The 121,896-nt window shown below is 42.9% G+C and overlaps 5 protein-coding genes and 2 long non-coding RNA genes across 9 annotated transcripts; 2 read left to right on the forward strand and 5 right to left on the reverse strand.

Moving 5' to 3' along the window:
- Window positions 1–26,648: 26,648 nt before the first annotated feature.
- LOC148112197 (vomeronasal type-2 receptor 26-like) lies at window positions 26,649–42,554 on the reverse strand. The gene is made up of 2 exons (XM_087877592.1): window positions 42,419–42,554; window positions 26,649–27,581 (listed from the first exon to the last, which is right to left on the reverse strand). The coding sequence occupies exons 1-2, from the start codon at window positions 42,552–42,554 to the stop codon at window positions 26,674–26,676; spliced, it is 1,044 nt and encodes a 347-aa protein (XP_087733718.1). The 3' UTR covers window positions 26,649–26,673.
- A 2,007-nt stretch (window positions 42,555–44,561) lies between these two features.
- Window positions 44,562–49,069, forward strand: LOC148112198 (uncharacterized). The gene is made up of 4 exons (XR_015729680.1): window positions 44,562–45,907; window positions 46,210–46,326; window positions 47,110–47,167; window positions 47,886–49,069. It is a non-coding gene; the product is annotated as an uncharacterized LOC148112198 (long non-coding RNA).
- Window positions 49,070–61,634: 12,565 nt separating this feature from the next.
- On the reverse strand, window positions 61,635–70,181 carry LOC148112199 (vomeronasal type-2 receptor 26-like). The gene is made up of 2 exons (XM_087877593.1): window positions 70,115–70,181; window positions 61,635–62,790 (listed from the first exon to the last, which is right to left on the reverse strand). Exons 1-2 carry the CDS (start codon window positions 70,179–70,181, stop codon window positions 61,883–61,885), a joined length of 975 nt encoding a protein of 324 aa, XP_087733719.1. The 3' UTR covers window positions 61,635–61,882.
- A 1,015-nt stretch (window positions 70,182–71,196) lies between these two features.
- Window positions 71,197–77,045, reverse strand: LOC148112200 (G protein-coupled receptor family C group 6 member A-like). Its single transcript, XM_087877527.1, has 4 exons — window positions 76,910–77,045; window positions 73,635–73,947; window positions 73,011–73,302; window positions 71,197–72,334 (listed from the first exon to the last, which is right to left on the reverse strand). The coding sequence occupies exons 2-4, from the start codon at window positions 73,754–73,756 to the stop codon at window positions 71,462–71,464; spliced, it is 1,287 nt and encodes a 428-aa protein (XP_087733653.1). The 5' UTR covers window positions 73,757–73,947; window positions 76,910–77,045; the 3' UTR covers window positions 71,197–71,461.
- A 176-nt stretch (window positions 77,046–77,221) lies between these two features.
- On the forward strand, window positions 77,222–81,444 carry LOC117676019 (uncharacterized). The gene is made up of 4 exons (XR_015729679.1): window positions 77,222–77,416; window positions 77,719–77,835; window positions 78,760–78,817; window positions 79,488–81,444. It is a non-coding gene; the product is annotated as an uncharacterized LOC117676019 (long non-coding RNA).
- Window positions 81,108–99,102, reverse strand: LOC117659381 (ATP-dependent chromatin remodeler CHD2-like). 3 transcript variants are annotated; one of them, XM_087877528.1, is made up of 9 exons: window positions 97,933–99,102; window positions 97,774–97,833; window positions 96,817–96,926; window positions 95,866–95,997; window positions 95,495–95,628; window positions 87,242–87,370; window positions 86,750–86,925; window positions 82,884–84,362; window positions 81,108–82,078 (listed from the first exon to the last, which is right to left on the reverse strand). In XM_087877528.1, the coding sequence occupies exons 8-9, from the start codon at window positions 83,195–83,197 to the stop codon at window positions 81,766–81,768; spliced, it is 627 nt and encodes a 208-aa protein (XP_087733654.1). In that variant the 5' UTR covers window positions 83,198–84,362; window positions 86,750–86,925; window positions 87,242–87,370; window positions 95,495–95,628; window positions 95,866–95,997; window positions 96,817–96,926; window positions 97,774–97,833; window positions 97,933–99,102; the 3' UTR covers window positions 81,108–81,765. The 3 variants fall into 3 exon arrangements, with proteins under 3 accessions (XP_087733654.1, XP_087733655.1, XP_087733656.1); XM_087877529.1 differs by having other exon boundaries at window positions 95,866–95,986; window positions 97,933–98,133; XM_087877530.1 differs by lacking the exon at window positions 87,242–87,370 and having other exon boundaries at window positions 95,866–95,986; window positions 97,933–98,133.
- On the reverse strand, window positions 84,038–117,777 carry LOC148112201 (vomeronasal type-2 receptor 26-like). The gene is made up of 7 exons (XM_087877594.1): window positions 117,573–117,777; window positions 116,460–116,764; window positions 112,999–113,793; window positions 109,888–110,100; window positions 104,905–105,031; window positions 84,253–84,362; window positions 84,038–84,106 (listed from the first exon to the last, which is right to left on the reverse strand). Exons 1-7 carry the CDS (start codon window positions 117,775–117,777, stop codon window positions 84,038–84,040), a joined length of 1,824 nt encoding a protein of 607 aa, XP_087733720.1.
- Between the last annotated feature and the right edge of the window lie 4,119 nt (window positions 117,778–121,896).

Raw genomic sequence — 121,896 nt, forward strand, 5'->3', positions numbered from 1 at the left:
TACTGAACACTTGAAGAGTGTTGAGCTTTTATTTGCATTTTCAACCACAAGTTACTATTCTGATTAATATTATAATTTAACTTCTTCACTGGGCCAGCACAGCTTCCCTCTTCATTTTTGTTGTTTATCATCTTCCTGATGAAGATATTGAGAATTCCAGCCTATTTTAAGAGCTTGGTAATTTACTGAGAAAAGCACAAAATGTGCACTACACCGGACAGGTCAATGCACTAGAAGGATTTCTGAAAAAAGTCCCTGCATTTAAAGCAAAGATAATAATTATCTCCTGGTTTCCCATCCAGTTTAAATTTACGTATTCTGCAGAAGATGATTCAGTGCATTAAAGTCTGGAACAACAGTCTTTAAAATGGTTCCGAAGTGCAAATTCCCACCAATAATGAGATCACCAGGCCTGTAGTAGCTTTCCTCTAATGGGATATAATCTTTGAACACACATATGCTTTGCAGCCTCTTCACCGTAGTTGGAACCAGGAGCCAGAAGAGCATCAGTATCAGAAGCAGCATGACTCCTGCCTGGTCATTCTTATCACCTTCCCTCCTCGAACAGAAATCAAGGTTTATGCAGAAACTGATTTGAAGGTTGCTCCTGAAATCTCACTGGAACTTTAGCAGAGCAGACACCACCTGTGCCACCTGGATGGCACCAGGACAAATTTATATCAACAATGCTTCCTCTTACCTGTGTTTGGGCCATGACCATAGAGGAAACAAAGGCATGGGAGTCTCTTCAAACCCGGGAGCGAGTTCTTTGCAAGACCAGATAAAGTGACATTTCCTGCCCCCCATCAGAGATATTTTTTAAAATAGGTTTTATCTTGTAAGATCTTTGTGTCTAGAAATCCACAGGGGATACATGAAGAATGACTGTTCTTCTGATAATTGCAAGGAAAAGCCATTGTCCTATCCTCCTAGCAACAGCTTCTCTTCACGCAGCAGAATGGAAAACATGTTTGTGTCTCTTCTCGTAATTCACAGAGCAGATGGAGTCCTGGGGAAGCTGTCTAGTTGACCTACGTGAAAGTGGCCCCTGCACACAAGATGGATTTTGGCTTGTGCCCTGGTTTGGTCAGATAATAGGAGGGCTACTTGGGAATAGTGGCACAAGGCAGAAATGCCATTTGAGGAAGAATCTCAGGATATTAACTGCCATTTTTTGGCAAGACTTAATGTGGCTGAAGAAACAAATAAATCTGAGATTTGTTCGAATAATGACAAAACTCCGGGGGCCAGTTAATGCCAGAGTATGTCACAGATCTGAAATAGCTCCCTGCTGAGTTGGAACCAACATTTACTTTATTTTGAAACTAATTCTCGAGGGCGCCACACAAAAGGGCTGATGCAATAGTGAAGCCAGTCTGTTGAACAAAATCAATTTTAGTGAAAAACTAGTTACCAGAACTTTGCAGAGTTAAAAAAACCCACACAGACAGAAACACAGACAGAGAGGTTAGAAAAAAAACAAGTGAAAAGAGATGGAGAAATCAAGGCTGCCTCTCACCCCATGTGGGGAGGGGAGGAGGGAAGGAGGGAGGGAAGGGGAGCTCAGGACCCTCGTGTTGCAGATGGAAAGCTGATCTGCAGAATCCAATTTCCATCTTCAGAGACTTGGGAAGGCAAAAGCCCATATCCCATGTTCCCCTGCCACCCTTTCCCATGCAGAGGCCAGGCAAGGGGGCTCTTGCAGGAATGCCAGACAAGACTCTGCAAAGCTGAGTGGGGAGCTTCTCTTGGGTTTATGGGTCCAGGCAGGAGTGAAATGCTACCAGTTCAGCCCAGTTCGCCCGAACCGGTATTAACAAATACTTCCAGTTTGCAGACCCTGTGAGTTTCCTGCTTCCATTATGTGTGAAGTCCAGCTGCTTTTGCATTGTGTGTGAGCCAGTTGTGTAGCTTTTGTATTATTTTTGTGTAAAGTATGATAGTTGGTTTTCCCAGTCACATGATCACCAAGCCACACCGTCCTAGCCATGCCCGCACAACCGGTAGGGAAAATTTTTAGATTTCACCACTGGTCCCAGGGTTAATGTTGGGGGGACGCAGCCCTCAGGGTTTCTCCAGCTTCACTTGGACTTTGTGTCTTTCCAGGAGAAGCTCTTGTCGGGTGAAGCCATGCAGGGCTGGGTCTTCCAAGGGGAATCTGGGGTTGCCCAGGAGGAAAAGGCGGCTGGCCTCACCCTGGAGGGGACCCTCCATGACTCTGAGGAAGATGGGGGTCCCCCCTCGCCCCTCCAGACCCTCCAGAGCCCCCAGATGAGGAGATTCTCTTCATTGCAGCCTTTTCTGGGGAAGGGGCTTAAGCCCCCCCATCTCTGCAATTCTGAGAGCTTTTCCCTCTTTTTCATCCCCCCCACCAAAGCTTTGAATTTTGTTCTTTATTTGACGTCCTCCCCCCCCCCCCTTGGCTTGGCTTGGCTTCTTCAGTCTCTTCTCCATAAGGCTGAGGGCAGGGAAGCCCCCAGGCAACCATCTCTTCCCCCTCTTTGATTGGCTACAGGGTTGTCATGGCAAAGGGGGCAGGCCAGGAATAGAGGCAGCCACTAGAGAGAAAGAGAGGCGGAATTTTTGTCTTCCCTGAGAACTGGAGGATTTGAATGCAAAGTCTGCTTTCTTTTAGGAAACGCTTTATATTATTATGGAAAAGTAAAAAGTTGAGATTCGATTTTAATGCTTTCTTTTACTCCAACAGAGGAAGTCTGAAGTCAGCACTTTTTTTTCTTTTCTCCCTCCCCCATTTCTCCCTCTTCGTTTTTTTTTTATTTTTGTATTTTATTCTATAATCTAATAAAATGTTTTTTTTAAAAAAGAACAGGAGAATTTGAATGCGAAATCTGCTTTCTTCTTTTCAGATGCAGCCCAGAATCAGAAGGAGAGAAGGGTCAGAGAAAATGAAGGAATATTTAAAAATATATTTAAAAAAAGAAAAGAAAACTTGGACTTTGACAGAAGAAAAATAAAGAGTGAATATAGAAAAAAAGAGAAATCATCAAACTCTGTTGAAAAAGTTGTTTAGTTCTGTAGGGTGTGATCCACGAGATATATAGCAATTAAAACCAAAGAATGTTAAAAGTCAGCCTTAAGCAAATCTATTGGAGACGCAGAGCAGAAAGATCAGAAGATGAAGTGAAATAGGATGCTAAAGAAAATAGTGTTGTCAAACAGCTTATAGAAAATAGCTAAAATAGTTACAGTGTTAACATTACTTTCTGCACTGATTGAAAGGATTTAGAATTTAGAATGTCTGTTTATTTTAATTTTAAAAATGTGTAAGCTTTCCTATTTGTGAAATAAAAATCTCACCCCAGTGAGAAGGGAGAGAGAAAAAACCCGAAATCAAATTCAAGTTTCTAGTGCTTTGTGAATATATATATATATATATATATATATATATATATATATATATGTATATATTCTCTCTCTCTCTCTCTCTCTCTCTCTCTCTCTCTCTCTCTCTCTCTCTCTCTCTCTCTCTCACACACACACACACACACACACACACACACGCACACACACACACACAGAGGCAACAATTGGTGGCAGAGGTGGGATTGCTCCAGGAGATCTCTGAGTGCTCCCAATGCAAAGGAAAAGAGCCTCGGCTGTCGGAGGGAGAGAATTTGGTCCAGGGAGATCTCATCCCCTCCAGGCAACGGCCTCCCAAATACCCGGAGCTTCTCCTGGGCCATCTGAGACGGGAGAGGCTGAAGGGGAAGCTCTTCCAGGCCAGGAGACCATCTCATGGGGAGAATCCTCAGTTGAACAGGAAGATCGCATACAACAAGGACTTCCAACCAGGCTCCTCCTTGTCAGTTTCATTCCTGAGTCATTCCCTGTGCTGGAGTTTCCTTTCCTCTCTTTGCATTCCTCACACTTTCCTTCTTTTCTCTTTATTTCACTTACTCCTGTATTGACGGACCTGTCTAATTTCCTGAATGGTCTGGATTTCCAAAGCTTCTCTCTTTTCCTCTTATTTTGTGGAAGTCGCTGGAATCCAAAGATGGGACGGAATCAAAACTGTAACAACTCCAGATTATTTTCCTCTCTCCATCCAAACGAGTTCATCACTTGAATGCTGACTTTTGTTTAAAGGAGTGATTGAAATGGTTGTAGTGGGTGGGATCTTCTGAGAAGCAAAGTCAGTGGGGAAGCCAGGTTCACTTAACAACTCTGTCACTAACTTAACAACTGGAGTGATTCACTTAACAACTGTCTCACTTAGCAACAGAAATTTTGGACTCAATTGTGATCGTAATTCGAGAACTACCTGTCTTACAACATCCAGAAGAGGGGGCTTTATATATATATAAAATGAAAAAAGAAAACCAAAAAAGAAACAAACATCTCCACTTTCTTAACTTATCACAACATTCACGCAAAACTCACACAGACCAGAATAAATGGTGGATGTGAGCATGATCAGCATTCGCACTCAGCACCAAAAGAAATCCAGCTTTTTAAAGGGAGAAATGTACAGTTTCCACACTGTTCCTGTAAAGCTCAACAGATTTTCATCTGGAGAGTTTGTTTCGTGTACACACACTCACAATTTTATATAGACAAATAAATCCACCTCCCTGCTTGTGTTTGCAGGGATTCTATCACAAGTTCACAACCCCTGTAGAGACACTTCTTTACTTCTCAACTGGAAGAAAGAAACGGTTCGTGCGGAATCCAATTGATGGGAAGGCAGAGCAGTGAAAAATCATCTTCTATTTGTAATGCCATGATAGTATTTGTCCAGTTCTCATTAGCCTTGATGGCTTCAGATTACAGCCTTGAAACATAGAAAGCAAATTAATTCATAAAAAGAAAACTTTGCAAGCAGAAGCGAGGACATCAGATCCACTCCCAGCCCTGGGCCATAGCAGGTTTCTCTGTTTCTTTGGGAAAGTTTCTTTCTCCAATCAGAATCTGCCTAAGCCCCATCATCCACTTCCCTCCTTTCCTAGGATCAGCTGAATTCCTCCATTCAGACAATAGGAAAAAGGGAGTTTGCACAGAGCCTCCGGTCAGTCTCCATTTTTCCACACAGAAAGGTCATACTGACCCCTCTAAAGCCAAATCCCCCCCTGGCTTCTTGGACACCTCTGACCATCACTCAGCTGAGCTCACAGCCAGGCCTGGGTGGCTGAGAACTGGGATGGAAGGGATCACATACACACTACAAACTTTCCCAGCCACAATTAGACTCTTAGACACAGATTGTGGCCACCCACAAACTCCTAAACGGTGCCTTTATGTTGCATCAGGAAAGCACATGGGATCAGTCTCACAACACTCATCCTAAGGGGTTCCCCAGCTGTTGCCCCTGGTTGCTGATCAAAGTTTGGGAATCCCACTCCTGAAAGCAGGTTTTGTGGAATCAAATGCAGGAGCCAAAAAAGCAATAATCAAACTTCACTGCAGTTATTATTTATTCATTGTCCAGAGGAGGAATTTTCCTCCACAAAATAGTGGATGAAATTCCACAAATATAAGGATGGATGCCCTCATATTTATATATTTCATGAAAGAAGGAACAAAATGATAATCATACATATGCATATAGAATAGAATGGAATGGAATGGAATGGAATGGAATGGAATAGAATAGAATAGAATAGAATAGAATAGAATAGAATAGAATAGAATAGAATAGAATAGAATAGAATAGAATAGAATAGAATAGAATTAATTAATGGGGCCAAATTTATATATGTATATTTTAACTGTATTTTAATATTTGTACTTGATGTTTTTACTTGGCTGTTCACCGCCCTGAGTCCTCAGGGAGAAGGGCGGTATACAAATTCAAAATAAAATAAAATAAAATAATAAAATAGAATAGAATAGAATAGAATAGAATTCTTTATTGGCCAAGTGTGATTGGATGCACAAGGAATTTATCTTTGGTGCATATGCTCTCTGTGTACATAAAAAGACAAGATATGCTTGTTGAGAATCCCAAGGCACAACACCTAGTGACAGTCATATGGTACAATAAGCAATCAAATCATACTAGGAAATAATATCAATATAAATCGCAAGTATACAAGCAATAAAGTTACAGTCATGCAGTCACAAGTGGGAGGAGATGGGCAACAGGAAGACCAATGGCAATAGTAATGCAGCCTAATGTGAATAGTTTGACAGTGTTGAGGGAATTATTTGTTTAGCAGAGATATTAATAATATCTATTAAGTTGTTTAATATATAAGGTAAGCACAAATATTCATAATTAGCAAGCCTCAGTTCTTTCCAAGAATGTGTTATTGAATAAATAAAAAACCAGTTTCATTTCCATCACAGTTTTTATAAAATGTATTGAGAAATAAGGGTCTCAATGTTGCCCCATGCATTCCTTCTATATTTTTCTCTTGTTAACAGACATTCAAATTCCTCCAACAAATTGGTTTTCCTCACAATCTTCCAGCAGCTCTTTAATTATTTCAAGAAAAATCATTGGCCCACTCATGAATAGAGAACAGCTTGGATCATTTTCTATGTTTGGCCTCTTGGAACATGTTGAGACTTGATATTCCTCTGTCTCAAATCTCCACATTTCTTCTGGCTGTAAGCTGCTCCTTTGTGTTCAGCTCTGGCCTCAGAAGAATAATGTAGCACTTGGGGATGAAGATGCAGCCCAGCAGACCAGCACTGGAGGCCAGGATGGAGAAGACCTGCACAGCCACCATGTATTTCCCTTTGGTGCTCAGGTAGGTGGGCACAAAAGTCACCCAGACACTGCAGAAGACCAGTATGCTGAAGGTGATCAGCTTGGCTTCGTTGAAGGCCCCAGGCAGGTTCCTGGCCAGGAAAGCCACCGTGAAGCAGATGGCAGCCAAGAAGCCCATGTAGCTGAGGGTGATGTAGAACATGACAACGGCCCCTTCGTTGCACTGCAGGATGATCTCTCCAGGCTGGGAGTGGAGGTCAGAGTCAGGGAATGGGGGAGAAACTCCCAGCCAGATGGAGCAGATGATAATTTGGGCAGCAGAAGAAGAAAGGATGATGGAGTTGGCCAAGCTCTTCCCCAACCATCTCTTCACTCGGTTTCCTGGTTTTGTAGCCAGGAAGGCCAGCACCACCGTGATGGTTTTGGCCAAGAGAGAAGAAACTGCAACTGAGAAGATGATGCTGAAAGCTGTTTGTTGGAGAAGGCAGGTGGCTTTCCTTGGTTGACCAATGAAGAGAAGAGGAGACAAGAAGCAAAGCAGGAGGGAGACCAGGAGGATGTAGGAGAGGTCCCGGTTGTTGGCTTTGACAATGGGAGTTTCTCTGTATTTAATGAAGATGATTAAAACAAGGCCTGTGGTTAAGAAGAAGAATAGGGCAAAAGAGACCAGGACAATGCCTAGAAGTTCTTCATAAGACAGGAAGGTTATAACTTTGGGGATACATTGGACTCTGGACTCATTTGGGTATTTATCATCTGGACACTTGGTGCATTTTTCTGTATCTGAAAAATCCAAAAAGCAATAATAATATATAATATAATACTATAATATACAACGTTTTATGCATCATTTTTGGAGGATGACATAATGTAAGTCTGCTTCAGATAAGAAAAAGCAACAGACCTAAAACTATTCCTGAAGTTTTAAAGCACTGAGGTTTTCCTAGAAAAACAAATTACAAAGTGGAAGAATTATTGTCCCTGCCAATGGTAAAGCTTGCACAATCTGCCTTACCTTCCTATCTCTTCCTAACTGCTCCTTCAAGATGTTTTGATTAGTCTTCCCTTTAGATAATAAATTGTGCATTTTGAAAATAAACAGGAAAACAGTTAAGCTTCAAATGTGTCTTTCAACATGTACTTTCATCAAAATGCTCTGGATTGATTCATTTCCACCAGGCTTTCTTTTCCTCCAGTGTGACCCACCTTCCTGAGTGGAGAAGGTCCCCTCCAGACAAGGAACACAGTCATAGCAGCAAACTGGCTCTCCTTCTCGAGCCCTCTTGACAAATCCAGGATGACAACTTTCCACACATTTGGACTGAGGCAGGGACTAAGCAGAAAAACAAGGAATGCCAAAGAAAATGTGTTAGGACTCACCATCCATGGAAAATGGGGAGAGAAATGGGCATTAGTCAAGTAGCCTCTGGGCTTCACTTAGGTAAATATGAAACTTCTGACTAGTTCTAAATGACAACCATTTGATACCGCTCCATGGTTGTCCAAATGAAAACCATGGAGATACAGCTACTGTCAGATTCTTCATTTAGTTTCTGCCTTTTGCTTCTGGCATATCACGTTGCAAAAAAGGACTTTTCTACTTAATAAAATCTGGAGGGATGGAATTGAAAAATGATTTAATATTTAAGTGACAACCAGTTGGTTCCTCCTCATTGCCCTCCATTCTTGATTGTAAAGCATGATGATGTATCCCTATTAAATTTTCTCTTTGAAATTAGTACAAACAGTGACCCAGTTAATATAGGTAGGACAAATTCCTTTCAAGTTAGGGCTGTCAACTTGAAATCAGGTGTTCTTCATTGATTTGTATATTTATCTGTTCAATTCATAGGCTGGTGAATTAAGAATAAAATCAACTCTAGTTTTTAGAATTGTAGTGAGGTGAGATGGAGGTGAGATTGTGAGAATATGTCCTTCAAAAAGGGTAGATGTGGCATCTTTTGCTGCAGCACATGGGCCATGAAAGGGCCACCATCAGTGAGCTAAAGGGCCACCATCAGTGAGCTGTTGGACAGCATTACTTGGTCTGTTGTGTGGATGTTTGGGTGGTTTAGGGATGGGGAATTGTGGTGGGTGGGAGTGTGTTTGGGGATTGTTATGTGTGTTGGACCTGGTATTTGGGTGTTAAGTGAATTTCATTTTATGGGTATACTGTGTAGGCATGTACAATGACAATAAAGTTATTATTATTATGAATACAATCCCTGTGTCAGAAAGGGGTATTTCTAAAGCCCACCTAGTTATCCAAGACAAGGTCCTTTCTGTAGAAGAACTACAATTAGGTGACATCAAGTGGCATGGGGGGGGGAAACCAGATGTAATATTAGTTAAATTTGAAGAATCCTTTTTCCCCAGAGAGACTGAAAGTAGCTAACTTAAGATAAGCAATTGTATTCCAAGGGTTTTCAGATGAAGGCCAAATCTAAGTAGCGTTTCTTTCAAACTGTCCCTCATTACATTTGATATCAGGAAGGGCTTTTCTTTCAATCAAATAAATGTTGCAGTACTTCAATTTCTTGTGTCAGGACATTATACAATATACAAACAATACAATATTGTAAGCAGCCCAGAGTCACTCTGGACAGGAAGACAGACGGCATCTAAATTTGGAGGAGTTGAATTCTAATTCCAAAGCTTATTTCCCACTGGGATCCACAGGACCTCCGGTCAGTCTTGAATAAACTTCATTGGATTCAGTCCAAACTTGAGCTCAGGAACTGACCCACAGAATCGCCTTCTTCTTCCCTTCTATTTGAGGACAAGGGAGAAGCAAATCTGAGGCTTTCAGCACCACAGTCCCCAGCCCTTGATGGCTCCTCTCACCAGGTTTATGGAGATAATAAAATACAGGGAGGACCCAAAAGGATGATCATCTATGTCCTAAACAATTGTCACCCCAGATCTCATGTCCAACATGGCTGAGTCTGCTTAAAACATTGTTCTGTTGGAAGAAATGTCCATCTGGCTTCAGTTCCAAGTGGGGAAAGAAGCACTGGATTCATGGAAGTTGCTTGGAAAGAAGGTTTATTGGTTAACAGGACCACATGGTTTGAGGTCCTGGCCACAAAGAAAAGGGAATCACATGTCTTTGAGATCTTGAAGAAAAAAAGGGAGGAGTTGCTGAGAGTCCCTGGGTTCTATTCCGTCTCTGGGCTTTGAACTTCCTGTTCAAAGTTGCAAAGTCATGTCCGACCCACTGCAACCCCATGGACAGTGTTCCTCCAGGCCTTCCTGTCCTCTACCATCCTCTGGAGTTCATTTAAGCTCACGCCTGCTGCTTCAGTGACTCCATCCAGCCACCCCATTCTCTGTCGGGTGATATCTCTGCTTTTTAGTAAGCTGTCTAGATTTGCCATAGATTTCCTCCCCAAGAGCAAGCGTCTTTTAATTTCTTGGCTGCAGTCCCCATCTGCAGTGATCTTGGACCCCAGGAGAATAAAATCTGTCACTACCTCCATTTCTTCCCCATCTATTTGACAGGAATTGAGAGGGCCAGATGCCATGATCTTAATTTTCTTAATGTTGAGTTTCAAGCCAACTTTTACACTCTCCTTCTTCACCTTCATCAAGAGGCTCTTTAGTTCCTCTTCGCTTTCTGCCATTAGAGTGGTATCATCTGCATATCTGAGGTTGTTGATATTTCTCCCGGCAATCTTAATTCCAACTTTTGATTCATCTGGTCCTGCCTTTCTCATGATGTGCTCTGCATATAAGTTTAATAGGCAGGTGACAGTATACAGCCTTGCTGGACTCCTTTCCCAATTTTGAACCAATCAGTGGTTCCATGTCCAGTTCTCACTGTTGCTTCTTGACCCGCATATAGGTTTCTCAACAGACAAATAAGATGGTCTGGTACTCCCATCTTTTTGAGAATTTGCCACAATTTGTTGTGATCCACACAATCAAAGGCTTTAGCATAGTCAATGAAGCAGAAGTAGATAGTTTTCTGGAACTCCCTAGTTTTCTCCATGATCCAGCGTATGTTGGCAATTTGATCTCTACTTCCTCTGCCACTTCCAAATCCTGCCTGTACTTCTGGTAGTTCTTGATCCACGTACTGCTGGAGCCTAGCTTGTAGGATTTTAAGCATAACTTTACTAGCATGTGAAATGAGTGCAATGGTGCTGTAGTTTGAGCATTCTTTGGCATTGCCTTTTTTTGGAATTGGAATGTAAACTGACCTTTTCCAATCCCTGTGGCCACTGTTGAGTTTTCCAAATTTGCTGGCAAATTGAGTGTAGCACTTTTACTGCATCGTCTTTTAAGATTTTGAATAGCTCAGCTGTAACACTCTCACAGTGTATCCCAAAATATTTCACTTCTCTAGGAGAGGGTTGGGTTTTAACTTCCAACAGTTCCATACTATTGCAACTGAAGGATACGTCCTTCAATACTATTGAAGCCTCCCAAGCAGTCTTAAAAAAACTATCATTCCCTCACATGCCATTCTCAGTGAAGGTCATCCACTGCAGTGACGAGGTTTAGCCCGCTTGAATTGGTCCCTAAGGCTTTGGAAACAGAAAAAAGACACCAAGATTTCACCCACCTTGTTGAGCAACTTCAGCCGTAAAAGAGCATCTTGGTTGACAATAAGTTTTTGCCTTTTAAAACTCCCCAGTTGCTTTATGGTGACATCCATCTTGGGGAGAAACACCCAGCTGGTGACTCCCAGATCTGCTGCTACATCTCCATTTTGGTCCAAGTACAGTGTCTCCTGAGAAAAATTGCAAAACTCTTCTTTTGACAGAAAGGGATGAAACTAAAATGAAAAGATCCAGAATTTTTAAAAGCAGAAAATCTGGTTTCTTATCCCACATCGTCTTTTCACATTTGAATCTTTCTTCTGCAGTTGTCTAATTTGCAGCATTCTGAGCTGGGAGAACATGAGTTACCACTATCTTCAAAATTTAAAAACAAAGATTCAGGAAAAATTGTCAATCATATATTAATGAAAAATAATTGACAAAAATTGTCAATTATATAGAACTTCCTGTAGCAGTCAAAAAACATTCAAAAAAAACAAACCGATAGAGATTATTCATAAACTCCTTGAAATCAGTGACTACTAGTAAGCATGGATTTTCCCAGGTTACTGTTAGATAAACAGAAGAGCTAATTTTACTTTACTATAATGAATAATATAGAATACCATCAGTTTGAAAGTATAAATCCCCCATCAACTCTTCTGTTAGCCTGAAAAGTTAGTCAGGATTCTTTCTGAGTTACTTTCTCTGTCTGTCATGCATCTGAGGCCTCCTCTTCCTCTTATCTGGTCATTTCTAGTCAGTATCTCTTTCCCCATCCCCAAAATCATTCCCAGGTATCATTACACTTTGTTAATAGATTGTGGGAATGCTTGTGGTATATCTTGATTTCATCATTGAATTTCTTCATAAAGTCATCAGTAGAAACCTAGTTAAGTGAGGGTTGGATGATATGATAATTAAGTGGGGGGAAACTGCCTTAAAATTGAACTCAAATAATTTTTAATGTTCCTCATAGAACTGGGGAGATAAGAATTACTATTACTCCTTGATCATCTAGTCTTCAATATATCTATTAATAAAGGCAGATGGAATTGATCTATAATGATTTTTGTGATGCATAATTTATACCAACTCTTAGATAAGGCTATTTAGATCACTTTTAAAAGATTTCCAGCTTCCAGAAAAAATATTTACGATTTCTCAATAGAGGGACAAAATAAAATCCAGTAGAAAAATATCTGATGTTTATCAATTTGAATTTGACAAACAACGGTATCTCGTGTAAGAACAGACAGATGGGAACTACAATATAGATCTATGATTAAGGTTTCATTTTCGATATTATTACGTATGTATATTGGTCACTGATTATAATAAATTGATGGTGTCAACTGATTTATTAGATAAATAATCATATAATCATATAATTAACTTGATAATTTCATTAATCTGGAAGAAGGATGGTGTACAAAACTTGACAATAATATTTATAAAAATGATTTCTTGGACATTTACAGTGAATTGTAATGTAATAAGAAATTTATAGTGAAATTGTATAAAGTGATGTACTGTTGGTTTTTAAAATTTAATATTTAAAGATGTTTCAAATGTCTGTTGGAAAAGCAATTGTAAAGAAGGTCCTTTTTATGATACATGGCTGACTTGTGACAAGGCAAAGAAATATAGTGAAAATGTTATGCACTCAAAAATGGAAAGAGGCGTCAACTTCCACAATCGAAGAACGGATTGAGAATCTGACAGAATTGGTGGACGTGGCAAAGTTAACAACATTGATTAAGGAAAGGAATGTAAATAGCTTGAAAACCACTTCTGGACTTTCTGATCAAAAGAGATGAAAATTGTTACGTATTGAAATTAGTAACTAAACAAATTGTTGAAGTCTTCACTCAGGTCCGCTATTGAAGCGGGAAAACACTTTAAACTGATTGGTTGACCGACTGACAGCCTCCTATAAAAGGAGCGCTGCCAGCCAGGCTTTTTAGCTGTTGTTCCTATGAACCTAATAAAAAGAGCTTTGTTTAAGTCACTCTGGTCTCGCTTCCATTCTCGCCCAAGATCTAACAAAAATTATGTTCTGACTCTGAATTTTGTTGATTAAGTAGGTAGTTGTTATAGAAATGACTGTTACCTATTGTTTCTATGTACGATACCTGTCATGATGCCCATTTTTTGAAATGTTATCCCATGAGTGATTAAATTGGCCAAACCGCTTGCCCTTTTCCACCACAAAGAGGTTCAGATGGTTCCCCTCAACCTCCTTTGAATGCTTTTTAAAAACTAACCAAGTTTGATGGATCCTGGTTAGGACCCCATACCTGCCAGGGTTGCAGCCTTGGAGGCCCCAAACTCTCTTCGACCTCCTTGCTTCTCCTCTTTGCTCTGGAGGAATATGCAGCTTTCAAGGTGTGGGCCAGAGTCTTAATGAAACTGTAAAAATGTTCAGAGCTTGGGAACCAGTTCCTGTTCCGTTTCCTTTGGGTCTCCAGTGGGGCTTTCTGGGTACATCTTTTTCGGCCTTTGACAGAAAAGACGTCCTTTGATAGTGAACAGTGAAAATACTGACCTTGAAACCGGGGTTCCACAAAGAATTGGGGTTCAAAGACATCATCTTTTCGCCTTCCTTTTTTTTCCTGATAAGAAAATCTCCAAATACTATGGACATATTTGTAAAGTCTGTGATTTGCAATTGTCACATAACCCAAGGCTGACATGATGCACACTTTCCCCTCAATGGGTCCTGGCAAACGCATAAGTGTTAAATGGAAAGGAAGGATTCTGTCCAAAATGGAAACACGTCCTATGAAGTGAACAAAGACATTAACTTGTCTCCATTTAGAGAGGGCATCCCTGAGGGGTGTTGTATGACTTGTTGTTGAGAATAGTTGTGACATAACAACACAAATTCCATTCCTGACAAGCATAGGAGGGAAAATCCTCATGAAATTCTCTCCCTCCTCTATGTCTGAAGCAAAGAGGCCAATCAAGGTCCATCTGAAATGGAGCAGCAGTTGGACAATTGCTGGATACCGGACCCCTTGTTTGGGGAGCAAATGGTGGAAAAAGGGGAAATTCCTTTTATCACTCAGAGCCTCTGAAGCAGTTCCACAACTGATCTAGAAAAAGCAATGAAGAAAGATGTGTTATATTGGGGGTCAGATAAAGTCCATAATATCACCTTTTAATAAATCCAACTTGGTTCTCATGAATATCTTAGAATAATTTATTGTTAATTATTAGATTCCATAGCTTTCATTATACATTAATAAATACAGTGATTTTAGACATTGAAAAAAAAATCCCAACTCACTTCTGAGGGTAGCAGCTGAAATCCTTTTATCCCCACCCTCACCCATCCCAAAAAATACCCCTCACATTCTTTGATTAGGTTGGTTCTACTGGTGATATAATGCCCCAAACTTAATGCCTCAAACTTCAACACCATATAAGAGCTTGGGGGTAACTTTGGCATTATATACCAAAGTTATATAAATGGGGAGAAAGATGGATTGCTATGATTAGTTTTTTTTAGTGTTTAAGCACCAAATTCACTTGTGCCTTTTCTTTAAGTGAGTTCCTTTGATGATGTGGGAAACAATATCCAGTTTCTGAGAAAATTACCCCAGGAAAGGAAAGGTATTACTTGCTCTATTGGCTCATCATCAAATAGACATCTATGGCTATGATGTGATTTTCCAAAAAACCTATAACTTTTTACTTTGTTTTGTAAATAGTCTGAGAACTATAATGGCAATAGAATCGAAGTTTTCTCAACAGCCTACACAATCCATCTTATGACAATGATAGGAGTATCATTTTATCAGCGTAAATCAGTGTGTTCAAATAAATATGTGTACTTCAGGATCCTTCATTAATGCAGGCAAGACGTTAATCTCTAGAGGCATAGAATCAAAATCATGTGAAGTATTAGTACTGCTTTACAAATCCTTAGTAAGACCACACCTGGAATACTGCATCCAGTTTTGGTCACTACATTACAAAAAAGATGAGACTTTGGAAAAAATGCAAAGAAGAGCAACTAAGATGATTAAAGGCCTGGAGACTAAAGCATATGAACATATTACTTTCCAAAGCACCAGAGGGCAGGACAAGAAACAATAGGTGGAAACTACTCAAGGAGAGAAGCAACCTGGAAATAAGGAGAAACTTCCTAACAGTGAGAACAATTAATCAATGGAACACCTTGAAGTCAGAAGTTAAGTCATCACTGGAGGTTTTTAAGAAGATTTAAATGTCTCAAATTGTATAGGTTCTCCTGCTTGAGCAAGGAGTAGGATTAGAAGACCTCCAAGGTTCCTTCCATCTCTATTCTGATTTACACACAAACCTGTGGGACTTTGTAGGTGCCTAGTAATGGTGACGCCTGGATGGAGATTTTCCTTGTAGCTCCATCAAGAAGAGCCAGGAGGTTGTCCTTCCTCCCACAGCCGTAGTTGGGGACATTGGCTTCTCCAGTGGACAGCATGTCCAGCAAGGCATCTGAAGTGCGTAAAGTGCTCAAAGAGCTGTCATGGAGGTTGTAGCCAAGTGTGAGATTGTGGAAGAGATGGGAATTCTTGTTGACCAATTGAAAGGTGAAAATGAATTGTAAAATTGTTGAAAAACCAGCAGAAACTCTCCTGTAAAAAAAATGTTCATGTTATTATCATCATCATCAAGAGCAACAAGAAAATACTTTTTTAAAAAAAATCAGTCCTCTTTGTTTTAACAAGCCTACTAAGTCTTAGGAAGACTTAATAGGCTTGTAAGGGCCTGGTGGCTCAGAAGACTGATAGCATTGTGATTAACACCAGCTGTCTGCAATTACTGTAAGTTCGAATCTCACCAGGCTCAAGGTTGACTCAGCCTTCCATCCTTTCTAAGGTAGGTAAAAGGAGGACCCAGTTTGTGGGGGCAATAAGCTGACTTTGTATAAATATACAAAAGTATGAAGGCTATTGCTTAACGCATTATAAGCCGCCCTGAGTCTCCGGAGAAGGGCGGCATATAAATCAAATTAAAAAAAAAAGTCTATTAATCCAAAACCAACGGCCAGTTATACAAATATTAAAATGGACTAGGCTGAGGAAAAACAAGTATTTCAATCACTACTTTAAACAAAGTTCAATATTCAAGTAATGAACTCAGGATTGAACTGGGAGAGGAAAATAATCTGGACTTTCTTCAGTTTTTTTCAGCCCCATTTTTGGATTTAAGTCCTTCCCACTAAATGAGACAGAAGGGGCAAGCCTCGGAAATGAAAACCTTTCAAGAGATTAGACAGGTCCTGCAGTATAGAAGTAAGTGAAATAAGAAGAGAAGAAGGAGTGTTAGAACTGCAAATGGGAGGAAAGCAATTCCAAATGACTTACGAATGAGATTGACTAGGAGGAGCTGTGTTGAAAGGCAAAGAAATAGATGCTACTATTCTTTCAGTTGTGAATATATGAATGACATGGTCGCCTCGTCTGTAATAGCTCCATGGTTTTCCATCCTGGTTCTCCAAATTCAGCGGGCATTTCATTCTCAGCTTCCCAGAGACTGGATGGGATACCAGCAGCATCAGAAGCAGGAGCTCCATCATTCATGGGGTGAATCAATCAATCCCCTTCCCATTTCTAAAGAAGAATTAGAAGAATTCAAAGGACTCTCACGAGATGGAAATGCCAGTGGATTTCCTGATTCAGACAGAGACAAACTGAGCTTCAGCTGGAGAGAAAGATACATTCAAGAGCACAGCCTCTGCCTGTCCCAAAATGTCTTCCCACAGAACATGATCTGAGGCATTTATCCTGTTCGGATACAAGATCCCTTCTATGTTGCTACAGTCTGATGTTTACAAAGGACGTCACTGGAGAAGTAGCAGAAAAGATCTCAGATGCTGGTATTGTGATAACTGTAGTGAGAGGCATCCCAGGGCTCCATGTGAGGAGGGGTAGCTGGAGAAAATCACAGGAGTGAAAAACCAGAAATACACCTGTGGGGCTATTGTTCTGTAATGGCTGTGATCCTTCCTGTCAGGACATGTCCAGAAAATGATGCTGGAGGAAGATAGCTCAATAACAAGGGAATTAAATTATTCTGTCCTTCAACATGGTCTCTTCGCTCCAGAGACTGCTGAGAAAAGTCACCCAGAGTTATGGAGCTTGTCAGCACTCTAGGTTGATGTCACTTAATTCTAGTGCCACCTGTCTTCTAACACCCAGGAAGCAATCGGCACCCTTGAACCAGTGGTGAAATCCAAATTCTTTTACTACCGGTTCTGTGGGTGAGGCTTGGTGGATGTGGTGTGGCTTGGTGGGCATGACTTGGTGGGCATGGCAGGGGAAGGATACTGCAAAATCTCCATTCCCTCCCCACTCCTGGGGAAAGGAAATTGCAAAATTTCCATTCCCACCCCACTCCAAGGGAAGGATATTGCAAAATCTCCATTCCCACCCCACTCCAGGGGAAGGATACTGCAAAATCACCATTCCCTCCCCACTCCTGGGGGAAGGATATTGCAAAATCTCCATTCCCACCCCCACTTTGGAGCCAGCCAGAGGTGGCATTTGCCGGTTCTCTGAACTACTCAAAATTTCCACTACTGGTTCTCAGAACTGCTCAAAATTTCCGCTACTGGCTCTCCGGAACCTGTCAGAACCTGCTGGATTTCACCCCTAAGTGGGTTCCTGCACTGAGCAGGAGGGTTGGACTAGATTATCATGAAGGCCCCTTTCACAGCTAACATTCCACAATTCTCTGAATGTGTGCAAAACAGGTTGTCCTTGACTTTCATTTAGTAACCACCAGAGATGGTATTCAGCAGGTTCTGACCAATTCTGGGGAACCGGTAGCGGAAATTTTGAGTAGTTCGGAGAACCAGTAAATACCACCTCTGACTGGCCCCACCCCCATATTTTTTCTGCCTCCCGAGTCCCATCTGATAGGGAGGAAATGGGGATTTTGCAGTATCCTTCCCCTGTCACACCCACCAAGCCATGCCCACAGAACCGGTAGTAAAAAATTTTGAATCCCACCACTGGATTTGGCAGTGCGAGCAGTGTTCCTCCAGAAAAATAGAGAGAGAAAGTTACACCTGACGGAAATTAAATGAAACTGAAAGAGGCTGGGCAGTGGGGGTAGAGGAAGCATTTGCGGTAAAATGGGCATTGCTAACCTGCTAACCTTGCTAATCCTTACCAAAGTAACCAAGAGGAGATAGTCAATGCAATTATCCCCACAAAGCAGCAAGCAGCACAAGCAACCATGAGACAACAAATGAGAAAAAAGTCATCAGACTCCAGCAGTGATTTGATGCAGCAAATGAAAAGGGAATTAGAAACAGATGCTTGGTTTGGAGCCCATGGGGGGAAGTTAGCCTCAAGAGAAGGACTGGGGTGGAAGGGGGACAAGCTGTATGTCCCCAGCAGCCTACGAGACCAAGTCCTGCAGCAGAGCCATGACACTAAGCAAGCTGGCCATTTGGGTTCTTAAAGCACTTAGTTAAAAGACAGGGATGAAAAGGGAGATAGAGAGCTATGTGAAAAGTTGTGCAGTGTGTGCGGCAATGAAGAAGAGATGGGAGAAAAAGTCCCTGGCTGTTGCAGCAAGTGGCAGAGCCAACATGACCTTGGGAAGAGAAAGCAATGGACTTTATACTCAAACTCCCAGAAAGTGAGTGAAAGTGAAAGTGAGTGAAATACCATAGTTTGGACAGTACTAGATTTATTTCCCAAGCAAGCTCACTTCGTAGACTCTCAAGCCTCCCATCAGCCCAGAAACTGGCTAAGATGTTTCTGCAACACATTTATCGACTGCACAGGGTGCCAAAACAAATTATCTCGGACCGAGAGGTCCAGTTTACCATGAAGCTCTGGAGGGAATTCATAAAATTGATCATCCCAAGGGCTTAGCTCGGCTTTCCACCCAAGTACGAATGTTCGCAGAATGTGTGATAGAGCAATACCTACGGTGCTATGTCAACTATCAGCAGTCTACCTGGGCAGATCTTTTGCCATTTGCTGAAGTTGCCTACAATAATGCGGTGCCCAGTAGCATGGGTGGCAATGGGGGTGGAATTTTTACCCCTGCCAGAGTACCCTAGGGAGCCCCCTTCCTCTGTAAGCCTGACTGGATGGGGGGGGGTCCCCTCCAGAATGGCTGGGGAAATGTGAAAAAGGTACCAGCTAAAGCAACCGAGAGAAATTCAGCCAGACAAGAGACAGGCGTCCCAAGGTCTGTCCCACACAGGGGACAAAGTGTATTTGTCTACAGAATACCTAAAGCTAAGGTTACCTTGTAAAAAGCTGGGGCCAAAGTACCTAGGAACTTTTCCCATCCTAAAGGCCATAAACCTAGTCAGGGTGGAGCTGAGACTACCTCGCATATTGGGGAAAGAGCACCCAGAATTCCCCTGCAATCTGCTGAAGACAGTGGTGGGGTCTGAACTGAGACCAGTGTCTAAAGATGCTCCCGGTCTGATTATTGTGGGAGGAGGGGTGAGCAGCATTATGAGATCAAAAGGATTCTGGATTCTGGGCTCTATAAGGAAGAACTTCAACACCTAGTTCAGTGGGAGGGGTACCCAATTTCAGAGGCCCGATGGATAAAAGCACAGAATATGAAGGCAGATAAATTAGTAGGGAGATTCCATGAAAAATATCCCCAGAAACCAAGGGGCCCTTCCTAGAAGGATAAGGAACCCCTGAAATGACGAGTGTATGCTTTTTTTTATTATTATTTGATTTATATGCCGCCCTTCTCTGGAGACTCAGGGCGCTTACAGTGCATTAAGCAATAGCCTTCATACTTTTGTATATTTTATACAAAGTCAGCATATTGCCCCCACAAACTGGGTCCTCATTTTACCCACCTTAGAAAGGATGGAAGGCTGAGTCAACTTTGAGCCTGGCAAGATTCAAACTTACTTTAATTGCAGACAGCTGGTGTTAAATTACAGTGCCTTGTCTGCAGAGCTATCCAGGCTCCTCATTTTCCAGGTTCTAGGGGGCTCCGACTGTCAACTTTGAAATGTGCCTATGCTGCTGCAGCCATTTTTTTTTCGTTTCTCAGCTTACCGCAGAGTTGGGGGAAGGGAAAGGTTTGGAATGCTAGCCCCAGACAACAATACGAAACCATCCCATGGGAACCAAGGTTATCTCAACAGATGTTTGGCAAAGACTTGCCATATTGACACCAGAACACCTGATTGGACAATGTGACCTGTGCTAAAAGAATCTATTCTTTACCTATGCAAAAACTGCGGGAATTAGTTAGAGTTGGCTTTGCTTTCATATGTGCCGAAATGATGTCCTCAATAAAGTCTTGGTTAAAGAGAGCTGATTGTCTCGACACGGCTGGCTTGGTTGGGTTTGTCAGTCAGAATTTCCACACTTCTCTTAAGCAAGATTTATTGAGATGAAAGGGAAGAGAGTTACAAGAATTACAGATATTCAACCATTTTATTTATTTATTTATTTATTTATTGGTTCGATTTATATGCCGCCCTTTTCTGGAGACTCAGGGTGGCTTACAATGCGTTAAACAATAGCCTTTTTTTTTTTTTAAATAATCTTTATTTACATTTTCCATTAAAGACAAAAAGAGAATGACACATTATATAAATAACAAACAAAACATACAAAACAACACAACAAAAACCAACAAAACTAGCATACCTATAAGCAGTACCTTAATAACCTAGTACTCGGTACTGTATATCTATATTATAATCCGGAGAAGACAGAACATCTTGCATATCTTTATAAAACAATTAGGTCTATCCGACTTCACTTTACTTGTATAATATAAGTTTCTCGGTACATATAGTTCCTCTTCTAATTTGGGTTATATTTTCCTTTTCTCTAGCCACCTATAGAATTTTTCCCAAGATAAAACATATTTGTGTTTGATCTCTATCCTGTAATTTTTTGGTCAATTTATCTGCTTCCGCACAGTCTAAAATCTTTTTTATAATAGCTTCCTCTGATGGGATGCTTTGATTTTTCCAAAGTTGAGCATACACCAATCTCGCTGCTGTGATAATATGTAATGCAAGATACCATACATCTCTTTTAATACCTTCCGGTTTGGAGCCGAGCAGGCATGTCTCTGGTTGCCATTCAATCGTTTGATTTAGAATCCCATTCAGCCATTTTTTTATTTCCCCCCAGAATTCTACTGCTTTCGGGCACGTCCACCACTGATGATAATAAGTGCCATGCTCACACCCACATTTCCAGCATTCTGCTGATTGTCCAGTGAACATTTTAGCTAGTCTATCAGGGGGAAGATGCCATCTGTATATCATCTTGTAAATATTTTCTTTGTATGCCGTGGAAACTACTAATTTCATATTCTCCCACCAAATCTCTTGCCATTTCTCTAAATAGATTGAATAACCAAAGTTTTTTCCCCAGGCGATCATTGTATCCTTAATTATCTCATCACCTATCTCTATTCTCATCAACAACTGATAAGTTTTCTAAATCATGCCTTTTTCTTGGCCCATCAAAATTTTATCTAGTTCTTGTAACTCACCATTAATACCCTTCCTATCTCTGTCTTTTTTGTATTTAGATTTGTATTCCTTATCTGACAAAAGGAAAAAGCAATGTTTCTTTAACATTCTGTCCTTTAAATATATATAAATATATAGCTAAGTCTATGAAGTTAGAGGAAGTACTAGGGTGATAATTATTACCTGTCTAATGTGCAGAAAATTCATAGGAAACTCTATTATTAGAGGTAAATAATGAATCAGATCATCTTTCTAGGCAAACATCCTGCGTTCTGCCACAGGACATCTCTTCATATGCTGAATTTAGAGGATACTATATTTTGAAATCTAGTTGGCTGGCAGAAAAAGTTTGTCCTGCAAATAATCCGGAAAGGGTACTGAAAAGGAAAGGTAAGAGGGATGCAATGTGTTCCACCCATAACAATCCACACCGCCTCATTCTGAACCAGTAACAGCTTCTCAGAGATCCTCAAGAGAACCAAGTAGAACCCATTGCAAGAAGCCTTTCCGGTGGTGGACCTAAGACAATTCCTCAAAATTAAAAGAACTCAGACGTTCCTAGAAAGGTAATCTTTGGAGGACTCATATACTGTATATACAAAAGCAGAAGAAATATTTCCTCTGCTATTAGTAAATTGTCCAATCTGCCACACCCTCCTCCCATCTCGTCCCAGCCTCTCTTTTTGCTTTTCTTTCTTTTAGATAAGAAATTGTGCAGGTTAAAAATAGCTTAAATCTGTCCTTCAAGTTGCACTTTCATGGAAACGCTCTGGATGGATCAACTTCCACAAAGCCTTTCCTTCCTCTGTTGTCACCCACCTTCCTGAGTGAAGAAGGTCCCCTCTGGACAAGGAACGCAGCTTACACATGATAATGTGAAGATCACATGCAAGAATTTTCTTGCTTTCCAGCTTCAATAGGGTGTCTTGCATTATTGACATGAAGAAGTGCGTGAAATATAAATACAATTCTGAAATTGTTGGTTCATCGTCCTTTGCGAGTTCATTTTCCTGATCCGAAATAAGATTCCAGATAACTTTATGGCACTCATCAGATCCAAGAGAAATAAAATACGATTTTAGAGGTATCCAGTTTAAAAGAAGTCTTTCAACCACTTTAAACAAACTTAACTCAACGTGTTGGAACATGGCGCAAAATTTCATGGAATTCTGACTCGCAAAACTCAAAAAATGATTTCAACTCTTCTCGTTTCTTCGCAGAATTCAAAAATTCAGCAAAAACCTTCAGCACTACATTTTCGATATCAAAAGATAACTGCTTTAATGCATTTTTTGCACTGTTGTGTAAAATGTGATTATTGCAATGAGCAGCTACAATATTGTCATTTTCCAGCAATAATTTTTGGTAAACAGATTTGTTCACTCCATAATTGACCGATGCATTATCTGCTAAGTAAGCTGAAACATTATTTATTTCCAATTCGTTATCACTAAGAACTCGACGCAGCTGATTTTTTATTGATGTAGAATCTTCGAAAGAATCCTCATAAAAATCTAAAATTTTCACACACAGTCTTGAGCCAGGAAAGAAATATGGTGTTTGATCCCATGGTAAGTTTCAGCCATTTCAGCTACAGTCACTTTCTCACTGAAAGAGGAAGTCTTTAACAATGAAAAACGAATTGATTCGCTTGTTGCTGGAAGCTATTTTCTCCTTATCTAAATGTTTTTTTGTGCTTGCATTCTGTGTGACAGCTTTTATACCATTATATTCAATTGTGAACGATTTCTGACACAATTTACAGTAGGCCGTCGTATTTGTTCTGTCGGTTTCGTTGTTGGTAATCCATGCAAAAGTAGCTTCCCAGTCTTTGGTGTATTTGCACACTCCTCTCTTTCATTTTAAAGAATTTGAAATCTTGCTGCTGTCACTCTCATCACTCGACGCCATTTTAGGTCAGTCGACACAAGCTACAATACATTTTAAAATTTGAACTGTACATAATTTTATAATATATTTTTATTTCAATCTCATCATTAATTTTTTCGGAGAATCGAGTTCAATGGATATTCGATCTTTGTCTCATTCTAACATGAAAAAAAAGACAAAACGCGATTCTCCTATCCTTATTCTCTTAGACTGTACAGCTTTAGATTACGTACCATTTCATCATAAAGCTTTTGAATAAAAAAAATGTCCACTATTTTGTGAAAAAAAATAGTGAACATAATGTGAAAAAAGCGGACTGTCCGCTCAAATAGTGGACACCTGGCAAGGGTAAATCCAGCCCCACAGTCCCGGAAGGTTCTTCCTTCCTCTGCCCAACTTCTCAAAGCGGCTGGAACGCTTTCTCTGCAACTGGGGGTGGGCGGGGGTGGGGGGGGACTCCGTTCCCCTGGCTCTGATTGACAACTCTGGCCTCTTTTGTGTCAACTAGCGCTTGAGTTGGCTGGCTGTATTTTCCTCTACTGGGTAAGAGCTGCGTAAGGGAACATCACAAATACACTGCAGACACTTTGTGGCAGGTGGGGTGGAGGAAGGGAAAGAGAGGGAGGGAGGGAGAGATCAAGAAACACCTAGAAGCAAAGACAGCTGTAGGGATCCTTTCATGTACATCCGTATGTAACACCCCATTTCTATGGCTTTGCACTTTGGCCCTATGGCTGCCGCTGCTCCTTGGCTCTCCGAGCACCCGCCGCGCAACCTCGGCAAACGGAGCGTCGAAGCAAGAGCAACCCTCGAGCTTCCCGGAGGACGACGCTGGAGCCAATCCGCCCCTCCAGAGAGCAGCTTCCCTGCCAGCCTCTTCCTCCATGGTCCCACAGACTGGTCTCACCCATCAGCTGGGCACACTCCTGCAGAGAGGTGCCAAGGGAAGCTGTCCCCCCTTAGAAGCCCCACATTGGCTCAACCACCCCCCCAGGCATCCCGCTCACCTGGAGCGCTTCTCCCCCTCCCCCATCTGGGGTCCACCTCGCTTCGGCCCCACTGCCGCAGTTCCCAGGGAAGCTCTGCTCTCCGGAGGGGCGGATTGGCTATTGCTGGCCTCCAGCATCGCCCTCCGGGAAGCCCCCTCAAGGCCTGCAGCCAGGTTGGGAGGAAGCCCATCCAGGCGCTCCGGCTGTCCAACCCTCCCATCCGCGGTGCTCTGCCCAGCTTTCCTGGAGGGGCTCTGGGCAGCCCCAGTTGTGGGGGTTGGAAGGGCAAGGCGGGGTGTGTGTGGAGGTGGGGAGAGGACATCATCAAGGGGAAATGATTCCATAAAGTCAATACAAAGAAATAGGAAATAGAGAAAAATAGAAAAAAGGAAGAGGAGAGGAGAGGACCCCGATCTTCCCACCTTTATTAAGCAGCTTTCCAACACTGCGTCACCCTTCACACAGGGGGCGCTCTTCCACACCATTAGCTGAAGTTTTCAGCCCCACCAAGGCGCCCGCTGCCCCCACTCCCGCTGCCCCCACTCTCTCTGCCCCCGCCAAAGGACACCGCAGCCCCTGAGTCCCTCGCTTGAGATCCCCCCCTGTCCGAGCCCTTTGTGGACACAGCCAGGTGGAGCTGAAGGACCAGAAGGAACCGGAGAGCGTGCAGATGAGCCCTTCCTGATGACCATTCAAAGAGTCCCGGGAGGCTCTTCCTTCCTCCTGTCAAACCTCTCAAACAGGCCGTCCTGCTAGATCCCTTTCTCTGCAGTGGTGACAGGGACTCCATCTTGCCAGGGCTGATTGACAGCTCCTGGATATTTTGGGTTGGCTGTTGAGGGAGAGTGGCTCAACTACATCAGAGGTGTGTAAGGGAAAATCACAAACAAGCTCCAGATACTTTGCGGCTGTTGATCAGGGAGGAAAACTCCAATGAAGGGAAAAACTGGGGTGGGGGAGGGAGAGAGAGGGAGGGGGAGGGAGAGGGTAAGAGGGGGGTGTCAACAAATGCCCAGAACCACAGACCGCTGTGTGGGCTCCCTTGTGAAGAAGGCAGCGTTCTGGTGGGTTTGAGCTCTGAAGATTTGAGTATGCCAGGCTGATGTGTGTCCAGGTATTTGTAGCTACAGAACAATCCAGAGAGAAGGAAAAGTGAGGGGATCTTTTTCCCTCCCGTTCAAAGCAGGGGACGCAGACTCAATGCAAATTCCTCCCTCACTGGGGAGATCAACTGGATTTTGTCCTCAGACAGGAGATCACACAGAAGCGACACCTTCTCTTGATTTATTTCAGAGACTGATGTGGACGCCCATCTTATGCGAACTTCCCTGGGCGGATTGGTGCATAAGAATTTTGAAACATCAAAACCCAACAAAATGATAGTAATCATCAAAAGGAGTCCATGTGGTGCCCCCGAAAAAACATTCATTTCTCAAAGCTTCTGGACTCCAGTCTCAACCTGCCCCGAGTATCCGGGAAGAGAACCGGCTATTTGAGGAGTCCTGATCACCCAATTAGGGGACAGAGGGAGGGTGCAGGATCTCATAGGAAACCCTCCTTCACAGGGCAGCTGTGGGGAATGTGTGCCGACTGGGTCTCTAGGTGAGGGAGACTTCAAGGACCCCCCCTACCTGGCTTGGGGTGAAGGGCAACGGTTCTCATGAAGAATATCCTACAACTCTTGGAGCATGGTTCCTACTTACTCTTTCTCACACATATGTATACTTTTAGCCACTGTCAGTAGGAATAATTTCTCAAATTATTTTTCATGGGGTGTCTGGTTCTTTGGTGGTTGCTGAACATTAAATTCCTCTAAATGACTTTCACAGAGTTCTCTTCAGCTAGATTTATTGGGATGAATAGGGAAATACAAGAATTCCAGTCATTCAAACATTTCCCATTTACAAACATACATATATGATTTTCTTTTATTCCTGCATAGCATCTAAGTGGAAACAAAGTGTGTCTTCTTTCAAATAAAAAGGTAAAATGCAGTCAGCCAGTCTAACTCAATGCAAACAATGCAAACAATGCAATTGCATAAAAGAATGCAATTCTTTAAATAACATGATGTAAATAACATGATGTTACATCTCATGTTTTTACATTTGTTCTGGTAAGCTGCTCCTTTGTGTTCAGGTCTGGCCTCAGAAGGATAATGTAGCACTTGGGGATGAAGATGCAGCCCAGCAGACCAGCACTGGAGGCCAGGATGGAGAAGACCTGCACAGCCACCATGTATTTCCCTTTGGTGCTCAGGTAGGTGGGCACAAAAGTCACCCAGACACTGCAGAAGACCAGCATGCTGAAGGTGATCAGCTTGGCTTCGTTGAAGGCCCCAGGCAGATTCCTGGCCAGGAAAGCCACCGTGAAGCAGATGGCAGCCAGGAAGCCCATGTAGCTGAGGGTGTTGTAGAACATGACAACGGCTCCTTCGTTGCATTGCAGGATGATCTCTCCAGGCTGGGAGTGGAGGTCAGAGTCGGGGAAGGGGGGAGAAACTCCCAGCCAGATGGAGCAGATGACAAGTTGGACTGCAGAAGAAGAAAGAATGATGGAGTTGGCCAAGCTCTTCCCCAACCATCTCTTTGCTCGGTTTCCTGGTTTTGTGGCCAGGAAAGCCAGCACGACCGTGATGGTTTTGGCCAAGAGAGAAGAAATGGCAACTGAGAAAATGATGCTGAAAACTGTTTGTCGGAGAAAGCAGGTGGCTTTCCTTGGTTGACCAATGAAGAGAAAAGGAGAGAGGAAGCAAAGCTGGAGGGAGACCAGGAGGATGTAGGAGAGGTCCCGGTTGTTGGCTTTGACAATGGGAGTTTCTCTGTATTGAATGAAGATTATTAAGACAAGGTCTGTGTTTAAGAACAAGAATAGGGCAAAAGAGACCAGGATGATGCTTAGATGTTCTTCAAAAGACAGGAAGATTATCACTTTGGGGATACATTGGACTCTGTCCTCAGTTGGATATTTATCATCCGGGCACTGGACACATTTTTCTGTATCTGAGAAAAGCAAAGGCAATATTCCTTTGTTATTCTATCCTTTTATCTTTCAAGAAATATCTTCTTGAGACAACTGATATCAGGATTATTCCCCAAGATGCATTGCTTAAAACAGTTTCACAAAAAGTGACAGACTTCTTTTGTCATGATGTAAGAAATCTGAGGGGTCTCTAACTCATATTTCTGGCCCAAACTCCATGCTGGTTTCCAAACAGCATCTATTAATACACTTTGAAAATAAATATAGTCGTTAGTGTAATTATAAATGTGATGTTAAATTAAATTCCTAAAAATGCGTAGCATTCATTGAAGAGTTTTGGTTCACCAGGGCTTGGGATTTAGAGTAAATGGATCTTATGCACATTTAAAGAAAATTTAAGAAAATTAATTCCTTAAGTAATAAATAAGGAGAGGGGTTTTTTGCAAAATCTTTCTATTCGAAGAATGAGCAGATGAAGCAGTTTCATTCCACACTATCTAAATTTAGAATCTGTTCAAGGTCTGAACTATCAGAATCGGGCTGGAAGGGACCTTGGAGGCTTCTAGTCCAGCCCCTTGCTTAAGAAGGAAATCCTATATAATTTCAGACAAGTGCCTGTCCAATCTCTTCTTAAAAACCTCCAGGGATGAAGCACCCACAGCTTCTGGAGGTAAGCTGTTCCACTTGTTAATTGTAAAACTGTAAAATTGTAAAATTGTAGTTCCATATAAATCAATATTGTGCAGCTTCTTGCTTTTATTAATTCTTCATTTTTGCATTGTTTTTGCTAAGTCTGTTTCAATTGAATCCCAACTGAATTGAGTTTCAAAGCAGAGGTGAAATCCAGCAGGTTCTGACAGGTTCTGGAGAACCGGTAGCGGAAATTTTGAGTAGTTCAGAGACTGGCCCCAGAGGGGGGTGGGAATGGAGATTTTGCAGTATCCTTCCCCTGGAGTAGGGAGGGAATGGGGATTTGCAATATCTTTCCCCTGCCACCGCCCCCCAAGCCATAGCCACCAAGCTACATCCACAGAACTGATAGTAAAACAATTTGTATTTCCACCACTGCTTCAAAATGCCTTTCAACATGGACTTTCCTCAAACTGCTCTGGATAAACCAATTTCCACAAAGTTTGCCATTTCCTCCAGTGTCACCCACCTTCCTGAGTGGAGAAGGTCCCCTCCGGACAAGGAACGCAGTCGTAGCAGCAAACTGGCTCTCCTTCTCGGGCCCTCTTGACAAATCCAGGATGACAACTTTCCACACATTTGGACTGAGGCAGGGACTGAGCAGGAAAACAAGGAATGCCAAAGAAAATACATTAGGACTCTCCACCTATGGAAAATGGGGGGAGAAATGGCCATTTCTGGATAAAAAAGTCTGGAGGGATGGATCTGAAAAAAGTTTTAAGCATTAAGTGACATGCAGACGGTTCCTCCTCATGGCTCTATTAATAGGCATTTCTCTAGTCTTCATATAGCCATGATTTTAAAGTATGGTGATCAATTCATACTAAATTTTCTCTTTGAAAGTACTCCAAAACAGTCTTCCAGTTAAGACACAAAGGAGAAATTTCTTTCAAACTAGGACTATCAAGTTGAAAGCGGATGATGTTGTTTGTATGTTTGTTTGTATGTTTATTTGTTGAATACATATGGTTTCATCCTGATGAAACAATAATAAAATGGACTCTTTAGTTTCTAGAATTGTAGTGGGATGAGATGGAGGTGAGGCCATAAGAGCGTGTTCCCCCAAAAGTGAGGCATCTCTTTGCTATAGCAGATGGGACAGGAATAAGAGCCCTTTGTCAAACAGGGGTGTTTCTAGGGCCCGTCTGGTTATCCAATTCCTCTGAAGATCTACAATTAGGTGACACCAACTGTCATGGAAAGAGAGACCCACATTTATTATTACTTAAATTTGGAACCTCCTTTTCGCCCTCTTGTAAGACAAAAGACAAAACTAAGCAGCTTTTATTTCAAATTCTCCCTCATTACATTTGATCTCAGGAAGGGCTTTTCTTTGGCTAAAAGAAATCTTTCACTAGTTCAGTTTTCTGGGTCAGGGCATTATACAAAGGGAGGCATTATTCAAACAAGGCACTCTTGCAAGCCTCCCAGAGTCCCTCTGGACACGGTAGACAAGCGGCAGACAAATCTGGAGAAGCTGAATTCTAATTCCAAAGCTTGTTTCCCACTGGGACACCAAAGACCTCCATGCAGCCTTGAATAAACTTCATTGGATTCAATCCTAACTTCAACTCAGACACCGGTCAACAGAATTGCCTTCTTCTTTGATATTCGCAAATAAGGATGAAGCGATCCCGAGGCTGTCAGCACCACAATCCCCTGCAATTGACGGCCTGTCACCAGGTTTATGGAGACAGTAAATACACAGGGGACACAAAGTACACATCCTCTAAAGAATGCTCCAGATCCCAGATTCTCTGAACCAGCTTTGAACATTGTTCCACATTATAGCATCTGGAGGAAGTGTCTTCATTAGCCTCCCAAGCAGTTTAAGAAAACTATCATTTCCCACCTTCAATTCTCCGCAAAGGTCATCCATCATGGTGACTCTGCTTAGCGCAGTTGAAATGGTTCCTGAGGCATCGGAAAACAGAGAAAAGACACCGATGTTTCACCCACCTTGTTGAGCGACTTCAGTCGTGGAAGAGCATCTTGGTTGATAATAAGTCTCTGTCTTTCAAAACTCCCTAGTGGCTCTTCGGTGAGATCCATCCTGATCTTGGGGACAACCACCCAGCTCCTGATCTTCAGATCTGCTGTCACATCTCCATTTTGGTCCAAGTACAAATTAATGAGTGAAAGATTGCAAAACTCATTCTTTGCCAGAAAGGGATGAAACTGAAATGGAAAGATCTAGAAACGTTAAAAGCAGAAAACTTGATTTCTTATGCCACATGATCTTTTCACATTTGAATCTTTCTTCTACAATTACATGTATTCCTCATTTGGAGAACAAGAAAAATCATATATTGATAAAACATAATTGACAAAATTTGTCATTTATATATTGAATATTCTAGAGCAACCTAGAATAAAACAAACAAACAAACCAATAAAGAGATTATTTATAAACTCCTTGAAAACAACTAGGTGATTACTATTAAGCATGTCTAGAAGTCTAGAAGGTCTAGAAGTAAGTTCTCAGGCTAATCTTCTTCCAGGTAAGCAGACAGGAAACATGACCAGAGGAGCTAATTCTAATTTATTATCTGACTATATTATGAGAATCTTGAAAGCATAATTTTCTGCCCAATTGTTTCTACAACATGAAATGTTGAGCAGGCTCCTTTTTCTGCCATTTATGTAGCTGAGGACTCCCCTCCCTCTTACCTTACCTTAACAACTCTTCTTCCACCCCCAAGGTCATTCTCATATAAAATTAAACTTTGTTAATATATTATGGGAATGCTTGTGATATAACTTGATTTCATCCAACTATTACCAAACTTCTTCATGAAGTCATGAATAGAATAGAATAGAATAGAATTGAATTGAATTGAATTTTTTTTAAAAAAATATTTTATCTTATACATCCAACAAACATTAAATCTATAGCGGTCTACATCACAACGCAAGAAGGAAATAAACTTGTCCCATTACATAGATAGGATAACGTACAAAAGTCTATTACATATACCAATTGACATGCTTATCCAATATCTCTATTTATAGCTCAATTTGACAACCAATTATACCATTGACTCCAAGATATATAGTAATCTGTATCCCCCCGTCCTTTCAGTAACATAGTAAGCCGATCTGATTCCGCACAATTCAATATTTTCCGAATTACTTGTTTGGGTGAACTAACATCCATCTTCCAGTATTGGGCCCATGCCAATCTTGCAGCTGTTGTTATATGCAGCAGCAGGTACCATGCCGTTCTATTAACATTTTCGTGTCTTATCCCTAATAAAAGTACCTCAGGACGCAATTGTATACGCTGCCCCAACATTTCATTGAGCCACTTCAGAATATTCTTCCAAAATTTCATTGCCTCTTGGCAGGTCCACCATTGGTGGAAATATGTGCCTTCTTTAACGCCACATTTCCAACAGACTGAGGGTGTTCCAAGGAACATTTTTGCAAGTCTGGCTGGTGGTAAATACCATCGATATGCCATTTTATATATATTTTCTTTATATCCTATTGACCGGGTTAATTTCATATTCTTAGTCCAAATTTCACTCCACCTCTTAGGCTCTATTGAATAACCTAGCTTCTTCTCCCAGGCATGAACCGAATTCTTCGCACCTTCCTCACCTACCTCCAGAGCCATAAAGAATTTATTGAATTGAATTTTTTTTATTGGCCAAGTGTGATTGGACACACAAGGAATTTGTGTCATAGGGTACAAATAAGCAATCAGGAAATAATATCAATATAAATCGTAAGGATACTGTCAGATGTAAATGCCTTATTCCCTAATGTGTAAATAATGTATATATGGGATATCAGGGGTTAACTTATTCTTTGTTTCCTAATGTATTCATAATTCACCACTCCTACTCTTGGCTCCACCCTTTGTATATATAAGGAGCCACCTTCGCCATTTTCCTCGCTTCTATCTGTGAATATTCAGTGAATATAGAATGCCTACTATAATTAAAGAGAAATATATTTGAATCTCTAGCTCTAAATATTATTATTGAGTCTGATCCTAAAAATATTGCAACAAACTGGTAGCAGAGGATGGTTAATTGACTCAATAAATACCTAAAAATGTCTAAGAAAGATAGGCCCAACACCAGGGCCTATAGCAAAGAAATAGAAACTGAACAAGAAATAATCAACGAATCCACAAACGCGATTTCGAGAGAATCCGAAGAATATACCACTGAAGAAGAAGAACTAATAAATGAAAATGATGGCCAGGAAGAAATCGAAATAGAAAACAACGAACTCAGGTCAGAGATACTAAAGATTTTAAAAAGCCAGAAGAATGATGAAAGCCTCATCGCGAACCTCCAAGAAATGCTGAAGAACAGCGGAGCAGCGAGAGAGAAAAACATCGCTAAAGAGAAACCCAAAGACCAAAAAACTGTGAGTGATGTGACTACAGAGAGAGTCGTTATGAAAAAGAAAAGATGTGATCCCGCGCGAAATTTTGAATGGCAGCCATCTTGGTTTCAACAAGCCTCCAAAGTGAGCGAAGCAGAGCCAATCAAAATGCTCAGTTCAAAATTTCTGGCGCCAAAAACGTTATCAGACAACGAGAGTGAAAAGGAGGATTCAAATTCCTCGGAAGAGCCAGAATCAGAAAATGAGAACGACTTAACGAAATCCCAAGTAAAGTCAGCAATGAAGACGCTTTTTGCCGCATTCGGGCCAAAATTAAAAATTTCCAAAGCGCCAACAAAGAAGCAAGCGAACAAGCCGATGCTTCAAGACCTACACGCTCCCATCCTGACTTCAAGAACGACGATGCCCGAGCCCAGAGAGCCATGTCGATTCCGCCCTACACCGCAGACCGAAGCAAGTGCCAACGCACCCAAAAGAAAGAAAAGAACAGCCGCCGCCATCAGAACTCCCAAGACCGAGCCAGAGACCGACTCGTCTGAAGAGGAACGAAGCGAGCGAGCTGCAATGGAGAGAACCTTCCACGACGACGTCAAAGAAGAAATGAACAACGCGCATGTGCGAAACTACGTAGACGGTCCGGAAAGACTTGAACTGGCCAGAGAACCGCGCAGACTCGTTGCGAGCATTCCCATGCCGTTTTGCAATTTTCTACACTTACGAGACCACGGACTGCCTCAGGTTGTAAGTAATGGACAAAATAATGTGGGTAACTTACCCAATGACTTCCCAAAACTTAGAGTTGATGGCATTAATTTACAAGAATGGTATCAACAGCTTCAGGTTGTCTTTATGAAAGAAAATTTACTATTCTTTATCACTAGTCCCCCAAGAAGACCTTGGACTTTAAAAATAGATTGTTTACACCATAAGGCATTTTTCTTAATAATATCTAGCGTGTCTCCTGCAATGTATCATAGCATCAAACCAAACCTAACTGTCTCAGAAATAATTCAATGCATGTTTAATTTGTTTCACAGCGATAGTGTAGCAACCACCACAAGAATGTCTAAGGACTTCTTTTCTTCCAGAGTAAAACCAGGGGTTTCCATAAGTGAGCATTTAATATCTTTAAACAAAATAAGAGCTGAGCTGCATTTGAGGGGGGAAGTGATTTCAGATCAAACAATGAAAAGTGTTATTATCAACTCACTTGATTCATCATGGGATAGTTTTATGTCACACTTAGACACCATCAATCTAGGATATTTGTCAATAGAAAGTCTATCTAACAAATTGATAGCAGAAGACAATTCAAGGAAAAATCGTTATAGCAATCACACAGAACACAAACCTTTTAGGAAGGTAGCTTTTCAAGAAAAATATAATGAAAACTTTAAATGCCACAATTGTGGATCCAGAGAACACAATAGAAGAGATTGCCCCAAAATCTCAAAAGAAAGACATAGGTCAGAATATAGGAATAAATACAATTATAGACAGTCTTCCACAGACAGACATAAATATAGAAGCCCACCAAATTACAGAGAAAATAGAGGGGGCAGAGAAAATTCAAAAGAGAGAAAATCTGGTTCACTGAATGGACTAAATAAACAAGATAGCACCAAAACGCAACCAAATGAGAACAATAATTGGCTTATTGATTCTGGAGCAACTAATCACACCACTAATAACAAAAATATATTGTCTTCATTTACAGAAGATAAGTTTGTAATAAAAGTAGCTAACCAAGAAAAAGTTCAAGTACTAGGCAGAGGGAATGTGACCTTGCCTGGTCTAGGAAAAATAGAGGGGGTATTGTTAATACCAGAAATACCTCATAACATACTAAGTGTCATAAAATTAAGCAGAGATTCTGACATCAATATAGTTTTCTCAAAGGGAAAAGCAACTTTAGAGAAGAATAAAACTAATGTAGGCACTGTGATGATTAAAGGAGGCCTACCCTATCTGATAACAAAAGAAAGATGGTTACATAATATTGATTCAAATATGGAAGATTGCATTGAGGCAGATGATGAAAATATTAGTAACAGTGACAATGATGAATGCAAAATATCTCATGATCACACAGATACACACAATGAGAAAAAACCAAAAATAGGTAAACCAATACATGACGAGTGTGCTCATATCTTACATAGGAAGTTAGGACATGCAAGTTTTCCTGTAGTACAAAAAATGATTGAACACGCAGAAGGTGTCAAAATAAAAAATTGTGAAAATTATTTGGAATGCTCAGTATGTAAATCTACTAAATTAAAAACTAGTCCCAGGCCAAAAAAATCCACCAGATCTACTAACAAAATTTTTGACTTAGTACACATGGACTTAGTTGGTCCATTAACTCCATCAGTCACTTATAGAAAACGTTACTTCCTAACAATAGTAGACGATTATAGTCGCTATGGTTTTGTTTACACATTAAAACACAAGGATGAAACCTTTCAAAAATTTAAGGAATTTTATAAACGCATAGAAACACAACATAATATCAGAATAAAACAAATCATGACAGATAGGGGATGTGAATTCATGTCTAAGGAATTCTCCCAATGGCTAAAGGATAGAGGGATGTTACATTACACATCTAGTCCATTTTCTGCGTTCCAAAACGGGATTGTAGAGAGAAAAAATTCCACACTACAAACCATGATTAGATGCACATTAGAGGATGCTGGTTTAGGCAAACAATTTTGGTCAGAAGCCCTACATTATTCAAATTACACTCAAAATAGAACTTGGTCCAGTATTGTGAATAAGACACCATATGAGGTGATGTATAATAGGAAACCAAAATTAGCACACATGCACATATTTGGGGTCACTGCAGACGTACACATACCCAAACAATTGAGGAGAAAGGGAGAAAACGTATCCAGAAGATTAAGATTTATGGGATATGAAACTGGCACCAAAGGGTACAGATTCATTGATAATAATAATAAATTTATAGTTTCCAGAACAGCTGTGTTCCATGAACAGGCCAACTGGTCTAAATTACATCTTAATGAAATATTTCCGAACAAATGCAAGGATATCAAATCTAGTGAGGAAGGGACGATAAAAAATCAAAATATTAACAGGAGCAAAAACAAAACCAAAACATGGACAAATAGTAAACACAAAATAAAGACAGACACATTAACAAAAAAGGAAGCAAGATATTTGCATGACTACCATAGCAAACCAGAAAGAACTATTAGGAACAACAGAAATCAAATACCAAATAAATACAAAGATTACATAATGCATATGGATGGTGAACAAATAACACCTAATACATATGAGGAAGTATTAAAACTACCTCGTGAGGAAAAAGAAAAATGGGAACTAGCTATGAAAAAGGAGATGGAGAGCTTACAAGGATTAAATGTATTCACACCTGCGATTGCACCCAAAGATAAAACAATTATTGGTACCAGGTGGATTTATAAAATTAAGAATCTAGAAGGAGGCAATACCTTATACAAAGCTAGATTGGTTGCACAAGGTTATGCACAAAAATATCCGGAGGACTATACTGACACATACTCCCCCACAGTAAGAACAGAGAGTGTTAAAACAGCTCTAGTAGTAGCATCCACACTCAATCTTGATGTATTCCAATATGACATACAGACTGCGTACCTACACGCAAAACTAGATAAGGAGATATACGTAAGAGCACCTCACAGTCAATACACTAATAAAAATGAAATTTGGCTATTGAACAAGAGCTTATACGGATTAAAGCAATCTGGCAAAAGATGGTACGATTGCTTGGTAAAAGTACTTAAAACCATGGATTTCAAAGCTACCACTGCTGATAACTGTTTCTTTGTCAAAAAGAGTGATGATCACGTTGAGTTTGTATTGATTTACGTAGATGATATTTTATATATAGGAAAACACAGAGAGAGAAGAGAAATCTTTGTAAACAAGTTAAATGAACATTTCTCGTTGAAATCTCTAGGTAAAATAAACAAATACCTTGGTGTACAAATTAACAAAACTAGAAAGGGTTTCAAACTTACTCAGAAAGATAAGATTATTGAACTTCTAAACAAATGTAATTTAAACAATGCCAAACCCTGCGACACTCCTATGCAAACTGATTTCCTTAGAAATACTATTGAATCTTCCCCTGAATTCAAGGATAATACATTCTATAGATCAGTAATAGGTTCACTTCTTTATATATCTAATTGGACCAGACCAGATATTGCATTACCACTCAATTTATTATCAAGGCACGTTAGTAAACCAACAATGTATCACTGGGAAGCTGTCAAAAGAATTTTAAGATATCTGAAAAGTACATTGGACTTTTGTCTAGTATTAGAACCTAGTGATAACAAAGAACCAAGACTTACATGTTACGCAGATGCGGATTGGGCTGGAGATACATCATGCAGAAAAAGTACCTCTGGTTATATTTTTCTGTTAAATGACTGTCCAGTTTACTGGTACACTGGTAAACAAGAATTGGTAGCCACTTCAACCACAGAAGCGGAGTATGTCTGTTTATCTAAAGCTGCAAATAACCTTGTATGGTTTAATGATTTAATTTCAGATGTTTGGAAAAAAACCTGCTTTGCCTTTTGTTATGCATGAAGATAATAAAGCGGCCATTGAAATATCTAGATCCGATGCCATTGGACAAAGATCCAGGCATATAGATATAAAATTTAAGCATGTGAGACAACTGTCCCAAGATGGATTTATCAAAGCAGTACATTGCGATACCTCTGAACAATTGGCTGACATATTGACGAAGCCTTTACCTTCTAAACAGCACAAATACTTAACTTCCAGATTGTATGTATTATATTGTCCTGAATCTGAATGTAATTGGTGTTGTATAGCGAACCGGCATTTAGAGGGGGATTTGTCAGATGTAAATGCCTTATTCCCTAATGTGTAAATAATGTATATATGGGATATCAGGGGTTAACTTATTCTTTGTTTCCTAATGTATTCATAATTCACCACTCCTACTCTTGGCTCCACCCTTTGTATATATAAGGAGCCACCTTCGCCATTTTCCTCGCTTCTATCTGTGAATATTCAGTGAATATAGAATGCCTACTATAATTAAAGAGAAATATATTTGAATCTCTAGCTCTAAATATTATTATTGAGTCTGATCCTAAAAATATTGCAACAGATACAAGCAACAAAGTTACAGTCATAGAGTCATAAGTGGAAGGAGATGGGTGGTGGGAACGATGAGAAGATTCCTCAATGGAAGGCAGGTTGGTAGTCATTGTTTTTTCTGCAGTTCCAATTATCCTCCGAAGTCTGTGTCTGTCTTGGTGGGTTGCAGAGCCAAACCAGACAGTTACAGAGGTGCAGATGACAGACTCAATAATTCCTCTGTAGAACTGGATCAGCAGCTTCTTGGGCAGTTTGAGCTTTCTGAATAGGCGCAGAAAGAACATTCTTTGGTTTTTGATGACGTTTTTGATGTTAGCTGTCCATTTTAGATCTTGCGATATGGTAGAACTTAGAAATTTGAAGGTCTCTACTGTTGATACTGTGTTGTCTAATATTGTGAGAAGTGGAAGTATGGAAGGATTTCTCCTAAAGTCTACCTATTATGAACCTATTGAAGTGATTGTTAGATGCTGTGATAATTAAGTGGAAAAAGAGTCTTACAAACTGTATTGAAATAATGTTTAATGTTCCTCATATAAATGAGGAGATGTGAATAACAAGTATTGCTTGCTCATCTATTCTGCAGTATATTCATTAATACAGGCAGATAAAATCAATAAATGTTCATTTTGCGATGCATGATTTATTCCAACTGTTAGACAAAAATTCTTAGATTACTTTAAAAAAAGTCCCAGCTTCCAGAAAACATATTTATAATTTCTCAATAGAAGAAAGGTGCATAAATTAAACCCAGTAGAAAAAGACATGATATTTAGCCACTTGCACTTGACAAATTATGGTATCTTGTATAAGAACAGAGGGATGGAAAGTAAAATATCAGGACCCATACCTGCCATGGCTGCAGCCTTGGAGCCCCCAACCTCTCCTCAACATCCTTCCTTCTGCTCCTCAGTCCGGAGGAATAGGCAGCATTCAAAGCGTGGGCCAGAGTCTGAATGAAACTGTACATATAGGGGTGATTTGACATCCAGATACTATTCCTTTTCTTTTGGGTCCCCAGTGGGGCTTTCTGGGTGCATCTTCTCCGGCCTTTGACAGAAAAGACATGCTTTGAAAAAGAACAGCGAAAATACTGGTTTTCAATCTGAGGTTCCAAAAATAAATAGGGTTCAAAGGGATAATGTGTTTTCTCATTTTTCTGCTGAAAAAAAAAGGCCCAAATACTGTGGATATATCTGAGAAGTCTGTGCCTTCTAATTTCTAAATAACCCAAGACTGTCAAGATCCAGATTTTCCCCTCAATGGCTCCTGGCAAACCCATCAGTGCTAAATGGAAAGGAAGAATTCTGAACCAAATGGCATCAAATTCCAGGAAGTGAACAAAGACGTTGACTTGTCTCCACTTAGAGAGGGCCTCCCTGAGGCCTGCTGTAGGTCCAGTTGTTGAGAATTGTCGTGATATAACAGCACAAATTCCATTCCTGACAAGCATAGGAGTAAAAGTCCTCATGAAATTCGCTCCCTTGTCTGAGTCTGAAGCAAAGAGGCCAATCAGGGTCCATCTGAAGTGGAGGAGCAGTTGGACAATTGCTGGGTAGTTGATCCCTTCTTTGGGGAGCATCTGGTGGAAAAAGGGGAAGTTGTTTCTATCACTCAGGGCTTCTGAAGCAGCTACAACAGTCATCTGAAAAAGCAATGAAAAATGCTGTGTTATATTTGGGGTCAGAACAAGTCCTGAATATTTGCTTTTATGTATCCACCCTGGTCCTCTTGAACATATTAGAATAATTTATTATTGATTGACCATTAAGCCATACCTTCAGCTAAGAAGTTGTAAAATAATGTTTTCAAAAGGCTCCGAGGATCCAAGCTGAGTTCCCTGATTGGCAGAGGCTCAGGGAACTCAGCTGGGATCCTCAGAGCATTTAAAAGAAAACAAGGGTTTTTTACTTTTAAATGCCTTTGACGAGCTGCACGATCATCAGAGGCTTTTTTTTTTACTTTTAAAAGTGTTTTTTCAGTTGAAGTTGTAGAAAAAATGCTTTTAAAAGTAAAAAAAAAAGCTTCTGATGATTGTGCGGCTCAGTTGGGCGAGGGGCGGGGGAGCATTTTTGCTACTGGTTCTCCAAATCACCCGCCTCCATCGCTACCGGATCGGGTGATCCGGTCCGAACCGAGAGCATTTCACCCCAGGTTAAGCCCCCCCATCCAACTCCTCGCCCCTCTCCTCCCAGCCACTTCCTGCATAGCTGGCTTTTCCTGGCTGATGGGGGTCCTGAAAGAGACAACTAGGACTCCTTGAGAGGGAAAGAGAGAAAGAGAAGGAGAGGGAGGGAGGGAGGGAGAGAAGGAAAGAGAGAGGGGGGGAGAGAGAGAGAAAGGGAGAGAGAGAAAGAGAGAGAGACAGGGAGGGAGGGGGAGAGAAAAAGGGGGAGGGAGAGAGAGCGAGAGCGAGAAAGAGAGATATTTCTCAAGCTCCTTGGGACTGAGAAGAATTGCTGCAAAACTGAGTTTCCTGAAGTGGTCCACTAGATTCCTAAACAACTGAAAAAACGATCTAGTAAAAAGAAAAGGCAACCAAACAAAAGCAAATAAAACGCCCCCCGGAGCAGGTGGCGCCACGTTGGTGTGGTGCAGGGGAACTAAACTCCGTTCTCGCTGCCCGAGTTTCTGTGTTTTTGAAGCCAGTAATGGCAAAGCGGTCCTTGGAGGGGACAGCTATAGTGAGGGGAACATCCAGCAGTGATGGGGAGAAGAGCGATCCCCTGTTACGGAGGGTGAGAGCCCTGAAAACTGGTGCAGAAGAGACCAGCTGTCGAGGTCCGGAGACATGGCGGCCCCATAAAGGCAGGAGAGGAAGCAGATAGTGAGAAGTGGCAGAAGTATCGGCGGAGAAGAAAAAACGACACCGAACCATCTCTCTGGTGGATGGGATTTACAAAATCTACTGGATAGAAGTGAGTCTCCGAGGTGGAGTTGCGGTGCCTTAGCGGTGGGAGCGGAGAAGGAAGAAGACGGAATTGTTGTGGATTGGCGAGGAGGGAAAGTGATTGTGAGTGTGGATTGAATGGTTGATACATTGGAAACAGTGTTTCGAGAGACAAAAACCTGTAGTGAAATCCAGCTGGAAGCAAGAAAAGGCTACCTTTCGGGGACAGTGGGGATTGAAGTGGACGAAAGTAAAGGAAGTGAAGAGAAGGACCGCGATAGTGACACATAGACTGTACATATACCACATATACTGTACTTGTGCACTTCGTTTTTCTTCCCTAACTTTTTTCACTATTGAATTTTATTTTGTTAGATTGGGCCCAATGTTCAAGTCTGTCAAGATCCTTCTGTATCTTAAGCCTTAAGTGTTGGCTTCCTGCCAAGTTGGCGTTGTCTGCAAATTTGATGAGTTCCCCATGAATCCCCTCATCCAAATCATTGATGAAGATGTTGAAGAGTACTGGGCCTAAGACAGAGCCTCGCTGTACCCCACTGCATACTTCCCTCCATAAAAATGCAGTTACATTAAGGACTATATGTTGAATGTGATTGGTCAGCAAGTTATGAATCCATCTGGTGGTGATGCTGTCTAACCCACATTTTTTTTCTCTTATCAAGGAGTAGGCTGTGGTCTACTTTATCAAATGACTTACTGAAGTCCAAGTAAATTATATCCGCAATATTTCTCTGATCCACTAATTTAGGCACTTTGTCAAAGAATGCAATAGGATTTGTGTGACCTGATTGTTTTTGACAAATATGGCAGGTATTATTCACATGTGAAAATGAAAGTGCCAATAGAAGGACCCACAATTAGGGGTATTTTTTTGAATAGCCAAATAGCCAGTAGAAAGTCCTCTCCAGGGACGTTATTGCTCTTCAGGCCTTTTATGATGAATTTGAACATGAGCATAATGTGCTAAAACATAATTTACATGTTCACTAATATGGTTAAACACAGCTCTTGTAAATATAATTGCATCCACCCACCCCTCCCTTTATCAGATAGAAGAAACACCCACAAACCTGTGGGACTTTGTAGGTGCCTAGTAATGTTGACATCTGGTTGGAGATGTCCCTGTGAGTTCCATCAAGAATAGTCAGAAGGTTCTCCTTCCTTCCACAGCCATAGTTGGGGACATTGGCTTCTCCAGTGGAGAGCATGTCCAGCAAGGCATCTGAAGTGCGTAAAGTGCTCAATTGGTTGTCATGGAAGTTGTAGCCAAGTGTGAGATTGTGCAGGAGCTGGAGATTCTTGTTCAAAAATTGAATGGCAAAAATAGATTGCAGAGTTTTTATAAAACCAAAGGAAAGCGTACTGCAAAAAAAAGTGCACATTATTATCAACAGCAACAACAAATCTTTTTTAAAACATTCAATCCTGTTTGTCTCCACAAGTCTACCGAGCCTCAAGCCAACATTGATCCAAAACCCAGGATCAGTTAGGCCAGTAGTCTAGTGATGAACCCAGGATTTTTCTCCAACTCCTTCTTTAAATTTGATTCCACAAAAACTGGAGAAAGAGTCAAGTCATGGAAATCAACATCAGAGTCATTCAGGAAATTAGATAAGTCCTGCAATGTAGAAGTAAGTAAAATAAGAAGAAAAAAAATCTGCAAATAGAGGGAATGCAACTCCATCACTTACAAATGAGACTGACTAGAAGAAGCACTGTTGGTCGTAGTGATGATCATACCAATGAGATGGTCTCCTGGGCTGTAGAAGCTCCATGGCTGTTTTCCATCCTGGTGCGCCAAACTCAGTGGACATTTCATTCTAAGCTTCCCAGAGACCGGCTGGAACACCAGCAGCATCAGAAGCAGAAGGTCCATAATTCTTGGGGATGAATCAATCCCCTTCCCAGTTCTTAACAGAAAGAAATTGAGTGAGAAGTATTCAAAGCACTCTCACAAGATGGAAATGCTAGTGGCCGATTCAGTGAGAGACACCCCAAGCTTCACCTGGAAAAGAAAGAAAAGTACATTTAAGAGCACAGCACCTGCCTGTCTGAAAACTTGGGCCACACAGAATGTGAACTAAGGTATTTATCCTTTTCTGATGAACAATCTCTTCCATATTGCTTCAGTCTGATGTTTACATCAAAGGCAGTTATTGGAGAAGTAGCAGAAGAATCCCCAAAGACCGCGATGGTGATTATTATTATTTCCATTGGAGACACTGAACTTCTTTGCAGATCCATGTGAGGAGAATTATCTGGGGGGGGGAGGAAACATGTGAGTGAGGAGAAACAGCCCCTGAGGGCTCTGTTATGTAATGGTTTGTGATTCTTCCTGTCTGGACATGTCTAGAAAATGGTGCAAAAATGATGATAGTTCAATTACAAGGGAATTGACTTCTGCTGTGCTACAACATGGCCTCTTGTCTCCAGGGGCTGCTGGGGAAGGTCACCCAGAGCTACGGAGTTTGGTGAGACTCTAGATTGATGTCTCTTAATTTTGCTGCTGCCGATCTTTGAACCCCAAGGAAGCAATCAGTCCCCTTGGTTTCTGCCTAATGTTGAGAGTGGGGCCTGTCTGGGATTTTATTTTCTCCATATATTAATCCTAAATTGTAGCTGATTTTAACATTGGTTGTGCTGGAAGTGAAATTAAACTGCCCATCTTTTCTAGCAATATACGATTTTAGAGGAGAGCTGACTAGGAGGCACTGAACATCCCTCAGGTTCTACTGGCTATGAGATCCTGGGTGGTTCTGGGTTCAGGCTGTTCCTTTTGAACATGGAAGGACGACAGGTTGATGAGTAACAAGGCTGCTCTCCTCCCTGGTTGTAGCCAGAGGAGAGGATGCTCCTATTTTCGGTCAGAAATGTGCCCACATGGATTTCTGGATTTGCCCCAGGAAAGACCCCAGGGGAGAGAAGGAAGGGTAGCTGCTGCCATCAGTGGTCTGCTAAAGGGTCTTGGTTAGTGCACCTAGACCCGTATTTTACCTCAGGATGGCTGCGAGGACATTTCCCCAGCCTGGTCAAGTATGTTGTGCGAATATGGCCCTTGCAGGAAGAAAAGTTTCCAAAGCTTATTTCATTTGTCAGCTATTGTTCATCTAGTTTCCACTGAATTAATGAACTTCGGAGTTCCCGTAATTCACTGACTCCTCGACCAACAGGTCCACCCTCGGAAAACAAACCCTGGTTAAAAGTTGCAAGTGTGAATGGAGCCCTGGGTGAAGGGACCAGGTTAAGTGGTTTGTAGGGATATCATCAGTTTGCCACAGCTGAATATCTGCCTGGCACCACGTAACAGTATCCGTTCTTCCCAGATTTTAGGAATAAAAGTAGAAGCTTGTGGCTGGTGTGGGTCCTCTGCTGGTTGACGAGAAAGAAATCTTCTTAATAAAAAAGAAGAGGGAAAACTCCTGGATTTCCCTGTGTTCAACATCCCATTCCTTCTTCCCATGTAATTAGGAAGAAGGGGCCCCATGTTTGAACCTCCCCTCCTTCAATTCTGGGGACCCCCGTCTTTGGGGGGAAGAGCTCCTGGTCCATTCAGCTGCTCCCTCCCTTCGTGACCCCTCCCCACAACCAGCCCCCTGGGGACCCAGGAGAGGATCGGAGGGGAGACCCTCCCCCATCCAGGCCTGGCTTTTAGGAGTCAGCAGCTCAGCCAGCCTCAGATGGCTCCAAGAAGGCCAGGAGGCAATTCCAGAACTTAAACCAAGATGGACTTTATTAGAGGTGCCAAAAAAAGGTTTTCACAAATAGAACAGTGTTAAAAATGAATACACCTCAAACCCCTCAGTTTCCAGATTTCCCACCTTCTACGCCTTTCTGCCCCAAGTGACTTTTCCTCACTCTCGTGTGCATGGATGTGGTTTTCCCCTTTGGGGATCTTTCTGTGGTGATCAAGAGATCCCTTCTCCGAAGCTCTGTTCCCCCGCTTCTTCCTGGATCTCCCGCTTTCTCCCTCTGGGCAACCCTCGGAGAGCCTCCCCTGAAGCTGCTCGGGAGTCAGGAGCGCCTTTCGCCCTTTGCTCGCCGACAGGCGCTGACTGGATGTGTGTGCCATTATTTTATGTACCCCTCGAGGAATCCCTTGTGCTTGGCCTGAATCGCCCGAGGGCTCCTATTTTTGGGAGGCGAAGAGGCCCCTCAGTGGAGGAAACGGACTCTCCTCTCTCTCCCCTGAAGGTGAGGAAGAGGCTCTCCACCCACACGAGAGGAGACGGAGCTCTGAGGCGGCAGACCCATCCAGGAGCAAAGGGGAGAAACGCCTGGGCCCAGAGAAGCCTCCATTCCCCACAGCCCCTTCGTCCTGCTGGGGCTCAGCTGAAGCCAGTCAGACTCCGGGAATGGCTTTGCCAGGCAGCCAAAAAGCTTCCCTGAGGAGCCCCGAGTTCCAGAGAGACTCCTGCCACAAAATGGAGGACGCTGCAGGACCTGTGCAAGCTTTAGCTGTCCTCACTACCTGTTGGAGGCAGTTTATAGTCTGGCCTTTAAGTCACACCTGGCCTCCGCAGGCAGTGAGATGGACAGCTAAAGCTGACCCATGTGCTTCTTTAGGCACATTGTTCTCACAAGGCCTTTTTAAGAGGAATCATATCTGATCCTTTATGCAGATTTATTTCCCTTTCATCTTCCCTTCATCCTCTGGGCATGGAGAGGAAAACCTGGATCCCTAATACCAGATTCCAGATCCAAGGGACAAGATTCTAATTTCACCCGCAAAGAAGGGACAGAATCTGGGGCTCCCCGACCTCTACAGTTCCCCCTTCAGAGGGAGCCGCTCTGGCTGAAGGGAATTCGGGGCTTGAAGCCCCTTCCAGATTGGCTCATCCATGGACAAGCCACGCCCCCAGGTGAAAGCAGTCGTTGGTGGTTATTTTTCAAATCTCAGGTCCAGGCCAATCAGAGCCTTGGCTTGTGACATCAGAGGCTCCTCCTGAGCTCATTGGCTGGAGGTTGCCTTGGCAACCTCCAGCATCCTTGGGGAGTCTGGACCACATAATGGAGGCTCTGCTCAAAATCCCTGGAAAGTGGCTGGATTGGATGGCAGCACTGGGGGCATCGCAGGGTCTCCCTCACCTAGACCCTTCCCTTTAAGGCAGGATTAAGGGGGGAGGGGAGATTAGAAAAATGGGGTTCAACCAAACATGACAGATGTGCTGATACCTGCCATGTCCGCAGCCTCCATACCTGTCACCAAACTCCTCATCCACCATGTCAAAGGTTCTTGTCTCCAGAAAGGGGCTGGGGCTGGCTGGCTGGCTGGTGACGTGCGCTAGGAAAAACCTGCAAGGTTTAGGGGCCCAAAAAAATGGCTTCAGGATGTCCCAGTTGGATGGGCATTGCAACCACAAAGCTAGAGATTGACCTGCTTAATGATTTGGGAAATTAACCTAAACTCTGATTCCGTTGGCCAGATATAATTATTTCCCAATAACACACTTGGCCTGGTGACTGGAGTATTCATTTATTTTCATTTTTTATTACTTGGATTTTCACACCACCTTTATTATTTCTCTAAATAGTTCAAGGGAGTGAACATATTTAAGATTCCTTCTTCCCCCCAAGAACAACCTTGTGAAGGCTGAGAGAGGGAGGGGCTCGAGGTCACCCACCTGACTTTCGTGGCTGAGATGGGACTCGTAAGTACTTGGGGGGGTCTATCTTAATTCAAATTGGTTACCACCTTTTCCTATTATCAGAAGCACCAAAGCAGTGCAAAGATGGCCAAATAGATGGAGAGACAATACTGACTCCTTTGGAGGGTTCTGAGCGATGATCTGCCTTGAGTTGGACTCAGAATTAAATGGGAAGTCAGGATAGTTTGAAGAGAGATCAGTATTAAGGGATCATGTTGGTGTTTATCAAACTAGGCCCCTTTAAGGTGGGGGGGGACTTCAACTCCCAGAATTCTCCAGCCAGCCAGCATGCAGAATTCTAGGAGTTGAAGGCCATCCATGTCTTAAAGGGGCCAAGTTTGTGTTTTTTACACAGTTGTTATACTGTAATTTAATGACTGCTTTAGGCCAGGGGTGTCAAATTCAAGACCCGCAGGCCAGATCCGGCCTTCAGGGCGCTTAGATCTGGCTCACAGGGCCACCCTGGAAACAGCGAAGGACTGGGCCGTGGTGTCTCTGCCAGAGAAAATGAAGCTCGGGAGGGCCACACACCAGCTCTTCCAAGCTCTGTTTTCACTGGCAGAGCACTGCAGGAGGCTGTCACTGCTGAAAACGGAGCCTGGGAGGGGTGCCTTGAACATGAGTGATGTTGAGCTGGCCACACCACTCTGGCCACACCCATCCAGCGTCCCCCCCCAGAGGTCAAATACAACCCTGATGCAGCCCTCAATGGAATCGAGTTTGACACCCCTGCTTTAGGCTACTGCCATTTGATTGTATTAACTCTAATCTGTTCCCTATTTGTAGGTTAAGGCGATAATGAAAAGGAAGTAGACAATAGAAGCCTACAGCTGAAAGGGACCTTGTAAGTCAACTGTCTGCCTGCCTGCCTGATTGATTGACTGATTGATGGATCGATTCTATGTCATCAAGTTGAATGTTGATGCCTAGCAGCCCATAGATCGATCTCCTCCATGGAGATCTGTCCCCAACGTGGTCCTTCAGGTATCCCAACCTGCCCCCATCTCCACTATAGTTGCTTATGGTGCTTGTTCTCTTCTTCTCTTTCCTTCACCCATGCCAGCATTATTGACTTCTCCAGGGAGTTTGGTCTGCATTGATTGACAGCACTGAAACTGTGTGGACTCTGAGTGACTACAGAGGTAGATGGATGACCGGTCCCCAGTCTGGATTTTCAGGTCTCCCAAAAGTTCACCCATCCACACAGTAATCAAATCTACTAACCTTACCCCAAATTGTCATCTCCTTCTCTTTCCTTCCACCTTTCCCAGCATTAGGAACGTCTCCAGAGAGCTGCTTTTCATTTGATGTGCCCTCAAATATCATATTTTGAGCCTGGTGGTTTTTAGTTAAGAACAGATCTAGGTAGATTATATCTAAAGGATCCTTTGGCAGGAGACTCCTCTACAGATTGTTGGTTTTTCACCACTCCTGCATCTCATGCTAGCAGAAGATGATGGACTCCAAAACATTAGGATAAAGCCAGAGTGGAGAAGGCAGATTAGCGAAATTAGCCCTGAACTGAGAGAGGATGTGACTGTGTCTCTCCATTTTTCAAACAGGTGAGCAAGAAGGAAGAAATGGTCATACGGTCAATATCCTTGGGCGATCTCTCAGCAACCACTGATGGTCCCAACCTCCAGGTTGATGAACCGAGAGACTCCTTTGACTTTCAGACCCAGAAATTCCAGAAAGACAATCAATGGGTGAAAGATTAGCACAGCTGTCTCCAGGAGAAAGTGGATCAACTTAAGACCACAATGGAAGACCTGCAGAAGATCATGCCATCAGTTAGAGGTAGAAAACACATCTTTGGTGAAATGCAGTGAAGAACTCCACAAAGAACTATCTGAGCCAAGTGTCCATCTTAAACAAGAGAAGGCCGACTTTGAGAAAGACCTGGAAGAGGTGAGGAACCTTCTGCCAGAACTTAAGAAGCACCTTCAGAGTCTGCAGCATGAACTGGCTGAGATGGACTACAGTTACCATGTCGAGAAAAGCCACTCCAGCCAACTGAGAAAGTCACCCTTTTCAGACTATGAGGGGAAACAAGAAGAAGCACCTCAAAAGTCTGCAGCAGCCACATCTGAGCTCCCAGATCTGGCTGTGGCCAGACTCACCTGGCACACAAGGTAGCAAGTCCCCCCCCCAATCTTCTCCCAGGTACACCAGATGGGAAACTCTACTTTATTGGAAGGGTACATAAGAGAATCTTGCATGTCTGAAAGTGCAAATCTCCCACCAATGCTTTTGAAAGCCTGAAAAGCGAGGGAGGGTCCTTTCTGAGGTTCTTCCTCTGCCAATTATGCACCTGGGGGCTCCCCCACCTTATCTGACTATTCCCTATACAGCATCTTCTCCTTCTCTCCCCCAAGGTCATTTAGTGATTTTTATTTATTTGTTTCTCTCCCGCCTTAATTATTTTTATAAATAACTCAAGGCCGTGAGCATATCAAACACACCTTCCTCCGGCTAGTTCCCTTCACAACAACAACCCTGTGAGGTAGGTAGGTATAGTGACTGACCCAAAGTCACCCAGCTACCTTTGATGACTAAGGAAGAACTTGAACTCAGGATCTCCCACTTTTCTAGCCTGGTGCCATACTTTATTTGCACATATCACTACAGTTCCTTAATAGTTTGCGGGAATGCTGGTGATATACCTTGATTCTGCAGAGTAAATTACTTCCTGATAATTAATTAAGACAATTAATGCCTCATAAATCTGAGGAGGTATGAATAGCAATTGGTTCTTGCTCATCTATTCTATATTGTCATCAATAGAGGCAGGAGAGTTGAAGAAATAGGATTTTGTGATGCAACATTTATATCAACTCTTAGACAAAGTACTTTGATGTTTTAGAAATACCACTCAGCTTTTAGAACAATATCTATGATTTCCCAATAAGAGTGCATAAGTAAAAGCCAGTAGAAATATATATATTTCTAGCAAGACTTAACAAACTATTCTCATATAATAACAAATGGATGGCAGTGCAATGTGCAATGTTAAGATTTCATTTGTACTTTTTCTCATATTTCTTTTTTTAAATCAATTTTTAATTTTATTTTATTTTCAAAACCTCCCAAAAATGAAAAAAAAAATACTAGCAAGCCCCCAAAGCTAAATAAAACTACATTAAGAAGTGCATAGAAAGGAAAAAGAAAAGAAAAGAAAAGAACCAGTTCTGGTGAGGAAACCAGGAGCAGGGAATAAAAACCCCTGCTGAGTCTGGCTGCCATCTTGGGGAGAGTCGGAAAAACACTTTCCTTCCAGTTGTTCAGCAGCTGCTGGCTGGATGCTCAGCCAGCAGTCCTGAGTCCTGCAGGTCATTTTCCACCAGATGTCCAGGAATTTGAACCCCTGGCATGGTCCTTTCTGACCTGGGCAACTAGAGAGCCAATCTGGGTTTCTGTAATGTATGTTTTCCCCTATTGTTTATGGGAGAGGCATTCTTTGTCCGATTCCTCTCATGAGTCCTGTCCAGTATGCATGAACCTTAGGTGTAGCCCTCATCTTATTTATTTATTTATTTATTTATTTATTTATTTATTTATTTATTATTTATTTATTTATTTATTTATTTATTTATTGGATTTCTATACCGCCCTTCTCCCGAAGGACTCAGGGCGGTGAACAGATTAAGATTTCATATATATATAATATTTTTTTTTTAAACAGTAAATAATAAATTGAGTCAACGGTGTATCTGCTAAGACCTTGGCATAGAATTTAGATGTTTATGCTAGCCCTGCTTGTTGAAACAGAAAGGTCTTCAGGGCACGTTGGAAAGTGCGAAGATCTGGGATTATTTGTATTCCAGGGGGTATTTTGTTCCAAAGAGTAGGTGCCCCCACAGAGAAGGCTCTCTCCCTTGGAACTACTAGACAACATTGTTTTAATGATGGTACTATGACTAGGCCTACTCTGTGAGAGCGTATCGGTTGGTGGGAGGTTATCGGTTGCAGCAGGTGGTCTCGTAAGTACTCAGGTCCTAAGCCATGGAGCATCTTCCTCAGAGCACACAAGACCACAACCACGTCAAGGTCCTGCCTCACAGGGGGATTGTGGTTCTTCACACTGTCAGCCAGAGATGTCAGCTGTTCCAAGGAAAGCTGCCTTTGGCAATTGACTGATGGTGAGGTTGTCAATGCCGATGTGGTCCAAATGGGGCATCAGTTGTTTTCAGCTTTCACCCATGACAGCTATTCATCCTGGGGCAAAAGAAGCACCAATTTAATATTTTAATAATAAAATAATAAATAAGCAAGGAACAATAAATAAATAAAACTTAGCAACCAAATTAATATTTAAAATTACCAGGCTCCCACTCTTCTTTCTTTTTAGCTTCCAAGGTCAGCCGTCCCCACCCAAAAACCCCAAGCAGGAAATACAAAGCAACCAAGGACACCAGGTGACCTCAAGAGACCCCAAATCCTCTCCCTTCAGCTAGGACTCTTCTTTTAGACAAATCCTTGGTCCACTCACTTCTTCCAGCCTCCAAGGTGTCCACTGACAGCAGTCACCTGGGTTTCCCTGCCTCTTGAATGGAATCCATCTAAGAATTAAAGAACAATAATTATCATAATGGGAAAAAACTGACACCCAAGTTAATTCAAACACTTACCAACCATCACATTGTCGTGCGAGGTAGAAAGTCCAACATCCTTCTTCTCTCATCACTGATGGTGATGTTGGGGTTAATGGATTTGGGTATGTAGGGTTCCATGGTGATGATGGCAGCCTCAACATTTTTGCTTGGTTGCTCTGGTGACAGTTGCAGACACCTTTTTCTGGGGATTGAAGAAGAAAAAAAGAATATAACTGACTGGTGCATTCTTTTCTTAACAATGATAATAAAGCTTATTCTAAATGGGGGCTCCATTACTGAAGATTTCCAAGAAAAGATTACTGGTTGGACTAGAAGACCTCAAGGTCCCTTCCAGCCCTGAGGGATTCTATCCTTTCTCCTGTTAGTCCCACCAACATTTTGAGACAATGGTGGGATTCAAATAATTTAACAACTGGTTCTGTGCCCTAATGACCATTTTAAGTATATAAAAAAAGTCTTATTTTGGGGGAGCTTACTTTATAGCAGGCGGGGGGGGTTCTGGGGGGAGGCTGCACATAATTCAGTGCCTGGCACCCAGATTGCTTACTGTATGTTTCTGTATATTTGATTCATATGATGGACAGTACAAATCTGATGATCTGTCTTAAGGTTATAGCGAATAGCAGACTTAACAGTATCAGAATGAGGATGGTATATATTTTATATAGTTTGTCCTGAGAGCCTCAACCAGGCAGGGCAACAGTGCAGTGTTGAAAAACGAATAAAAGTAGTAAAAACAGTAAAAATCTGGCTCTAAGAGACTCATTCTCATCTGAAGTATAACACACAGCCTCCGTAATTCAATGTTCAATGCTCTTTTTCATAACCAGAAAACCTTCATTTAAAAGGAGCTTGTCAAGGGGTTTAGGAATCACCAGGGAGGCTTCCATCCACAGACACCTCTGGAGAAGCCAGGTGTTGGCTCCTGTCTGCCCCTCCAGCCAAAAGGACCTTGGAAGGAATGCATTGGGGAGGGGGGGAGAGAAATCAGTTTGAGAAACTAACGGGCTGCCAGATCCCCCCCCCCCGCTCCCCATTGACTATGTCAACCACAACTTCCATGGATCCCCCTGGATTCTCCATCTTTTCTCCCTGCTTTATAATATATCTTATATAATCCTTTCTTGATTTCCTGATAAAGCTTCCTTTGCAGAAAGAATTCAGCAGAACAGCTGTCTGGGATTTCAGTTTGGGATTGTTTTTATTTATTTATTTATTTTTTTATTTGGTGTGTACTTCACACATAAATAAATAAATAAACAAATAAATAAATACAATAAAAAAATGAAAAGTGTAAAGAATTTTCCACTGTGTTTTTTTCTTTCCTCAACCAGAAAAATAAAATAGCAGTTTTCAGGCCCTTTAACTTCCCACTCTACAATTTCTACCTAAAGCATTTTCTCTGTTCCTCTTCCAAGCTTGTCTTGTCTGAAGGGCTGGACCAGATGCCCAGAGAAAGGGGACCTTGAGACTCTCCCCAGGAGGAGGTTGAAGGGATCCTGTCTGAAGGCAGCTGCATCACTGACTATGTCACCAACCTTCAATGCTGCATAATATTCATCCAGGTCCCAGAAGGGGGTGAATTGGGGGGGGGGGGCTTCCGTTCCCCTGGCTCTGATTGACAGCTCTGGCCTCTTTTGTGCCAACTAGCGCTTGAGTTGGCTGGCTGCTGCGTTTTCCTCTCCTGGGTAAGAGCTGCGTAAGGGGACGTCACAAATACGCTGCAGACACTTGGTGGCAGGTGGTGGGGAGGAAGGGAAGGAGAGGGATCAAGAAACCCCAGAAGCAAAGACAGCTGTAGGGATCCCTGCTGAAGAGAGCAGCCTTCTGATTGATTTGATCTCTGAGATTGTGAGTCGGTTACGCGGATCCTTACAGGGATTCCTTTCCCTTCGCCTTTCCTCCCTTCCCCCAATTCCTTTTCTACTCCCCTTGCTCTCCGTTTCCAGCTTTGCTTCCCCTTCCCCTGCCGAAGCCTGGCCGTGTCTGCAAAGGGCTCGGCTGAAGCCAAAGCGCGGAGGAAGCGGAGCGAGCCTCTCCGGGGCTGCCGAGAGAGCCTCCCGCTTGGGCTAAGGGAGTGGAAGAGGCGGCGTCCCGGCTAGAATAGGAGAGGGAGGCCGAGAGGTTTGGACCACTTGGGCAGAGCTGGGATTTTGGTACAGGTGGGCGGGCGCTGGGCAGACCAAGGGGAGGGTCCTGAAAGGGGGAGGAAAATCCTTCCCACGGCTGTCGCCCTGCTCACCTCTCCAGGTGAGCCCCGCGCCAGCCGCGCTGTTGAAGAATGGCAGTTCTTTAGCCCCTTGAACTCGCTTCTCTGGCAGCTCCTCTGCTGCTTTTCTCGGGCGCTTTGCCTCCTCCACCCGCCCCTCCCCTAAGAAGGACTGCGCTCCCCTCGCCCCTCCGCAAGCGCCTCACTCTGCCTCCCCTCGCCTCGCCCAAACGCGCAGCCGTCCCGCTGGCCCCCTCGCCCCCAGGGGAGCCAGAACAAGCCAGGCCAGCCACGCAGCCCCTCCACGCCGCTAAATCCCCCTGCCTCGCAGCGCACAGCCTCCCCCTGCAGGGGCTGCTCCCACCTCCCACCCGCTGCCAATCATCTGCCCCCCCCCCGCGCTTTCCCATCTTGCAAACATCCGTGTGTGGCTAAAAAGGCTTTTAATAACGGGATCAAACGAAAAACACCCCGGAACAAATGGGGGGAGGGGGGGAGGGAGCTGCGGAACCAGATGATGGAACCTCTTTCCCGGCAGCGGGACTGGAGGCTGCGAACATCCGGAGGCGGAGGAACCGGTCCCACCTGGAGCCTCAGGAAAGGGAGTCTTCGCTCCATCTGGCTCCGGGGAACTGGCGTCTTTTCTGCCCCCTTTTTCAGAGGCTGGTGGGCTGAAGACAGGCGGAACTTTCTCCATCAGCCCCCAATGGAAAGGAGGTCGCGCTGGGGCATCAGGAAAGGCCGAGCCCTAAAGGGGTCTTTTCTGCCCCTCCCCAATTTCTTAGCAAACTCTCGGCCCCAGAAGAACCGCGTCCCCAGCAGGGCTGGCTGGGACAGAGGCCAGGAGGGAGATGAAGAAAGCCGGGGGACCTTTGGAGTCACAGGGAGGAATGCCTCCGGGGGCTCCACTCTGCTCCTGCGGGGAAAGCTCCGGGCGATTCCGGCGCTCTGGTAACCCTAGCTGGACGCAGGGAAAGGGGGGGGCGTTCACACACCCACGGCCAAGAGAAGAGCCCCCCCCCTAAATTGCGAGCGCGGGAAAGAAGAGCCAGGCTGTGGAGCTATTCAGCACCTTTTTCTTAGTTAACAGCCAGCAATAGGAAGAGCAGCAGTCTGCCGGGACTGGCTCTATATAGAGCTCCGGCATGCAGGCCGGCCACTGACAGCGCTTTATTTTTCCTGCCACAATTTTAACCAATCAGCGGCGGTCTTGCAAATCCTTCACCTACCCACACAGGTAACAGCCCTCCCCTCCTAGAAGGAGGATTGGCCAATCTGTGGCCAATCAAGTTCACGTAATCGTGGAGGTAGGCAGGGCACCTAATAGTCCTACTGGGTTAGTCCTCTATGTGTACCCTTGACCGGGGTCCTTGGGGTCCTTCCCATTCTCCTGGGGTTGTGCGGGATGGTGCTGGTCGCATTTCCTGGCATGGCATGCACGTTGCCAGCCACTCCATAATGTCCCGGTCCAAATTTGGCCACCAAATATAGCTTTCATGCGCATGATTCCCGGGTGCCCCACAGGCAATGTTTCTAGAACTTGTTTCTGTAGTCTCTGGAGTACTACAACTCTCTCCCCCCAGAGCAGGCACCCCTTCAATGCAGACACCGCTAACTGCCTGTTTTCAAAGTTCCTAAATCCATTCGCCACCTTTTCTTTCGGCCACCCCCTCAACACCCAGTTCAAAACTTTAGACAACACCTTGTCATTGCTGGAGTATTCTGCAATCCCTGTGGATGTGATGGGGCTGGTCTTGTCTACATCTATTAGCATGAGTTGTGCAGCTGGCGCAGGGTCCTCTACGAATTCTGGCACTGGGCATCGGCTGAGAGCGTTCACCTTGCTGATACTTTTTCCAGGCCGGTGCACCAGTTTATAATTGTATCCCGTTAGGAAAATGGACCATCTTGTTAATCTTGGGGACATAAAAGTTGGGGTTTGCTGGTCTCCAGCGATAAGACCCAGGAGCGGTTTGTGGTCGGTTATGAGTTCAAATCTTCCCCCGCATAGATATTTGTGGAAACGCTTTATTCCAGCAACAGCAGCTAACGCCTCTTTGTCCAGCAGACTATAGTTCCTCTCAGCTGGGGAAAATGTCTTGGAATAGTATCCTATAGGAGCCTCTGAGGCATCTGGAAGCCTATGGCTGAGAACGGCTCCGACTCCGAAGGGGGAAGCATTGCAGGTCAGAAGTAGAGGAAGAGTTTCGGTTACTATATGAGGATGCTGTCGGACAAAAGTAGTTCTTTTACAGCTGTAAATGCCTTGTCCTCCTTCTGTCCCCAAGGAGTCGTCTTCCCCAGGAGTCTATGGAGAGCTTCAGCAACGGTAGCCTTTTGTTTCAAAAAAACACTGTAAAAGTTCAATAGTCCTAAAAAGCCTTGTAATTCCGTTTTATTCTTTGGAGTTGGGGCTTCCTTTATGGCTTTTATTTTACTGCTGGTGGGGTGGATTCCTGACCCGTCGATTAAATAGCCTAGGAGCTCAACCTGCTTGATGCCAATTTCACATTTTTCCTCTTTCATTTTAAGTCCCTTCCTTTGGAACATCTCCAGCATTTCCTTTAATCTGGCCTTCAGCTGTTCGATCGATTCTCCTGGTAGGAGGACATCGTCGAAATACGGGACCACCCCTGGGATGCCCTGCAGCAGGCGTTCCATCATGCGTTGAAATAATCCCGGGGCCACGCTCACTCCGAATTGCAGCCATTTGCATTTGAATGCACCCGTGGGTTACAATTGTTTGGGCTTCAGCGGTGGCCTCGTCCACTAGTAACTGCTGGTAGGCCTCTTGAACTCTTTGAACTGTACATTGACTTCAGGTCGTCCCAATATGCTGATATGGTTGCCTTGGTAGTCATTCAAATTGATGTTCAGCGGTCTCAGCTGTTTCTGGGAGATTTTGGGTTGAAACGCTGGAGGGTTTTCCCCGATGCAATAGTGAAAAATGACCCGGTGTCCACCTCCATCACGCAAGGGTTGTCTTCAATTGATAGGGTTATATGGAACTTGTCCCTGTCGCAAGCGTCAGAGTGCTCCACAGTCGTTGGATTTATGCCCCGGTGGTTTGGATAAGGGTCCTCCGGGCGTCTGTTCCTCTGAAACTCTTGCCTCACTGGTCCTTGCCTCCTGGGGGCCAACAGTGGTCTGAATTGGGATGGGGTGGGTTGTGTGGCCCGGCAGGCCTCCACGATGTGGCCTTTCCACTGGCAGCGGCGGCAAACGGCCTCTTTAAAACGGCAAGCCGATCTTGCATGGAACCCCATGCAGCCAGAACAATGGGTTTGCAGAAAATCACTGTCTCTGTGGCTTTCCCATTTGTCTGGATACAGTCTGTGTACAGCTTCGCCCTCATCCCCATCATCCTCATACTCAGAACCTTGGTCACCCCCTCGGTCTCTCTGTAGTTTCCATGGACTCTGCTGGTCTTCCGGCTGTCTGCAGCAGAGTTGTCTGAAGATTTGGCGGCTCTCGCTTCTTCGACAGCATCCTTGAATGACACCACTTGTCTTACCAGTAGTTTCTTCTGGAGAGTCAGGTCTCTCATGCCCAGGATGAATCTCATCTTTCATCATTTCCTCAGGATTGATGAATTTGCATTTCGATGTGATCTCCCTCAGATTGGCCACAAACTCATTTATTGTTTCCCACTCTTGTTGGCACCGATGGTAAAACTCATTTCAGCTCACCATAGGGGTTGCGGCCGGGGCATAGTGGTCCTTCAATGTACTCTGCAGCATTGTCCACGAAATGGACTCGATGTCGGCTGGAGCGACGAGGGTCTGTGCTATACCTTTGCCCCGCAGTAGGTAAGAAAGAGAGCTTTTTGTGGTTGTCCGGCAGGTCCTGGTAGTTGTTGGCCTCTAGGGACATTCTGAAGCAGCTCATGTAGGTGTGCCATTCTTCCGCCTGTGGATCGTAGATTGCTGGTGCGTGTGATCTCTGGGCAGCCATCGTTAGGTTGGCTGAAGCGGTTTGTCCGAGCAGTAAAGTGGCCACGGCTGCCACGAGGTGGATGGTCAGTTCCTTTGTCCTTGTCTGTTCTGTCTCCGTCCCACACGCACACACACCAACAGACGTTCAAGAGTTAAAGACCAAACCACCCGGCAAATCCTTTTCCTTATGATAACGGAACTTGGCAACAACCTAGTGGCTGCCTGCCAAGAGTTTATTACTTACGAAGAGGAGAGATAACTTCTCCCCACTTCTGATACATCAAAAGAAACAGCTCAATAATTACAATCAAGTCCAGAGAAATCCAGCCAAGTTTTATAGCAAAAGTCCGGCAATGCAGAATGGCGTGGAAGCTTTCAGCTTTGTTTGTCACAAGGCTTGACTGGCCACCACGCTCCCTTTTATATCCTGTGGGGTGTGGTCCAGTAACTCAGCCTAATCTCGGGCACGCCTTTTCTTCTGTTGTGCGCGCTTATATCTGCGACGCTGGCGTGGATCCAGCCAAGACTCATTACCCTGATCACTGTCCATCTGTGGCTGCGTGGACATGCTTGGCCCCAGCCCTATCTCTTGCTCTTCGGCGAACAACAAAGGCGTTGCCAGAGAGGAGGGTCCTGGAGAGGGAGGCCTTGCCAACTCCTCTCCTTCACTCTCGGAGTCCTCTCCTGCCGATGACACAGGCTCAGGTAATGGAGTCACAACGTTGTCCTTCACCCTTGTCGCCAATGTTAAGTTGCGAGCATGGGAAAGAAGAGACAGGCTCTGGAGCTATTCAGCACCATTTAATTAGTTAACAGCTAGCAATACGAAGAGCAGCAATCTGCCAGCTCTCGCTCTATGTAGAGCTCCGGCATACAAGCCGGCCACTGACAGCACTTTATTTTTCCTGCTACAATTTTAACCAATCAGTGGCGGTGCTGATCAGGGAGGAAAACTCCAATGAAGGGAAAAACTGGGGTGGGGGAGAGAGAGGGGGGGGAGGGGGAGGGTAAGAGGGGGGTGTCAACAAATGCCCAGAACCAAAGACCGCTGTGTGGGCTCCCTTGTGAAGAAGGCAGCGTTCTGGTGGGTTTGAGCTCTGAAGATTGGAGTATGCCAGGCTGATGTGTGTCCAGGTATTTGTAGCTACAGAACAATCCAAAGAGAAGGAAAAGTGAGGGGATCTTTTTCCCTCCCGTTCAAAGCAGGGGACGCAGACTCAATACAAATTCCTCCCTCACTGGAGAGATCACCTTGTTCCAGCATTTTTCAGGTTCATCTTGTTCCAGCATTTTTTAGACCATCGATGGATCCCTGGCCAGACTTTACCTCCCTTTCGGGCCCTTTTAATGTATACAACAGCCAACCACCTTGTACTGTGAGACTTCCCGCTCTCGCAGGCTCGGCCCTCCACACTATCGAGGGCCTACCTCGATGATGAGTTTTGGAATCTCGAGAGGTGGCATGGCATGAAGAGAGGGTTGAGGGGCCTTTTAAGTTTGTTTTTAGGTAAGTTTTTAAGGGGTTTGGGGGTAACTAGAGTGGGTTTGGGGAAAAACCCACCGGGGTTGGGGCTGGGGCTGGCAGGGGGCTGCAGCATTAGGGTTGCGGGGTCAGATGTTAGGGAGGGGGCTAGAGTCCATTTTTATGAGGGCCGTTCCATCAGTACTGTGGGTGGGTGGAGCAGATATGGTGGGAGCAGGGAGCCATATCATGTTTCGGGAGTGCGCACTTGTTGTCTTCGAATGATTGCACCCTCCGGTCCCCAATGCTCTGCTCGTTCCCCAGGTTGAACAGATCCTCAGGGCCTGGACCTTCGGCTGATGTTATACAATGCCAGGTCCGTGGTAAATAAAGCCCCCCTCATTTGTGATCTTGTTCAGGAGGGGGGAGCGGACCTGGCGGGTATTACGTAGACCTGGTTGGGCCAGGAGGGGGCGTCCCCCTCATTGAAATGTGCCCACCTGGTTTTCGTGCATTTCATCAGCCAAGGTCACAGGGGAGGGGAGGGGGGTGGCGGTTGTCATTAAAGAAGGTCTTGGGCCGAGGGAGGTCACAGTGCCTCAGACTGCTGGATGTGAGTCCCTCCTTGTGAAGTGAGGTCATGGGGTACAGATTCCCGAGCTGCTCAACGTTATAGCTGCAGTGGCAGTTGATACCCCCATGCTTATGGTCATAGGGGATTTTAACTTGCCATCCGTCGGTGAGACGTCTGAGGTGGCTCGGGAGTTCATGGCTTCCATGACGGCTATGGACCTGACCCAGTTAGTTCATGGCCCTACTCACACAGGGGGAAACATGCTGAACTTGGTTTTTGTCTCTGGTCAGTGGTTGAGTGATCTTGAGATAGGAGATATAGTGACTGAGCCCTTGTCATGGTCAGATCACTCCCTCCTTCGCTTTGACCTTCGAACCGCCACACCCCGCCACAGGGAGGCGGAACCAATGAGATGGTACTGACCCAGGCACCTGATGGAACCTGATAGGTTCCAGACGGAGCTTGGGCCATTCCCTGAGGCTCTGGCTCACACCTCAACTGAAGACTTAGTGGCCGCCTGGGATAGGTTGGCCACTGGAGCTTTGGATCGGGTTGTGCCTTTGTGGCCTCTGACCTGGTGCCGGTCTCACCTGGCTCCTTGGTTCATCGAGGAGCTGAGGGAGATGAAGCACCGGAAAAGATGCCTGGAGAGCAGTTGGAGGACCAGCCTTTCTGAATCTGACCAAACACTGGTAAGACCCAGTTTGTGGGGGCAATAAGCTGACTTTGTATAAATATACAAAAGTATGAACGCTATTGCTTAATGCATTGTAAGCCGCCCTGAATCTCCGGAGAAGGGCGGCATATAAATCAAATTTAAAAAAAAAAGATCTCATATTAAGATTTACCTAGTGGCAATAAAAGTGGCAAAATGTAACTATTTTGCCACTCTTATTGCGTCATCAGATAATCGCCCGGCTGCCCTGTTTAGAGTGACCTGCTCCCTGCTCCACCAGGGAGCGCAGGAAGACCCCTTGGAGGGCAGGGCCGAGGACTTTGTGCATTATCTGTATGAAAAAATTGCTCAGATTCGGGAAGACTTGGACTCTGATTGGGTAGATTCTGGAGGGATGATGGAGGCAGGTCTTGAGAATGTTATCTGGGAAGAGTTTGATCCTGTGACTCCCGAAGACGTGGACAGGATTCTGGGTAGACTGAGCGCAGCCACATGTTTATTGGACCCGCGTCCGTCCTGGTTGGTGCTGGCCTCTCAGGAGATGACACGAGGCTGGCTCCAGGGGATTATAAATGCTTCATTGAGTGAGCTTGACTTTCCCGCCTCCTTGAAAGAGGCGGTGGTGAGGCCTCTCCTCAAGAAGCCTTCCCTGGACCCGGCAGTGTTAGCAAATTATCGTCTAGTCTCCAACCTTCACTTTGTGGCGAAGGTTGTTGAGAGTGTGGTGGTGCGACAGCTTCCCTAGTACCTGGATGAAATCTGGATCCGTTCCAGTGGCTTCAGGCTGGGTACAGCACGGAAACGGCATTGGTCGCGTTGGTGGATGATCTCTGGAGGGCTCGGGATAGGGGGTGCTCCTCTGTCCTGGTCCTGTTAGATCTCTCAGGGGCTTTTGATACCATCGATCATGGTATCATGCTGCACCGGTTGGAAGAGTTGGGGGTGGGGGGCACCGTGTTGCGGTGGTTCTCCTCCTTTCTCTCCGACCGGTCGCAGTCTGTGTTGGCAGGGGGGCAGAGGTCAACCCCGAGGCGCCTTATATGTGGGGTGCCACAAGGGTCGGTTCTCTCACCCCTTCTGTTCAACATTTATGTGAAGCCACTGGGTCAGATCATCCGTGGTTTTGGGGTGAAGTACCACCAGTACGCTGATGATACTCAGCTGTACATCTCCACTCTGGACCACCCCAATGATGCCCTTGATGTGATGTCCCAGTGCCTGGAGGCCGTGTGGATCTGGATGGGGAGGAACAAGCTCGGACTCAACCCTTCCAAGACTGAGTGGCTGTGGTTTCCAGGGTCCCGATATAGTCAGCTGGCTCCATCGCTGACTATTGGGGGTGAGATCTTGGCCCCGTCAGAGAGGGCTTGCAACCCAACAAAATGATAGTAATCATCAAAAGGAGTCCACATGGTGCCTCCCCAAAACATTTATTTCTCAAAGCTTCTGGACTCCAGTCTCAACCTGCCCCGAGTATTAGGGAAGAGAACCGGCTATTTGAGGAGTCCTGATCACCCAATTAGGGGACAGAGGCAGGGTGCAGGATCTCATAGGAAACCCTCCTTCACAGGGCAGCTGTGGGGAATGTGTGCCGACTGGGTCTCTAGGTGAGGGAGACTTCAAGGACCCCCCCTACCTGGCTTGGGGTGAAGGGCAACGGTTCTCATGAAGAATATCCTACAACTCTTGGAGCATGGTTCCTACTTACTCTTTCTCACACATATGTATACTTTTAGCCACTGTCAGTAGGAATAATTTCTCAAATTATTTTTCATGGGGTGTCTGGTTCTTTGGTGGTTGCTGAACATTAAATTCCTCTAAATGACTTTCACAGAGTTCTCTTCAGCTAGATTTATTGGGATGAATTGGGAAATACAAGAATTCCAGTCATTCAAACATTTCCCATTTAGAAACATACATATATGATTTTCTTTTATTCCTGCATAGCATTTAAGTGGAAACAACGTGTGTCTTCTTTCAAATAAAAAGGTAAAATGCAGTCAGCCAGTCTAACTCAATGCAAACAATGCAATTGCATAGAAGAATGCAATTCTTTAAGTAACATGATGTAAATAACATGATGTTACATCTCATGTTTTTACATTTATTCTGGTAAGCTGCTCCTTTGTGTTCAGGCCTGGCCTCAGAAGGATAATGTAGCACTTGGGGATGAAGATGCAGCCCAGCAGACCAGCACTGGAGGCCAGGATGGAGAAGACCTGCACAGCCACCATGTATTTCCCTTTGGTGCTCAGGTAGGTGGGCACAAAAGTCACCCAGACACTGCAGAAGACCAGCAAGCTGAAGGTGATCAGCTTGGCTTCGTTGAAGGCCCCAGGCAGGTTCCTGGCCAGGAAAGCCACCATGAAGCAGATGGCAGCCAGGAAGCCCATGTAGCCGAGGGTGATGTAGAACATGACAACAGCCCCTTCGTTGCATTGCAGGATGATCTCTCCAGGCTGGGAGTGGAGGTCAGAGTCAGGGAATGGGGGAGAAACTCCCAGCCAGATGGAGCAGATGATAACTTGGACTGCAGAAGAGGCAAGGATGATGGAGTTGGCCAAGCTCTTCCCCAACCATCTCTTTGCTCGGTTTCCTGGTTTTGTGGCCAGGAAAGCCAGCACGACCGTGATGGTTTTGGCCAAGAGAGAAGAAATGGCAACTGAGAAGATGATGCTGAAAACTGTTTGTTGGAAAAGGCAGGTGGCTTTCCTTGGTTGACCAATGAAGAGAAAAGGAGACAGGAAGCAAAGCTGGAGGGAAACCAGGAGGATGTAGGAGAGGTCCCGGTTGTTGGCTTTGACAATGGGGGTTTCTCTGTATTGAATGAAGATTATTAAGACAAGGTCTGTGTTTAAGAACAAGAATAGGGCAAAAGAGACCAGGATGATGCTTAGATGTTCTTCAAAAGACAGGAAGATTATCACTTTGGGGATACATTGGACTCTGTCCTCAGTTGGATATTTATCATCCGGACACTTGGTGCATTTTTCTGTATCTGAGAAAAGCAAAGCAATATTCCTTTGTTATTCTATCCTTTTATCTTTCAAGAAATATCTTCTTGAGACAACTGATATCAGGATTATTCCCCAAGATGCATTGCTTAAAACAGTTTCACAAAAAGTGACAGACTTCTTTTGTCATGATGTAAGAAATCTGAGGGGTCTCTAACTCATATTTCTGGCCCAAACTCCATGCTGGTTTCCAAACAGCATCTATTAATACACTTTGAAAATAAATATAGTCGTTAGTGTAATTATAAATGTGATGTTAAATTAAATTCCTAAAAATGTGTAGCATTCATTGAAGAGTTTTGGTTCACCAGGGTTTGGGATTTAGAGTAAGTGGATCTTATGCACATTTAAAGAAAATTTAAGAAAATTAATTCCTTAAGTAATAAATAAGGAGAGGGGTTTTTTGCAAAATCTTTCTATTCGAAGAATGAGCAGATGAAGCAGTTTCATTCCACACTATCTAGATTTAGAATCTGTTCAAGGTCTGAACTATCAGAATCGGGCTGGAAGGGACCTTGGAGGTCTTCTAGTCCAGCCCCTTGCTTAAGCAGGAAATCCTATACAATTTCAGACAAGTGCCTGTCCAATCTCTTCTTAAAAACCTCCAGGGATGAAGCACCCACAGCTTCTGCAGATAAACTGTTCCACTTGCTAATTGTAAAACTGTAAAACTATAAAATTGTAGTTCCATATAGATCATTATTGTGCAGCTTCTTGTTTTTATTAATTCTCCATTTTTGAATCGTTTTTGCTAAGTCTGTTTCAATTGAATCCCATTGTGCATAAAGCAGTATTTTTTCTTTTTGATTTTGTTTTTGGTTGGAGTTGTAATTGTTCATATTTTATTTTATTTTTTATTTTTTTTACTTCAAATTTATATACTGCCCTTCTTCCTGGGAACTCAGGGCGGTGTACAGCCAGATAAAAACACATAATACAAACATTAAGAACAAATTAAAAGGAAATACCTCAATTTGGCCAAAAATTTAAAAGACATACAAATTTAAAATCATTTAAAAGGATTTGTTAGGCCAGCCCGGCTTGTTGGAAAAGGAAAGTTTTAAGGGCACGGCGGAAAGCACGGAGGTCTTGGATTCTCCTTATCTCTGGGGGCAGCTGATTCCAGAGGGTGGGTGCCCCCACAGAGGAGCCCCCCCCCTGGGGGTCACCAGCCTGCATTGCTTGGCTGATGGCACCCCAAGGAGGCCCTCTCTGTGGGAGCGCACGGGTCGATGGGAGGTCGTTGGTGGCAGAAGGCGGTCTCGGAGATAACTAGGTCCTATGCCATGGAGCACTTTAAATGTGGTAACCAACACCTTGAAGCGCACCCGGAAGACCACTGGGAGCCAGTGCAGCTCGCACAGGAGCGGTGTTACATGGGAGCGCCATGCTGCTCCCATCACTACCCGCGCTGCTGTGTTCTGGACCAGCTGGAGCCTCCGAGTGCTCCTCAAGGGGAGCCCCATGTAGAGAGCGTTGCAGTAGTCCAGGCGGGAGGTGACGAGGGCATGAGTGACTGTGCACACGGAATCCCGATCAAGAAAGGGGCACAACTGGCGAATCAGGCGAACCTGACAAAAGGTCCCCCTGGCAACAGCCATCAGATGTTCCTCCAAAGACAGCTGCGTATCCAGGAGGACACCCAGATTGCGCGCCCTCTCCACGGGGGCCAAAGTCTCGTCCCCGATAGTCAGCGATGGAGTCAGCTGACTATATCGGGATGCCGGGAACCACAGCCACTCAGACTTGGAAGGGTTGAGCTTGAGCTTGTTCCTCCCCATCCAGATCCGTACAGCCTCCAGGCACTGGGCCATCACTTCGAGGGCATCACTGGGGTGGCCTGGGGTGGAGATGTACAACTGGGTGTCATCAGCGTACTGGTGGTATCTCACCCCAAAGCCATGGATGATCTCGCCCAGCGGCTTCACATAAATGTTGAACAGAAGGGGCGAGAGGACCGACCCTTGCGGCACTCCACAGATGAGAGGCCTCGAGGTCGACCTCTGCCCCCCTGCCAACACGAACTGTGACTGGTCTGAGAGAAAGGAGGAGAACCACCGTAACACGGTGCCCCCCATCCCCAACTCTTCCAACCGGTGCAGCATGATACCATGGTCGATGGTATCAAAAGCCGCTGAGAGATCTAATAGGACCAGAACAGAGGAGCAACCCCTGTCCCGAGCCCTCCAGAGATCATCAACCAATGCGACCAATGCCATTTCCATGCTGTGCCCAAGCCTGAAACCCGACTGGAACGGGTCTAGATAGGACGTTTCCTCCAGGAATTGTGGGAACTGTCGTGGCCACAAAGCGAAGGTTGGAGACAGGATGATAGTTAGCCAATACTGCCGGATCCAGGGAGGGCTTCTTGAGGAGAGGCCTCACTACCGCCTCTTTCAAGGTAGGGGGGAAGTGACCCTCACTCAACAAAGCGTTGATAATTCCCTGGAGCCAGCCTTGTGAGACCTCCCGGGAAGCCAGTACCAACCAGGAGGGACACGGGTCCAGTAAACATGTGGTCGCATTAAGTCTCCCCAAAATCCTGTCCACGTCATCCGGAGTCACAGAGTCAAACTCTTCCCAGATAACATTCTCAAGACTATTCCTCGTCATCCTGCCCAGATCTACCCAGTCAGAGTCCAAATCCTGCCGGATCTGAGCGATTTTGTCATACAGATATCATCTGAAATCCTCAGCCCTGCCCTCCAGAGGGTCCTCCCGCACTCCCGGTTGAAGCAGGGAGCGGGTCACTCTGAACAGGGCCGCCGGATGATTCTCTGATGATGCAATAAGAGTGGAAAAGTAATTGAACTTTGCCGCTTTTATCGCCACTAGGTAGGTCTTAATATGCGACCTTACCAGTGTTCGATCAGATTCGGTGAGACTGGCCCTCCAACCACTCTCCAGGCGTCTTTTCCGGCACTTCATCTCCCTCAGCTCCTCAGTAAACCAAGGAGCCGAGAGGGATCGGGACCGGGTCAGAGGCCGCAAAGGCACGACTCGATCTAAGGCTCCGCTAGCGGCCCGATCCCAGGCCGCCACCAGGTCCCCAACCGAGTCCTGTGCTAGAACCTCAGGAAATGGCCCAAGCTCCATCTGGAATCTATCAGAATCCATCAGGCGCCTGGGGCGGACCCATCTTGTAGGCTCCGCCTCCCTGCGGCGGGGTGTAGCGGATTGAAGATCTAGGCGAAGGAGCGAGTGGTCAGACAAGGGTTCCATGTCTATATCCCCTATAACAAGGCCACTCAACCACTGGCCAGAGACGAAAATCAAGTCCAGAGTGTGACTCCTCCTGTGAGTGGGGCCATGAACTAACTGGGTCAGGTCCATGGCCGTCATGAAAGCCATGAACTCCCGTGCCATCTCAGACGTCTCACCAGCGGATGGCAGGTTGAAATCACCCATGACCATAAGCCTGGGTGTATCAACTGCCACCGTGGCTATCACGTCGAGTAGCTCGGGCAGGGCCGTTGCCACGCGGCAGGGAGCCAGGTACGTGAGCAACAGGCCCATCTGAACCCCGTGACCCCATCTCACAAAGAGGGTTTCACATCCGGCAATCTGTGGCACAGTGGTTTCCCTCGAACTAAGATCTTTAATAATAAAGAAGGGGAGGGCCCTCAGCATATTGTTGTTACAATATGTAACAACAATAAAAAGGAGATTTAAAAGTGGAAGGTCCACTACCATTGATACTAAAAAATTTGAACTGAATTTCAAATTAATATTAATGTTTTACCTTTTAACATGGAGAATTAAAGCACTGGAGAAAAGTAAACATATTTTACCCCAATAATTTTACATTTTCCTTTCCTTTCCTTTCCTTTCCTTTCCCTTTTCCTTTTCCTTTTCCTTTTCATTTTCCTTTTCCTTTTCTTGTCTCCTCTCCTCTCCTTTCCCTGTTGAGCTCAAAGCTCTCCCTCCAAAAGCCTTTAAATAGAATTTACTGTTTACCGTAATTAATGTCCTTAACAGAAATTGATTGCTTGATATATCTTTTTATGCATCATTTTTGGGGGATGACATTCCATACATTTGCTTCAGATGAGCAAAAGCCGTGGACCTAAGACAATTCCTAAAGTTTCAAAGAACTGAGATGTTTTTAGAAAAGAAAACATAGAAGGGCACATCCCAGCCAACAATCCATGGCAATAGTAAAGCTTGCACAATCTGCCCTAACTTCTTATTTTTTCCTAGCCCCTCCTTCAAGTTCTTTGGGTTATTCTTCCCATTGGATAAGAAATTCTGAATTTTAAAAATGAACAGGAAAACAATTAAGCTTCAGAGCAGGGGTGAAACCCAGCAGGCTCTGGAGAACCAGTAGCAGAAATTTTGAGTAGTTCAGAGAACCAGCAAATACTGTGGCTGGCCCCAGAGGGGGGTGGGAATGGAGATTTTGCAGTATCCTTCCCCTGGAGTAGGGAGGGAATGGGGATTTGCAATATCTTTCCCCTGCCACCGCCCCCCAAGCCATAGCCACCAAGCTACATCCACAGAACTGATAGTAAAACAATTTGTATTTCCACCACTGCTTCAAAATGCCTTTCAACATGGACTTTCCTCAAACTGCTCTGGATAAACCAATTTCCACAAAGTTTGCCATTTCCTCCAGTGTCACCCACCTTCCTGAGTGGAGAAGGTCCCCTCCGGACAAGGAACGCAGTCGTAGCAGCAAACTGGCTCTCCTTCTCGGGCCCTCTTGACAAATCCAGGATGACAACTTTCCACACATTTGGACTGAGGCAGGGACTGAGCAGGAAAACAAGGAATGCCAAAGAAAATACATTAGGACTCTCCACCTATGGAAAATGGGGGGAGAAATGGACATTTCTGGATAAAAAAGTCTGGAGGGATGGATCTGAAAAAAGTTTTAAGCATTAAGTGACATGCAGACGGTTCCTCCTCATGGCTCTATTAATAGGCATTTCTCTAGTCTTCATATAGCCATGATTTTAAAGTATGGTGATCAATTCATACTAAATTTTCTCTTTGAAAGTACTCCAAAACAGTCTTCCAGTTAAGACACAAAGGAGAAATTTCTTTCAAACTAGGACTATCAAGTTGAAAGCGGATGATGTTGTTTGTATGCTTGTTTGTATGTTTATTTGTTGAATACATATGGTTTCATCCTGGTGAAACAATAATAAAATGGACTCTTTAGTTTCTAGAATTGTAGTGGGATGAGATGGAGGTGAGGCCATAAGAGCGTGTTCCCCCAAAAGTGAGGCATCTCTTTGCTATAGCAGATGGGACAGGAATAAGAGCCCTTTGTCAAATAGGGGTGTTTCTAGGGCCCGTCTGGTTATCCAATTCCTCTGAAGATCTACAATTAGGTGACACCAACTGTCATGGAAAGAGAGACCCACATTTATTATTACTTAAATTTGGAACCTCCTTTTCGCCCTCTTGTAAGACAAAAGACAAAACTAAGCAACTTTTATTTCAAATTCTCCCTCATTACATTTGATCTCAGGAAGGGCTTTTCTTTGGCTAAAAGAAATCTTTCACTAGTTCAGTTTTCTGGATCAGGGCATTATACAAAGGGAGGCATTATTCAAACAAGGCACTCTTGCAAGCCTCCCAGAGTCCCTCTGGACACGGTAGACAAGCGGCAGACAAATCTGGAGAAGCTGAATTCTAATTCCAAAGCTTGTTTCCCACTGGGACACCAAAGACCTCCATGCAGCCTTGAATAAACTTCATTGGATTCAATCCTAACTTCAACTCAGACACCGGTCAACAGAATTGCCTTCTTCTTTGATATTCACAAATAAGGACGAAGCGATCCCGAGGCTGTCAGCACCACAATCCCCTGCAATCGATGGCCTCTGTCACCAGGTTTATGGAGACAGTAAATACACAGGGGACACAAAAGACCATCATCTAAAGAATGGTCCAGATCCCAGATTCTCTGAATCACCTTTGAACATTGTTCCACATTATAGCATCTGGAGGAAGTTTCTTCATTAACCTCCCAAGCAGTTTAAGAAAACTATCATTTCCCACCTTCAATTCTCCACAAAGGTCATCCATCATGGTGACTCTGCTTAGCGCAGTTGAAATGGTTCCTGAGGCATCGGAAAACAGAGAAAAGACACCAATGTTTCACCCACCTTGTTGAGCGACTTCAGTCGTGGAAGAGCCTCTTGGTTGAGAATAAGTCTCTGTCTTTCAAAACTCCCTAGTGGCTCTTCGGTGAGATCCATCTTGATCTTGGGGACAACCACCCAGCTCCTGATCTTCAGATCTGCTGTCACATCTCCATTTTGGTCCAAGTACAAATTAATGAGTGAAAGATTGCAAAACTCATTCTTTGCCAGAAAGGGATGAAACTGAAATGGAAAGATCCAGAAATGTTAAAAGCAGGAAACCTGATTTCTTATCCCACATGGTCTTTTCACATTTGAATCTTTCTTCTACAATTACATGTATTCCTCATTTGGAGAACAAGAAAAATCATATATTGATAAAACATAATTGACAAAATTTGTCATTTATATATTGAATATTCTAGAGCAATCTAGAATAAAACAAACAAACAAACCAATAAAGAGATTATTTATAAACTCCTTGAAAACAACTAGGTGATTACTATTAAGCATGTCTAGAAGTCTAGAAGGTCTAGAAGTAAGTTCTCAGGCTAATCTTCTTCCAGGTAAGCAGACAGGAAACATGACCAGAGGAGCTAATTCTAATTTATTATCTGACTATATTATGAGAATCTTGAAAGCATAATTTTCTGCCCAATTGTTTCTACAACATGAAATGTTGAGCAGGCTCCTTTTTCTGCCATTTATGCATCTGAGGACTCCCCTCCCTCTTACCTTACCTTAACAACTCTTCTTCCACCCCCAAGGTCATTCTCATATAAAATTAAACTTTGTTAATATATTATGGGAATGCTTGTGATATAACTTGATTTCATCCAACTATTACCAAACTTCTTCATGAAGTCATGAATAGAATAGAATAGAATAGAATTGAATTGAATTGAATTTTTTTAAAGAAAATATTTTATCTTATACATCCAACAAACATTAAATCTATAGCGGTCTACATCACTACGCAAGAAGGAAATAAACTTGTCCCATTACATATATAGGATAACGTACAAAAGTCTATTACATATACCAATTGACATGCTTATCCAATATCTCTATTTATAGCTCAATTTGACAACCAATTATACCATTGACTCCAAGATATATAGTAATCTGTATCCCCCCGTCCTTTCAGTAACATAGTAAGCCGATCTGATTCCGCACAATTCATTATTTTCCGAATTACTTGTTTGGGTGAACTAACATCCATCTTCCAGTATTGGGCCCATGCCAATCTTGCAGCTGTTGTTATATGCAGCAGCAGGTACCATGCCGTTCTATTAACATTTTCGTGTCTTATCCCTAATAAAAATACCTCAGGACGCAATTGTATACGCTGCCCCAACATTTCATTGAGCCACTTCAGAATATTCTTCCAAAATTTCATTGCCTCTTGGCAGGTCCACCATTGGTGGAAATATGTGCCTTCTTTAACGCCACATTTCCAACAGACTGAGGGTGTTCCAGGGAACATTTTTGCAAGTCTGGCTGGTGGTAAATACCATCGATATTCCATTTTATATATATTTTCTTTATATCCTATTGACCGGGTTAATTTCATATTCTTAGTCCAAATTTCATTCCAGCTCTTAGGCTCTAATGAATAACCTAGCTTCTTCTCCCAGGCATGAACCGAATTCTTCACACCTTCCTCACCTACCTCCAGAGCCATAAAGAATTTATTGAATTGAATTTTTTTTATTGGCCAAGTGTGATTGGACACACAAGGAATTTGTGTCATAGGGTACAAATAAGCAATCAGGAAATAATATCAATATAAATCGTAAGGATACAAGCAACAAAGTTACAGTCATACAGTCATAAGTGGAAGGAGATGGGTGGTGGGAACGATGAGAAGATTCCTCAACGGAAGGCAGGTTGGTAGTCATTGTTTTTTCTGCAGTTCCAATTATCCTCTGAAGTCTGTGTCTGTCTTGTTGGGTTGCAGAGCCAAACCAGACAGTTACAGAGGTGCAGATGACAGACTCAATAATTCCTCTGTAGAACTGGATCAGCAGCTTCTTGGGAAGTTTGAGCTTTCTGAATAGGCGCAGAAAGAACATTCTTTGTTTTTTGATGACGTTTTTGATGTTACCTGTCCATTTTAGATCTTGCGATATGGTAGAACCTAGAAATTTGAAGGTCTCTACTGTTGATACTGTGTTGTCTAATATTGTGAGAAGTGGAAGTATGGAAGGGTTTCTCCTAAAGTCTACCTATTATGAACCTATTGAAGTGATTGTTAGATGCTGTGATAATTAAGTGGAAAAAGAGTCTTACAAACTGTATTGAAATAATGTTTAATGTTCCTCATATAAATGAGGAGATGTGAATAACAAGTATTGCTTGCTCATCTATTCTGCAGTATATTCATTAATACAGGCAGATAAAATCAATAAATGTTCATTTTGCGATGCATGATTTATTCCAACTGTTAGACAAAAATTCTTAGATTACTTTAAAAAAAGTCCCAGCTTCCAGAAAACATATTTATAATTTCTCAATAGAAGAAAGGTGCATAAATTAAACCCAGTAGAAAAAGACATGATATTTAGCCACTTGCACTTGACAAATTATGGTATCTTGTATAAGAACAGAGGGATGGAAAGTAAAATATCAGGACCCATACCTGCCATGGCTGCAGCCTTGGAGCCCCCAACCTCTCCTCAACATCCTTCCTTCTGCTCCTCAGTCCGGAGGAATAGGCAGCATTCAAAGCGTGGGCCAGAGTCTGAATGAAACTGTACATATAGGGGTGATTTGGGATCCAGATGCTATTCCTTTTCTTTTGGGTCCCCAGCGGGGCTTTCTGGGTGCATCTTCTCCGGCCTTTGACAGAAAAGACATGCTTTGAAAAAGAACAGCGAAAATACTGGTTTTCAATCTGAGGTTCCAAAAATAAATAGGGTTCAAAGGGATAATGTATTTTCTCATTTTTCTGCTGAAAAGCAAAGGCCCAAATACTATGGATGTATCTGAGAACTCTGTGCCTTCTAATTTCTAAATAACCCAAGACTGTCAAGATCCAGATTTTCCCCTCAATGGCTCCTGGCAAACCCATCAGTGCTAAATGGAAAGGAAGAATTCTGAACCAAATGGCATCAAATTCCAGGAAGTGAACAAAGACGTTGACTTGTCTCCACTTAGAGAGGGCCTCCCTGAGGTCTGCTGTAGGTCCAGTTGTTGAGAATTGTCGTGATATAACCACACAAATTCCATTCCTGACAAGCATAGGAGTGAAAGTCCTCATGAAATTTGCTCCCTTGTCTGAGTCTGAAGCAAAGAGGCCAATCAGGGTCCATCTGAAGTGGAGGAGCAGTTGGACAATTGCTGGGTAGTTGATCCCTTCTTTGGGGAGCATCTGGTGGAAAAAGGGGAAGTTGTTTCTATCACTCAGGGCTTCTGAAGCAGCTACAACACTCATCTGAAAAAGCAATGAAAAATGCTGTGTTATATTTGGGATCAGAACAAGTCCTGGATATTTACTTTTATGTATCCACCCTGGTCCTCTTGAACATATTAGAATAATTTATTATTGATTGGCCATTAAGCCATACCAAAATACATACTGTAGAACACAGAACATTAATAAATCACTGTATAAAAACAGAATGCAAGAATAAATTAAGAAAAAATAAGATTAAAGAATGTAAATCATTTCTATATCTCCCCTATAATTTATCACAATCAGACTCAATTGAACCATTTTGCTCAGATAAGGGACTTTATTATATTTATCTTTTGAATTCTGACTGTTATGTATGTAGATTTGGGCGGGCAGTTTGAATTAACTGACCGTCAGCTGATTGGCTGACCACCACAGTTGCAAGGTATATAAAGGGAGCTGTTTCCCCTGGTCAGTTGCTGGGTTCTCACCCTACAATAAAGAGCTGTTGTCACTCACTGCCTGGCTTGCTGCGTCCTCATTCACCCAATTTAACATTGGCGATGAAGGCGGGATTTTGAGGTCAGAAGCCACGGAAAGAGCTAAAGCCACGAGCCGGCGAGAGAGCTGAAAACCCGAATCCAGCCAATGCATCCATTCCTCCCCCACCACCACCCACCCCTCCTTTTATCAGATAGAAGAAACACAAACAAACCTGTGGGACTTTGTAGGTGCCTAGTAATGTTGACATCTGGTTGGAGATGTCCCTGTGAGTTCCATCAAGAAGAGCCAGAAGGTTCTCCTTCCTTCCACAGCCATAGTTGGGGACATTGGCTTCTCCAGTGGAGAGCATGTCCAGCAAGGCATCTGAAGTGCGTAAAGTGCTCAAACGGTTGTCATGGAAGTTGTAGCCAAGTGTGAGATTGTGCAGGAGCTGGAGATTCTTGTTCAAAAATTGAATGGCAAAAATAGATTGCAGAGTTTTCATAAAACCAAAGGAAAGCGTACTGCAAAAAAAAAATGTGCACATTATTATCAACAGCAACAACAAATCTTTTTTAAAACATTCAATCCTGTTTGTCTCCACAAGTCTACTGAGCCTCAAGCCAACATTGATCCAAAACCCAGGATCAGTTAGGCCAGTAGTCTAGTGATGAACCCAGGATTTTTCTCCAGCTCCTTCTTTAAATTTGATTCCACAAAAACTGGAGAAAGAGTCAAGTCATGGAAATCAACATCAGAGTCATTCAGGAAATTAGATAAGTCCTGCAATGTAGAAGTAAGTAAAATAAGAAGAAAAAAAATCTGCAAATAGAGGGAATGCAACTCCATCACTTACAAATGAGACTGACTAGAAGAAGCACTGTTGGTCGTAGTGATGATCATACCAATGAGATGGTCTCCTGGGCTGTAGAAGCTCCATGGCTGTTTCCATCCTGGTGCGCCAAACTCAGTGGACATTTCATTCTAAGCTTCCCAGAGACCGGCTGGAACACCAGCAGCATCAGAAGCAGAAGGTCCATAATTCTTGGGGATGAATCAATCCCCTTCCCAGTTCTTAACAGAAAGAAATTGAGTGAGAAGTATTCAAAGCACTCTCACAAGATGGAAATGCTAGTGGCCGATTCAGTGAGAGACACCCCAAGCTTCACCTGGAAAAGAAAGAAAAGTACATTTAAGAGCACAGTACCTGCCTGTCTGAAAACTTGGGCCACACAGAATGTGAACTAAGGCAGTGGTCACCAACCTTTTTATCGCCGCGGCCCGCTGAGCGCGCGCAGGGGTGGGGGCACGGCCCAGGAGCTTTTGTGCACGGCCCATTGCGCACGGCCCAGGAGCCTTTGCGCTGCAGTGTTCATGTCCCCCGGCCGCTGCGCGGCCCGGTGCCAGGTACTCCACGGCCCGGCACCGGTCCGCGGACCGGGGGTTGGGGACCACTGAACTAAGGTATTTATCCTTTTCTGATGAACAATCTTTTCCATATTGCTTCAGTCTGATGTTTACATCAAAGGCAGTTATTGGAGAAGTAGCAGAAGAATCCCCAAAGACCGGGATGGTGATTATTATTATTTCTACTGGAGACACTGAACTTTTTTGCAGATCCATGTGAGGAGAATTATCGGGGGGGGGGAGGAAACATGTGAGTGAGGAGAAACAGCCCCTGAGGGCTCTGTTATGTAATGGTTTGTGATTCTTCCTGTCTGGACATGTCTAGAAAATGGTGCAAAGATGATGATAGTTCAATTACAAGGGAATTGACTTCTGCTGTGCTACAACATGGCCTCTTATCTCCAGGGGCTGCTGGGGAAGGTCACCCAGAGCTACGGAGTTTGGTGAGACTCTAGATTGATGTCTCTTAATTTTGCTGCTGCCGATCTTTGAACCCCAAGGAAGCAATCAGTCCCCTTGGTTTCTGCCTAATGTTAAGAGTGGGGCCTGTCTGGGATTTTATTTTCTCCATATATTAATCCTAAATTGTAGCTGATTTTAACATTGGTTGTGCTGGAAGTGAAATTAAACTGCCCATCTTTCCTAGCAATATACATTTTTAGAGGAGAGCTGACTAGGAGGCACTGAACATCCCTCAGGTTCTACTGGCTATGAGATCCTGGGTGGTTCTGGGTTCAGGCTGTTCCTTTTGAACATGGAAGGACGACAGGTTGATGAGTAACAAGGCTGCTCTCCTCCAGGATGTTCTCTGCCATGTCTGACTGAAGCCTGGTTGTAGCCAGAGGAGAGGATGCTCCTATTTTCGGTCAGAAATATGCCCACACGGATTTCTGGATTTGCCCCAGGAAAGACCCCAGGGGAGAGAAGGAAGGGTAGCTGCTGCCATCAGTGGTCTGCTAAAGGGTCTTGGTTAGTGCACCTAGACCCGTATTTTACCTCAGGATGGCTGCGAGGACATTTCCCCAGCCTGGTCAAGTATGTTGTGCGAATATGGCCCTTGCAGGAAGAAAAGTTTCCAAAGCTTATTTCATTTGTCAGCTATTGTTCATCTAGTTTCCACTGAATTAATGAACTTCGGAGTTCCCGTAATTCACTGACTCCTCGACCAACAGGTCCACCCTCGGAAAACAAACCCTGGTTAAAAGTTGCAAGTGTGAATGGAGCCCTGGGTGAAGGGACCAGGTTAAATGGGTTGTAGGGATATCATCAGTTTGCCACAGCTGAATATCTGCCTGGCACCACGTAACAGTATCCGTTCTTCCCAGATTTTAGGAATAAAAGTAGAAGCTTGTGGCTGGTGTGGGTCCTCTGCTGGTTGACGAGAAAGAAATCTTCTTAATAAAAAAGAAGAGGGAAAACTCCTGGATTTCCCTGTGTTCAACATCCCATTCCTTCTTCCCATGTAATTAGGAAGAAGGGGCCCCATGTTTGAACCTCCCCTCCTTCAATTCTGGGGACCCCCGTCTTTGGGGGGAAGAGCTCCTGGTCCATTCAGCTGCTCCCTCCCTTCGTGACCCCTCCCCACAACCAGCCCCTTGGGGACCCAGGAGAGGATCGGAGGGGAGACCCTCCCCCATCCAGGCCTGGCTTTTAGGAGTCAGCAGCTCAGCCAGCCTCAGATGGCTCCAAGAAGGCCAGGAGGCAATTCCAGAACTTAAACCAAGATGGACTTTATTAGAGGTGCCAAAAAAAGGTTTTCACAAATAGAACAGTGTTAAAAATGAATACACCTCAAACCCCTCAGTTTCCAGATTTCCCACCTTCTACGCCTTTCTGCCCCGAGTGACTTTTCCTCACTCTCGTGTGCATGGATGTGGTTTTCCCCTTTGGGGATCTTTCTGTGGTGATCAAGAGATCCCTTCTCTAAAGCTCTGTTCCCCCGCTTCTTCCTGGATCTCCCGCTTTCTCCCTCTGGGCAACCCTCGGAGAGCCTCCCCTGAAGCTGCTCGGGAGTCAGGAGCGCCTTTCGCCCTTTGCTCGCCAACAGGCGCTGACTGGATGTGTGTGCCATTATTTTATGTACCCCTCGAGGAATCCCTTGTGCTTGGCCTGAATCGCCCGAGGGCTCCTATTTTTGGGAGGCGAAGAGGCCCCTCAGTGGAGGAAACGGACTCTCCTCTCTCTCCCCTGAAGGTGAGGAAGAGGCTCTCCACCCACACGAGAGGAGACGGAGCTCTGAGGCGGCAGACCCATCCAGGAGCAAAGGGGAGAAACGCCTGGGCCCAGAGAAGCCTCCATTCCCCACAGCCCCTTCGTCCTGCTGGGGCTCAGCCGAAGCCAGTCAGACTCCGGGAATGGCTTTGCCAGGCAGCCAAAAAGCTTCCCTGAGGAGCCCCGAGTTCCAGAGAGACTCCTGCCACAAAATGGAGGACGCTGCAGGACCTGTGCAAGCTTTAGCTTTCCTCACTACCTGTTGGAGGCAGTTTATAGTCTGGCCTTTAAGTCACACCTGGCCTCCGCAGGCAGTGAGATGGACAGCTAAAGCTGACCCATGTGCTTCTTTAGGCACATTGTTCTCACAAGGCCTTTTTAAGAGGAATCATATCTGATCCTTTATGCAGATTTATTTCCCTTTCATCTTCCCTTCATCCTCTGGGCATGGAGAGGAAAACCTGGATCCCTAATACCAGATTCCAGATCCAAGGGACAAGATTCTAATTTCACCCGCAAAGAAGGGACAGAATCTGGGGCTCCCCGACCTCTACAGTTCCCCCTTCAGAGGGAGCCGCTCTGGCTGAAGGGAATTCGGGGCTTGAAGCCCCTTCCAGATTGGCTCATTCATGGACAAGCCACGCCCCCAGGTGAAAGCAGTCGTTGGTGGTTATTTTTCAAATCTCAGGTCCAGGCCAATCAGAGCCTTGGCTTGTGACATCAGAGGCTCCTCCTGAGCTCATTGGCTGGAGGTTGCCTTGGCAACCTCCAGCATCCTTGGGGAGTCTGGACCACATAATGGAGGCTCTGCTCAAAATCCCTGGAAAGTGGCTGGATTGGATGGCAGCACTGGGGGCATCGCAGGGTCTCCCTCACCTAGACCCTTCCCTTTAAGGCAGGATTAAGGGGGGAGGGGAGATTAGAAAAATGGGGTTCAACCAAACATGACAGATGTGCTGATACCTGCCATGTCCGCAGCCTCCATACCTGTCACCAAACTCCTCATCCACCATGTCAAAGGTTCTTGTCTCCAGAAAGGGGCTGGGGCTGGCTGGCTGGCTGGTGACGTGCGCTAGGAAAAACCTGCAAGGTTTAGGGGCCCAAAAAAATGGCTTCAGGATGTCCCAGTTGGATGGGCATTGCAACCACAAAGCTAGAGATTGACCTGCTTAATGATTTGGGAAATTAACCTAAACTCTGATTCCGTTGGCCAGATATAATTATTTCCCAATAACACACTTGGCCTGGTGACTGGAGTATTCATTTATTTTCATTTTTTATTACTTGGATTTTCACACCACCTTTATTATTTCTCTAAATAGTTCAAGGGAGTGAACATATTTAAGATTCCTTCTTCCCCCCAAGAACAACCTTGTGAAGGCTGAGAGAGGGAGGGGCTCGAGGTCACCCACCTGACTTTCGTGGCTGAGATGGGACTCGTAAGTACTTGGGGGGGTCTATCTTAATTCAAATTGGTTACCACCTTTTCCTATTATCAGAAGCACCAAAGCAGTGCAAAGATGGCCAAATAGATGGAGAGACAATACTGACTCCTTTGGAGGGTTCTGAGCGATGATCTGCCTTGAGTTGGACTCAGAATTAAATGGGAAGTCAGGATAGTTTGAAGAGAGATCAGTATTAAGGGATCATGTTGGTGTTTATCAAACTAGGCCCCTTTAAGTATGGGGGGACTTCAACTCCCAGAATTCTCCAGCCAGCCAGCATGCAGAATTCTAGGAGTTGAAGGCCATCCATGTCTTAAAGGGGCCAAGTTTGTGTTTTTTACACAGTTGTTATACTGTAATTTAATGACTGCTTTAGGCCAGGGGTGTCAAATTCAAGACCCGCAGGCCAGATCCGGCCTTCAGGGTGCTTAGATCTGGCTCACAGGGCCACCCTGGAAACAGCGATGCCTCTGCCAGCGAAGTATGGGAGGGCCACACACCACCCTTCCGAACTCTGTTTTTGCTGGCATAGCAGGGGTGAAATTCAGCAGGTTCTGACAGGCTCTGGAGAACTGGTAGCGGAAATTCAGAGAAACGGCAAATACCACCTCTGGCTGGCCCCAGAATGGGGTGGGAATGGAGATTTTGCAGTATCCTTCCCCTGCCACGCCCACCAAGCCACGCTCACAGAACCGGTAGGGAAAATTTTTGAATTTCACCCCTGGCTGCAGGAGGCCGTCACTGCCGAAAATGGAGCCTGACATGAGTAATGTTGAGCTGGCCACGCCCAACCTGACCACACCCATCCAGTCCCCAAGGTCAAATACACCCCGGTTGTCTCAATGAAATCGAGTTTGACCTCTGCTTTAAGCTATTGTTATTTGATTGTATTAACTCTAATCTGTTCCCTATTCTTAGGTTAAGGTGATAATGAAAAGGAAGTAGACAGTAGAAGCCTACAGCTGAAAGGGACCTTGTAAGTCAACTGTCTGCCTGCCTATTTGACTGACTGATTCTATGTCAAGTTGAATGTTGACACCTAGCAGCCCATTGATCAATTTTCTCAGTGGAGACTTGTCCCCAACTTGGTCCTTTCAGGTCTCCCAACCTGGCCCCATCCCCACTATAGCTGCTTGTTCTCTTCTCTTTCCTTCATCCATGCCAGCATGGCAGACTTCTCCAGGGAGTTTGATCTGCATTGACTGACAGCATTGAAACTGTGTGGACTCTGAATGGCCACAGAAGTAGATGGATGATCTGTCCCCAGTCTGGATTTTCAGGTCTCCCCAAAGTTCACCCATTCACCAACCTTACCCCAAATTGTCCTCTCCTTCTCTTCCTTTCCACCTTTCCCAGCATTAGGAATATCTGCAGAGAGCTGGTTTTCACTTGATGTACCCTCAAATATCATATTTTGAACCTGGTGCTTTGTAGTTGAGAACAGATCTGGATAGATTATATCTAAAGGATCCTTTCGCAGGAGACTCCTCTGCAGATAGTTGGTTCTTTACTCCTCCTGCATCTCATGCTAGAGAAAATGATGGACTCCAAAACTTTAGGATGAAGCCAGAATGGAGAAGGCCGGTTAGCAAAATTGGCCCTGAACTGAGAAAGGATGTGACTGTGTCTCTCCATTTTTCAAACAGGTCAGCAAGAAGGAAGAAATGGTCATACAGTCAATATCCTTGGGCAATCTCTTAGCGACCACTGATGGTCCCAACCTCCAGGTTGATGAACTGAGAGACTCCTTTGACTTTCAGACCCAGAAATTCCAGAAAGACAATCGATGGATGAAAGAGCAACATTGCTGTCTCCAGGAGAAAGTGCATCAACTTAAGACCACAATGGAAGACCTGCAGAAAATGGATCATGCCATCAGAGCTAGGATGCATCGGGGCTCCATTACAATAAGGAGGCAAGGGCGCATGGCAGCCAAATGCCCCCCAACCCAGCTCTTCTTCTCATAAATCTCCCCAGAAGTTGTTTTTGAAAGGATGAGGGTCACAAAAGTCTGCTATGCAGCCCTGAAATTCTTGAGGAAAAGTCCTACTATCCATTTTCCTAAATCCCGAAAAAGTACCTCCAAAACCTCGTTGAAGAGAAGATGTCCAGATGACAGCATATGTCAGTAAAACCTCCTTGTAAATATTTGGGAAGCTCCCAGGCAATTCCTGGTTTACACAATTCTTAGTGAAAGAGTCCGACTTGGGTGATGAAGATGGGAACACGTGCTCCTATTTCCATCCTCTGGCGCCTTTTTCCCTCTTGATGATCCAAGAAAGACGCATACGGCCCCCCTTTCTCTTGCATCCTTTCTCCTGGAGGCTTTTGGTCCTTGGCTGCATTCACTGGTCTTGCTAAAGAACCATCAGGGAGATGATTGGAAGACAAAGAGTTTTCAGGGGGCTTGGAAAAGGCCTTGACTTTGGATTGCTTGTCTAGTATTCTGATCATGATCCTGTACAGAACCTCCAAAAGTCATGCAAAAATGGAGTGTACTCTTGCCTGGTTCTCAGAGGCTTTTCAGGGTTGAGGCAGAGAGAGAATGGTTTCTCCTGGGGGATGAAAATCTGAATGACGAGGAAAGCATATAAGAAACACACTGCCTCCCTTTCCAGCTTATTTCATGTGTGTGGAAATTGGATGGGCTGTTGTGATGTAAATCCGGTAAATTATTTGTTGATTTTTTAAAAAATGCAAATAAATTTTTCTTCCTAATAACAGTCCTGAATTTCTGTTCATGCAATCTTTAGAATGAAAAAAATGGCATGAACTGGATCACATTTGTTGTGTTTGTTGAATTGGCTAGTTTACTGTAAAAGCCAGCTCACTTTGCTGCCATTGCTAACTCAGAAAACCGAAGATCAATAACAATTTTTAAAAATGTGTCATCAGCTTTCAGTTAGAATAGATTTGTGATGAGGAAGATACCTAGCTCATATATAACTTTTGGCCTAATTTCAAATTCCTGCATTGAGATTTTCCAGAGTACTGGAAACTTTCCAGAGTACTGGAAACTTTTCAGAGAAGAGATCGATTTGATGTCAGAAGCAAAAAGAAAAAATACATCCAGAAAATGTCAAGCAATATGAAGAAAAGGAGGTGAAGAATGACTGAGAAAGATTTTGTCTTTACTATCTAGAATCGCGGTTTTAAGATGAATTAATAAATTCTTCAATATTTTCAACACAATTTCAGACAAGAAAACCATAGTTAAATAACCTTGGGGACAACTATTGAAGAAGAAAAAAAGATGGAAATTCCAATTTCTGAAAAACTCAACTTTTAATGTACAACATCCCAAAGTACAGGAACCATAGAAAAAATATTGAATATATAAGCAACATATTTACATTGGAAATCACTTAGAGTGGCAGATTCCTTTGTCACAAATATAAATTAATATTACTATATGTAGTCACAGGAATTTCATTTTCTCTTTAAGTCCATAACTTTATGCACCAAAGTTCTTCTACCCCGGATCTTGTAGGGAAATGCAACAGCATCAAGTAGGGTTATCGCAACTGAATGACTGGTAGAAACCAAACAGCAGCCAGAATCTCCTCCTTCAATCTTCCAATAAACCTTCATAAATGCATCAAACGGACACAAATGCAACCTCTTCATTCCAAAATGAAGGGGGTAGACTTGACCTTGTTCTCCACAGGCCCCTTGGTGCAGGGAAGGCCACTCTCAACGTTCAGCCAGTATACTGATGGGAGGCAAATTTGGGGCTAAAATTTAGGCCCCTTGGTGGATCCAGTTCTTCTGACTCACTTTCAATTCTTACAGCCCAAAGCTCTACAGCACTCTAGTCAGGCTTTCTAGTTCCAGCATTGATGGCCCTGAAACTGGCGTTTCCTCGAGCCGGACTGGCTTTTTCCGTTTGCCTCTGCTTCTGGGCCTCTAGGTTTTCCAGCCACTTCAGTTATACTCTGGATTGTTCTTCTGCTCTAAGGGCCTATCCAGAGGTGAACGATGCTGGATGGGAGACTTGGCATCAAGTGGGGATTTCTGAGAAACTGGAGAGTGAGGGTCAGGGACCTGGGAGGGAGGAGTGGGAAGGAGTTGCTTGTAATCAGCCGATTTGTCTGGGTGGAAATGCCAGTAAAGGTCAGATGGCCCTTGCCCATGATAACCCAAGAGAGGTCTATAGTCAGACATCCTCTGAAAATCTTGTTGGTCATTCTGGGGCCGGAATGCATCTAATCTTTGTCTCTTGGCTTCATGACAGTACCTGGAGGGGAAAGAACAACTCAAAACATTCAGCTCAACAGAAGAGTCAAAAATGACCATATCTTGGGATGCTTAACTCCCTCTGGTGACAAAGGCATGGAAGAGAACAGGAATGTCAGCCCAGTTCAGCAGGTTTTGGACACTAAAGGAAGGAAAGAAGATGGACAACAGCAGAGCCCAAGCCAACACACTTTGTATTGTGGGTCATGATATCACACACACTTGCAAAAAGGGGCAAAGCTTGCAATACAAATCTAGAACACGGTTGAGGGGTGCAGCGATGCACTCGAGTCCTCTGATGAACAAATGCAAGATTGTTATGAAAAAATGAACAGCAACTCTGTCCCGGAGAAAGAGAGGCTGTGAGAAAGCACAGAATCATAGGGTTGGAAGGGACCTTGGAGGTCTTCTAGTCCAACCCGCTGGTCAAGGCAGAAGCCTCATACCATCCCAGTAAAATGGTTGTCCAGCCTATCTTTGAAAGCCTCTACCGATGGAGCACCCACAACCTCAGCAGACAAGCTATTTGGCTGCTTAATTGCTTTTGCTGTCAGGAAACTTCTCCTCATTTGTAGGTTGGATCTACAAAAAAGGAGAAGGATCATTTCCTTCTCTTCCATAGGCCAGACATACCTAACTCATACCCTCAACCATTCGTAACATTCAAAGAGACTCAAAGTAACACCCTCTGGACCTTGTTGGAGTAAGAGGGCAGGGAGAGCAGGCTTTCAAGGTTCCTTTATTATGGAATGCTGAATCCTGCAGAATCCCCATGACCTGCCTGAACGGCCTGCTTAGCACCTCACCTGTAGTCCCGGTAATTGCGCTCACTGTTGTACTGATCATAGGGGCGTTTACGAGAGAGGCTGCTGGGCTGGAAGTTTCCTGAGTTTCCTGAGCTCCGATACTGGTCTCTGGGCACCTGACAATCCACATAGTGGTCCTTGTGCCAGCATGACTCATATGGGTGATAACAGTTTCTGCTGCAATTTGGGTTGGCATTGCCACTGTAGTTAAATTTACGGTCCCTCTGCCATTTGCTTCGTCCTGCATGACAAGAAAGGGGAAGAAGGTAGCACCCTTTCAAGCCCAAGGACTTTATCCACAATGATTTTGTCATCTGTACTTCTGCCTTTGTTTACTCTTCATTTGATTTTTATTATCTCTTTTTAAAAGAATAAGAAAAAGGAGGAGGAACAATAACACAATCATCAAAGTATCCATAGCAGGAACAGCCCATCCAGAGATAAACTGGGAGACCCTTGAACCAGGTAGCCCAGGTGGTTCCAATAAGGGGACCAAGGATGGTCATGCATTGCCACCTTCCCACATCTCAGGAAGCTAGATCAGACATCAGGAAGAAGGGAAGAGCTTCTCTGGTCTTCAAGAAGATCTCGCGCTGCCATCACACCGCTTCAGCCCTGCTTCACTTTGATGGCAGCCTGCCATAAAGTATGGGGAGGGGAGATGGGGGTAATACAGGGACAGGGGGATGACAGGAACCAGAAGTGCCAACCAGAGACAACGGTTGAACGATCCAAGGACACAGGCATGGGAAAGGAATGTGAATGCCCACCAAAGAGGCACCAAACTTGGGGAATTGTAACCAAAACAACTAATTTGACCCACATTGGACACTAACAAGAAGATGAGGGTGAAGAAAGGGAAAATTACCGGGTTTAGGCAGGAATCCTCAGATCTAGCTTTGCTTACGCTGTAACCACTTGGCTTTAGTAAAAGCCTACCTTTTACTAAATGCAACTCGACTGTAAATGGAGATGAGAATCTGTCTTTCCTAAATGGCCAAGCTGGGACAGGCTAATAATCTCTCACTGCTGGATGCAATGCCTTCTATTTGGTTGGTGGTGGTTCTCCCGTGGATGTCCATGCATCTGGGAAGGGTGAGGAGATGGGTGCTCATAAGCATGAGGGCCATGGGGACAGGAAACATTGGAATATCTCAACTGGGCCCAGGACTTTCTGGACGAAGCCGCTTGCCACTCTTTGCCTCTTCCTTCTTCTTCTGTTCCTGCCAAGCAGAAAGACAGGAAAGACAGAAAGGAAAACTAGGAAAACTCAAAAGGCCAACAGTACTTGGGAGAAAAAAAGCAAAGGTCCGCATTAGTCGCACATCAGAAGAAAAGTGGAGGAAAGGGAGACCCCGACTGAGACAACCTCTTCCTCTTCTTCGATGGGGACAGGCTCAGTTCCTGCCGTAATGTGGACAGGACCTGACCCAGCAATTTCTTCTCTTTGTTTCCGAGTTTGGCTTCGGCGCCTTTGGGCTGTGAAAAGACAAGAGATAGCATCCCTCATGAAACAGCACAGGATGGAAAGTCACAGCTATGTCAATAAGGAAATGGAAGAAAAAAAGGAAAAAAAACCCACCACCACCAGGGTGCCTGGAATTTCCAGCTGATTTCTTTGCCCCTTCAAACAGGGTTCTCCATGTTTAGGATAATGAAGTAAAAGTGAAGATTTACTCTGTCCAGTCATGGCCGACTCTAGAGGATGGTGCCCATCCCCCTTTTTGGCCGAGGGAGCCAGCATTGTCCGAAAACAATTTCCGTGGTCAAGTGGCCAGCATGGCTATACCCCCAGGGCCCATGGAATGCTGTTACCTTCCCACCAAAGTGGTGCTTATTCATCTACTCACATTTGCATGCTTTTGAACTGCCAGGTGGGCAGAGGAGCTGAGGCAAGTAACGGGAGCGCTCACAACTCAACCAGCTACTCCATTAGTTAATGAGGAGCCTGAGTGGCGTAGGAGGCTAATGCCTCCTAAGGCAGCATTTAACATCCAGCTGCCTGCAATTACTGCGAATTCAATTCTCACCAGGCTCAAGGTCGACTCAGCCTTCCATCCTTTCTAAGGTGGGTAAATTGAGGACCCAGTTTGTGGGGGCAATAAGCTGACTTTGTATAAAATATACAAAAGTATGAAGGCTATTGCTTAACGTATTGTAAGCCGCCCTGAGTCTCCGGAGAAAAGCAGCATATAAATCAAATTTTAAAAAAAAATTGTTCTCCCTGTCAGGAAACTCCTCCTTCTATTAGATCTCCCTCTGAGGAGCTTCCAACCATTGTTTCAGATGCTATGGAGGATAAATCAGCACCCTTTTCCCTTGACAGCCTTTCCAATATTGCAAGATACTATCGTGTCTCCCCTGAGCTTTCTCTCCATTAAGCTAAACATACCCAGACCCAGTTAGTGGCTCATGACATGATTTAGCCTCCAGATCCATTATCCTCTTTGTTGCTCTTCCCTGCTCACTTTTCAGGGCATCAGCATCTACTTTTGTATTGTGGGGACCACAGTTCTTTGTCATCCTTCCTGCCAAATCCAAGACCATGTCCATCATCCTGCTCCCTTCACAGTCCAACACCAGGAATCAGATCCTAAAATAACGATCACATAGCATCCCAAGTTGGACGTAGCTAAATCATCTTTTAAAAATGCTCCAAATTATAGTATATAATTGGTTTTATATTCTGTAAGATGCCTTGAGTCGCCATGGGTGAATAGGCAGCAATATAAATTCAATCAATCAATCAATCAATCAATCAATCAATCAATAAGACACCTTGGGCAATAGTATTGAAACCTTTCCAGCAGTCTAAGAAGACATAATGTGTTCTACTCCCAATGTTCTTTTCCCTTTGAAAGTCAACCATTTCGGGGAACTAGGCTTAGCCCACTTGAAATGGGCCCTACAGCTTTCCAAAGTAGAGAAAAGAAACCAATATTTCCCCCACCTTGTTGAGCAGCTTGAGCTGTGAAAGAGCATCTTGGTGGATAATAAGTCTTTTTATGTACCCCAAGAAAAGGGCCTGAACTCCCCCCTCCCGATGACCCCCTTTGTGCCTGGCCTAAATCCCCTGAGGGCTCCTATTTTCGGGAGGCGAAGAGGTTCCACAGCAGAGGAAACGGTCTCTCCTCTCTCTCTCTCCCCCAAAGGCAGCAAAGGGTTCTCCACACGAGCACACACGGGAGGGCATGGAGCTCTGAGGCAGCAACCCCATCTAGGAGCAAAGGAGAGAAACACCTGGGCCCAGAGAAGCCTCCACACACACATCCCACCCCTCCGTCCTGCTGGGGCTTAGCTGAAGCTAGTCGGACTCCGGAAAAGGCTTCACTAGGCAGCCAAAAGGCTTCCCTGAGGAACCCCGAGTTCTAAGAAATGGAGGCCACTGCGGGGCCTGTGCCAGCTTTAGCTGTCCCTCTCACTGCCTGTAGGGGGCAGTCTGTGGTCTGGCCTTTAAGTCACACCTGGCCTCCGCAGGCAGTGAGATGGACTGGCCATTGAAACTAGGCATTTATGGATGAAACATGTAACAGTGATACCCATTGTCATCAGGGCACTTGGTACCATGTCCAAGAATTTTATAAGCTACATCAACAAATTGCAGCTTCCTGCAATAACACCAGCGGAACTGCAAAAAGCTGCACTACTCAGAACATCGTACCATCTTAAGAAGGTACTTGGTTGATACCTAGCACGCTGGCAGCAACCCGTACCAACCATTAGCACCAGTCCATGGTAATTGTGATGCATTTTTGAAAGTTCAATTGACTGAGTTTCATGTTTAATGAATAAAGTGTATAATAATATAATATCTTTAAAATGGAAAATAAAGAAAAACAGAGAACCACATTAGTTCAAACACTTACCAACCCTCACATTATAGACCAAGGAAGAACATCCGACATCCTTCTTCTGTCATCCGTGATGGTGATGTTGGGATTGAGAGGTTGCCGCAGGGATGGGGGCCGCCTTGACATCATCTGACCGGCTGTTGTAGCCAGAGAGAGACGGCTGCTCCGGTGACATCCTCAAGGCCCTTTCTCTGGGGATTGAAAAAGGAAAAGAGGATTAAATTTGACTGGTGCATTATTTTCTTAACAGTCATAATAAGGCTTATTCTTACTGGGGGCTCCATTAATTGGAGGTTTTCAAGGAAAAATTGGGCAACCATTAATCCAGGATGATAAAACAGACTCCTTGGGCAGCAGGTTGGACTAGAGGACCTCCAAGGTCCCTTCCAGCCCTGAGGGATTTCTATCCTTTCTCCTGTTAGTCCCACCAACATTTTGGGGGGCTTTCAGTGCCCCAGGGCTCCCCAGGTTGTGGTGACGCCACTCCCTTGAACAGGAGCAACATACCTGCACTGGTGGAGAAAAACTCAGAGGCCAACCAATAAATAGACCCCAAGGACGAACAAAGTCATTTTCCAAGGACGTTTTTTGGGTTCTCATCACTGAATGGCCACAGCAGCTCATTTGGATCCATCTCTGGAATGGAAAATGTTTCAAAAAATACTTAATGGGAAACATCTAAGGCCTGATTGATTTTCAGTGTGGTAATCAGGCCTTATTCCAGTATTTTTCTTCAAATAAAGAATGGATTAAAGAGGGTTCAGTCTGGGATAAGAAGGGATGGGATGGATAGAAAGTCCTTCCATTTTCTCCCCAAACAGCAGGAAAAAAAGGTTGAGGCCTTTAACTATCCTGACTATATTCACCTCCTACGTGTATATTTGGGGTGTGTTTGTCCTAAAGCATCACACAGTCATTTTTCTTTCCCTTCTTCATTTATGCTGCTTTAATTTAATGAGGGTTGGATGATCTTGGGGCGCCCTCAGGCAGAAGGATCATCCCAGTTTATCATTTTAAGTGGAAAATGCAGAAAAGATGAACAGCATTCATATAATTTTTTCATTAGCCTCTGCCCTAGTCTTCCTCCCCAGCCCCCTCTGCCCCCCAACCTCCCTCATCCCCTTTGGGGATCCCTCCGTGAGTCCCGGCTGGAGAGCAGAGAAAATATTCCCTGCAGTTTTTCTTCCCCTTAAAATGGAGGGAGGGAGGAATCCCCTCAGAAAAAGGAGGCCACCCAATGGAGGACGCGGGGGGGGGGGGGGCTTTGCCCGTTTTAGTTGTCCTGCTCGCTGCCTGTGGAGGTCAGCTGGGACTGAAAGACCGGACTGTAGACTGCCCCCTACAGGCAGTGTGAGGGACAGCTAAAGCGTGGAAAGAGGATGGAGGACAGGGGATTGTTGATGTTGATGATAGATGTTGTATTTTTTTCTTCATCTTATTTTTTCAAATCTTACTACTCAATTTTATAATCCAAATACTCAATACCAATTTCTTTGGTTTTAATCCTATCCTATCCTATCCTATCCTTCCTAAGGAAGGAGGGAAGGCAGGAAGGCTCAATGACTCCAAATTCCTATATTAGTATTGTATTATAGGCATTTTCTTATTCTTAGAATTATCATTTACACTAACATTTGTCATACTGTAGTCTTCGACATATGACCATCACAGAACCTCCAGTGGTCACTAAGTGAATGCGACAGTCCTTAAGCCAATGCCGTGGTCATATTCTTAGGACGAACCAGATCTTTTAGTGATTTCCTTGTACAGATTGTCCTCGATTTACGACCACAACTGAGCCCCAAATTTCTGTTGCTAAGCAAGACAGTTCTTAAGCAAGTTTTGCCCCATTGTATGACCTTCCTTGCCACAGTTGTTAAGTAAAACGCTGCAGCTGTTAAGTTAGTAATGCAGTTGTTAAGTGAATCTGGTTTCCCCATTGACTTGGTTTATCAGACGGTCACAAAAGAGATCACGTAACCTGGAAATACTGTGACCGTCATAAATATGAACCGGCAAGTTCCCACATTTTGATCCCATGAGCGTGAGGCTGCTACAATGGTCATAAGTCTGAAAAATGGGCGTGTCCCTTTTGTCAGTGCCGTTGTGACTTTCAGCAGTCACTAAACGAGGACTGTATTTTCTTTTTCTCTCCCCTTAATGGCTGAAAGTGGCATCTCTTAGTAGAGGCTCTCAAGAAAGTTCTTTGCTTTGCTAATTATCTGTATCTTGACTCTTGTTCCTCAGCTTCTTTATCACCCAGAGGTTGGACGCTTCTTCCCAACGCAAAACATTTTAGAGATACTCCTGGAATGCATGAAAAAACAGCACCCTCTGATAAAAAGTTTCAGCATTCGAGATCTGGGCTACCTTTTACAGCACCCCTTTGAGGTAAGAGATGGGGTGCAGGCAGGGCCGGATTTTCCTATAGGCTAACTAGGCTTCAGCCTAGGGCCTCAAGATCAAGAGGGGCCTACACAGTGGTGGGATTCTGGGGGTTCTAGGGGGTTCGGCCGAACCCTTTGTTAAATTGCTGGCTCGCCCGCCCCTCGCCTTCCACCCGTGCGGCGCCAGCCTACCGTAGCCAGGGGTAGGCAATTGTGGCTCTTTTACAACCTGTGGACTTCAACTTCCAGAATTCCTGAGACAGCTTGGCTGTCTCAGGAATTCTGGGAGTTGAAGTCCACAGGTTGTAAAAGAGCCACAATTGCCCACCCCTTCCCTAGCCTGAGTTCCGCTGCCTGGGATCCACGTGGGCTGCCACGTGCTTCCCCACCGGCTCCGGACGCAAGAGAGCAGGATGGAGAAAGCAGCTTCCACGCCTTCACTCACCCTCACTCTCTATTCTGTTGGATTGCCGGCCGTTCGCTTACCCCGCCCACTCCCAATCTATTGCTGCCTCCGATGGCTAGAGGAAAAAAAACTTCAAATTCTTGCCGCGGGGCTTCAAAGGGCCGCCCTAGAGCCAGTGGTGCAGCCGAACCCTTTGTTAAATTGCTGGCTTGCCCCGCCCCTCCGCACCACTATTTATTGCCAATAAATACTGGTGGGTGAGGGGCGGGGGAGCCAGCAATTTAACAAAGGGTTCGATGTTTTTTTTGTAATTTTATTGGCCCACGGAGCTTCAGCATAGGCTAATTGGCCTCCCGGCTCTCAGCTGATTTGTCTCAGCTGTTTTGCTCAGGGCTCTTCTGCTTCCGTGCAAAGAGTGTTGATTTTTTTCCCATTTATGCTGAGAAACGAAACTGAAACTGCTTTGCTGTTGCTGCAAGGTTGGAAAATTAGGCAGGCAGAATTCTTTTCTTTTTCCTCACCAAAAAAGGTAGGTGCAAACAATAGGGGAAAAGAGGAGAGTTCAGGATTTTAAAACACAAAAGAAAAAAAGCTCTATTTAACTAGGGAATTGTAATAATTGAGATACCATTTAATTGTATATTTCTGAAAGCAGAAATGGTTAAGTTGTGGTTTGGAGGAATATATGGGGGAAATTATTTGGTTTATTATTATTGGTAAATATAATTAATTGATTTGTAAGAAATTGGATTGCATGGAAATAATTGGAATATTCATGTTCATATTGATTAATATACAAAAAGGTAGTTATATAACTAATTGATTTATATTAAAATGTTGAATTTATATTAAACAACTAATATTACATAATTAACCAATGTGAGGATGGATATAAAAATAGATGACAATGGGAAGGGGTATAATATAGAATAGAAGGGAAAAATTGAATTTGATTAAGATTAGAGATGAGGATGAAGGGTAATATTGGTTTTTTACAAAAATAGATGAGGAATAAATATGGCAAAAAGGAAATATAGAAATTGTATATTTAATTGAAATGACTAAACACTGTTTAAATTTGTGAACCGGCCAAATACTCTGTTCAAAGAAAATACATTGTATGTTTGTATGTGTGTTTCTAATTATTGTTATTTATTCATATTTGTTCTCTTTTATTCTTTAAAGTTTAACAATTCATTCTTTATCTTAATATCTTTATATTTGTTTGGGGTTGGCTTTCTTCCCTTTCATCTTTTTTATTATACAGCAATCTTTCTCCTCAAACCTACCACCTCTCTCTTTTCTTTCCTTCTTACTTTCTCTTCCTCTCCCTCTTCTTCTCCTCCCTACTTCCTCTTCCTTTCTCCTTCTCCTCCTCTCTTCCTCCCTCTCTTAACCGTCACTCCTACTCTAATTTCCCTTCCCTTCCTTCATCCCTCTCTATTGCTGTATCCTTTTATGCATATGGACTACTCAGAGGGCTGAAAAAGTTATTTTTGACTGGTCCTCGCACTTTTGACCAGTCCTCGAACTTACGACTGTCCTCACATTTTACGTTTTTTGCCCTATCTTGTCACCATGGTGAAGAGAAGCAGTTGTGAAATGAGTGACATGGTTGTTAAGAAAGCTACACGGGCATAAATGTGAGGATGGTCATAAGTGTGAGGACCGGTCAAAAGTGCGAGGCCCAGTCAGAAATGACTTTTTTCAGCTCCCTGAGTAGTCCCTATGCACATAGCCACGCCCACCCGGTCACATGACGAGCTACCCAAGCCTAGTCACGTGACCAGCTAGCCACGCCCACCCAGTCACATGATTGTGAAGCCACACCCCCAACTAAGCCACGCCCACAAAACCTGTTGTTAAAAAAATTGAATCCCACCACTGGTGAAAGGGCCTCATAAGTGGAATAGCCTAGGGCCTCTTTTCATCTAAATCCGGCCCTGGGTGCAGGAAGTGAGGGACTTTCAAGGTAGTAGCAGGTGTGACCTCACTCTCTGGGAAGTCTACAAGGCTAGGAAGGATAGAAGAAGGAGAAGACAACCCCTAGAAAGTGGATGGACTCAGCTACAATGGTGTCTTTTCTACAAAGATGGATGATGCAGCCCTGGAAGATCTGAAGGATCAAGTTGGCAACAGATCCACTTGGAGAACAGCTGAAAGCAGAACAAGAAGCAACAAATGGAAACTAATCAAGGAGAGAACCAACCTAGAACTAAGGAGAAATTTCCTGACAGAACAATGGATCATTGAAATGACTTGTCTCCAGAAGTTATGGGTGCTCCATCACTGGAGGCTTTCAAGAAGAGACTTGACAGCCATTAAAACCATTACAAGTAAAACAGTAACTGCGAGAGGGACCTTGGAGTCCTAGTGGATGATCACTTGAATATGAGCCAGCAGTGTGCAACAGCAGCCAAAAAAGCTAATACAATCCGGGGTTGTATAAACAGAGGCATAGAATCAAGATCAGGTGAAGATACCGCTTTATAAAACCCTAATAAGGCCACACCTGGAATAGTGCATCCAGTTTTGGCCACATTACAAAAAAGATGCTGAGACTTTGGAAAAAGTTCAGAGAAAGTCAACTAAGACGATTAAAGGCCTGAAGACTAAAACATAGGAAAAACAGTTGCAGGATTTAGGTTTGGCTAGTCTAAAGAAAAGAAGAATTAGGGGGGGACATGATAGCAGTATTCCAGTATTTGAGGAGCTGCCACAAAGAAGAGGGGGTCAAATTATTTTCCAAAGCACCCGAGGGCAGGACAAGAAGCAATGGATGGAAACTAATCAAGGAGAGAAGCAACCTGGAATTAAGGAGAAACTTCCTAACAGGGAGGACAATTAACCAGTGGAACAGCTTGCCTCCAGAAGTCATGGATATTCCATCACTGGAGGTTTTTAAGAAGAGTCTAGACCAGGGGTGTCAAACTCCTGGCCCGTGGGCCAGATGCGTCACATGCTGGCCACGCCCACACCCAGTTTAGCGAAGGGGGAGAAGTCCCGATACATCACGTGACACCACCATGACAGCCCTGGTCTAGACAGTCACTTATCTAAAATGGTATAGGTTCTCCTGCTTGAGCTCGTAGTAATGTATGGCTGTGAGAGTTGGACCGTAAGGAAGGCTGTGTGCTGAAGAACTGATGCTTTCAACTGTGGTGCTAGAGAAGATTCTTGAGGGTCCCTTGGACTTCAAGGAGACCCAATCAGTCAACACTAAAGGAAATTTAAAGGAGGTTGGGGAGGAACTTGGCCGAGTTCTGGAGTCTGGGGAAGGCTCTGATGTATGCAAAAAAATGTGAAAATAAAGATTTATAGAAAGTTCTGCAGGTATTCTTTTATTTATCATAAATAAGAAGTATCAGAAAAATGAACCCTCCCAACTGTATTGAAAAAGATTTCCTATCTTTTTAAAAAAGTTCATGTGCCCATACCCACAATTCTATGTGCCCCGCCCATGCGCACGTGACCCCCCCCTCCTGGCATGTGATGGCCCTGTAGGCCCGTTTTTCTTTCTCACCTGGCTCCAGATCCTCTCTCTGAGTCTAGGGAGGGTGAAAATAGCCTTCCCCACCCCCCCAGAGGAGCATCTCTAGGAGTCTGGAGGCTGGGGACAGCAAAAAACGTCACTTCCTGTCCAACCGGAAGTTGGGAAACGGGGCCTCCGAAGGGGGTGGGGAAGGCTGTTTTCGCCCTCCCTAGACTCAGAGAGAGGATCTGGAACCAGGTGAGAAAGAAAAACGGGCTTTCCCCACCCCCGTTTCCCTGCCCAAAAATCAGCTGGCCAGTGCACGCATGCATGTCGGAGATGAGCTCGCGTGCTCTCTGATATGGCTATGCGTGCCACCTGTGGCACACGTGCCATAGGTTTGCCATCACGGTCCTAGAGGAACCACTGCAATTGGGCCTGAGGCTTATGGAGGTATTGGAGGAATATGGAGTAGATGGATTAAAAGTAAATAAGGAAAAAACTTAAATGATAGCCAAGAATATGACAAATATACAGAAAAACAATTTGACTAGGGGAATAAGCATCCAGTTAGTGAAGAAAGTGAAATACCTAGGAATCTACTTAACTGCAAGGTATATAACGATTAAGGAGGAAAATTATTCTAAACTAACAAACCAAATAAAGGTAGACCTGGAGAGATGGAAGAATTTGCAACTCTCCTTTATGAGCAGAATAGCAGCAATAAAAATGAATATTTTGCCAAAGATATTTTTTTTATTTCAAAACATACCTATAAAATTAGAGAAAAAATATTTTGGAAGTTTGAATAAAATAATGTTGAAATTTATATGGCAAGGAAAGAAACCAAGAATCAAATTGAAATTACTGCAAGAATCAAAAGAAAGAGGAAGGTTTGGTTTGCCCAATTGGGAATTGTACTATCAAGCTGCAATAATTACTTGGGTTAAAGAATGGATAACTTTAAGGAATAAGAGATTACTAACACTAGAGGGCCATGATATTCAACTAGGGTGGCATGCATTTCTTTGATAGGGAAGACACATGGCACATCAATATTTCCAAAGACACCATATACGACATGCTCTACTGGTGATATGGAACAAAATCAAACAATAAAATTATATGAAAATACCGGTCTGGCTCTCTACCTTAGAAGTACTGGTACTCCCAAAACTCATCAACTTGGGAAAAATCATCTCATACAAGGATATACTAAACAAAAAAGGGGAACTGAAAACTAGACTAGAATTAAAACAAGGGGTGGAATTGGAGTGGTGGTCATACCTACAAATTCAATCATGCTATACGAAGGATATGAAAATGTGAGGTATTAATAGAGAATTACGACACTAGATAAATTATTATTGGGGATGGATGAGAAATTGATAAAGGTAATTTATAAATATTTACTAGATTATAAAATGGAGGAAGAACAAGTCAAAGAGACAATGGTAGTATGGCCTAAAAATTTTGGGTATAATATTGAATTAGAAAAGTGGCAAAAACTGTGGGAAAGAAATAGGAAATTAACACTGGCCACATCATACAAGGAGAATTTATATAAAATGTTTTATAGGTGGCATCTTCCTCCAGCAAGATTGGCTAAAATGTTTAGTAATATATCCCTGAAATGTTGGAAATGCAATCAAGTACTAGGCACATATTACGACATGTGGTGAACATGCAAAAAAGCAAAATAATTTTGGCGATGGATTCAGATGTGGTTAGAAAAAATGGTTGGACAAAGATAAGAATTTAAACCAAAATTATTTTTATTAGGAATCTTAACAGAGGGCCACAGTAAAGGGTCAACATATTTAATAGTACAGATTATAACAGCAGCGAGAATGGTATACGTTCAACAATGGAAAAGTGAAAATATACCTTTAGAAAGGGAGATAATAAAGAAAATATTGGCTTGCGCAGAAATGGATAAATTGACATTAGAATTAAAAAACAAAGGAGAGACAGAACATCATGATATATGGAATAGATTTTACCAATGGTTGGAACTGAGAGGTGGGAGATGGAACAGGAAATAATCAGGATTTGTAGACCTGAAATGTGATGTAATTTATGTAAATATAAATGAGCACATTGGGCAGAATAATTGTATATAATGAGTAATGTATGAAGAGTATATATGATGTTTGTTTATTTTAGTGGGTATGGTGGAGATAACACCAGGAAGGTTGCACTATGTCCAATATTTTAGTAGGAAATGAATAAATAAAATTCTTTAAAAAATCATTTCTCTGCAGCTGCTCCCATAGGCAAACCTCTCTGCTATTGGGAATGAATTATTGTCCTTTCCTCACAGCTGTCTGGATTTCATTTTTATTTATTTTTCTGCATCCCCAGCTCAATTTGGAACCCCAAATTATTTTTCTGACATTGCACATCTTAAAACTGTTTTTCCTTTTTCTCTTACCTACCAGAATTTAATATGACATTGTGGAAGGGAAATTCAGAGCTGCTATTTGAGTTTTCACCTGCTTAGTTTTTCTTGAAAATTTTTCCAGAGCGCTTCCTTTTCTCCAATTAGGTGGGCATTTTTCTGCATAAGCTCCTTGTTCTTCAGTTGGAGCTTGTCTTTTTATAACAGTCTTGAAATTTCTGTTGTCTTCTGTAAATTAAGAACAGAGAAAAATTAGCCATCTTAATTTTACTTGAAGCATCAAGCATAACTACACCCTTAATTATGTTTATACTCCCATTTATTGCTTTTCTCCTACACACACACACACACACACACGAAGGTAATACCTCTTTTATTCTGTATCTTGTTTATATCTGGCCTCAGCTCTAATAAATTAATTTGAGGTGAAAGAAAAAGTCAGGATTTCTGTCTAAAATTTCTCACCTTTTAAGTTCTTCTTTAGTATTGTTATTTTCTCTCAGAACTTCTGCTTGCTCCCCATCTTGTTTTTGAACCCTGCAACTCAGATCTTGATTCTCCTTTCTGAGCTGGTCTATCTGCTCATCTAAAACATTTCTTTTGTAAAATATCAAGACGAGATTAAAATTAGCCCCCTTAGGCTCTTTTTTACTTCAATCATCAGACTTGTTTAAAATTAAAACTAATTAAAAATACCTCGTATTTTGTTTGTTATACATAGTCTTGCATTTTGGGCAATTAATTAAAGAGTTTCCTTATAACTCCTGGGGTATTAAATGATTCAGTTTTTCTTGGATTTAATCTAGTTATCCGATTATAAGAGATTATCACAAGGTAAACTTTGGTACTTGATGGAGGGAAGGAATTGACACAAAAAGGGAGATCTCTGGGCAATTGAAAGTACAGTACATCTTTCCAATAAGAAAGGACACCACACAAGGCACTTTTAACTATGCCAAGATTTAATTAAAATTCTGGTGCATAACATTAATTCTTTTTCTAGCCTTCTTTTTGTCAAATAATTCTTGAGAAGTCAAACTACATTACAAAGGAGGAATATAACCCACCTACCCCACTACATCCCCTACTCATATTGGGCTTCTTTATCTCTTATGATGACATGAAATATATTTCAGGCTATATCCCCACCTGATTAAAACAAAAATGGATTTTTTGAAAGGGAAATAGTTGTATGAGAGAATTGATCCCTCAGCCTGATTCGTTCTTATGTGAAAATGATAATGTGACAAATAATTGTGTAAGTACCTTATACAAGCAATACCCAGATCAGTAGCTAAAATTTAATCTGGAAACAGGTCACAAAAAAAGAATTGACCCCATGAATATGAGAGCTATTTTTTTTGTATTTCCTGGTAATGCACACTCAAAAGATTATTCAGATAACAGATTGCTTACCTATGCAGGAAATTTCATGAAATGTAATTTACGCCCTGCGTTTTCCTGATTGGACCACATGTACCATAAGATTCTTTGGATGCCTGGGAATTTGGCAGTCGTGTAGACAGCTGAAAAGCAATTGAAATCATAAGGATTAATAAAATATGCTATTAAACACACTGAAATGTTCAGCTTTTGTAAGTAGTTTTTGCCCCTACCAACTACTTCATTTTCATCATTGTTTAGCCCACTGTTGCCAGACAAACAGGTATCTCGGGGTTATCTTAACAGATTTGTCACTTTCCTGGTGAGTAGTAAGGTGGTATCAAAGAATTTGGGCTTTGTGCCTAAAATAGGATGAGAATTCCAGGTCTCCTGCTTTCTAGCCTGATGCCCTAACTGTGATACTAAAGTAAAATATATATCTCAAAAATAAAGCAGAGAACAAAAACCTATAATGGCAACTGAGGTCAAACACAGATAAAAATGAATGCTTTCTTTCTCACTCTCTCTTTTTGGGAGATTTTTCCATGGAGTTTCATTCTTTTTAGGAAATTGCCAGTCATCACCAAATTGTGATGATTGGCAGCTAGAAGATAAAGTAACAGCATTAACATTTTATTTGGAAAAAGCAGAATATAGGTTTTCAGAGAGAAAACTTAATATTGAGAAAAACACATAATATGCTGAATGTATTTGCCCTCCAGTTCCTCTAATCAGAATGATTCTTTAGGACAATTATTGAATAAATTAGCAGGAAACAAAAAGTAATAAAACTCAGCAACCGAATTAAAATTAAAATTAGCAAGCTCTCTGTTTTCTTTCCTTTTAGCTTCCAAGGCCAACCATCCCCACCCAAAAACCCAAAGCAAGAAATGCAAACCAGCAAAAGATACCAGGTAACCTCAAGAGAACCCAATTCCTCTCCTTTCAACTAGGACTAGTTTCTTTTGGACAAGTCCTTGGTCCACTCACTTCTTGTAGCCTCCAAGTTGTCCCGATTGTGGCCACCTGGTTTTTCTATAAGGACCCCACCTAAAAATTAAACAACAACAACAACAACAACAATAATAATAAATCTTTATAATGGAAAAATAAAGAAAAACTGGCAACCTAATTAATTCAAACACTTACCAACCATCACATTGTTGAGCAAAGAAGGATGTCCAACATCCTTTTTGACTCATCCATGCTGGTTAACATGTTGTTAATGGTAGTTTGTTTGCAGCAGAGATGGGTGCCTCCTCAACATCCTGACTGGCTGATGTTGTAAAAAATAAATGGCTGCTCCAGTGACACCCTGAGGCACCTTTTCCTGGGGATTGAAGGAAAAAAACAAAAGATCATTGACTGAATCATTATTTTCTTAACACTAGTAATAAAATTTATTGTCTATGGAGATTCTCAGTCATCCAGGTCATGGTTATCCCAAAGGTGCTTTTTCAAAAGATAACTGGACTTTGTTTTTTCCATGAAGACATTTCACGTCTCAAGAAGCTTCTTCAGTTCTGACTGAGTAGGAGGAGGATGGAAAAATATATATTCCTTGTAGTCATGTGGTCGTTAGTGGCTCCAACAACTCTCAGAATGAGTGCTAGCAACCACATGACTTTGTTATTCTCTCCAAAAAAGCTGAGGCAGATGCCTATACAAAAGAGGATGCCCAACTGGTACATGCCTTAGCAATGATAAATAACAAAAATATTGGGGAAGGTGCAACACGTCTCTTTTAAAAATGTATTTTCCATTTTAGAATCTTAAGGATGGTCTCTAATTTAATTTGCAAAGAAATAAACAGGGGTGGGCTGCCACGCCCACCCAGCAACTTGCTGAGAACCCCTTGCTAAAGATTTTTGAAGCCCACCCCTGGAAATAAAGATAACCTAACCAAAAGGAGTTGTATTTATCTTCATGTTAATGTCTTATATACTGACTACAACTATATATTATATGTCTCCATTCTTCTTTTGTAGATGTCATAGGAGAAAGTCTCGATTGTTCTTCCTGCAACACTGACAAAATACCATATTTTAAAAACACAAACTTACTGACAGTGATTAAAAACACTAAAGCTGGATGCAATGTTCCAAGTGTTAATGTCATTGTTAATGTCTTGTATACTGACTACAACTAAACATTATATTTCTCAATGCATCTCCATTGTTGTTTTATAGATGTTATTGCAGGAAGTCGAGATTGTTCTTCCTGCAACATTGAAAACATAAATTATTTTAAAAAGACAAACATACTTTACTCACATCGATTAAGATTAATAGCATTTAGTATGACCCATGAACAAATATTTTCTATCTCTTTTCTGAGATTTTTCACGGGGATTTAATCATCTCAGGAAGTTACCTGCCAAATAGTGATGATTGGCAGCTAGAATAATAATAGGTAGTAATAGCTATTATTAGTAATAGTAATAATGCTAGTAATAGCATTAACATTTTATTTGGAAAATCAGAATATAGGTTTTGGGAGACAATATCCAGAACAGCATATAATGTTCTAAATGTATGAATTTTAAATGGGTGTGTGTTAGTTTTAATTTGTGGGCCAAATTTTTGTATATTTGATTTTAATGGTTTTTTAAATTTTGTAATTTATCTGTGTTTTAATATGGCTTTTAAATGTTTTTAGAATGGGTTTTTTTTTTAAAAAAAATGTATTGTGAGCCGCCCTGAGTTTGTGGAGAGGGGCAGCATATTAATTAATTAATTAATATATATTTATTATTTATTTTATTTCTATACCGCCCTTCTCCCAAAGGACTCAGGGCGGTGTACAGCCTAATTAAAAACACAAAGACAGACAAAATTTAAAAATAATTAAAATTATAAATTTATAATAAAATCAACTCCTATTCCCAGCTCTCCCCCCCCCCCAAAAAAAATTTATCAGAAGAGAGGTCAATCTATAGCCGAGCTCTCTTTAGTTGTCTCTACACTCATCCTACAATTTACCTGCCTTTAAGACGGGCCTTGGCAACCAGAGTTTTACAGACATCCACCAAAGGTGCCTGCCGATTTGGATATTAAAAACTTGGGTTTTTATAAATTAAAATTAAATAAATTAAATAAATTAAAAAACGTAATCAAAACTCGAGGTGCCGCCAAACCACCTCTGTCACCTTCATTTTCATGGAGGCTTCTATGGCCTGCAGGGAATTTTTTTTAAATAGAAAACACGGGGTGGGTGAGGACATCTCAGGGCTTTCCCTAGTCGTGATTGTCCCCCCCCCCCAAAAAAGGCAAAGGGCCATGGGGGGGGGCAAGGAAGGTGGACTTGGACCTCTGCTGTTGATAAGCTTAATTTTAAATCTCTAATGCAGAGGCCTTCAAACTTGGCCGCCTTTAAGACTTGTGGACTTCAACTCCCAGAATCCCCCAGCCAGCATTGCTGGCTGGGGGATTCTGGGAGTTGAAGTCCACAAGTCTTAAAGGCGGCCAAGTTTGAAGGCCTCTGCTCTAACGGTTGATCTGTGACCCACAGGGTCACCTTTTCAGAGGAGTTTCCTCACCAGGATGCTCATCGCCTTCCACAAAGAGGGGGCTCCTAGGGGGAAGCCTCCCCTGGAAAAGACCCTGAGGGGCGACATTGCACAGTCACCACCTTTGATGCAGCTGTGGAGAGATGCTAGGGGTGCCCCCGCCCCCCCCTCACGGCCCCTTTTGAATAGGAGGGGTGGCGAACTAAAAAGAAAAAGAGACCCCCGGGAGCCTGTTGTATTAAAAGGAGGGGGAAAAGAAGATGTAAGGAAGGCCCTCCCAGGCTGCCGTTAGAACTGAGCACACAGAACGTCCCTTAAACGGCACCCAAGCTGTGATAGGAGAAAGTTTCATGCCAGGAGGGCAGAGGGGCTCCTGCTTGGTCAGGGGTCGGACTAGATGACCTCTGGGGGACCCCCCCACCAGCCCTGGGAGTCTCTGGAACTATCCCAAAATAACCGGGAGGGGCTTTCTCCCTGCCCTTTCTGCCTCCCTCAACCTCTTCCCCCTTTGGGGAAATCTTCCCTGACTGCAGGCTGAAGAGAGAGAAAAAATCTCCCTGCAGCTTTTCCCCCCCTTGAAATGGAGGGAGAAAAAAAAATTACCTCAGGAAAGAGCCACAAAATGGAGGACGATGGGTCTTGACCAGTTTTTAGCTGTCCTTAGTATTGCCTGTGGAAGCTAGCTAGGATTTAAAGGCTGGGCTGTAGGCTGCTCCTAACGGGCAGTGAGAGCGACAGCTAAAGCTTGCAAAGTAATTATGGGTCTATTCTAGAGCAAGGTTTCTCAACCTCGGGGACTTTAAGGCAGGTGGACTTCAACTCCCAGAATGCGCCTGCTGACTGATGAGTTCTGGGAGTTGAAGTCCGCCCGCCTTAAAGTTAAGGTTAGAATCGAATCGAATTAGAATAGAATAGAATAGAATAGAATAGAATAGAATAGAATAGAATAGAATAGAATAGAATAGAATATTATGGAATGGAATATTATGGAATAGAATAGAATAGAATAGAATAGAATAGAATAGAATAGAATAGAATAGAATAGAATAGAATAGAATAGAATGACCTGGAAGGGACCTTGGAGGTCTTCTAGTCCAGCCTCCTGCTCAAGCAGGAGAACCTATACAATCTCAGGCAGGTGACTGTCTAGACTCCTTTTAAACACCTCCAGTGATGCAGCACCCACGATTTCTGGAGGCAGGCTGTTCCACTGGTTAATTGTCCTCATTGTTAGGAAATTCAACTGAAGCCAGAGCATTCCTTTTAGGACTGATGGATAAACAGTTAAAAAAAAAGCTGCCATGGAAGATTATTTCAACATGTGAAATAATATTATGGTGAGATTACCATATGCACAATGATGGAAAGATTTGGCACTGTCCACCACAGATGAATGGCCGATGAAATTAACAGAACTTGCTGAAAAGAACAAACTGACTTCTTTGATTACAGAAAAGACAACATCTATATTTATTGGTAACTAGAACCCATGGAAATTTGGCAAAAAAAGAATAATGTGAAGTTGCGATTTATGGTTTTGGTGATTGGATAGGATAGATTAAAGATGCGACTATTGTCTGATTGGCTGTGAGCAGACCCCCCCAATCTGGTTTTTTAAAACCCTCCTATTTTATTTCTTTGTTGCACTTTAAGCTTTATTTTATTTTATTTTATTTTACTAATTTATTTTCTGTCTTCTGATCACTTTGTATTAGGTTTTACTAGGAAAGCACCCATCTGGTACTGCAAAGTCCTCTCCTTCCTTTTTCAATCCAAGAGTTCAATCAGGATCTCCAGCTCCTGCCCAATGTCAAAAGAGGAGCTTAGGACTCCCTGGGCCCAGGTTTCTATCTGCAAGAGGAGAAATCATTTGTTTCTTCATAACAACCCCCATCTTTTTACTAATTGTACACTTGTTTTGCTCTGAAACAAAATGAGTCACTTTATTGCATACTGTTAATGTCATCTTTTTATTTTTCTTTCAGCCCAGTTCTGCTTTGGAAAAATAAAACGTAGTAACCTTTACTCTTCTATTATAGAATTTGCAGAGAAAACATTTTTTTTTTCTTATTCCAAACATCAATTTTCAGTGGAAGGCTGGACAAGATGGTCAGAGAAGGATGACCAGGATTGATCACCCCATTAATTGCGGGCTGTGGACTGTGACATTTAAATGCTGTATATTCATCCAGGCTGAAGAGGGGAATGAGGAAGGCTGAGAACCTCTTGGATGCTAGGAAGATAAAGCCATGATGCGGCCAAGAAGGAAGACATATTGCGATCTCTGGTGTTGTCTGAGCTTGGTGGTTTATTTGCAGAAATTTCATTACCAAACAAGGTAACATCATCAGTTAAACATACAACCAACTACACATATTTCTGCTAATTTTAGAATAAATGTCATGATTTCAGTTGACTTCCTTTTGTGAATAGGATGTCTTTGAAAACATCCTTTTTAAGAAGGTAAGGACTTCTGGATCATGCCAGGACCCATCTTCAACTCTCAATGATCACCCGAAGATTGAGATGTATGAATTATTGAAACTTTTGACTAGGTGTTTATGCCCAGTCTCTCCCTCACACCACATCCATGGGACACTCAGTCATTCCATTTGATGGGAAATATTTTCTAGAAATCTTGTGAGGCTATATTTAAGTTCCTGTTTTGTTTAGCAGAATAATTCAGAATATCTTCTTCCTAATTTAGCTAGGAGGGATCTCTCTACTCTCCATATGCTGCTTCTGCTGCAATGTTGAGTCTAAAACTGCAAAGAATTCCAATTACAGATAAACCAAAATAATGGCATTTTTGGATACACCCCTCCCAATTATCTCTAGCATATCCACAAGACTGCACAGGTGTCATGTTTCAAATAACTGGGTGGGGAATTTCAGGCTTCAGGTAGGCTAAGAGTAAAGGACAGATATGATGCCTTGACTGCTCAAAAGAACTCAGTGGCCATCTTGCAATTCTACTGGACAAGGACATGGGACACTATCTTTCAGCAATCTGTTAATTATTTCAAGCAAAATCATTGGCCCAACTCATGTATGGAGAACAATTTGGACCATTTTCTAAGTTTTGAAAAGTTTAAATGTTGAAATTCCTCAGTTTCACATTTCCAGATTTCTTCTGGTTGTAAGCTGCTCCTTTGTGTTCAGGTCTGGCCTCAGAAGGATAATGTAGCACTTGGGGATGAAGATGCAGCCCAGCAGACCAGCACTGGAGGCCAGGATGGAGAAGACCTGCACAGCCACCATGTATTTCCCTTTGGTGCTCAGATAGGTGGGCACAAAAGTCACCCAAACACTGCAGAAGACCAGCATGCTGAAAGTGATCAGCTTGGCTTCGTTGAAGGCCCCAGGCAGGTTCCTGGCCAGGAAAGCCACCATGAAGCAGATGGCAGCCAGGAAGCCCATGTAGCTGAGGGTGACATAAAACATGACAACAGCCCCTTCGTTGCATTGCAGGATGATCTCTCCAGGCTGGGAGTGGAGGTCAGAGTCAGGGAAGGGGGCAGAAACTCCCAGCCAGATGGAGCAGATGATAATTTGGGCAGCAGAACAAGAAAGAATAGTGGAGTTGGCCAAGCTCTTCCCCAACCATCTCTTCACTCGGTTTCCTGGTTTTGTGGCCAGGAAGGCCAGCACCACTGTGATGGTTTTGGCCAAGAGAGAAGAAACGGCAACTGAGAAGATGATGCTGAAGACTGTTTGTCGGAGGAGGCAGGTGGCTTTCCTTGGTTGACCAATGAAAAGAAGAGAAGACAAGAAGCAAAGCAGGAGGGAGACCAGGAGGATGTAAGAGAGGTCCCGGTTGTTGGCTTTGACAAGGGGAGTTTCTCGGTATTTAATGAAGATGATTAAGACAAGGCCTGTGGTTAGGAACAAGAGTAGGGCAAAAGACATCAGAATGATGCCCAGATGTTCTTCATAAGACAGGAAAGTTATAACTTTGGGGATACATTGGATTTGGTCCTCATTTGGGTATTTATCATCCAGACACTTGGTGCATTTTTCCGTATCTGAAAAAGCCAAAAATAAAATTTATTTAATATTCTATCCTTTTCTCCTACAGGATCTTAATCTTAATATACTGAATACAGAGAATATTGTGAAATCTATTTGTTGGTCAGAGAAAGCTGGACCTACAAATAATCTGGAATATTTAGACCTGTGGTAATATTGGTGTAATGAGTGTACCCATAACAGTCCACACCACCTCATTGTGAATCTTCCACTGTTTCCCAAGGGGAAGCTCACATAGAGTGCATTGCAACAATCCTTCTAGGGGGTGGATCTAGATAATTCCTCGAGTTTCAAAGAACTCAAGTGTTCCTAGAAAGGTAAATGTGGAAGGGCACATCCAAATTAAAATGCAGAAGAGATATTTTCTCTGCTATTAGTAAAGCTTACCCAATCTATCACACCCTCCTATCTCTCCTTCAGTGCTTTTTTTGGGCTATTCTTCCCTTTAGATAAGAAATTGTACAGGTTGAAAATAAGCAAGAAAATCAGTGAGCCTCAATCTGTCTTTTAACTTGCACTTTAATGAAAATGCTCTGGATGGATCCACCTCCACAAGGCCTTCCATTGTCTTCAGTGTGACCCACCTTCCTGAGTGGAGATGGTCCCCTCTGGGCAAGGAACGCAGTCATAGCAGCAAACTGGCTCTCCTTCTCGAGCCCTCTTGAAAAACCCAGGATGACAATTTCCCACACATTTGGACTGAGGCAGGGACTAAGCAGAAAAACAAGGTGACAATGAAACCTTTTCATTGTCAAAGAAAAGGTGACAATGTGTTAGGACTCACCATCCATGCAAAATGGAGGTAAACATGGACTCAAGTAGTCTCTGAGCTTCACTTAGGTAAATATGAAATCTCTGACCATGGTCAAATCCGAACCGGTTTTCTACTGGTTTGCTGACTGTGCCTGTGCACTGCATGCCAAATGCGCGCTGCATGTGCATATGCATGCGCAGTGTGCACCAAACACATGCGTATGTGCGCATGTGCAGTACATGCATGCGCATTACACGCCAAAGGAGGCTTGGGAAGGTAAGTAGAAGCAGGGGGGGGGGAAATCAGCTGTGGCGCGCGATTTAGCTTCGCTAAATTTCCTGCTTTCTATCAAAGCTAAACCCCGTTGCACAGCTGATCATCAGAAATACCAGTTCGGAGGAACCAATAGCTTTTTTAAACTACCAGTTCGCCCAAATCATTAGCTAACTAATGGTTTGATCGAACCAGTAGCTTTTTTTTTTTTTTTACTGCCGGTTTGTCTGAACTGGTAGCTTTTATCACTACCGGTTTGAATGAACTGGAGCGAACCGGTAACATTTCACCACTGTCTCTGACTCATTCCAAGCTGATATAGGAGGTATAACTATGAGCAGAGTCTTCATTTTTTAAATCACTTTTGCTTTTGGCATCTGACATTGCAATAAAAGACCTATTCCACTGGAATATCTTGATAAGAATAAACAGATTTCTGCAGTGCTGGTCTTTTTGGATGCGGAGAAGGCCTTTGATAGAGTGGATTGGAATTTTCTACTAAAGACTTTAAAAAAGATGGGCTTTGGGGACCAGTTTACACAGGCAATTTCAGCAATTTATCAAGAGCAAAAAGCACAGATTATTATTAATGGAAGTTTGACGACAGAGTTTAAAATTGAAAAAGGAACAAGACAGGGATGTCCGTTGTCCCCACTTTTATTTATTTTAACATTGGAAGTCTTGCTAAATACAATACGGGACTCAAAAATTTTGAAAGGCATAATGATAAGGCAAGAGGATTATAGAGTAAAGGCATTTGCAGATGATCTGGTGGTTACCCTATCACAACCAATGGAATCAATAATCTTGATGAACGACATTATACAAGACTATGGTAGAGTTTCAGGTTTCAGAGTGAACTCAAAAAAGACTAAAATGATAGTCAAAAATATGACACAAGATCGTAAACATGAGTTTGAAAGGAGGGCAGGTTTTGAAATTGTACCTAAGGTAAAATATCTTGGAGTTCAGGTTGCAGAATCAAACATGAAATTGTTTCAAAATAACTATGAGGTGTTGTGGCGAGAGGTTCAGAAAGACATGGGGACTTGGAAAAAGCTGCAACTGTCTTTACTTGGAAGAATAGCAGTAGTTAAGATGAACATTTTGCCAAGATTTCTGTTTTTGTTTCAAATGATTCCGGTGCTTAAAAGTGATAAACAACTGAAAGTTTGGCAAACTGGACTTAATAAGTTTGTCTGGAACGAGAAAAAGCCGAGAGTGAAATTGAAAATTATGCAAGATGTTCCAGAAAGAGGAGGCCTTAAACTTCCAAACCTACAGTTATACTATGATGCAGCAGCTTTAACTTTAACAAGTGATTGGTTTGGAAGTAAAAAGGCTGGAATATTGAATGCAGAAAGTTTTGATCTTGAATTTGGATGGCATGCTTACCTATTTTATGATGACAAAGTTGATAAAGTATTTAAAAGTCATATACTTAGAGACTCTTTGATGAGAGTTTGGAAGAAGCACCGACTCAAATGGGATTATAAAATACCGCTATGGCTGGATCTTGGTCATACCTTGTGGAATACAAATATAATGTCACTCGGGGGGTTTTTATACAAAGAGGTTCTTTTTACAGATGCGGGCAGATGGCAGTTGAAGACATTGCAGACACTGTTGGACGAAGGGATTAATTTAACCTGGTTACAATATAATCAATTACAATTGAGATGGAAAGAGGACCAAAAAACTGGTATTATGTTGCATGAGGAAGAATTGGTTAGACATATAAGAGAGAAAGGTCCAATGCATATTAAAAGGCTTTACAATGTTTTGCTAGAAAGGGATTCAGAAACGGAATTAGTTAAAGATTGTATGATTAAGTGGGCACAAAATTTTGAAGAACCAGTGATGTTGGAAACATGGGAAAAAATTTGGGTTCAGAATGTTAAATTTACACAGTCGCAGAATTTGAGGGAAAATTTTTATAAAATGTTTTATAGATGGCATCTAGATCCTAAAAAGTTGTCATGTATGTACCCTAATGTTCAGCCAAAATGTTGGAGATGTGAATGTTTGGATGCTACGTATTATCATGTTTGGTGGACCTGTAGGAAAGTTAAGGCTTTTTGGATAAAAATATGGTGGGTCATGCAGAATGTTTTGAAGAAAAAAATTCAATTTTCTCCACAATTGTTTTTATTGGGCATAGTTAAGGGTTTTACACGGGATGAAACAAAATTAATATTGTATATGATAACAGCAGCAAGATTGTTGATAGGTAAATATTGGAAGAATGAAGCTTTGCCTACTATCGAGGAATGGACTTCGAAGATGGCTAGTTTTGCAGAGATGGCGAAGATTTCAGCATATTTAAAAGATTGTTCACAAGAGACTTATGAATGGGAATGGAAAAGGTGGATAGAATATGTTCAGAACAAATACCAAATTAGAAAGTATCAAATAGCTTTTATTTGAAAACAATGTATTAGAAATATTTTAATATAAAGAGACAAAGAGGGAAAATTATGTAGGGGGAGGGATGGGTTCAGGTATATATATCAGTGTTATTAGTTATGAGTACATAATAGGGAAGTCTGGGGGGGGAGGGTTAGGGAGGGTTAGGGAGGACGGGAAGTTTGGGGAGGGAGGTGGGGGGGTGAAAAAAAGGGGTGAAAATGTAATTGTAAAACTTTTGCAATAAAAAAAAAAAAAAAGACCTTTTCCACTTAATAAAGTCTGGAGGAATGGAATTGAGAAAAGATTTAAGCATTCAGTGACAATCAGTCTGTTCCAAAATTATATCCCACTACTTAGAAATTAGGGCTGCCAACTTTAAAGGAGATGTTCTTTGTTGATTTGCATATTTATATGTTTAATTAGTGTGTCTGCCATACTGGAGAGATGAGACTAAAACTGACCGCCCAGTTTCTAGAACTGGAGTGAGATGAGATGGCAGATGAGAATGTAACAGGGTATGTAAGACATCTTTTGCTGCAGCCGTTGGCGCACGAGAATGAACCCTGGGTCAGAAAGGGATTTCTAAGGCCAAGCTAGGTAGTTATAAGGTCTTGGAAAAAGGAATATTACATCTAGTTTTGGCCATCACATTATAAAAAAGATGTTGAGACTCTAAAAAGAGTGCAGAGAAAAGCAACTAAAATGATTAGGGGACTGAAGGGTAAAACATATGAAGAACAGTTGTGGGAATTAGCTATGTCTAGTTTAGTGAAAAGAAGAACAAGGTGATACAGAAGTGTTTCAATATTTGAGGGGCTGCCACAAAGAAGAGGGGTCAACTCATTTTCCAAAGCACCAGAAGGCAAAACAGGAAGCAATGAATGGAAACCAATCTAGGAGAGAAGCAACCTGGAACTAAGGAGAAATTTCCTAATCGTGAGAACAATTAATCCGTGAAATGGCTTGCCTTCAGAAGTTGTGGGTGTTCCATCACAGGAGAATTTTAAGAAGAGGTTGAACAGCCATTTGCCGAGATGCTATAGGGCCGTGATGGTGAACCTATGGCACGCGTGACACATGTGAAACACAGTGCCCTCTCTGTGGGCACACGAGCCTTCGCTCCAGTTCAGCTCCACCATGCATGTGTGCACCAGGGGTGGGTTCTAATTTTTTTTTACTACTGGTTCTGTGGGCGTGGCTTATTTTGTGGGTGTGGCTTGATGGTCATGTGACAATTCTTTAGGATTTAGCAGAGGTACTGGTCTACCAGGCTTTTAACTGCTTGCAAAGCTGTACCGGTCTACCCATTTGTTTTTCGAGCACACTGGTCTACCACCACACTGCCTTTTAACACTGATCAGCTGTAGGGCGGCCCTTTGAAGCCCCGAGGCAAGAGTTTAAACAGTTTTTTCCTTCTAGCCGATCAGCTGGGACTCGGGAGGCAGAGAATAGATTGGGGGCGGGGCCAAATAAACGGTAAGAATAACGGAGGGGAGGGCTGGAGGGCCCAGTTCCCAAACAAAGAGAACCGGTTCGGTGGCGTTATATCGTCACCGCTACCGGCTCGGCCGAACCAGGAGGAACCCACCACTGGTGTGCGCACCTCCCACTGGCCAGCTGGTTGTCAGGTCTCTGCTGCACATGCACGGGGCTGGGGCGCATGCAGGGGTTTGCACATGCATGCGTGGGGGCTGGGTGTGTGCAGGGGGGTCATGTGTGCATGCACAGGAGTGAGCATGCATTGCATTTTGGAAGTTCGGGTGTGCATGTGCACATTCGCGCACACATGACGCTTTCTGGAAAAGGTTAGCCATCGCTTCTATAGGGTCTCCTACTTGAGCAGGGGGTGGGACTAGAAGACCATCAAGGTCCCTTCCAGTTCTGTTATTCTATATACTATATATTGCTAATTGCATACAAGGAACAAACAAATCTGAAGCCAGTAGTAACACATTTCCCAGCCTTGTGGGTTTTCCACCAGTGTGATGGAGATACTAAATTGCAGATGGTCCACAAAATGGAACAGTACTGAAGCCTCCAAATCAGCCTAAGAAACTATAAGATTTCTATTCCCCCACTTAAAATGGGATCTCAGAGTTTGGAAAACAAAGGACAGCAAGCTTTCTCCCACCTTGTTGAGCAACTTTAGCTGCGAATGAACATCTTGGATGATAAGAAGTCTCTGTCTTTCAAAAGTGCCCAGGAACTCAATCCTGGGATCCTCGTTGGGAAGAACCAACAAGCTTTTGATGCCCAGATCTGCTGCTAACTCTCCGTTTTGGTCTACGTACAGTTTCATCTGGGAAATATTGCAAAATGTATTCTTCTCCAGAAATGGATGAAACTAGAATTGAAACATCCAGGAATTTTAAGGAATTTTAAAATCTGAAAACTTAGCTTTATCCTACATTTGAATCTTTCTTCTACGGTTATCTAACTTGCAAATATGTTTAATTGGGAGAAAAGGTGTTATCATTTATAAATTTGAAAACAACAGGTTGATTACCAGAAAGCATGGATTTGTCAAGAAGAAAGTTGTCAGGCTAATCTTCTCCATGAAAGACCAGTCAGGAAACATACCAAGCTGAGCTAATTTTACTTTATTTTAAGACTACATTAACAGAATTTTGTAAGTCTGATAGTACATATTGCATACCAATTCCTTTTTCAGCCGGAAAAGTTAGGGAGGATCTTTTCTGAGTTTCTTCCTCTCCTACTATGCAGCTGTAGACGTCTCCCCTCTTATCTGATCCTTCCTTGGGCAGCATCTCTTCCCCCATCCCGAAAGTTATTCTCACATATCATGATGCTTCCTAAACAGATTATACAAATGCTGGTGATATAACTTGATTTCAGTAAAGAACTAGCAATTTTGTGATGTGATTAGAAACCTAGTTAAATGCAGGGTGGCTTGTGTGGTAATTAAGTGAGTAAAAACCGTCACAAAAACAATACAAATAATTTGTAATCTTTTTAATTTTTCTCAAGAAAATGAGTAGTTATGAATAACAATTTGTCCTTGGTCATCAATTTTTCTGAATTGTCATTAATACAAAAGAATTGATAAATCTCTGTGATGCAAGATTTGGTGGAAGATTTATAACAACTCTCAGACAAAGCTAACTTGATCTGATGTAAAGAGTACCAAATTTCCAGAAAAATATTTATGATTTCCTCATAGAAAGATGTTTCTGAGCTGCAGAAAAATATCTAATTTTGAGATACTACTATAGCATCTCATATAAGGCATATCTTCAAAATAAATTAATGAGGCATTGGAAGAAGGATGATACCAAGCTTCATAAGTATGTAAGTATACCTGAGAGCCAGTTTAGTCTTGTGGTTAAAGCACCAGACTAGAAAGCAAAAGACTGTTAGTTAATTAACCTAATTATCAGGAAGTATTGTTAATATTTTGCTGAAATCAAGTTATATCCTCACGATTCATACAATTTATTGAGGAAATATCGTGGTATCTGCAAATATGGTATGGGACTAGGATGGGTGAAATGCTACCGGTTCGGACCGGTTCTCCCAAACCAGTATAATAAATGCTACCAGTTCGGGAGAACCGGTAGTAAAAAAAAATGCTACTGGTTCGAGCGAACTGGTATTTCCGACCATCAGCTGTTCTGTGCTATTTATATTCGCCAGAAAGCAGGAAATCTAGCTTTTTAGCTAATCTAAATCGCGCAGCACAGCTGTTTCCCCCTCCGCTGTTCTACTTACCCTCCTTTTTCAGTGCTGCATGGTAACGCATGCGGTGCACATGTGTGCGAAGTGCACGTTTGGCGTGCACTGTGCATGCATGAGCAAAGCGAACCGGTAGCAGACTTCAGAGCATTTCACCCCTGGGCCAGGAGACTGTGAATTTATCCTCCTTAGCCCTGAAAGCCAGCTGGGTGACCTTGGGCCAATCAGTCTTTTTCAGCCCAACCCAAATAAGGAGGGAGCTGTGTTGGATAAGTCATCTGCCTGGAAGCCGCACTGCATATCAGATATTAATACAATTGAGCAAGTCCAGAGATATTTCACGAGAAGAGTCCTCCTCTCCTCTGTTCACAACAGAATACCTTATGCCACCAGGCTTAAAATTTTGGGATTAGAAAATTTAGAACTACTCCGCCTTTGGTCTGACCTAAGCGTAGTACACAAAATTATCTGCAACAATGTCCTACCTGTCAGTGACTACTTCAGCTTCAACCACAACAATACACGAGATACAATAGATAGATACAAACTCAAGGTAAACCGCTCCAAACTCGATTGCAGAAAGTACAACTTCAACAACAGAGTGGTCAATGCCTGGAATGCATTACCTGACTCTGTTGTTACGTCCTTGAATCCCCAAAACTTTAACCTTAAACTGTCTTCCGTGTACCTCACCCCATTCCTGAGGTCTCGTGCATAAGCGCACCAACGTGCCTACCGTCCCTGTCCTAATGTCCCCATTTATTGGTATCCATTTCATGTACTCATAATCATGTTTATACTTACATCTGTTATCTTACATGTTTGACAAATAAATAAAATAAAGTATGTTACCTTGACTTACTTGTAAATAAATAAATAAACATTTATGAAAATGAACTCAAAATCATAGTTGATTGCAAACTGAATGCGAGTCTTAAGGAAAGAACAAAAAGAAGACTAGGGGAGCAGTTTCTCCAACGCAAATTCTGAATTGGAGAAGTGAGGATACAGCACCCTTCCAATAACTGAAGGATGTTAGATAGAAGCGTAAGATCTGCCTACTATTATTCCAGAGAGTCAGATAAGGAAAAATGAAATTCAATTACAAGAGAGGCGATTCTTGCTAAATGAGAGGAAAAACATCCTAAAAGAACTGAGCCAGTGAAGGAGAGTTTAGTCTTCCCTTCCCTTAAATACAAATATTTTAATGCAAAGATTGAGCAGCCATCAGTCAGAAAAACTGGGATTCCTGCAGAGAGCAGGGTTGGGCTGGATTGCCAGAGTCTCCTTCAAATTTATAAAGTTCCACAGTGCTAATCACAAACCTAAAATACAGGACTTTATTTAAAAATGCATACAGCTTTTTTAAATTAGCAATGTTTAATTTACCTGTCATGGTATCTACTCTTTGAAACGTTATTCCCTGAACAATTAGATTGGCCAAATCTATTGGCCTTTTGTAGCATAAGTAGGTTGAGATGGTTTCCCTCCTTTTCCTTTGGATTCCTTCTCCAAAGGAGATTAATGGATCCATAGCGGGACCCCATACCTGCCACGGCTGCAGCCTTGGAGTCCCCAACATCTTTTCATCCTCCTTCCTTCTCCTCCTCGATCTGGAGGAATAGGCAGCATTTACGGCACGGGCCAGAGTCTCAAAGAAACTGTAGTCGAAATGGTGATTTTTGATCCGGATCCTGTTCCTTTTCTCTTGAGTCTCCAGTGGTGTTTTCTGGGTGCACCTTTTCTGGCCTTTGACAGAAAATAGATGTTTTGAAAGAGTACAGTGCAAGTAATGATCTTGAAACTGGGAAACTACAAAGAAATAGGGTTCAAAGCCATCTTCATTTGGTTTTTCTTTTGACAGATAACCAAAGTTCCAAATACTATGGATATATTTGAGACGTCTATTCCTTATTATTGAATACATTATAAAATTTGGGAGGATCCAGACTTTCCTTTCAATGGGTCCGGGCATATCTTCAAGTATTAAATGGAAAGGAAGAACTCTGTCCAAAATGGGAACATTTTCTATGAAGTGAACGAAGACATTGACTTGTCTCCACTTAGAGAGGGCCTCCCTGAGGAATGATGTATGTTCAGTCATTGAGAACTGTTGTGATATAACAACACAAATTTCATTCCTAACAAGCATAGGAGTCAAAGTCCTCATGAAATTCTCTCCATTGTCTGTGTCTGAAGCAAAGAGACCAACCAAGGTCCATCTGAAATGGAGGAGCAGTTGGACAATTGCTGGGTAGTTGATTTCTTCTTTAGGGAGGATCCGGTGGAAAAAAGGGAATTGACTTTTATCACTCAGAGCCTCTGAAGCAATTCTATCTCTGATCTGAAAAAACAATGAAGAATGTTGTGTTATATTTGGGGTCAGATCAACTCCAAAATACTAGATATTAACAAATTCAACCCAATTTTGATGAATATCCTAGAATAGTTTATTGATTAGACATTGCTTAAAATATGAAATAAAATATTAAAGACAGAATATTAACAGGACTATATAAAAATTGAATACAAGAAACAAATTAAACAAAAAATAAAAAATGCAAATCACAGTTCTACAGAGGAATTATTGAGTCTTTCATCTGCACCTCTGTATGTCTGGTTTGGTTCTGCAACCCAACAAGACAGACACAGACTTCAGAGGATAATTAGAACTGCAGAAAAAACAATTGCTACCAACCTACCCTCCATTGAGGACCTGTATATTGCACAAGTCAAAAAGAGCACTGTGAAAATATCTACAGACCCCTCACATCCTGGACATAAATTGTTTCAACTCGTACCCTATAGAAAATGACGCTATGAACATTGCACACCAGAACAACTAGACACAAGGACAGTTCCCAACGCCATCACTCTGCTAAACAAATAATTCCCTCAACACTGTCAAGCTATTTACTAAATCCGCACTACTATTAATCTTCTCATCGTTCCCACCAACCATCTCCTCCTACTTATGACTGTATGACTGTAACTTGTTGCTATATCCTTATGATTTATATTGGTTGCTTCCTAGTATGATTTGATTGCTTATTTGTACCCTATGATTATGAGTGTTGTACCTTATGATTCTTGACAAATGTATCTTTTCTTTTTATGTACACTGAGAGCGTAGGCACCAAAGACAAATTCCTTGTGTGTCCAATCACACTTGGTCAATAAAGAATTCTATTCTATTCTGTTCTGTTCTGTTCTGTTCTGTTCTATTCTTCTCTCTATCACCCATTAATTTTCTACAGTTAGACTCCCACGTGCAAATGTCAACTGAAGTGTTCTGTTTCAATAAAGGGTCCTATTATTTGTAGTTTTTGTGTTTTGCTACATCTTTCACTGCTTCTATATCTTTGCTTCAGATTCTTTGTGCAGCAATCTTTTTGGCTACTTCTCCAATTGTACAAGAGCCAGGGAGACCACAACTTCAAATATAATTTTCAGTTGTACAATCCAACAAATTTTAATATACAAATAAGAAATTGTGTAAATACCCATTTAAGCTCTGAAGGCAGCAGCTGAAGTCCTTTTATCCACCTTGAAGATACTCCTCAGATGCTGTGATTGGGTTTGCTCTAGTAGTGCTATATATTAAGCCCCAAACTTCAGTTATGTATAAGGGCTTGGGGGTAACTTTGACATTATATACTTTAATAAATGGGAAGAAAGCTGGATAGCTATGAATTTTCTTTTAACTTTAAGCAGTGAATTCACTTGAGCCCTTTCTCTGAAGTGCCTCCTTTGAGGGAGGCAATATCCAGTTTCAGGGAAAATTAACCTTAGGTAAGGAAAGGTGTTACTTGCATTGTTGGCTCACTGTCAAATAGGCATCTATGGCTATGATGTCGTTTTCTAGAGAACTTTCGTTTTGACTTTGATTCATCAATAATTAGAGAATCATGGTAGCAGTTTTCTTAACAGCCTACTACACCATCCAATTTATGAGTATGATTTATGAATATTGCATTATGAGTGCAAATCCAGTATGTATTTAACACCTTAGACATGTGTATTTCAGGATCCTTCATTAGTCCTGGTAAGACATTAAAATCTAGACTGAATAACAAAGGTTCAAATATGTACCTTTCCCCTCCCCTTTAGTAAGTATCAATCCTTTTTTTTTATGGATCCATTGAGCCCAAACCTCCCTCTCAAAGAGATGCTTGTAGAAAGGGCTTTGATCAGGGCGAACAGTCTAAGGTCTATTTTAAGGGCAATCAATTTACTCGATAATATTTCTCCATTTTTCAGTGTCAAATGCTGCACTAACATCTAGAAAGCCAACAAACCCTGGTTTACCTGACTGACTTAGTCTGTCATTAGATATTTCAAGAAAAATCTATTTTCAATATTGGATTATTAATTTATTATACAAATTTATATCACCTTTAATTCTACCTAAAACCTTTTTCTAATGCAAGGAATGCACTTTTCTTCTACCCAATCTCAAGTTTAATCAATCTAAGCGGTGTTCTTTTTTTTTTTTTATTTTATACAAAGTCAGCTTATTGCCCCCACAATCTGGGTCCTCATTTTACCTACCTCGAAAGGATGGAAGGCTGAGTCAACCTTGAGCCTGGTGAGATTTGAACTTGCAGTAATTGCACGCAGCTTGTGCTAGTTAACAGCACTTTAGTCTGCTGCGCCACCAAGGCTCTTAATTTTAGCCGCAACATCTATTAGACAAACTGTTCCTGCTAGAGTCCTTTTTATTCAACTTTTAATATACATAGACATCACTATTGCCAACTTGAATTCAACTGGATATAACTGTTATTATTTCTATGTGAAAATGCCATTAGAGGGATATTTTTGAACAGCTCAATAGCCAGTAGAAAGCTCTCTACAGGGATTTGAATAAACACGGTAAAACATAGCTGATATGTTCACTAACATGGTGAAAAGCAGTTCTTGAATTCCATGGAGGAGACATGATTGCATTTATTGCTCACCCACCATCACCTCATTCACTTTACCAGATATAGAAAAACACACACAAACCTGTGGGACTTTGTAGGTGTCTGCTAAGATTGACATCTGGATGGAGATGTCCCTTCTAGCTGCATCAAGAAGAGCCAGAAGGTTCTCCTTCCTTCCGCAACCGTAATTGGGGATGTTGGCTTCTCCAGTGGAGAGAATGTCCAGCAAGGCATCTGAAGTGTATAAAGTGCTCAGATAGTTGTCATGAATGTTATATCCCAGTGTGAGATTGTGCAGGAGCTGCGAATTCTTGTTGACTACTTGAATTGCAAAAATTAATCGTAGGATTTTTGAAAAACCATAAGAAATCCTATTGTAAAAAATGTTCATGTTATTACCATCAACAGTAACAACAAAACACTTTGCAGGCATCCTAGACTTACAACCATTCATTTAGTGACTGTTCAAAGTTACAAGGGGCACTGAAAAAAGTGACTTATGACCATTTTTCACTCTTACACCGTCATAATATCCCCACGGTCATGTAATCAAAATTCAGACGCTTGACAAATGATTCAGGTCCCAGGATCATGGGATCACATTTTGCAACCTACTGACAAGCAAAGTCAACGGGGAAGCCAGATTGATTTACCAATTAACAACTGTAGTAATTCACTTAACAACTGTGGCAAGAATGTTCGTAAAATGGACAAAACTCATTTAAAAATTGTCTCCCTTAGAAACAGAAATCTCAGGCTCAATTGTGGTTGAGAACTACCTCTATTTCAAATATAATCCTGTCTGTCTCCATAGGTCTACTGAGCCGTAAGCCAACATTGATCCAAAACAAATGATCAGTTATTCAAATATGAAAATGGGTGGGGCTAAGGCAACTACAATTGTTTCAATCACTTCTTTAAACAAAAGTCAGCATTCAAGTGATGAACTCAGAATTGAACTGGGGGTAGAAAATAATCTGGAGTTCTTTCATGTTTTTTTCCAGCTCCATCTTTGGATTTGAGTCTCTTCCATAAAATAAGACAAAAGAGGGAAGCCATGGAAATAAAAATCATTCAGAAAATTAGACATGTCCTGCAATCTAAGAACAAATGAAAAAAGTAGAAAAGGAGGAGAGTGTTAGAATTGCAAATGGAGGGAATGTAGCTCCATTACCATGAACGACTTACAAATCAGACTGAGTAGAAGGAGCACTTTGGAAAGGCAACATTATATGTGATATTTTTGCTGCAGAGATGATTATACCAATGAGATGGTCTCCTGGTCTGTAATAGCTCCATGGATTGTTTCCATCCTGGTGCTCCAAACTCAGCAGGCATTTCTTTCTAAGCTTTCCAGAGACTGGATGGGGCACCAGCAGCATCAGAAGCAGGAGGTCCATACTTTATGGGGCGAATCAATCCCTTTCCTGTTTCTGAAGATGAACAAGATTTAGGAGAATTCAAATCAGTCTCACAAAATAGAAATGCCAATGATTTTCCTGATTCAGAAAGAGAGAAACATTTAGCTACACCTGGAAAGGGAGAGAAAGTACATTCAAGAGCACAGAGCCCGCCTGTCCCAAAATTTGTTCCCACACAGCTTCATTTAATGAATTTATCCTTTTCTGATACAAGATCCTTTGCATATGGCTTCAATCTGATGTTTCTCTCAAAGGCCCAGAGGGTGATAATTACAGTCAGAAGCAACTTCTCCTCTTGGGACCCTGAACTTCTTCTGGGCTCCATGTGCAGAAGAGAAATTGGAGAAAAGCATGTTAGTGAAAAATCACAAATATACCCCTGGGGACTTTACTGTGTAATGGTTGTGGTCCTTCCTGCCTAGCTATGTCCAGAAAGGACATTTTGGGAGACAATTTTGTCCGCTAGGTTAATCAGAAACCCATTTCATCAGGTGCAGACTTTGTTTCCCAGTTGATGTCAGGCTAGTTAAAGTTCCCCATTACTATTATAGTTTGCTTCCTACACAGCTTAAATAATTGACTAGCAAAAAAAATGATATATTTTATGTATTTGATTTGGTGCTATATGTGTAGCATACACATATGGCAATGTCATTCCTTTTTCCTTTTATATTAAGCCAAATGCATTCAAGAAAGTTTTCATCATTGTTTTTTTGGTTGTCGTTGTCGTTGTTGTTGTGCATTTCTGTAGGTGTAGCTATTTCTTAGCTATAATGCCCATCCACCTCCTCTTTTATTAGGTATCTTTCTTGTGAACATTTTAAATCCCACTGGTGTGTATTGTAGATCTGTACATTGTACATCTTGCAGTCTCTTCAATCATTAATAATGGAACAAACCTGGACCACCTTATAACTTTGGCCTGTTGGAACATGTTGAAAGCTGAAACTCCTCTGTTTCACATTTCCACATTTCTTCTAGTCATAAGCTGCTCCTTTGTATTCAGGTCTGGCCTCAGAAGGATAATGTAGCACTTGAGGATGAAGATGCAACCTAGCAGCCCAGCACTGCATGCCTGGATGGAGAAGACCTGCACAGCCACCATGTATTTTCCAAAGCCACCCATCACCCCAAATCCCCTCCAGCAGGGGCTCAACCCCCCTCTCCTCTGAAGCCTGGAGAACAGCCTGGTCTTTCAGGGCTTCTGAAAGGCCATTCAGAGTGGGAGCCATCCTGAACAGAAGCTCTCAAATGTCTTGGGGGATGGGTGGGAAATGGAGGTCCTCTTACACCAAAGGTTGTTTTAGCTTCCTAGATTTTTAGCTTCACCTTTGTGCTTTTATTTAAGCGAGTCTATTCTTATGGAATGAGAACTTTTCAGAATTTCACCCTCTTTTGAGTGATTTTTTTCTTTTTTTACTCCTCTGTAAATGAAGCTAATTTTAGGGACTGTATTTCTGAATTAGGGAACTACATTTCAATCCTAGAAAACTGTTACATACTTCTGGTCTTTATATTCTTAGAATCAATAGATGAAACAATTTGATTCCATGCTGTCAAGTTTTTCTGATAAGTTCAACCACTCTACTAGATCCATGTAAATCAATATTGTACACCTTGCTATTTTTTTATTAATTCTCCATTTTCCCATGCTTTTTGTTAGTTCTGGTTTAACTGAATCACAGCTGTGTATTTAGGGATTTTTTTCCCCTTTTAAAACATGACCGGATTTTTTTTGGGTTGGGACTGTAGTCATTCATATTTCACTAATTAACAACAACAACAACAACAACAACAACAACAACAAAAACCCTCAAAAAACCCCAAAGCTCTCTGTCTATGATCCATCAAGGAACTCTTTCTGCTTATGGTGGCTGATGACCTTAGCAGATTGCTTGATATATCTTTTTCTGCATCAGTTCTGGGGGATGACATAACTGCTTCAGATGAGGATAAGCAAAGGACTGAAGATAAATACCAATTTATACATTATTTTATAAAAGTTCTCTTTTAGATTGTAGTTGTGTAAATTTCTATTTTTTAAATCCAGATATTTTCCCATTGCTCCAACATTTTGCTCAGCTGTACATCTCTGCCCCAGACCACCCCAACGATGCCCTTGATGTGATGTCCCGCTGCCTGGAGGCCATGCGGGTCTGGATGGGGAGAAATAGGCTCAGACTCAACCCCTCCAAGACTGAGTGGCTGTGGTTCCTGGCGTCGCGATATAGTCAGCTGGTGCCATCACTGACAATTGGGGGTGAGTCTTTACCCCCCACAGAGAGGGCTCGCAATCTGGGTGTCCTCCTGGACACACGGCTGTCTTTAGAAGAACACATGATGGCCGTGGCCAGGGGGACTTTTTATCAGGTTCACCTGATCCACCAGTTGCAGCCCTTTCTGGATCACGACGCCTTGCGCACAGTCACTCACGCCCTTGTTACCTCCCGACTGGACTACTGCAATGCTCTCTACATGGGGCTCCCCTTGAAAAGCACCCGGAGGCTCCAACTGGTCCAGAATGCAGCCGCGCGGGTGGTTATGGGCGCAACTCGTTGTGCCCACGTGACACCCCTCCTGCGCGAGCTGCACTGGCTCCCAGTGGTCTTCCGGGTGCGATTCAAGGTGTTGGTTACCACCTTTAAAGCGCTCCATGGCACAGGACCCGGGTACCTTCGAGACCGTCTTCTGCCACCAATAGCCTCCCACCGACCAGTCCGCTCCCACAGAGAGGGTCTCCTCAGGGTGCCATCAGCCAAGTTATGTTGGCTGGCGACGCCCAGGAGTAGGGCCTTCTCTGTGGGAGCCCCAGCCCTGTGGGATGAACTGCCCCCGGAAATACGTAAGATCTCCGACCTCCGGGTGTTTCGCTGCGCACTCAAGACCCTGTTGTTCCGCCAGGCTGGGCTATGAAGGTAAAGATTTTAATTGGGTTTTTAAAAATGGGATTTTAAATTTGGGGTTTTAAATTGAGCCTATTATTTAATAATTTTAATTATTTTTAAATTTTGTCTGTCTTTGTGCTTTTAATCAGGCTATACACCACCCTGAGTCCTTCGGGAGAAGGGCGGTATAGAAATTAATTAATTAATTAAATAAATAAATAAATAAATAAATAAATAAATAAATAAATAAATAAATAAAATTTTATTATAACCAAAATTTCTTGTCCATTGAATCAGGTAAAGTTTAACTTACACTTTGTTGGTAGAATCACCATCTACTTCTTTTTTTTATTCTTGTTCTTCACTTATTTATCCTGTTCTGATTTGTATTGTATCTGGATTTGTTGTTGTTGTTTTAGATTGTGAGCCACCCAGAGTCATTCTGGAATCAGGAAGAATCTAAATCAAATGAACCAACAAATTGATAATTTTCTTGACTTATGCACTGGATGTTCAACTGTTAAAAAGTTAATCTTGCATATTAAAAAGTTATGTGAATAACTATTGTGTGAATAGTTAAATTGGTTAAATGAATGAATGAATAAATAAATAAATAAATAAATATCAATTGGCTGTAAGTAGACATAGTCAGGGCAACTGAAGACAATAAAATAGTAGATTTGGAATGAACTACAAAAATCATCTAGACCAGTGTTTCTCAATCTTGGAAGCTTGAAGATGGGTGGACTTCAACTCCCAGAATCCCCCAGCCAGCGCTGCTGGCTGGGGGATTCTGGGAGTTGAAGTCCACCCATCTTCAAGCTACCAAGGTTGAGAAACACTGATCTAACCAACCCTCTGCATCAACCAGGAAAACCATTCAACCCGTGTAAGAGAAATGTCTGTCTAGCCCCTTCTTAGAAACCTCCATGTGAAGAACCCACAACCTTCTAAGGGAGACCACTCCATGTTTGTCCAGCTCCTGAAGGAAATGGACTGACTGATCTTTTATCTTGGAGAAACCTGGCGACCTGGATTATTCAAGAAGGGCTGAGCTCAGGGTTAGACCAGTCACTAACAAAGTCTTACCATAGCTATTCCAACCAGGTAACTTTCTTAGGATGGATGGATGCTCCTTCCCCCCCGAACGCCATCACTCTGCTAAACAAATAATTCCCTCAACACTGTCAAACTATTCACTAACTTGCATTAC

This window comes from Pantherophis guttatus, chromosome 12 (assembly GCF_059756535.1).
Source record: "Pantherophis guttatus breed Tessera chromosome 12, ASM5975653v1, whole genome shotgun sequence".
Classification (NCBI taxonomy): Eukaryota; Metazoa; Chordata; class Lepidosauria; order Squamata; family Colubridae; genus Pantherophis; species Pantherophis guttatus.

What these genes read in the sequence shown, in the direction of transcription:
- LOC148112197 (XM_087877592.1), bottom strand. Translation starts at nt 42,554, where the DNA reads ATGGACCTTCTGCTTCTGATGCTGCTGGTGTTCCAGCCGGTCTCTGGG. An exon ending in CCCAGGAGACCATCTCATTG is followed by an intron (nt 27,582 to 42,418) that starts GTATGATCATCA and finishes TGCTTTTCTCAG; the next exon opens with ATACAGAAAAATGTGTCCAG.
- LOC148112199 (XM_087877593.1), bottom strand. Translation starts at nt 70,181, where the DNA reads ATGGTACCTGCTGCTGCATATAACAACAGCTGCAAGATTGGCATGGGC. An exon ending in CCCAATACTGGAAGATGGAT is followed by an intron (nt 62,791 to 70,114) that starts GTTAGTTCACCC and finishes TGCTTTTCTCAG; the next exon opens with ATACAGAAAAATGCACCAAG.
- LOC148112200 (XM_087877527.1), bottom strand. Translation starts at nt 73,756, where the DNA reads ATGTCCACTGAGTTTGGCGCACCAGGATGGAAACAGCCATGGAGCTTC. An exon ending in TCTTCTAGTCAGTCTCATTT is followed by an intron (nt 73,303 to 73,634) that starts GTAAGTGATGGA and finishes TTTTTTTTGCAG; the next exon opens with TACGCTTTCCTTTGGTTTTA. An exon ending in GCACCTACAAAGTCCCACAG is followed by an intron (nt 72,335 to 73,010) that starts GTTTGTTTGTGT and finishes TTGCTTTTTCAG; the next exon opens with ATGAGTGTTGTAGCTGCTTC.
- LOC117659381 (XM_087877528.1), bottom strand. Translation starts at nt 83,197, where the DNA reads ATGACAAAATCATTGTGGATAAAGTCCTTGGGCTTGAAAGGGTGCTAC. An exon ending in CGCAATTACCGGGACTACAG is followed by an intron (nt 82,079 to 82,883) that starts GTGAGGTGCTAA and finishes TTTCCCCTCCAG; the next exon opens with GTACTGTCATGAAGCCAAGA.
- LOC148112201 (XM_087877594.1), bottom strand. Translation starts at nt 117,777, where the DNA reads ATGGACCTCCTGCTTCTGATGCTGCTGGTGCCCCATCCAGTCTCTGGA. An exon ending in AGCTAAAGTTGCTCAACAAG is followed by an intron (nt 105,032 to 109,887) that starts GTGGGAGAAAGC and finishes TTTTCTGCTTAG; the next exon opens with TCCCTGCCTCAGTCCAAATG. An exon ending in GACCATCTCCACTCAGGAAG is followed by an intron (nt 84,363 to 104,904) that starts GTGGGTCACACT and finishes GTCTTTTCACAG; the next exon opens with CCCAAAGGCGCCGAAGCCAA.